At 43.6% G+C, this 144,179-nt stretch overlaps 1 protein-coding gene across 1 annotated transcript; it reads right to left on the bottom strand.

Annotated features, from left to right (window-relative positions):
• Positions 1-58,508: 58,508 nt before the first annotated feature.
• On the bottom strand, positions 58,509-139,466 carry LOC311239094 (AP-2 complex subunit mu-A-like). The gene is made up of 12 exons (XM_084327333.1): positions 139,325-139,466; positions 136,751-136,875; positions 85,529-85,794; positions 79,636-79,718; positions 77,228-77,363; positions 76,717-76,861; positions 71,511-71,636; positions 71,131-71,266; positions 68,242-68,339; positions 66,234-66,345; positions 62,467-62,615; positions 58,509-59,929 (listed from the first exon to the last, which is right to left on the bottom strand). Exons 2-11 carry the CDS (start codon positions 136,822-136,824, stop codon positions 62,481-62,483), a joined length of 1,311 nt encoding a protein of 436 aa, XP_084183459.1. The 5' UTR covers positions 136,825-136,875; positions 139,325-139,466; the 3' UTR covers positions 58,509-59,929; positions 62,467-62,480.
• Positions 139,467-144,179: the final 4,713 nt, after the last annotated feature.

Below are 144,179 nucleotides of genomic sequence, written 5' to 3'. Positions count from 1 at the left end.
GAAACAAAACACAACAGTTTAACCTATTGGTAAACAAACGTATTGTTGAAAATATACACGGACTGCTGTTGTGACATTGTTTGGGATCTTATACTGTAGTTTACATTTGAAAAAGAAAACGAACTCAGTCACTCGGTAAATCAATTCAATTGGAGTCTCTTTAAACAGCGGCAACACAAACCCAATAACCTATTGGTAAACAAACGTATTGTTGAAAATATACACTAACTGCTGTTGTGACAGTGTTTAGGATCGTATTTAGTAGTTTAAACTCACCTTCAAAAGTTAGTTTGCTGCTATTCGAAAGGCAACAGGTTAATGCTTCCACGTTCGCGTTTCAAAACACAATTCATGATTAAATCCAAATGTTGAAAGAGTGCCAACACAGACCCAAAAACAGTTTAACCTATTGGTAAACAAACGTATTGTTGAAAATATACACTGACTGCTGTTGTGACATTGTTTAAGATATTATTGACTAGTTTACGTTTGAAAAATAAACGCGACTCCAGTTGCAAAACAAGGTATTCTTTTCTTCTTCTTCTTCTTCTCCTAAATGTGGATACAGCAGCGCAGCATCCACAAACTCGCAACAGCGCCACTATATGGCCAAAATAATACATGGTTTTGAATTATCTGGTAGTCTAAGCCCTATACTACCATCAGTTTTATATCGCGGGGGTAGAGGTGCGTGTTTCTTCTGACTCACTCTAGTGACACTGACACACTTAATTGGAGTGAGGCATTCAATTAACAACATTTAAAAAAAATAATAATAATAATAATAATTATTATTATTAACATTGTGTTTACCATGATCTTTGAATTGTGGGACATTGTTCTGTTGGAGCAGAACGGACAAATGTCCCATTATCAGGACTGTCCCGCGTTTCGGGCACCCTAACTAGCCCTCTTGCCTTGATTGGAATAAAAATAGTCTATGGTTGGTCAATTTACATGTTTAAGAAAAAAAGAAATTGTCCAAAATAAGCATTATTGACCATGTTAGCACCAGATTCTCAGTTATAATCCAAACTATGGCTCTGTGAGACAAGCTTGTACACATAGCTAGTAGTGAAGACTTACAAATACTAGGTTTGTATCCTTATCTCCTCCCTTACTATTGTTGCTTTGGACCCAATTTTTCAAAGAGAAGCTGCCTCTTGCAGCATTTTTCAGCTGCTTTTTAATATTCTTCCAATTTTTTTTTCTCCTTGGCATTCTGTAATCATAGAATATAGGCCAATGCTAAACCTACTTTTACGTTTACTACCACTCTTAAACTAGCTTTAAAAAGCAATTCACACTGAACTTTAAAGTGCATATGGGTATATTTTGTGCAAATAATCCAAAAACTATTTGTACACTATATTTCTAAATTGAGAACACAGGTTAGCATAGAATCAGCTAGCTAGCTACAGGGTCATCCCTATGTTCCCCGGGTCCTATGTTCCCCACTCCCGAAATAAAAGTTCTATGTTCCCCGGTCCTGCCCGCTCCCGAACGCTCCTGAACAAAAAAAGGGTCCTATGTTCCCCGCTGAAATAAAGGTCCTATGTTCCCCGGGTCCTATGTTCCCCGATAGCGAGAAAGGCTCGCCAAATGCTGAAATAAATGTCCTATGTTCCCCGGGTCCTATGTTCCCCGGTAGCATAAAGGCTTGCCACCCCAGTGCACGTACACATAAAAGATAGCCACTTATACTATTTTGAGAAGATAATTCATCTGTATCGCAACAGAGTCATGGATCTGGTCGGGGCAGGTAGCATTATGTCAGGAACAATTAAATGAAATAAACAAATGTGAATTAAAGAATTTAAAACGAAGTTTAGCCTATTAAATCGTTTTATAAGCTTATAGCCTTTTTCGTGCTTATTTGAGAAGGGTCCAGCTGCATAGACGCTCTCAGGGCCAAGATAGCCACTTATACTATTTTGAGAAGATAATTCATCTGTATCGCAACGGAGTCACGGATCTGGTCGGGGCAGGTAGCATTATGTCGGGAAAAATTTAATGAAATAAAAAATGTGAATTAAAGAATTTAAAACGAAGTTTAGCCTATTAAATCGTTTTATAAGCAACCACCGCAAGCAAAACTTAACCATTTCACTGCAGTACACTGCTGTAACCAGAAAAGGCACATGTTAACCCTTTCACTGCAGTACACGGCTGTAACCAGAAAAGGCACACGTTAACCCTTTCACTGCAGTACACGGCTGTAACCAGAAAAGGCACACGTTAACCCTTTCACTGCAGTACACAGCTGTAACGAGAAAAGTCAAGTCATTAATGTGTGTGTGTGTGTTTGTGTGTGTCGGGGGTTCAGCGGTGACAGAGAGTGGCGCTAATGAGATCGATGTTCATTAAATATCTGTATTGTGGCAGTGAAAGGGTTAACCTGCTTGTGAGGGCCGGCGATCCACTCCACTGGTCAAATTACTTACTCGTGAGTAGTACATCCGTTGATAAAGAAAAGCAATGTCCACAGCCGCTCCAGTGTATAGGAAAGATATTCAAATGGTTTATTTGCAAAGTCTTTCTTTACAGAAGTGGTCCTAAATCTACTTTCCTAAATATTCCTGTCACTCATACACATACTAATACTATAAGGTAAGAAAACTGTATTTTCCCAGTCTCCAAAATCACCGCCGACTCAACACATGAAAATTCCTTCGTAGTGTTCCTTCCTTCGTTGTTGAGTCCATCCTTTCGGTCCCGTTCAGTCTGGTCGACGATGCAACTGCCGTTCTGAGGAAACGTCTGCTTATGAGACCCAAATGTTCTAGAATGTTCGGTTATGACCTCATACGGTGACATCACGAAGGTGCCGTAACTTTCTATCATGACGTCATACTGTTGTTCTAGAATGTTTTATGTTCTAGAAAGTTCTATTATACAAATACGACGGTTCCATGACTTTATCTAAATCCAATGAATATTAAACATTAATATAATACAATACCCGAAATATATATAGCTTTGGCTCTTGGCTCTTGGCTCACTGCTGTTCTGTTTCGTTATGGATCTCGCTCAGCATCATACTGCACTGTACTTCACTTCGTGCACGAGCACTGAATAAAAAATTCCACCATGTACCTTTACATCCCAATATTCGTCTGGCCACACCCCCATCCGCTTACCTTCATAAGCAGGTGTGTGGTCACCTACTCGCCTCCTTCTTCACTTTCACCACAAGGAAGTGCCTTCGGTAGATCCCCACTTGACGAGGTTGTTAGTAGAAGAAAGTTGGAAAACAAAAGAACGGGAAGATACGTTGACATCATAGCTTTATTTTCTCTCTCACTATTTCGAGAAAATACGGCGATATTGTCTTCGTTACTGGAGTGTCTGGAAGATGATGATCATTCTGACCTTCAACGGCTTTTTTGTATTAGGAGCTCACGCCGCTGACATGCTCCCCAGCTACAGTCCTCCTTGCTGCGGCTGGATGGGGTTGCCCTCCGGCTACACAGCTGGACTGTGGGAAGCACCGACTGTTGTGAGAAGCGGTTGTTTCCAGGATGGGGTACGTACTGTTTTGCTTGCGAGCTCTGGTTGTTGTTGATGCTGTGGGGGTTAGCTGACAATTTACGAAACGCCGACTCCAGGCTGGGGTCCTCTGCTCGGCTTAACCGGCGGTCGGAGGATCTTGGTCTGACGCCCATGATGGTCAATCTAGTGGGCCGCGACCAGGTCCTGGTGAACCCAGGATTCTCGAGCGGATGCTTCTCTGTCCCGTGCAGGCCCCACCTTTCATATAAAAATGAAAGTATACCCTAACGAGGAAATGTGGGCATAGGATCTTCTTTATCGGGAGTTCCATGCTCAAAGTCGGCTGCAGCCCGAAATGGGAACTGTGCTGGCCCCGCTGTATGTCTGGATCACCGTTGAAAACTGTGTTTGACATTCTTTTTCTTTTCCCTCTTAGGGGAGGGACTTGGACAGCGTCTGAAGTGTGGCTTGTTATGTCGTTGTGTACAGTTCAGGTGATAGCTGCTTAGCTGGCGTGCTAGTTGTGGCCTACTGTGTTAGCCAGTCAGCTGTTAGCTGCGGCGCTAGCCCGCTGTGTTTACCAGGCTAGTAAACGTTAGCTTGTTGCTATCAGTCGGACGGCTGTTAGCTTAATGCTACACTGTTGAACGTTTTCTATGACTATAACATGCCTTAAACACTCTGACTACGACGTCATCTTTGACAGAGGATGTTAGTCGAACCTACACCGGGAGCCCTGCCAGCGAGGACTGCGTCAACATGGAGAAACGTAGCGGCTGGGTGGCGCAGCGACGCTACCCTCGTCGCCGACACAGGAGATGCTATGTTCAACTTCGGTGTCCCGTTAGCCAGATTGCAGTTCTCTTGGCCTGCACTCAGGGTAGGAAGGTCCCGACCAGACTTTAAACACTTCTTCTTTCCTTCCCTTCTAAATGTTTTGTAATAACGATGTTTTCCAAAATGTGTGTTACTGCAATACATTGAAGATACGACGCGTGTTGTGTGTGAATTGTCTTGTCACTGGTATAGCTTCTCTCTCCATAGAAATCGGGTTGTTGTTTACATGTGTAAAAATGATCTGGTTAGTTGTGATGAGAACATGTGTGTTCATGTAACGTGAACTCACAACTAAGGGGGTTAATTAACCTATGAAGCTATGCTTAGTGACATGTGATTGAGGAATGAATTCTTTTCTCAGCCTGTAATGACAATGAACAGTGTGTTCACATATTAACAGGGTTACCTGTTCAACTTGCTCGTATCAATGGTAAGGAAGGAGGGGTGGTCCCCCCGGTTTCCCTGGGGCTTCCCCACCCTCCTCTCAGACATGTTGTTTACAATATATTGTGTCACTGTGTTTGTGGGGATACGATGTAACCCTCTGCTTAATTGCTGGGGTTGTGCTTTCCGCTTGAGAAATTTTTTTTCCTAAAGAAAAGATTGTTTGGTCACTTATCATGTGTGCTTGGCAAGGCCTGTGGCCAATACGTAATCGAGGATTCTGTATTCTCTCGTTATGAAAAACGGCGTTCCTCTGTAGCAAGGGTGTACTTTTGCCATTTTTTGTTGTGATGAAGGGTTGTGTGTGTCTTGTGATCTACAACTGGGTTAGGTTTGGCCCACAGAAGCACATATGTAAGTCTGGTACCGGGGCTCTTAAAGGGGGCCCTCTCTGTTCTGTGTTTTTTCCTTAGTAAAAATCAGATAGCAGGTTAGCACATGAGTTATGTGAGGCTTTTCGATGTTTCATGTAGCGGGCTATGACTGTGTCATGCTCTACTTGTCATTACATCGTATCATGGGTGTGGGGTCGTAAAGGGGTGAACTGGTAATCCTTTCCTCCACTTTTCTGATTGGTCAGGGGTTAAAACCTCCTGTCCTTCAAGGTTCCTGTTACGTTGCTGTTCGGCACGTTACAGGGTAAGAGGGGGGGGGGGGGAAGGGAGTTTCCTGGTCCCACGCCCTGGAAGATTGGGCGTGTGCACCGCGGAAATTCCCCCGCCATAGAGTACGTCACTCAGCGCGTCTCTGTTGGTAAGACTTCCGCGGGTTGTTCAGGTCCATGTTATGGATCTGTTTCAGGGAGTTGTCAGAGCTCCTCCTCACGAAGCTCCTCCTCGGGCCTTCTGTGAGTTCGGACTCTCCTTCCCTGTGAGGGAGCCTCCTCAGAGTTCAGAGCCTCCTCCTCAGATTGTCAAGGTGAGTAGAACTTCAAAAAGGAGTTCTGCTCTATTGTGTGTGTATTCGATTAAATTCGATTATTGAGTGTGTATTGGTTCAGTGCCTCCTCCTCGGAGAGCCCTAACCCAAGTATTACATAGCTCAATGTTGCAATATATTCTTTTCAATCTATACAGCTCGTGTGGGAAGTCTCTCTGGGGATTTCCGTCTCCTCCCTATGGCGAGGGTGGTGGGATGTAAAAATGTAAAAAAAAATTACCCTCAGCTGCGTCACGTGGGATTCATGTCAGTCTGTGTTTCTTTCTTTTTTGAATAAAAAGAGGAAGGAACATGAAGCACGACGGCTCCGTGTCGTTCTCTCAGGAGACTTGGAGGAACAATGTTTGGTGTCTTGCTAGACTATCCATTGATGTGTTTGGGTCTCGACGCATACATAGTGCTGGCTCGGTGTGTTTCTGTTAAGAATCACGCAGGGGCTAAGTGCGCCTTGGTTGCTTGTTATTAAAACAGCGTTTTTATAGGGCAACTGGGATGGAGTTTTGTCTCTTCCGAGCGCCAGTTTACTAGGTTGTCTCGATGAATTCTCGTTCATATCTGGGGGATGTTAACGGAATAGATCAGAACATAGGTAGAGGGGTCTCACGTCCTTGGGGTGGGTCACTGAGCACAGTTCAAACCGGCCCGTCGGGGTGGCGCCCTCTTTTCATGTTTTAGATCAACACGCATATCTGCCCCTTCTCCTGGAGTAGGCATGTCGGCGTGGTTAGGGCACGGGACTGGTTCTGGTCACACTGGTCCAGGTCAGTTAACCCGTTGTCCGCCGGGGATGCAGATCTGCTGTTCTGGTACCCTGAGGGACTTGGGCTTTTTTCAGGGGGAAAAATGCCGGGTCGGCCCGGGTGTCACAAGGTTAGGCGTTATGGAGACCCTTGTTGGGTACATGTTGTACTCTGCACTATCATAAGGGGCTGGTTCTCTTTTTTTCGCTCCTCTCTCACGCATGGCGAAGAGGGGGCTGTGTGGGTGGTCTTTTGGACCTCCTCTGGTAACCCTGTGCTTCCCGAGCCGCCGGGCCCGGTCCGAAGTAAAGTTTCGTTGATACCGTAGGCCTGGGATAACCCTTTTGGAAACTGAAACACTTGTACTGCGGTATAGCTGGTGTATACCCGCAGGTGTGTTTTGGAGTTTTTCTTGAGGGGTTATAGGAACAACCACCGTCTGTACCAAGAGGGTGGTTGATTCCCTGGTATGTTGGGGCAGTGTCAACTCCCGGGTTGCCCGGTTGAGTGTGCCCCTGCATGTTCATGACGTCTGCCAATTATGTCAGCCTTCTCTGCCTCGACCCCTCTGGGGGGGGCTGTTTCAGCTGACTCCTTTGGCGCCTGTCTCGTCCGCAGTGCTCCAGGCTCAGGTTACAGCCTGCTGCCTGGTTTCCCCGGTGCGCTGCCTGCTTCCGTTGGTTAACCTTTTTGAGTGCTTACAGCCATGCTAACTGCCTGTGTTTCAGAGTCAGTGTGCCAGGCGGTGTGCTATTGGGGGGAAAGGGCCCGCTCTTGGAGGGGCCCTATCCAAATACGCTGGCGATGTGGGGGGCGGTGTCACTAAGTGACCGCCTGGTGGGGTCTTGATGCCTGGCATCATTGACCTCTCCGGGCCCCCTTTTTCCGGGGGATCCAGTCCCTTCAGTGGGTCTGGGTCTTCCTTCGCGCTCCGCTGCTACAGCCTTGCCACAGGGTTGGGTTTGCTCTTGACCCCGTGATTTTGGGGGGCAGTAACGAGGTTGTTCCTTCCGTTCGTTCCCTGGTGGGGTCAAGCCACGGTCTGCTCACCCTGTGCGTTGAGTTGCTTGAGTTCCTCTTCGCACGGTCGGATCCGTCTCCCTCCCGTAAGCCTCCAATAGGGGGGGTATCCTCCATTAGGGAGGGTCGGGGGGGGCTCGGTCCTCCCCGGTCTGATGGTTGTGGGAGGCCTCAGCGGGGTACATTTTTCGGGCTATGGCTCTCGCTCAGCCTCCCTTGTGCAGTATGATGCTGAGCGAGATCCGTAACGAAACAGAACGTAAGGTTATGTATATAACCAAGTTCTGTGAGTTATGGTGACGCTCAGCATCAGGCGCCGCTGCGGCCCTTGATCTCGCCTTGTGGTGAAAGTTTGGGAAGGAGGCGAGTAGGTGACCACACACCTGCTTATGAAGGTAAGCGGATGGGGGTGTGGCCAGACGAATGTTGGGATGTAAAGGTACATGGTGGAATTTTTTATTCAGTGCTCGTGCACGAAGTGAAGTACAGTGCAATATGATGCTGAGCGTCACCATAACTCACAGAACTTGGTTATATACATAACCTTACGTTGTGTGGCAGTGAAAAGGTTAACCTTCTGTGTATTGTCGCAGTGAAAGGGTTAACCGTTTGGTAGTGCGGCAGTGAAAGGGATAATTCAGTCTCTCCAATACAATAATTCTCTTGTCATCATTATGTACCAAGACTCTGTTAACACTCACTGATTTGTTGTTAGTTATTATGGCATAAAGCCATGGTCTTATTATTGTAGAATTGTCACAAACTATGAAATTATTTTGATTTTGAATATGATCATTGAGAGAAGTAGTTTGTGTATCTTATTTAATGCGCATCGATATCTAACCACAGCATTTATCGGTTGCTATGAAGGAAAACGTTTTTTTTTTAATATCTTTGCGATAAGTTAATGGAAACACTGCAATTTAAAAGCTTGAACCTGTCGAGTCATCAGTGGATCACAGACAACTTTTAATATATGTTTTGGTTGGAGTTGAACTGAATTAAATGAGAGATGGAGGGACAGACACGTGTGTGTGTGTGTGTGTGTGTGTGTGACAGGCATATATATATATATATATTGAGAGTGACAGCTCTACCCAGGAGCCTGGAGCCACAAGTGTCTTTCTCTTGTCACCTTGCTGAGCTCTAGAGACCACCTGACAAACCAGACCAGAGCTCTAAACCACCTGACAGACCAGACCAGAGCTCTAAACCACCACTTTTCTGGTTACAGCCGTGTACTGCAGTGAAAGGGTTAACGTGTGCCTTTTCTGGTTACAGCCGTGTACTGCAGTGAAAGGGTTAACATGTGCCTTTTCTGGTTAGAGCCGTGTACTGCAGTGAAAGGGTTAACATGTGCCTTTTCTGGTTAGAGCCGTGTACTGAAGTGAAAGGGTTAACGTGTGCCTTTTCTGGTTACAGCCGTGTACTGCAGTGAAAGGGTTAACATGTGCCTTTTCTGGTTAGAGCCGTGTACTGCAGTGAAAGGGTTAACATGTGCCTTTTCTGGTTAGAGCCGTGTACTGCAGTGAAAGGGTTAACGTGTGCCTTTTCTGGTTACAGCCGTGTACTGCAGTGAAAGGGTTAAGTTTTGCTTGCAGTGCTTGCAATTCCCCCTCCTCCTCGCAGTCCTTGCAGCCAGTCGTCCAGTCCACGGAGCGAGAGTTAAAATACATACATGGCTATAAGCTTATAAAACAATTTAATAGGCTAAACTTCGTTTTAAATTCTTTAATTCACATTTGTTTATTTTATTAAATTTTTCCCGACATAATGCTACCTGCCCCGACCAGATCCGTGACTCCGTTGCGATACAGATTAATTATCTACTCAGAATAGTATAAGTGGCTATCTTTTATGTGTATTTTACCACTGGTTGAAAACCACTGCTGTAGATCACTGCCGGTACGTGTGTGCAGAACCTTTATTTTAGCGGGGACTGTACATGTTTATTTGACGTTACTGTACAATTAATATGTGTGAATTAAAAGATGGAGCTGTCTTTTATTGTAATATAATAATTATACATATTAAAAAATTATAATAATTTGTAATATCACCAGAGCGCATCTGGTGCATGAGGAAATAGTGGGGAACATAGGACCCAGGGAACATAGGACCCTTTTTTAGTCGTGAAGTGTACATTTGAGAACACTACCGTAATGACAGAGAAATGCAGCAAGCTGACATGGTCGGCCCTCACACAACTCGTCGCTTTTTCGGGAGCCGCAACGGGAGTGGGGAACATAGGACCCGGGGAACATAGAACCCTTTTTATCTCAAGCGGGGAACATAGAACCCGGGGAACATAGAACCCGGGGAACATAGACATGCTCCCCTAGCTACAGTAGTAATACAATTAGTATTAGTAGTAGTAGTAGTAGTGACATTTTTACTTTTTTTTTAAACATACATTTGTTCCTTACCATAGTTATATTTCTCAGTATATTATTCCAGTAAGCAACTGCTCTATACATTACCATATTTTTCAGAGCATTTGTTTTTGGTAGAGGTAAAGTAAAGCATGAATCTAATGCTTGCCTTGTGTTATATCCATGTCTCATATTAGTTGGGTACAGTTGTGAATGCAAACCCTCCGGTTTCCCAGTATTACAGATATTAAACAAAAAAGTTACCAGGCTACATGCCATCCTCTGTTCCACTGTCATCCAGGTCATTGCGGCATGCATCCCTCCAACACTACTCCTCACAGAGCAGTGCAGGGCGAGGCATGCCGCCCTGTTCTGAGCGAGCTGGAGTTTGTTCAGATCAAGCCTAGAGGCGTTAGACCATATAGACAGTAGTCCAGGCGGGATAAGACCAAATTGTAGTACAAGCTTTGCTGTACCATTAGTCAACAGATTTCTACACCTTCTGATCAGTGAAGTACCACAGCTCATCTTAGCCACCATATTGCTAATGTGTTTCGACCAAGAAAGTGTTTCATCTATTACAACACCCAGCAGTTTTGCCTTTGACCTGTTCGATATCAGCACAGTTCAGGACTAGATTTAATTTAGGATTTGATCTAGATGTATATTTTGAGGCTATATTATACTCTTGGTTTTTGCAACATTTAACTTTAACTTATTTTCACTTACCCAGTTGGAAATTAGCACTATCTCATCTTGCAATAACCTATTAACACTTTGATTGCCCATAACGAGATTTCTCTGGTTATCAGCCCATCACGAGATTTTTTTTTTATTAGCGAACTTTTGATTGTCAATTGAAGAGAACAAAGGAGGAGGATGGGTACAGATATAAAAGGTTAAGAAGGGATGATGCTGTAAACATGTTCAGGAATTATCTTTTAAATGAAGAATGGAAGGGGGTCTATGTAGAAGACGTCAATGCTGCTTACAATACTTTTTTGGATATCTATCGGACACTTTACGATAGGCACTGCCCAATGGTTCAACATAAACAAAGAAGTAATGACAATAGAAAACCATGGATAACAAAGGGGTTAGAGAATGCATGTAAAAAGAAAAACAAACTGTATAGAGATTTTATCAAATGTAGAAAAAAGGCTGCTGAAACTAAATACAAAGTGTATAAGAATAAGTTAGTATTCATTATGAGACGGGCCAAGAAAGATTATTACAATAGATTGTTAGGCGAAAATAAAAATAATATAAAGGGCACATGGGACATTCTAAATAAGGTAATGGGAAATAAATCAGCGTCCATAAAAATGCCTAGCCATTTCATTAGTAATAGTAAGACTATAAAAAACATGAATGAGGTGGTTAATGAATTCAACTCTTTTTTTGTGAATGTGGGGCCAAATTTGGCAGATGCCATTCAAAAACACGATGAACCATTACAGGAAGGATGGAGAGGAGATAGTAAAGTACTGCAGTCTATGTTTTTAGGAAATGTCAGTGAAGCAGAAATCATGTCCATTGTATTAAAGTCAAAGAATAAGACATCCATTGACAGTGATGGGATAGATATGATTATAGTGAAGAAGACAATTGATTGTATAATCAAACCTCTCTGTTATATTTGTAATCTTTCTTTTCAGACAGGTATTTTTCCAGACAGGATGAAGGTAGCAAAAGTGATCCCACTTTACAAAGTAGGAGATAAGCACAGCTTCACTAACTATAGACCAGTGTCATTGCTCTCACAGTTCTCGAAAGTGCTTGAAAAACTGTTTTCGCATAAGTTAGATGGTTTTGTGGAAAAGAATAAACTGCTGAGCGAAAGCCAGTATGGCTTTAGGCAAAACAGATCAACAGCGACTGCCTTAATGAATATTATTGAAGAAATAACAACAGCAACAGATAAAAGGAAATTAACAATAGGGGTGTTTATTGATTTAAAAAAGGCATTTGATACCTTAGATCATAATATTCTAATTTCCAAATTACGTTCATATGGTGTGAGAGGAATGGTTCTTGAATGGTTGAGTAGTTATCTCCACAATAGGCAACAATATGTGCAGTTGGCAGATGTCAAATCTGAGCTCATGAAGATTGAATGTGGGGTACCGCAAGGTTCGGTTTTGGGGCCCAAACTCTTTCTTTTATATATTAATGATATTTGTGATGTTTCAAAACTATTACAGTTTGTCTTGTTTGCTGATGATACAAATTTTTTTTGTTCTGGAAATAATTTAAAGGAACTAGCTGAATATATTGTGTATGAAATGACAAAGCTAAAGAAATGGTTTGATGTAAATAAGCTATCACTGAATCTGAAAAAAACTAAATTTATGATTTTTGGCAATCGAAAACTAGATGAAAATATAGTACTGACCATAGATGGAGCTGATATAGAGAGAGTTAATGAATTTCGTTTTCTTGGTGTGATTATGGATGATAAATTAACATGGAAATCGCACATAGCACACGTTAAAAAAAAGATGTCCAAGAGTATTTTTGTTATGAATAAAGTAAAGGATGTGTTAGAGTATGAGGCAATGAGAACACTCTACTGCTCACTCATCTCACCTTATATCAGTTATTGTGTTGAAGTATGGGGGAATACTTATGGGACAAATATAAAACCATTATATATACTACAGAAGAGGGCTGTACGAATCACACATAAAGTGAGTTATCGAGAACACACAAATATATTATTTATTAAATCTAGAATAATTAAACTTGAAGACATGGTTAAGTTTCAAACAATGTTAATTATGTTTAGGGCAAGAAATAATACACTGCCAGAAAAACTACAAAATCTTTTTCATTTAGAAAGTGAGTTTAGTAGGAGAAAATACAATTTTAAACATCAGTTTGCACGTACCACACTTAAACAGATGTGTCCTTCAGTTATTGGTGTAAAGTTATGGAATTCTCTCCATAGCGAGCTTAAGGGATGTAACAGTGTTTATCAATTCAAAAAAAATTATAAAAAAAAAATATTTAGTCAGTATGAAAATCAAAATGTGATCTGAATAGTGAGATCTTTTTTTCTCTTCTCTTTCTTTTCTTTTTTATTCTTTATCATTATTATTATTATTTAAATTTTTCTTGTTTAACTGTGGATTGTGTTTCTTTTATAATGGTATAAATGATTATTTGTGTAAATAAGGTTATACGCCGACCATTAAGAAAATACATGTTAGTTTAGGAATAAGGGGCAGGTAATTATAAGATTTATTCTTCTTCCTGCTCCTTTTGTCCATGGAATGGCTATTTATGATTTTTTAATGAAGAAACTATGATTGTATTATTCCATGTGGCAAATAAAAACTCTGAACTGAACTGAACTGAATCTGAATTCATATTTTTCTTTTTTTTTACTTTCTTTTTTTTTAGCGTTTATCGCTTTTTCTGGTCAAGCATGACCGACAGAAACAGGTTGAAATGGGATGTAGAGCAGGGGAAGACATTCTGAGAAATGACGGCGGATCCGGGAATCGAACTCGTGTCCCCCAGATCCGTGACGAGCACGGTTTTCCCCGACGCAGAAATAGCGCCGAGATATGCGGTGAGCTACGGGAGCTCCCCCTGAATTCATATTTCATCAACCGAGTCTACCGTTGGTAAGCCTGCCCCACCAGGCGCTCAGATGTGAAAAAAGCGCCCCTATCGTCTCCCAGATGGTAATGCACCCTTTTGGATTGGACTCAATGAAAATTGACGAGAAAAAAAAATCCGGAATCCACATTTTACTTCTCACGCATGTAACCGGAGCCAATCAGATTCATTCTGGACCCTCAGGACAGCGTGTAATATGTCTTTACAGTACGTAGCATTGGATCAATAAAAAAGGATCGATTTTCGGAATGGCGATCAGGAATTGGAATAATCCAGTTGGATACCATCTGATCTCAGGTAAGGAATCTATTTTACCAGTCTTAGGATAATCAGACCTTTTTTCACGGAGATATAAGCTTTCCCCCTATATGTGATATGGCTGTTTTGACTGTGTGAGTGATCAGGAAATAAGAGAATCGATTTACAGCTTGCGGCACCAGCGTGCATACGTACACATAATACTATCGATAATCTAGCGTTTATTTGAAAATGATTCATAAATAGGCCAAAAAATTACAACGTTCTAGAATATTAGTTTCAAGTTTCAAGTTTCTTTAATAGTTGTCATACAGAAGTACAGAATACTTTTGTACAAAATGCTTCTTACTGTTGCGCTCCAGAGACTGTGCATGACAAGATAAGTATGAAATAAAAACATAGTAAAAATTAGAAGAAAAAAAAAAAAGAGGTCACAGTGTTCAGTTTAGACATATGTACAATGTTCGTAGACGTAGTTACCATACAATATACAATACTGTGCAGTGTACTAGTATACAATACTATATAGTGCAAGGCATAAATGGACGAGGTGCAGTTTAGGTACAATTCACAGTAGGTGTACGAGTTGTAGTGCAAATCCCTTATCAATAAATATAAAGTGTAAGTGTGTTTGTGTGATCTAAAGTGTGGAGAGTGGGTGCTGCAGTGTGTTGTTTGTTTGAGTGAGTGTGTGTGTGCGTGTGGGTGTGTGTGCTGTGTGCATTTGATGGTTGTTGCATAGTGATTATTGTTCGTTTAGCGATTATTGTTCGTTTAGCAGCCTGATGGCCTGGGGATAGAAGCTCCTTCTGAGTCTTTCTGTGCTCGCCATAAGACTCCGGTATCGCTTGCCTGACGGCAGCAGTTCAAAGAGGCAGTTGTTCGGGTGGCTCGAGTCCTTAATAATTCTCTTAGCCTTCCCCTTGCACCGCTTGTTGTAAATGTTCTGGAGGGTGGGAAGCCCCCCTCTAATTGTGCGTTCGGCTGAACGTGTCACTCTTTGTAGTCTGCTACGGTCTTGTGCAGTGCTATTCCCAAACCAGGAGGTGATGTTGCCGGTCAGGATGCTCTCTATTGTACATGAGTAGAAGTTCCTAAGGATCTTCTGACTGACTTGGAACTTCCTTAGGCGCCTGAGGAAGTAGAGGCGTTGTCGTGCCTTCTTCACAACACTGTCAATGTGTGTGGTCCATGTCAAGTCCTCGGATATGTGGGCTCCGAGGTACTTGAAACTGTTCACTCTCTCAACTGGTGCCCCGTCGATGCTGAGGGGGCTGTAGTCCTTGACCCCCGACCTCCTGAAGTCCACAATCATCTCTTTTGTTTTGCTGACGTTCAGGGAGAGGCAGTTCTCCTGACACCACTGTGACAGGTTCTCTACCTCTTCCAGGTAGGCCCTTTCGTCGTTGGCAGAGATCAGGCCCACCACTACTGTGTCATCAGCAAATTTGATGATGGTGTTGTTGTTCCGCTGTGCTACGCAGTCATGTGTGTACAGGGAGTAGAGGAGGGGGCTCAGAACACAGCCCTGGGGGGCCCCTATGTTGAGCGTGATGGATGAGGAGGTGCAGTTGCCGGCTCTTACCACCTGGGGTCTGCCCGTCAGGAAGTCCAGGACCCACTGGCACAGGTCATAGTTCAAGCCCAGGTCCCTGAGCTTGGCTATGAGTTTGGAGGGGACTATGGTATTGAATGCTGAGCTGTAGTCGATGAACAGCATTCTCACATAGTTCCCCTTCCTCTTGTCCAGATGTGATGCTGCTGTGTGCAGCACATGGGCTATGGCGTCCTCCGTGGACCTGTTGGGGCGATATGCAAATTGCAGAGGGTCCAGGTTGATGGGGAGGGAGGAACAGATGTAGCCCTTCACTAGCTTCTCAAAGCACTTCATGGCTACAGCTACAGTACAGCTACAGTACAGCTACAGTACATCAGCGTTTATCAGGGATTATTTTTTTTCTTCTTGAAACGAGGGCTTTTCAAAATGCTATAAAACGGAAATGAACCGATAAAAAAACAATCCGCTTCGACAATGTTGACTGGAAAATGAGTCATTGATGGGCGACGGGCAGATTAGACACATAGCCATAATTTAAAACATAGATTAGGCGATATTAACGTTAACATTGAAGCGGATGGTGGGCATTCAAGCACTAAATGTGCGCCCCCTGCTGGGCATTCAAAGTGTTAACAGACTTTTCCGCCGCTACGTACACGGTAGTATCATCTACATAGATCTCCATTGATGCATTATTAAGTACTAATGGTAAATCATTAACGAAGATTGCATACAATAAGGGACCCAGGCAACTCCCTTGGGGCACTCCGGCATGGAGTTCCCTCATCTCCGATAGTGTGCCATTAAACAGTTACATCACACATTGTAGTCTATTAAGTAAGTCATCCTTTAACAACTTAATAGCACTTTCATTGAATTTATAAGCTGAAAGTTTCATGAGCAGAAGATTATGATCTATAATGTCGAATGCAGCGCTAAAATCCAGAAGCACAGCACCCACCATTGACTTCCTATCAATATGTTTAAGCCAGTTATCAGTCAGCGATGTGAGTGCTGTGTTTGTGGAGTAGCCAGCTTTGTATGCATGTTAGTGTTCTGAATTGATTCTGTTCCCATCAAAATAAACTCAAAAATACTTTTTGTATATAATTTTTTCCATTAATTTACTCAAGGCAGGCAATATGCTCACAGGTCTGCTATTTAGTCCTGTGAAGGCCTCTGAAGTTACAAATCGTCTGTGACTTTGTAAACAACGATGGCAACTGATCAATTCACAGCAAGAAAGTAGACGCTTGGATACGGGTTGAAAGTCAATGGCATCAACAGAGCATCAACGGTAAAATACAGCAGTTTCACAGGATATGAAAATCTCTCTGACACACAGGGTCCTATAGTGTGTTCTAATGTCGAGACAGTTTGGTATATATGCTTTTTCTCTACCCCCGTACCTAGGAGTCGACTGGTCCAAAATAGCATAATTACAATACATTTCTTTGATAACAAAGGCTGACTTTCGTCCTAGACATTTACATGGTAATTCACTCATTCTGTCTGTGTGGAGGGTGATACTGTCCCACCAGTCTATGAGTACTTAATCAGTTTAGTTTTGTGTGTGTGTGCTCAATTCATTTGCATTGGCTCTGATGAAGGGAAGCTGACCAGTTGAGTCTGTTCAGAGGTTTGATCTTACTTTAAAAAAAATATGTGCCATAATTACTGGTGTCATTTGTAGCCTTCAAAAATATATGTGTGTGTGTGTGCGTGTGCGTGTGTGTGTGTGCGTGTGCGTGTGCGTGCGTGCGTGCGTGACATAAAGGCTTGTCATAAAGGCTCGGTACCATAAAGGTACATGGTCAAGTTTAGACCATTGGAAGGGCACCAATGGGCACATCCTCTAGTTTTTGCCACTCAAAAGGGCACTTTAGGTTTAGCGCAATGTTTTCAACTGTGGGGGCACATGGTCACGTTTAACCATTGGAGGGGCATGTCCTCTCATTTTTCGCCACTCAAAAGGGCATTTTAGCGCAATGTTTTCAACTGTGGGGGCACATGGCCATGTTTAACCATTAGAGGGGTACCAATAGGGCACGTCCTCACATTTTCGCCACTCAAAAGGGCACTTTAGCGCAATGTTTTCAACTGTGGGGGCACATAGTCACGTTTAACCATTAGAGGGGCACCAATAGGGCACATCCTCACATTTTTTCGCCACTCAAAAGGGCACTTTAGCGTGCTTTTTTCAACCGTGGGGGCACCAGGGGGCCCTGCCCCCCCCCCCCGAGTCCGCCAGTGTAAAGTAAAATAGTGCAGTGCAATAAAATAGTAGAATATAATAGACAGTAAAATTATGAATAATAAAATAAAGTAATAAGAGAAAAACATGGTGAATAAAACATAGAGAAATAGTGCAATGTCAATCACAGAGAAATAGTGCAGTATAATAGTGTAAAGTCAGTCAAATGCTTTGGTAAAGAGAAACTGCCTTTTAAAAATGTCTAACTAAATGTAAACTTTCTACTCCTTAATGCAGATAAAACTGAGATGTTAATTGTTGGCCCCCCAAACCACAGAGGCCTGTTTCAGGACATATCCCTCAACTTTGATACTTGTCATGTATCCCAGAGCTCCACCATAAAAAACCTCTGAGTAATTTTTTATTCCTCCTTCTCATTTAATGCACATATAAAAAAATTCACCAAAATTGCCTTCTTCCATCTTCATAATATCGCAAAAATTCGCCCCATTTTAACTCTGGCTGATGCTGAAACCCTGATTCATGTTTTTGTCTCATCACGTCTGGACTACTGTAATGCACTTTTTTCAGGCTTACCTAATTTAAGCATCAAAAATCTTCAACTCGTGCAAAATGCGGCTGCACGGATACTAACTAGAACTAGAAAATTTGATCACAGTTTTGTCCGCCCTACACTGGCTTCCTATTCAAGCCCGATCTGACTTTAAAGTGCTACTCCTCACCTACAAAATTTTTAATGGGCTTGCACCGCTCTATCTATCCGATCTCATCTCCCGATACTGCTCTGCGCTCACAAAATGCGGGGCTTCTATAGATTCCTAGGGTTAAAAAGAAATCCGCCGGCCACAGAGCCTTTGTCTACCGCGCTCCCTACCTGTGGAACAAATTACCTGCCCTCGTCAGATGCGCCTGCTCTGTCGAAGCTTTTAAATCCCTGCTTAAGACCCATCTTTTCTCTCTCTCCTTCAACCTACCCTAATCTCACCTGGTCGATGACTGCCCTTTAGATTAATCTGTCTAGTTTAGTTAGGATGTCTATTTTCTCACATGTCTGCTTTTCTGCAGACATGGGAGAACCTTTTAACCTCTGTCTCTGTCTCAACCGGTCCCATGGAACAGCTTCATACCGCCTTCTGTCTGGCCTGCAGTGCTGAACCTTCTGAGTGACTCCTCCTGCCCCCTCGGGGCATACGGCCCTGAGCTATTGTCTTGTATCTCACCCTGTATCCATACGCTTGCAGTAGTTCTATCTATTACTCTATTTCACAATTTTCTTATATACTATGATTCTACTGTCACCATGTATGCATATGCTCACTACATGTATTTATTGCTCCATCTCCACCCACTACAAACATGGGAACTCTCTAACCCCCCCCCCCCCCCAACCCCCCCCATCTCTCTGAGTGCTTGTCTCGTAGTGCTGACCAAGGTGGTGGATGTCTCGGGGTCTTGGCCAAGATTGCAGTGACTGTTCTACGTGCACCACCGAGGCCATGGATCAGCTTCTTACCGTCTTCTGTCCATGGTCTGTCAAAGTGGTTTGTGGTCTGTCAACATGGTTTCATTGCTGGGTTAAGTACTTCTATTCTATTCACTTAATATGCCATAGGAATAACATATATGAATTTTTTTATTGGGGCGGTGTTCCTTTGTAAAACAGATTAAATCAGTACGAGCATGGATGGAACATCGACAACAGGAACCACAGTGGCTGAAGATTTCCTTCACGCATTAGAAAATCAAGGATTATGATATTTAATAAGAGAGGGAGGTTCAAAGGGTCAAAGTTTAGGGAGGGGATTAGGCCCCCCGAACCTTAGCCAAAAACAGGCGGCAGTGGAATTGCAAAGTTCCGAGGGCACGTTAAAGATTCAGTATAGTGCTGGGAAGATACCGAAGGTCCCTGTGTCTGATGAGATATGAATTAACTAGTGCTGTCAATAGATAAAAAAAAATTAACTAATTAATCTCACAATTTTCTGTAATTAATCTAGATTACTCTAGATTAAAAATAGCATTTTTCTACATAAGACCAAAGCTTGTAACAGATATTTACTTGAGTAAAATCATGGAATTAATGTAAAATCAACACAAAGAAAGTATATTTAGATTCAAAGACTATTTTAATAGCTTTCTTTGAATACAGTTTCTCTCCTGTGAAATACAAATGTTCAACAAAACCATCAACATTGACTCAGCTAGACCTCTTTCTTATATCCGCGGCGCTAAGATTGAAGATTTTTCACTCCATAGATTAATCTAGATTAATCTATTTTAATGCATTAAAGCATTCATTTTGACAGCCCTAGAATTAACATATCACTATGGTACCGTCTAATCAGCGTGTGTGTCGCAAGTAAGTGTGTGGGAAACACGTGGTACGTGGGCGACAGTCCACACCTAGCAGAGGGGGCAAAGGCACCTCTGCGAACAGGCAAGGCTGGTGAAAAAGGTCAACGTTTCCATGCCCAAAGCAAAGTGGGGATCAGACCATCGGTTCCTACCTGGGTGGCCTACAACCACTACGGGGTCTGGAATCGCTATCGACTGGGTAGCCGGCTGGTCGGATGCAGGAGGCAGTAAGACAATGATGATGGCCGCCACATTCAGCTCAATGTACACTAGTCAGGCCACTATAAGCTGAAACCGAATGAGTTAGTAAGCGAGTAGTGTTTCCTGTGATCAGAGTTTTTGAAAAGAAAACTCTGGGAAGCAGGAAAACTGAGGTTTGTCGATCCAGAGGTGGCTGGGTGGTAAGGCCTAAGAGTGGGAAGGGACCTTGCCTAGAACTGCACCCTAGGAGAGGGGACCTTGACCTAAGAGAGGGAGGTGCACCCTGAGAGAGGGAGGTTCAAAGGGTCAAAGCGAGTTTTGGATACAATTTAAACAGTATTTAAGTTTTGATTGATTGATAACATTTTGTAGTTATTATGATAATGATTATGATTATTATTATGATAAGAGAGAGGAATGTGAGGGAAATGTTATCTATGTCCATCTGTGTTAAATCTCTGTACAGCTTTTGACTAGTTAATATGATCAACTAGTATACTAGCTACAGCTCAGACAATAGGATGACAGTCTGACAGTGTCTTTAACAACGACCAAGGTTAGGAGATGACATTTGGCCTATCTCTTCAGTTCTAGTGTGGAGCCATAACAAAGCCATAGACCTGTCTTTGTTATTCATTCTCTCACTAGGGCATATTTTGTATCTGGTTTGTCATATCTGGTATCTTATTTAAGTCATATCGATTATGTATTTAATGTGTGTCTGACCAAGAGCTCTTTGTCACTTTCTGGTCAGACGCTTTGTGTGTACACATGTTGTCTCTCATTATAAACTGATCGCTGTGGAAGCAAAAATAAACTATGTTCTATATTTTTATACAAATTGACTCTGAATTCCTACAGCTTACTGTCATGGCTCATTTGAATATTCCACAACAAATACATACTTACATAATACTTCCAGCAAATACTGCACTGTGTGAGACCATTATTTATTCCTCTTGATATCAGGAGGAGCCAGTTATAATAGGAATGGTCAAGGTCTTGTAACCCCCCCGGTCCTACTGGTCTGGCCATTGGACTCTCACCACCTCCATTCATAAACAATACGCTACTGCCATTCGGTGGCCTGATGCAGGTGTTGCAGCACTGTGGTCTGGCCATTCATCTGTTTTGTTATTTTCACCAGTCTGTGTTTGGTGCATTTGTGGTCTGTGTTGTCTGCATTGTTTCCCCTGTTTTAGTCTTGTGTTCCTCCTGCCTATGTTTTGTAAGTGTGATCTAGTCTTGTGTGGTTTCAGTATTTGTATATTTTATTCTAGTTTATTTCCCAGTGTGTTTCTTTCAGCCTTGTGTTAGTTCTGTTTTACCACAGCTGTGTCTAATCACCAATCACCCTCATGTCTCTAATTAGTTTGTGTATTTAAGTCTTGTCTGCCCAGAATCCATTGCTGGGTCATTATTCCTGTTACCCTTGTTCCTGTGTGCTGTCGACCTTGTGTACCTCCCCTGTGAAGCTTCCTGTATTCCCTGTGAGTCCGTTCGTGTTTTGTTGCCCTCGTTTTCCAGCGTGGCTGAGGTTTGTTTTCGAGTTTTAGTTTGCTTTTGTTTTCTGCCACTCTCTGTATGCTAACAGTGTGCTCGTTCAGTAAACTGGTTATTTACTACCTCGACTCATGCCTCTTCTCTCTCACTCTCCACTGCCTCCCCGTGTTTAAATCTGCATTTGGGTTCCATTCATCATGCCATCTAAGCATCATCGTAACAGAATGACCCAGCCAAACAGGAACCCAGCAGATGGGAGCAGAGATGGGGTGAGCGACGCATGCTTCATCCTGGGTGCTACGGTCATGGGTGCAGACCAAGCTACCGCTCGGGGTCTGGCACCATGGAGTGGAGTGGCCAATCCAGCTGCGCTGATGCCGCTGGGCACTGTGAGGTTGAGTGCTATCGCCGCTGCCGCTCCTGTTCCGGATCCCTGGGTGGGGAGTCGCCTGGTCCGCAGGGGGGCGTCCGGGAAGGGGTGCGGATCCCGGTGCCACAGCCCCAGGGGGAGACAGGGTTCCCGGGACCGCAGGTCCTCCTCGCCGCCCTGGTCGGGGTCTCCTCCTCCCTGGGAGGTTCCCGAAGACGAGCCTGCACCATGGCATGCCTGGAGAGCGACGCCGGACCCTACTGCCGGAGGGACCCCAGTCGGGAGTCCTGCACCGGGTCCTGCCGTCGGGGAGCCTCCGGTTCTGGATTCGGCGGTGGGTATCGCCGCCGAGGAGACCCCAGCCCCAGGTCCCACTCCTGAGCCATCGCCTCTACCCTCCCTCCCCCCCAGCTCCAGGCCTCCTCGTCTCCCTCGTCGACCCCCTCCCCCCGACCCAGTTCCCAAGGGTCCCACTCCTGGGCCATCGTCTCTACCCCCCCCCCCCCCCCCTTGCTCCAGCCCTCCTCGCCTCCCTCGTCGACCCCCTCCCCCCGGCCCGATTCCAACGGGTCCTGTTCTTCGACCCCCCTTCCCACAGTCCCTCTTTGCCGGTGCTGTATTCCACCCTCCTACCCTGCCCGTTCCCGGGTGGCCTGCTTGGCCGCCTGGTAGTCGTCCATTGAGGGGGGGGTACTGTAACCCCCCAGTCCTACTGGACCGGCCATTGGACTCTCACCACCTCCATTCATAAACAATACGCTACTGCCATCCGGTGGCCTGATGCAGGTGTTGCAGCACTGTGGTCTGGCCATTCATCTGTTTTGTTATTTTCACCAGTCTGTGTTTGGTGCATTTGTGGTCTGTGTTGTCTGCATTGTTTCCCTGTTTTAGTCTTGTGTTCCTCCTGCCTATGTTTTGTAAGTGTGATCTAGTCTTGTGTGGTCTCAGTATTTGTATATTTTATTCTAGTTTATTCCCCAGTGTGTTTCTTTCAGCCTTGTGTTAGTTCTGTTTTAACACAGCTGTGTCTAATCATCAATCACCCTCATGTCTCTAATTAGTTTGTGTATTTAAGTCTTGTCTGCCCAGAATCCATTGCTGGGTCATTATTCCCTTACCCTTGTTCCTGTGTGCTGTCGACCTTGTGTACCTCCCCTGTGAAGCTTCCTGTATTCCCCGTGAGTCCGTTCGTGTTTTGTTGCCCTCGTTTTCCAGCGTGGCTGAGGTTTGTTTTCGAGGTTTAGTTTGCTTTTGTTTTCTGCCACTCTCTGTATGCTAACCGTGTGCTCGTTCAATAAACTGGTTATTTACAACCTCGACTCATGCCACTTCTCTCTCACTCTCCACTGCCTCCCCGTGTTTAAATCTGCATCTGGGTTCCATTCATCATGCCTGTTGAAGTTAGAGGTTCTATGTAGGATTGTTAGTAACTGTCTAACTGCATATATAACTGTTTCCACTAGAGGGCGCTCTAGGCGGAGCCACTCAAGATACCACCAGGTGGCGAGTATAAATAGAGATGTCTCCTCCCCCTCTATCTCTTTCTCCACCAGCCTCTCAGTGAGAGGAGGACTCATGTGCTGCTGCTCATACCATGTGAATGAATAAACCACGCCGCTTAAAGGCTAAATATAGAAACCATGCCTCTTGACCACATTATTGTCGCCCTATAGCCGGATTCTTTCAACAGGTTATGGGCCCAGATCACGCCGGGGCGAAATAATAAGGGTAGCAAGCTTAGCTAAAGTATAGGCTAGGTTAGCACCGGGAGCACCGCGTGGCTAGACGCTAGGCCAACAAGAGCTAAAGCTACGCCTACCATCAACCAAGAGGATGGCGACCAAGGGAAGGAGCAAATGGCCCTCATTCAATGGAAAAGCAGAGGACTACGAGCTCTGGGAAGAGCGCATGTTATGCTGCATGCACCCGTGCGGGACTGAAGGCGACGATCTTGACGGGAGACCTGACGGTGGAAGAGCAAGCCCTGGATGACCAGCGTAACGCAGACGCGTACAGTGAGTTAACGCCACTGCTTGACGACACCAGCTTGGGGCTGATATTCCGCGACACTAAAGACAAAGGCCGAGGAAGCCTGGAGGTGTTGAGAGAGCATTACATCGGGCGAGGAAGACCCCGAGTCGTGGCCCTCTACATAACACTAACAGGACTGAGGAAGGGGCACACCGAGACGGTGACCGAATACGTCATCAGAGCTGAGCAGTCCATGACGGCATTGAAGAGTGCAGGAGAAGCACCAAGCGATGGGCTAATGATGGCGATGGTGATGAGGGGACTACCGGAGCTGTACAAACCGTTCACACTCCTGGTAACACACGGTTCAGCGGACATGACGCTGGGACAGTTCAAGGCCAAGTTAAGAAACTTCGAGGCCTCAGAAGATACCCACCCAGCCGCCGTGGAGGCGGGAGAGAGGGTGCTAAAGGAGCGACGCCAAGGGAGAGGACCAGGACCACGGCGGAACTGGCGTGTTGGCGATGCGGAGAGAAAGGCCATCGGAGAGGCGACTGCACAAAGACTGTCTGGTGTAGCTTCTGCAAATCCACGGGGCACACAGACAGAGCGTGCATGAAGAAACACGACCAGAGCGTGCGATACGCGCATGGACAAGATGACGGCCATGGACAAGACGGCGGCCATGGACAAGACGGCGGCCATGGAAGAGACGGCAGCTACGGACAAGATGGCGGCTGTGGACAAGATGGCGGCAGCGGACACGATGGCAGCGACAGTCGACGTGAGACGGATCGAGACGACGCTTGGAGAATAACGGGACAAGAAGACTTCGCTTTCGGGGCGCGGACAGCGTGCATCGCCAGGCCGGCACAGCTGCAGCAGGGCCAGAGTAAGGGACTGATCGTGGACACAGGTGCGTCATCCCATGTCATCAACGACAGGAGTCGGTTCAAGAACTTTGACAACACTTTCCACCAGGAGAGGCACAGCATGGAGCTGGCAGACAAGAAGCGCACCTACGGGTTGGCGCAAGAGAGAGGAGACGAACAGGTATGCCTCACGGACAGTGGGGGGCGCCGGCGTACAGTCACGTTAAAGAACGCTCTCTACGTACCATCATTCCCACAAGGACTATTCTCTGTAATAGCTGCTACTGCAAGCGGTGCCAAGGTATTCTTCGATAAAGGTAAACATTTTCTTGTAGAGCCTAACGGTACACGGTTTGACATAAAGATGTACCAGAGAGTGTATTATCTGCAAACAGAGTGTAATGACAATGACAAGTGTAATGATAATAATGATATGTGTATGACGGCCAGTCACGATATTCAGACATGGCACGAGATTATGGGTCATTGTAATTACGAGGATTTACTGAAACTGCAAGCAGTGACAGAAGGCATGCACATTGAAGGTGAAAAGCGTAGACCTGACAAAAAATTTGTAGTGTGCAAAAGGGGGAAGTTTACTCAATCGAGAAACAGAAATCCCACAGAAAAAGTAAAGGTACCACTTGCACTAGTTAACACGGATCTAGCCGGTCCAGTAAGCAACGAGTCCATAGGAGGCTTTAGATATGTACAGTCTTTTACAGATGTGTGCACAGGAGCAGTGTTTGTTTACTTTCTCAAAGCAAAGAGTGACACACTCCAGGCCACAGAGAAATTCCTGGCAGACGTAGCCCCGTATGGTAATGTAGGATGCTTGAGGTCCGACAACGAAACTGAGTTCACAAACAGAGAGTTCCAATCACTGTTGAGAAGGTACAAGATAAAACACGAGACGTCATGTCCATATCCCCAACACCAGAACGGAGTGGCAGAGAGGAAATGGCGCACCCTTTTCGAAATGGCTAGGTGTAAGCTAGTAGACAGTAACTTACCTAAGAGCCTATGGCATTATGCGGTGCAAGAAGCCGCGTACACCAGAAACAGGTGCTTTAATAAGCACACAGGCACCACCCCGTATACAGCACTGACAGGAAAGAAGTGTAATCTAGCTAGAATGCACCGATTTGGATTAGTGTGTTATGCGTACCTGCAGGACAGGGGAAAGCCCGAGTCCAGATGTGTAAAAGGACTCTTTGTAGGGCACGACAAGGGAAGCCCCGCTTTCCTAGTTTATCATCCCGGTAAAGGGAGAGTGCAGAAACACATGCTAGTCAAGTTTGACACAAAGACAACATGTGAGAGCGAGACACAAACAGAGGAACCAGAGCTGGACTCCAGAGTAAGGTGTGTAGAAACAGAGACACATCAGCCCAGTGTACTTAGCACGGTCATGCAGGCAGACAGTCAGCCACCCCCAGAGGGCGATGACGAGGAGCACCCGAGGGTGACGTCAAGTGCCCCAAGCAGTGGGAGGTATCCCTCAAGGGAACACAAACCCCCAAAGTATCTGACAGACTATTCCCGGAAAGGGAGTGACGAGGATGACAGTACACTTACCACCGTTGATTACTGCTACAGGGTAGTCAGTGGGGTAACCCCGACCTTTAAAGAGGCCACAGTGTCCCCCGAATCAAGTAAATGGGAGAGAGCAAGGGATGAGGAGATGAGGTCCCTAGAGGACAACCACACCTTTGCTCCAGCCAAGTTACCAGAGGGCAGACAGACAGTGGGAGGGAAATGGGTGTATTCAACCAAGTTACCAGAGGGCAGACAGACAGTGGGAGGGAAATGGGTGTATTCAATCCAGGAGGGTATTGAAGGCCACGACAAATACAAAGTATGGTTCGTAGCTACACTGCTTAAATGCAGGAGGAGGATACTCCAGGTTTAAATACGGGAGGAGTAGAATCCGGGTTTAAATACCTGAGTAGAGTCCATGTTTAAATACTGAAATGGATCCTATGTTTAATTCCATGTTTAAATACTGAAATGGGTCCCATGTTTAAATACAGAGGTGGATGATTTACCATGTTCTAAATGATTCAATTATGTGGAAAAGATCCTGAGATGTTTTGACTGATGTAAGAGATGTATAGAAAAGCTGTGGGTAGCCTCATTTGTTAGACAACCTGTACTCACCCTGACCTATGTTTTGTAGTGAGTACAAATTGTCACAGTATTCTTCTGACCCCAGAGAGAAGCATTGAACTATGTCAAAACATGTTTTTCGTTACCCCAGAGGTGCAGCAGACGAACAGCTGTGTTTCAGAAAGGGCAGCAAGGGTTTAGAGCTTAAAGCCCACAGTGATACTACTGTATCAGCCTGTGAAGCCGAGTATATGTTTCTAGCTATGACAATGCAGAAATGTGTTTATCTAGAACAACTGCTCAAAGTGATGGCGATAACATTATGAATATATTGCCTATTATGTAGTAGGTAGTTGGAATGTATCCTCTATAACGAATATTGTGTTTTTGAAGATGAGGGGCGTTTTGTTAACATCATTTAAAAAAAAATGGTGAACACCTATGTATATATGAAGACTGTTGTTTATGAGGGCAACCAGGGAACCATTGTGATTGCTAGGAACCCAGTGTGCCGACATAGATGTAAACATGTCGATATAAAATATCATCTCATCAGATCTGTCATCAGAGAAGAAAGAATGACACTGATTTATTGTCCAAACGGATGACAAGGTAGCAGATACTGTGAGGAAACCTGTTCCAAAATTGAAATTTAAGAGATTTGCAGAGGTCATGTTTAATGTGTAAATATTGACTGCCATACTCTATTGATATTTTGGATTATATTATTTCCTGTGTAAAATGTTTTTCGGAGAAGTTATCCAGTATGCTAATACAACCCTAAGTGGGAGTGTTGAAGTTAGAGGTTCTATGTAGGATTGTTAGTAACTGTCTAACTGCATATATAACTGTTTCCACTAGAGGGCGCTCTAGGCGGAGCCACTCAAGATACCACCAGGTGGCGAGTATAAATAGAGATGTCTCCTCCCCCTCTATCTCTTTCTCCACCAGCCTCTCAATGAGAGGAGGACTCATGTGCTGCTGCTCATACCATGTGAATGAATAAACCACGCCGCTTAAAGGCTAAAGATAGAACCCATGCCTCTTGACCACATTGTTGTCGCCCTATAGCCGGATTCTGTCAACAATGCCATCTAAGCATCATCCTAACAGGTCTGAGTAAATGGTAACTGGACTGCATTTATATAACAGCTTTTACCCAAAGCACTTTTATCATTATCGCCTCACATGAATAGCTCAAACACACACAGCAAGATATCATTCGCTTGATCTTTCTTTTGATCAAAAGTAACGTCTAGAATAAATGCATGTGATATAAGAGGAGATTGGATCCAATCGGGTCCTACTAATCACCCCAAAGTACCAGAAAATACCAGAAACTACCCCAAAATACCCCAAAGTATACCCCAAAATACCAGAAACTACCCCAAAATACCCCAAAATACCAGAAAATACCAGAAAATACCCCAAAGTATACCCCAAAATACCAGAAACTACCCCAAAATACCCCAAAATACCAGAAAATACCAGAAAATACCAGAAAATACCCCAAAGTATACCCCAAAATACCAGAAACTACCCCAAAATACCCCAAAGTATACCCCAAAATACCAGAAACTACCCCAAAATACCAGAAAATACCAGAAAATACCCCAAAGTATACCCCAAAATACCAGAAACTACCCCAAAATACCCCAAAGTATACCCCAAAATAACAGAAACTACCCCAAAATACCCCAAAGTATACCCCAAAATACCAGAAACTACCCCAAAATACCAGAAACTACCCCAAAATACCCCAAAGTATACCCCAAAATACCAGAAACTACCCCAAAATACCAGAAAATACCAGAAACTACCCCAAAATACCCCAAAGTATACCCCAAAATACCAGAAACTACCCCAAAATACCCCAAAATACCAGAAACTACCCCAAAATACCCCAAAATACCAGAAAATACCAGAAAATACCCCAAAGTATACCCCAAAATACCAGAAACTACCCCAAAATACCCCAAAATACCAGAAAATACCAGAAAATACCCCAAAATACCCCAAAGTATACCCCAAAATACCAGAAACTACCCCAAAATACCCCAAAGTATACCCCAAAATACCAGAAACTACCCCAAAATACCAGAAACTACCCCAAAATACCCCAAAGTATACCCCAAAATACCAGAAACTACCCCAAAATACCAGAAAATACCAGAAACTACCCCAAAATACCCCAAAGTATACCCCAAAAATACCAGAAACTACCCCAAAATACCCCAAAATACCAGAAAATACCAGAAACTACCAGAAACTACCCCAAAATACCCCAAAGTATACCCCAAAATACCAGAAACTACCCCAAAATACCCCAAAATACCAGAAAATACCAGAAACTACCCCAAAGTACCCCAAAGTATACCCCAAAATACCAGAAACTACCCCAAAATACCCCAAAGTATACCCCAAAGTACCAGAAAATACCAGAAAATACCCCAAAATACCCCAAAGTACCCCAAATAGTGTGTAATAGTGTAATAGTGTGATAGTGTGTAATAGTGTAATAGTGTGTAATAGTGTAATAGTGTGTAATAGTGTAATAGTGTGATAGTGTGTAATAGTGTGTAATAGTGTGTAATAGTGTAATAGTGTGTAATAGTGTAATAGTGTAATAGTGTGTAATAGTGTAATAGTGTGTAAAAGTGTAATAGTGTAATAGTGTGTAATAGTGTAATAGTAGTAATAGTGTGTAATAGTGTAATAGTGTGTAATAGTGTAATAGTGTGTAATAGTGTAATAGTGTAATAGTGTGTAATAGTGTGTAATAGTGTAATAGTGTGTAATAGTGTGTAATAGTGTGATAGTAGTAATAGTGTGTAATAGTGTAATAGTAGTAATAGTGTGTAATAGTGTAATAGTGTGTAATAGTGTAATAGTGTAATAGTGTGATAGTGTGTAATAGTGTAATAGTGTGTAATAGTGTGTAATAGTGTAATAGTGTGTAATAGTGTAATAGTGTGTAATAGTGTGTAAAAGTGTAATAGTGTGCTAGTGTAATAGTGTAATTGTAACTGAGGGGTACAATTCCCTGACTGTATTACTAGATATGATACTTACTACCACTACCTTTGTACTTAATATTCGGCCACCCAGTACACGGCATAAATATATTATGATGAACACTGTCACGTAGATGAAACGGATCCAACACAAATGTACGAATGAGAAATAGGTCTTTATTTCTACACAGCGATGGTGTGTAGAGCAAGCACTTAATCAAATCAATCACATTTATGAATGGGAATTAGTATGCACTTTTATGGCAAGAGTATTCGTCGGTATATCAATAGAGGATGTCCAATCTCTGAAGGCGCAGGTGGTACATATACGACCTGGAATAGTTTAAGGAATAACAGCAATGATACTTTAATGATTATATACTGGACACACTAGGGGGGGTTAATCCGGTCGCTTGTAAGCCGACAGGAGTAGGAGGGGGGGGGGGGTAGAATCCGGCTGCCTCATCCGGCCAAGGGTATCCCAGGTGAACCCACTGTAGTGCCGTTCAATGCGCCGGCGATCCTTGGACCACAGATGAAAGCAGGTGGACTCTTTGTGGGCCGGCGTCTTCCGGTCCACGGAGGAGAGACGTGAAGCGACCTCGTCTTGCAGAGCGTCTCCTCACCTTGCGTCCTCTCCAGGGGGGGGGGGTTCCAACACACGGCAGTGTCGGGGGTCTTTATCCATGGAATAATCAAAGTATACAAAGCATAATCCGTGCCTGGGAAGGCGGGCTGTCGTCGGTAGAATAATCCGGTATACAGGTCCACTCGCTCGTCAGCTCTGGGGCTCCTCGGGTGCAGCTTCACGTGGGGTCAACCACCCTGGATAAGCAGCCAGTTCTCTGCCCGAAACGATGGGGTACTGACCACGGTAGTATTCTCACCGCACGAAGCACTATATATTAACAGACTATTATTAGCTTAATAGACTACGTCCAACTCGACGATATAGTGCCAAATATGACTATTCAAATATTAATATACACGATGTCTCAATACCGATGGTAGGCGAACTTGGCCTTACTCCCACACGTGGCGTCGCGGGGAGGCTTTACGTCTGTGACTCTATTGGAGGGTAAGAAACTGGACTGAAAAAGGAAGTCCTACTTTAGTAGCGCAGTATATATACGCACTATGAACAAATAGTCCCATTAGTGGTGCGGTAGTCAGATTCCTACGCGGAACTAGGACTTGTTCGTACATGTGGAGCGGTACGTTTGAACTGGGTCTGAGGGGTATGGCAGCCTGGCACCAAGGTCTCGACCAATAGTAGAATGGAGACTATTATGGGATGTTCAGTAGGCTAGAATGGATATTCAATGCATACTGTACAAGGAATACACAAGGGATATCAGGGAATACCAGAGAATATACAAATACAATCAAACATATACATACAAATAAATATATATATTCGGTTTAATCTGGCCCTTCACAACAGTAATAGTGTGTAATAGTGTGTAATAGTGTGTAATAGTGTAATAGTGTAATAGTGTGTAATAGTGTGTAATAGTGTGTAATAGTGTAATAGTGTGTAATAGTGTAATAGTGTGTAATAGTGTAATTTTGTGTAATAGTGTAATAGTGTGTAATAGTGTAATAGTGTGTAATAGTGTAATAGTGTGTAATAGTGTGTAATAGTGTAATAGTGTGTAATAGTGTACTAGTGTGTAATAGTGTAATAGTGTGTAATAGTGTGTAATAGTGTGTAATAGTGTGTAATAGTGTAATAGTGTGTAATAGTGTAATAGTGTGTAATAGTGTGTAATAGTGTGTAATAGTGTAATAGTGTAATAGTGTGTAATAGTGTAATAGTGTGCTAGTGTAATAGTGTAATAGTGTGTAATAGTGTAATAGTGTAATAGTGTGTAATAGTGTAATAGTGTGTAATAGTGTAATAGTGTGTAATAGTGTAATAGTGTATGTGACGGGGTCCTCTCCCGAACTCCTTTGATTCTCTCATAAACAGGCGTAGTCGAAAGATCTCGTTGGTGGGTGTTTATTTCCCGCCTCCCAAAAGTGCAGAGGTGATATAGTTTTACAAAAAATGTGAAAAGTGAAAGTAACGTAAACCAAAATACCCTATACTTACTATATCTAACAAAAGTGGAAAAAGAGAAAACAAATAAACAAAACAAAATATACTTAATACTTAACACTACACAAAGTCTAAATACACAATATACACTACTACTTCTACTACAAGCAATACCAACACGTTTTACTAGGGATCCTGGTTACCTTCACTGTAACTCAGTCCATTCAAGACTGACGTCCCTGGGCCAAAGCAGCTCTCTTGTATCCAATAGCCCCTCCCACTAGGCTTTAAACATGATGTACATATGATTATTCTTTTTAACACATTAAACCAATTCCTACACACAAAATATATATCCTCCACTATATCACATAACTTCCAACTGTTTTAAATTACAGATAACCAAGTAAACAGTACAATACAATCATATCGCTCACGTGACGATTACCTTGCGTCAACCCCTCCCATTTAACCTGGCGGATATGTGTGCTTCTGCTTGGCCAACACGTCAACCTAGGAGTGCAGAGCGAAGCGAATGCATCCTGACTGTGAGTAAATAAATGTGATGTGATGAATGAATGTCTTGCTGTATGAACGTCATTCTGCTATAACAATGGAAACGGAATGAAATGATTGTGCGCATTCGGACATCCTACGAAAGCTGACAAGAGGGAATGTTTGGTGTGTGTGTGTGTGTGTGTGTGTGTGTGTTGCTCCGCGGCATATGGCGTGTGTGCGTTCCCATGTGCGCTGTCCACATGAAACGCACCACATTACATTATACGGTTATGGTATATGGAAAGACAGACAATGAGTGTGTGTGTATGTACAGTATGCGCACTGCCCGCAAAGTCAGTGACGGAGCCGCACCGTCACATCATCCCTCTCCTCCTCGAGGTTGGCGATGTGCGGCAACCTGGATAGGTAATCTGCCACCACATTGGTCTTGCCCGATCGGTGTCGGATGTTAAACTTAAATGGCTGGAGTGAGAGGTACCATCGGGTAAGGCGGCTGTTGTGGTCCCTCATGGAGTTGATCCAGGTAAGAGCTCGGTGGTCCGTTTCCAGGTCAACTTCCCGTCCAAGCAGGGAGTACTGCAGACTCTCCAGCGCCCACTTAATGGCCAAGCCCTCCTTTTCCACTGTGGAATACCTGGTCTCCGGTGGCTTCAGCTTGCGGCTCAGGTATAGGATTGGATGTTCTTCCCCAGGGTCTCCTTGGGCCAAAACCGCTCCAAGGCCAACTTCGGATGCATCCACCTGTACCAGAAATCTTCTGGTGAAGTCCGGGCTCTTGAGGACAGGGGAAGAACATAGGTGGGATTTCAATGCTTTGAAAGCCGTTTCACACTCCTCTGACCAGTTTACTGGATTCTTCTGGTCCTTATTGGTCAGTGCTGTAAGTGGGGTTGCAATGGTTGCAAACTGGGGCACAAAACGTCGGTACCAGCCAGCCAATCCCAGGAAGGACCGTACTTCCTTCTTGGTCCGAGGTCGAGGGGAGTTTTGGATAGCTTCCACCTTATCCACTTGCGGACGCACCTCACCCCGTCCTAGCAGGTAGCCCAGGTACCGTGTCTCCTGCTGTGCCCACTCACACTTGGCAAGGTTGAGTGTCAATCCCGCCTTTCGGATTCTTCCCAGCACCAGTGACACATCTTGGACATGCTCCTCCCAAGTCGCACTGAAGATGACCACATCATCCAGGTATGCTGCACTGCAGTGGTCACACCCCTGGAGGACTCTGTCCATCAGTCTTTGGAAGGTGGCTGGTGCTCCATGAAGTCCAAAGGGCATCACTGTGAACTGGTACAAGCCAGCTGGTGTTCGGAATGCTGTATATGGCCGACACGACTTCTCCAGCGGGACCTGCCAGTATCCTTTACAGAGATCCAGGGTTGTGATGTATCTGGCAGCTCCGATCTTCTCCAGTAAGTCGTCGATCCTTGGCATGGGGTAGGCATCAAACTCAGAGATGGCATTGAGCTTCCTGAAGTCAATGCATATCCTGAGTGAACCATCTTTTTTAAAGACAATGACTACCGGACTGCACCATTCTGAGTTAGAAGGTTCAATCACTCCGAGCTTCAACATCTCCTCTATCTCCAGTCGCAGCTTTTCCACCAGCTGTTGGGGGACACGGTAGGGATGTTGGCGGATTGGCCGTCCATCTTTTAGGCGAACTACATGCTCAATGAGGGTGGTTTTCCCTGGCCTGGCGGCAAAGAGGGATGGAGACTCCTGGAAGACCTGGAGGAGCTGTGCAGCTTGCTCTAGAGTTAGATGTACTAAGACAGGGGTAGCAGTTGTAGTTAGAGCTCTCAGTCCTGTCTCCACTTCCTCTTCCACGTCCACCTCCCTCACCAGCAGAGCTGTTCCTGGCGCCTGGGTTGGACGTTCCTTCCATTGTTTCAGGAGGTTCACGTGATAAGTCTGTTTCTGTTTCTTCTTGTCCGGGTGATGGACCTCATATGTGACAGGACCCATCTTGCGGGTGATGAGGTATGGCCCTTGCCATTTCGCCAAGAGCTTGCTGTTGGACGAAGGGAGGAGCAACAGGACTTTTTGGCCAGCCTGTAGCTCACGGTGCCTGGCCTGTTGGTCATACCAGGCCTTCTGACCTTTCTGGGCCTCACGCAGGTTGACCTCTGCCTCCTCCTGGTATCCGGCCAGCCGATCCCTCATCTCCAGCACAAACTGCACCACCCCTCTGTCACTCGAATGGGTGGAAGGACCCTCCCAGCCCTTTCGGAGCAGATCCAACGGTCCCTGTACCTCCCAGCCATACAACAGTTCAAATGGTGAGAAACCTGTTGAGGCCTGGGGAACTTCTCGGTAGGCGAAGAGCAGAAATGGGAGCCAGCGATCCCAGTCCTTGCCAGTGTCATCCACAAACTTCCGCAACATCCTCTTCAGCGTCTGGTTGAACCTTTCGACCAAACCATCAGTTTGCGGGTGGTAAGGGGTGGTCCTGATCGCTGAGATGCCCAATTGTTTGTGGAAGAGATGCATCAGCCTAGAGGTGAAGTTGGTCCCCTGGTCCGTCAAGATCTCATCTGGTATCCCCACTCTGGAGAACAGCTGTACCAAAGCCCGCAGAACCACGGGAGCGGTGATGGTGCGCAGGGGAAAGGCCTCTGGGAAACGGGTGGCGTAGTCACTCACAACCAGGATGTACTGGTGTCCACCGCTGCTTTTCACCAGAGGGCCCACGATGTCCATAGCAATCCTGCGGAATGGAGTAGAGATGACAGGGAGTGGCTGGAGGAAAGCTCGGTCAGATTTGCGGGCAGGGCATGTTTTCTGACATGTGGGGCATGTGGCGCAATATTGATCAATGTCAGTGTACATGCAGGGCCAATAAAAGCGCGCACTAACCCGTAAAAATGTTTTATGGCGGCCAAGATGGCCGGCCCATGGGAGGGTGTGTGCTAGGTGCATGACCAGTCCTCTACAGCTAGCAGGCACCACAAGACGTCTGTGGTCATCTGTAACTTTGTATAACACGTTATTATCAACAATGAACATTTCCTTTCCCACACAATTTGTTTTGGTCTCTTCTACCACTTGCATAAACAACGGTTTCAAAGTCACATCTTCCCTCTGTATCACAGAAATATTGTCAGGCACTTCCCACATTTTGTCTGTTGGTTCAGGTTCGGTAGATTTTAGCTGCTTCTCAAAGCGGCGTTGGCGCCGAGATTTTTTTGGCCCCTTAGTGCCACCCTCACACAGACTACTGTCAAAATCTGGGAGTGGTTGGACTCCAGCCTTTGCCTGGGCTCGAGTTATCACAGGACACACAACATCTCCCCTCTTCCCCGAGACAGTTTGGACTGGCAATTCTGTCTCCTGCAGTAAATCCACCAGTATCGGTAAATCTCTCCCTAATATGAGATCTACCGGCAAATTGTCTACCACCCCAACAGTTAATAGGTAAGGCTGGTTCTCAAGGGTAACAGTTATCTCTGTTTTGGGGTACAGATGCTTATCCCCATGCACACACAACACATCTGCTTGGCGGCTATAGTCCACACTGCCTACTGGTACTATACTGCGTTTCACAAATGACATAAAGCTACCAGTGTCCAACAGAGCAGTAACCTGGCGGCCATTAACAGTCACAGTCCTATAGTGCTGAGCTTGCACTTCCTTATCCCCGGTAGTCTCCACCTCAGGCCGGGGTGCATAGCAAGCGCCTGTGGCCTTAGCCTTGCGTATGGGACACTCAGAAGCTTTGTGGCCTGACTGCTGGCAATAGTAACACACAAAGTCAAAGTCCTTACCGGCTGATCGTTGGTTTGGGGCAGAGCTGGGGTTACCTGGAGGTTCCTGGTTATACCTTCGGGGTGCAGGCTTTAGATAGGGTGGCTGGAGCAACTGCCGGGGTTCTGCACTGGTGGAGCGTACAGCTGGTCCTCCTCTTCGAGCGTTGACGAACTGTAGAGCCAGTTTAGCAGCTGCCAGTCCCTCCCCTGGCTCATGCTCTTTCACCCATGTCCTCACCTCGGAGGGAAGTAGCAGGAGTAACTGCTCCAAGATGATCGCCTCTCCAACCTCCTCCTTACTGTGCTGCTCAGGCCGAATCCAGCGACGGTAGAGCCCCTTCAGGCGGTGATAGGTCTCGGTGGGGTTCTCTCCCGGTGGTACCGCAGTGGACCGGAACTTCTGCCGGTACGTCTCTGGAGAGATGTCAAACTTCATCAGCAGTGCCGTCTTCAGGTCTGCATAGCAGTGGGCTCTTTCCTCATCCATCGCCGTGTAGGCCTCCAATGCCTTCCCGGACAGCAGTGGCACGAGTCGGCATGCCCACTCACTTTCCGCCCAGTTCCATGTTCTAGCCATGCGCTCAAAACGTAACAGGTAGTTCTCAATGTCCTCACCCATCAAAAATTGGGGAATTTTAGGCTCACTATAGTGCCTCCAATCTGGCCTTGACTGCTCCGGCCTACTGACTGAGTCAGAAAACTGCAGAGAGGGTTCCACTGATGGTGCATCCTGGTACCCACGCCGGGGTGCAGGTGTTGGCGGGTCAAGTCTGGGGTTGCTTGCTGTCCCTGGAGTTGCAATAGGGTCATGCAAATTTGGGGCAGGCAGTGAAATATTTTGACGTTGCTGGGGAGCTGGTTGAACCAGTGGAAGAGAGGTCCGCAGGCCTCGAATCTCTGCCAGCAGGCCCTCCTCTCTCCTTTGCTGTCCTGCTAGGAAGTCTCTCATTATTACCAGCAGTTCTCCCCCTGGTCCACCGGTCGGCGCTGGGGCTGCAGCGCCCTTCTCGTCCTCCGGGTCTGTCTCCCAAGCCCGGTCGGTATCACTGGCTGCCAACTCCTCATCTCGCTCTTGTCTCTGGGAGCGCAGTCCGGCGCGCTGCCTGGGCAGGCGGGTTATCTTCTTTCGGCTAGCCATCCCACTTCTGACACCATATGTGACGGGGTCCTCTCCCGAACTCCTTTGATTCTCTCATAAACAGGCGTAGTCGAAAGATCTCGTTGGTGGGTGTTTATTTCCCGCCTCCCAAAAGTGCAGAGGTGATATAGTTTTACAAAAAATGTGAAAAGTGAAAGTAACGTAAACCAAAATACCCTATACTTACTATATCTAACAAAAGTGGAAAAAGAGAAAACAAATAAACAAAACAAAATATACTTAATACTTAACACTACACAAAGTCTAAATACACAATATACACTACTACTTCTACTACAAGCAATACCAACACGTTTTACTAGGGATCCTGGTTACCTTCACTGTAACTCAGTCCATTCAAGACTGACGTCCCTGGGCCAAAGCAGCTCTCTTGTATCCAATAGCCCCTCCCACTAGGCTTTAAACAGGATGTACATATGATTATTCTTTTTAACACATTAAACCAATTCCTACACACAAAATATATATCCTCCACTATATCACATAACTTCCAACTGTTTTAAATTACAGATAACCAAGTAAACAGTACAATACAATCATATCGCTCACGTGACGATTACCTTGCGTCAACCCCTCCCATTTAACCTGGCGGATATGTGTGCTTCTGCTTGGCCAACACGTCAACCTAGGAGTGCAGAGCGAAGCGAATGCATCCTGACTGTGAGTAAATAAATGTGATGTGATGAATGAATGTCTTGCTGTATGAACGTCATTCTGCTATAACAACGGAAACGGAATGAAATGATTGTGCGCATTCGGACATCCTACGAAAGCTGACAAGAGGGAATGTTTGGTGTGTGTGTGTGTGTGTGTGTGTGTGTTGCTCCGCGGCATATGGCGTGTGTGCGTTCCCATGTGCGCTGTCCACATGAAACGCACCACATTACATTATACGGTTATGGTATATGGAAAGACAGACAATGAGTGTGTGTGTATGTACAGTATGCGCACTGCCCGCAAAGTCAGTGACGGATAGTGTGCTAGTGTAATAGTGTAATAGTGTGTAATAGTGTGATAGTGTAATAGTGTAATAGTCTGTAATAGTGGAATAGTGGAATAGTGTGTAATAGTGTGCGTGTGTGCGCGTGTGTGTGTGTATGTGTGTGTGTGTGTGTGTCTGGGTCTCTAGCACTCAAGATGGATTCCAACTTGTATGGCATCTTGATGGAGGAGCTGTGGAACAAGGGAAACCAACCAGGGGGGGAGAGAGAGAGAGAGAGAGAGAGAGAGAGAGAGAGAGAGAGAGAGAGAGAGAGAGGGGGAGATGGAGAGAGATAAGGGGGATAGAGGGAGATGGAGAGAGAGAGAGAGAGGGGGGGAGATGGAGAGAGAGATGAGGGGGATAGAGGGAGATGGAGAGAGAGAAGGGGGATATAGGGAGATGGAGAGAGAGAAGGGGGAGAGAGAGAACGGGGAGAGAGAGAGAGAAGAAGGGAGAGAGAGGGAGGGAGGGAGAGAGAAAGATGGATAGAGAGAGAGAGAGGGGGGAGATGGAGAGAGAGAGAAGGGGGAGAGAGGGAGATGGAGAGAGAGAAGGGGGATAGAGGGAGATGGAGAGAGAGAAGGGGGAGAGAGAGGAAGAGAGAGAAGAAGGGAGAGAGAGGGAGGGAGGGAGAGAGAAAGATGGATAGAGAGAGAGAGAGAGAGAGAGAGAGAGAGAGAGAGAGAGGGAGAAGAGGGGGAGAAGGAGCTATTTATATAGCTCTTTTATCCAAAGCGCTTTACAATTTATGCCTCACATTCACTCACACACCGACGGCGGAGGCGACCATGCCAAGTGCCAATCTGCTCACCGGGAGGAGCAAGGCTTAAGTGTCTTGCTCAAGGACACTCGGACACGCCGCCGGGAGGAGCCGGAATCGAACCGGCAATCTTCTGATTAACCAGACGAGCGCTCGGCTCTACCTCCTGAGCCCTCTAAGTTTTTTATGTCTCACTCTTTTTTGTCTCACACCTTTACTGCGTTAATCCCTTCCTGGATGCAGCCAGAGTACAGAGTGCCTCAGTCACTACAGCCATAATGTGGAGACACACACACACACACACACACACACACACACACACACACGCACACGCGCACACACACACACACACACACACACACACTATTACACTATTACACTAGCACACTATTACACTTTTACACACTATTACACACTATTACACTAGCACACTATTACACTTTTACACACTACACTATTACACACTATTACACTATTACACACTATTACACTATTACACACTATTACACTATTACACACTATTACACTATTACACACTATTACACTATTACACACTATTACTACTATTACACTATTACACTATTACACACTATTTGGGGTATTTTGGGGGTATTTTCAGGTACTTTGGGGTATACTTTGGGGTATTTTGGGGGTATTTTCTGGTACTTTGGGGTATACTTTGGGGTATTTTGGGGTAGTTTCTGGTATTTTCTGGTATGTTGGGGTATTTTGGGGTAGTTTCTGGTATTTTGGGGTATACTTTGGGGTATTTTGGGGTAGTTTCTGGTATTTTCTGGTATTTTCTGGTATTTTGGGGTATTTTGGGGTAGTTTCTGGTATTTTGGGGTATACTTTGTGGTATTTTGGGGTAGTTTCTGGTATTTTGGGGTAGTTTCTGGTATTTTGGGGTATACTTTGGGGTATTTTGGGGTAGTTTCTGGTATTTTGGGGTATACTTTGGGGTATTTTGGGGTAGTTTCTGGTATTTTCTGGTATTTTCTGGTATACTTTGGGGTATTTTGGGGTAGTTTCTGGTATTTTCTGGTATTTTGGGGTATTTTGGGGTAGTTTCTGGTATTTTGGGGTATACTTTGGGGTATTTTGGGGTAGTTTCTGGTATTTTCTGGTATTTTGGGGTATTTTGGGGTAGTTTCTGGTATTTTGGGGTAGTTTCTGGTATTTTGGGGTATACTTTGGGGTATTTTGGGGTAGTTTCTGGTATTTTGGGGTATACTTTGGGGCATTTTGGGGTAGTTTCTGGTATTTTCTGGTATTTTCTGGTATTTTGGGGTATTTTGGGGTAGTTTCTGGTATTTTGGGGTATACTTTGGGGTATTTTGGGGTATTTTCTGGTATTTTCTGGTATTTTGGGGTATTTTGGGGTAGTTTCTGGTATTTTGGGGTATACTTTGGGGTATTTTGGGGTAGTTTCTGGTATTTTGGGGTATACTTTGGGGTATTTTGGGGTAGTTTCTGGTATTTTCTGGTATTTTCTGGTACTTTGGGGTGATTAGTAGGACCCATCCAATCAGACCAGGGTTAAGTCGAACTCAGCGAGATGAGGGCATGGATTTGTTTTCTATCATGGCAGAGGATTGGATGAATTAATGATGAGGAAACAGCCACACTGTAGGGCTACAGTGCAGTGGATTGATTAGCTGGGTTATTAGGGAAGTAGGAAATTAATGGAGTGATGTAATACCTATAGTACAGTACAGGGCTCATAATTACAACTGATGAATGTGATGAAGGGAGAGGGGGGGAATTGATTACATAAGACAGCAGAGGGGGAAGAGAGAAAGAACGAGTGAGTTTTTGTTGTTTGACCTTTAGTGAAGCACAACTTAAACTCAAATATACATTACATATATTTATATTATAGGAGCTCTCTGTAGAGTTGTGAGCTTATAGAGGTGCTCTCTGTAGAGTTGTGGGCTTATAGGGGCACTTTCTGTAGAGGTGTGGGCTTATAGTTGTTCTCTAGAGTTGTGGGCTTATAGGTGCTCTCTAGAGTTGTGGGCTTATAGGAGCTATCTGTCGAGTTGTGGGCTTATAGGGGCACTTTATGTAGAGGTGTGGGCAGGGACCGAAACTAAAGCCCGCCGCCCGCCAGGGGCGGTCTGTTTTTACCTTTGGCGCATGACACTTAGAGGGCTGCCCGCCGTGTGGCGTGTAGACTTGTAGTTCATAACGATACTCTTGTGCGAGTACAGATTATAGCCGCTCGTCTTTTTTTTCCTCCGCCGCGAGATCGTTAAAAAACTACAAGTCCCACATCGCACTCAAGTCAACGGTCCAATCACAGTAGAGTGACGTGACTGGTTTCATGAGAAAAAAAAGCAAATGACCAATCGGAAGCTAACATTTGGCTTGTTTACTTCCGTCTGCTCTAGTCTATGTCGGACCTCCATGAACTAACGTTACTGTTTAAACAATGACCCAGTCAACTATTCACTTTTAGTTTAATACATGACGAGGCATTGTCTAACGGTATCTGGCTGGCTAGCTACTGATAGCTGCTGATATCAACAAATGCTCCAGCAATAGTCTACTCGAGTGCATAATACCTCCGTTCCCTCGTTAGCTAGCTTAGCTAGCTCGCGTTAGATCCATCTGTCCCAGTAAACTAAATTGTCTTAACGTTATCTACCGGGCTAGCAGTAGCTACAGATAGCTCCTGATATCAATGTCTTATAACATTGATTGAATGCGTATTCTAGCTGAGGGCATGTTGAATGTGATTTGACAAAAGAACCGTAACGTAAAATAGGGCCCAGCTGCATCGCCGGAGAATCCTTGCATGCTGAATGTAGGGTCTAGCTGAATATAGGGTCTAGCTGCAGGGCCGGAGAATCCTTGCTGGAGCTGGAGGCTACTCAAGTATACACACAGACAGTGTAGCTGTTTGCAGATAGCAAGCATTTTGACTTATTGCGTGGTGGCGATGTCTCGCAGATAATACAACTACAAGTATGATTATATAATATATATTTTATTTAAAAAAAAAAATTATATAAAATATATATATATTTTTTTTTAATCAAAAAAATGTTGGCAGGTAAGAAATATGCTTGGCGGGTAGACTCTTCCCATCTACCCGCCAGTGGCCGGTGAGTCAAAAAGTTAATTTCGCTCCCTGGGTGTGGGCTTATATAGGTTATCTGTAGCGTTGTCGGCTTATAGGAGCTATCTGTAGAGTTGTGGGCTTATAGGGGTGCTCTCTGTAGAGTTGTGGGCTTATAGGGGCACTTTCTGTAGATGTGTGGGCTTATATAGGTTATCTGTAGAGTTGTGGGCTTATAGGAGCTATCTGTCGAGTTGTGGGCTTATAGGGGTGCTCTCTGTAGAGTTGTGGGCTTATAGGGGCACTTTCTGTAGAGGTGTGGGCTTATAGGGGCAACTTTGTGTAGGGATCTTGAGGGTGTGTAGTTAGAGACCATTGACCGGAGGTAGGCGGGAGCAGTTCCCTTTGCCGAGCGATATAAGAACAGATTTCGTTCTTAACTAGCATTTCCTCTTATTTTGTTCTTACCTGGGATTCAGCAATGTTTTCTTATTGTTGCTTTTCTCTCAGGCAAGACCAAATTCTAAGAGTGGTCGAGAGCACTCTTACCCAGATAAGAAACTCTTACCCAGATGAGAAACATTTAAAAAAGCAAAAACATTTCCTAATGCTCAAAGTCACTTTACAAAACAAACAATACAATACAGTTTTAGTAGATACAATAAAAAAATATATATAAAAAGGTGAGAGAGGAAGGAGTTCATGGGTTGAAAGCAAACCATTGGTCATTGGGGTTTTAGCCACAGGGACCTTTCAGAGAGAGATGACAGGTGACAGTCAGATCCAGTATTTTCCAACCTACTGCGCGATTGGTTCTTGACAAGCCCGCAGTCGTTCAGTATTGACAAAGCCTACTTTGCTGGAACGATTTATTTCGCACTATACAGTACGTATTCGTACAAGTATAAGTCTTTATTTGTCATCAGATTAACACACACACACACACACATGCAACCCACAGGAACACACACACACACACACATGCACTGAGTAGACAGTCTCCTCCCCACCGTATGTATATATTTTCTCCCCACCGTATGTATATTCTTTCTCCCACCCACCCCCTCCTAATGTACAGTCTCCTCCCCATCATATGTATAATTCTCTGTTAGGATCTATGGGTAACAGTACTGTATATTTGCATAATTTGTATATGTCACAAATGTAACAGTACTATACCTGTATGTCATGTATGTCCCTATGCCATAAATGTCATGATGTCACGTATGCAGTGCCGTCTGGGAGAAATGCGAGGCCCTGTGCATGATTTAAACGCGAGGCGCCCCCCCACCCCCCAATTAATAAAAAAAATTAATTTGTGCATACAGTCAACGTATTCTTAAATAATAGCGCTGCCCGAGGCTGGGCATACAGTCAACGTATTCTTAAATAATAGCGCTGCCCGAGGCTGGGCATATCATACAGTCAACGTATTCTTAAATAATAGCGCTGCCCGAGGCTTAGTGGCAATGCACCTGTACAGTCGTACACCTGGCAGTAACAGGGAAAATGCATAAAACACCCCTGGAACCTGATAAACAAGCTTAAAGCCAGGTTAATTTTTCAAGCACGACATGCAGATTTGCAGTTTTGCCTTATTTGAATCGAACTTTATACGCTTAGTACACACGTCACAAACTGCACAAGCACAGTGTGAAATGTTCCCAGAGAGCAACTTGTAAAGCTGCATGATTCAACACGCCGAGTGAGAGAGAGAGAGAGAGACAGAGAGAGACCGAGAGAGCGCGAGAGAGAGAGAGCAAGAGAGAGAGAGCGAGAGAGCAAGAGAGAGAGCGCGAGAGAGAGATCCAAGGCGGGAACAGAATAGATTGCATTAAAAACTCACCCTAACGCAGAATCAGGTCCAAGGAGACGACCGCGGAGATGACAAAGTTCACCAGTCCCATGATATTGTCCCCCCCGTTGGGATGAACTTGGGAGTCTGTTCCTAGTTTATCTGCCACACGTTAGCACTCGATAACGTAGCTAACGCTAGCTAGCTAGGTTAGCTAACGCTAGTTAGCTGTCCCTGCCTTTAGGTAAGCTACTAGCCGACATGGCTAGCCTGACTGAACGTTATAACACGCAACAACTTTCATCTTCCGTCCATCTGCCGAACGTCCTCTTCGTCTTGGCATAACCTAATCACTATACTTGGTATTGATAAGCTTACGGCACGCTGCGTTATTTCTTCTGCTCCGATGCTGCACATTTGGTTTTCAAAAGTAGGATGCTCTTGGCCAAGACATCCACTCGCTCCCGTGGATAGCGCCGAATAGACCCCGTACCTGTACCCCCTCCCCTCGTGGATAATACCGGTCTTCTTCACATCTCTCTACCGACTACCAGACTGACGCCAACCAGCTCCCCCTAGTGTTAGTCCTCCCACGATGCTTTGCACAAAAGTAAACGGGTCATTGAATGAAACCAATAGTATATCTGCAGAGCCGCAGAGCCCGGAACACTATTCTACAAACGTGTCTAATGTGAAATATATAAGCATGTGAGCAAAACTCGATTTTAGGTCTGTGATGGAAAGTGATTGTTAACATTCTAATTATTTTTATTTTTATTAAAAAACAAAAAAAATCTTTTTTTTCTCTTCTCTCAAGGCCCCCCTTCTCGCGAGGCCCTGTAGGGTTTACACATCGTATGCCCAATATATAACAGTGAATAAACACACAGTTTGTAACAAAAAACAGTCCCCCACAAGGAAGGACCTTTTATTTAGTAACAAAAAATGATATGTTGGGGAGGGGAAGGGGACAGGGTTAAACAGGGGAGTCACTAGCGGCGCGTGCTGCGCGGTGCTTGCCCCCACGGGGAGCCGGCCCGGAGGGACGGTTCTGGGAAACCTGGTCACGTCAATCCCTACCGTCACCTCCGGGCGTGGGGCGGCTGGCTGCGGCGGACGAGGCACTCCCTCCACTCCTGGCCTTCTTCGACGAAGGCCCAGCAGCGGCGGCGGTGGTGGCGGAGGCAACGGTCACGGTCCTCTGCCGGCGTTGCTTTTTTCGGCCATCACCGGTGGCATCCAGTCAGGGGAAATGGGGTTGGAGCACAGAGCACTCCTCCTCCATCTCTCTGCAGGCAGCCGTCATCTGTTGCATGGCCGACCTGAACAGCCCAGCATCGGAGAGGGGGGCCGTGAGCAGGGAAATCCTCTTCTGTTCCGGCAACCGCGCCTGTTCCAGCCAAAGGTGGCGCTGGGATAGAGTGGCCAGGGCACGCTCCTTCCCGGCGGCTATCGCCTGCAGCTGGGTAAGGTGCAGGATGGCTCCAGCCGCCTGGGCGTGAAGATATTGCTGATGGTCATCCAATACCGACCCGCCCGCCATCATTACCGACATGTAGCGCGCTAGCTGCACGATGTTAGAAGTCGCAGCTAGGCTCTGAGTCGCGCCGATGTATGCCTGGTCACTCCAATTAGCCATCTGCCTAGCCGATTTCCCTTGGGGAACCAGCTTCCGCAACGGCTTCCACACCATTTCGGGATAAAGTATGGATGCCATCGGCCTATCAAGCCGAGGCACCCCGTCCTTTAGCCCCTGGACCAAACCTGCCACCTGCGTGACTGGCACGTAGGCGGGGGTAAGGCCAGTGATGCGGGAGATTACCTGTCCCTGTTTCACGTAGGCCTCCATTGACGGGAATGGGCAGACAACGCCCGTCTCTCTCACAGGACGACGTTGCCAGAGATGACCCATCATGTCATCAGGAACAGGTGCAGGCAAACTCGGGGAACAAGGCAAGCAACTCCCCTTGCGTACCTTCCTCCACATCACTCGCGTCCCTCACGTACGGGAGGCTGCCATGTCGGGCGACACCATCCGACGCGGCAGATAGCTGGGCATCTTGTCTCAGGGTCGGAGGTTCTAACCCAACACCGGAGAACAAGGGACCCCAAGGAGACGCAACACTCCCTGCCACACCCCGAGGGGGAGAATGATACGTCTCCATTGGGGCATCGAACAAGAGCGCTCTCGCCCCCTCCATGTGATCCTTAGTCTCCATCGGAAATGGAGACAAGGCAAGAGCACTCTCGTCCGGCTTCAGCACAACCTCAAAGCCAGGCCGTTCGCCCCTGCAGCTCGCCGCCCTACGACGGGAGCGAGCAGAGGCGAAGAGTCTGCGTCGCAAATTCCCAGCCACCAGAGGAGCTGTCGGCCTATTGGCCGACTGTCCACTGGCGGGGGAACCAGGGCCAGAACCAGGCCATCTCACGGGAGACGACGGCTCAACAGCCCCTCTGAGAGGCAGAATCACCACCGGGCGCCGCCCGGGCGTATCCGACTGCCACGACCGCGGAGTCAGAGCCGCCCCACGACGCACGCGGCAATGGAGAAGCGCTGGTGAAGGGTGAGGTTGTGAGCGCTCGAAGGTGCAGACATTATGTCTTAGCTTTTCTCGTAAATTGGCGAGAGAGAGAAAAATAAGATACAATGTCCACGTAGCTCCTTTCCAAAAACTATTTCGGCACTAAACTCAAGTGGTGTATACAGACACTTGTCGGTGGTGAAAATAGGGAAGGAGCTGTTAGTATGGCCACGTCCCCACTTATGTAGAGGAGCGGATGTGGGTGTGGCCAGACAGATGGGTGTGTACATGTGGAGAAACTTTATTCAGAATTAGATTGAAAGGGATGTGTTCCACTACGAGCAGAGCGTAAGCTATACGATAATATAACCTTCACATCTCTCATTGGCCCCACTGTGCCCAATCTGGCCTCCAATTTTTGGGGGGTGGGCAGTAAGCCCACCAATGCCGTGCCTTGTGTAGGTCATGTGACACATTAATAATAATAATAACTTTATTTGTATAGCACTTTTCATACAGAGGTTGCAGTTCAAAGTGCTTCAACATTACAGGAAGTGAGAACTACTTATTCTCCCTTTGAAAGATTGTAACATTATCAAGAGTATACGTATGTCTCACCTGTTCATCAGATCAGACCTTTAGCTTAATTGTTACAAAGGATCAGATTAAACCGAATATATATATTTATTGATTGATATATATTGCATAGTATTTGTATATCGTTTGATATCCCTTGTATATTCCTTGTACATATACACGGAATATCCCTTTAGCCTAGTACAGACCATAATATTTCATTCTCCTATTGGACAGCGGTCCACAGGCGCCAGGGCCATGCCTCCAGAGTCAGGTTCAAGGCCACCGTCAAGACATGTCTGTACATGCCCGGCCTTGCCCAGGGATACGAGACAGAAATGAGGTTGGCACTAGATTGTTCGCTGTGCATATAAATATGGCGCAGGTGAATACAGAAGTAGAGTTACCCAATAAGTTGAAGCCTCACCCACGATACTCCGTGCGGTGAAGTATGGCCTGTTTGGCCCCAAATAAGAGCATTGAGACCGCGTGCGAATTAATAACTGAATTGTCAGAGTTTGGCGCTATACCGTCGAGTGCGACATATTTCTATTAAGTCAGTAATAGTCTATTTGTGTATAGTGTATCGTGCGGCTAAAGTTCTACAGTGACCAGCATCACCAACGCTTCCTCGTACCAGCTAGAGTGCTTATCCAGGCTGGGCTGCTTTCATGGCGCTTTCACCCGAGGAGACCTAGACGAGAACCGCGTGGACATGTACACTGGATTAATCTACCCGACGACTACATAGCCCTTTGCGGCTGGATTATATTTGTTTTGGTCCTGTGATTTATGGAGCGGAGAATCGTCGACGCCTACACGTGTGGGATTTACCCTGTGAGGAGCCACGTCGAGTCTGCGCCTCAGAGAGCCTGAGGCCGGCTAGCTTTCTTCACTGTGGAGCTACAGTCTACGGAGAACAGCTGTATTCGTCTGTGGATCAAGAGACTATTGCACCGTCTCCTGTACTTGGAGTCTCCTTAGTCATCGTTGACCAGACTCTCTACTACCGACAGATCCTCTACCCCTGCTGGCTTACAACCGGGGGGACCCTTCCAGTATCTCCCGCTATATATTACTAGTGTACCATAGATATAATTCCCTAAGATTCAGGTTGTATAATTACCTCCTGCGTAACCAGATAATGGACATTCATTATTGATTTGCCTACGCACATTCCTTTGCCTTATAAGCGCATCCAAAGTAAAATAGAGAAGTATATTATGTACCTTTTGCTGCAATAAATACTGAATTACAACTTTGTGTGGAACCGATTCATTGTGGGAAGTGTTCATCATATTTATATATCATGTACTGTATGGCCAGTAATTAAAGTACATAAAGCGGTAGTGGTTTAATGATACCATACTTATCAATACAGTCAGGGAATTGTACCCCTCAGTTACAATTGGTCCTTCGAGCCGGAGGGTAACTAGTGTAATATTAATATAGTGGTATTAATATTGACATGGCCTATGATGAACACTCCACAAAACGGTTCTCCTAAAGTAGATCGCCCGCAGCGTAGACGGCAGACACCTCAGTACTTAGAGGATTACGTTGCCAATATACTACCTAGCTTTCTACAGACGGTAAACGCGGAAAAAGTAGATAGTAAAATTATGTCCGACCCTATCGACCAGGCTACCCCCGCCAATAGAGGCCCTAGTGGGTTCTAACGTAACTGACCAAGCTCACGGTAGGGACCAGGAGGGACCCGACATGACTTTACCCCCCGCCAAGACCGAAGAAGTAGTCCCCGGAGAGCTCCAGGATAAAGACAGCTCTCCAGGGATGGAACTCTACCCGCTACAAGAAGAGGAGAGCACCCCGGAGATGGATCTCCAGGACTCGCCACAGGAGAACAGATCTCCAACGAGTACTGCCAGGAGCGGATCACCTCAACCAGCGTCTTCCCCCAGCGAGGCGGACAAGATGCTGGCACAGGCATTCCTCGCCAGCCTAGCAGCCTCAACAGAGCGCGATCGACTCCAAGCACAGACGCTTAGTGAGCGCGAACATTCTTCCATGGAAAGAGAACGCCTTCAGGCGCAGCAACGGAGCGACGAAGATCGTATACGTCTAGAGATTAGACGCCTTCAGACGGAAGAGAATATGGTAAGGGACCGGGCCGAAGCCCAGCGCGCCGCCGCCGAAGCCCAGCGCGCCGCTGCCGGTGCCCAAAGAGAAGCAGAGCGCGACCTCGCTCTCACCAAGCGCGAAGCCGAGCGCGACCGATTACAAGCGCAGATAATGGAGCAGCTGATCACCAGGGCAACACCCCCTCCCTCCGCACGGGGTTCCAGGGCCTCGTCAAGACAAGGGTCAAGGGCACCCTCCCCTACTCGATCAAGCGACCCTGAGCCCGACCACCAGAGAGAGCCTATACCCCCCTCCGAACCCCTTCCCCGACCGGTCCAAGTGAGACCCAGCTACAAGGAAGAAACGGTCTACACCGCGGAGAGGCTAAATAGACGACTACAGGATCTAGAGGACCTGCCAGAGGAAGAAGAAGAGGGAGAGGAGGAGAGTCAAGCCCGACAGCAGCACAGTACTCCACAGGACCAGGAGGTCCAGTACAGCCCAGGCTCTACCCCCGCGGCTCTGCGCTACAGACCCCCGACTCAATTCACGGGTGAGCTTGACGCACGACCAGCCCCGAGGAACAGCACCTGGATACGCGGGCCATGGTACCCAGCAGGTACCAGCCCACCAAGAGGCGTAAGAGGAGACTCGCCTAGGAGGCCTCTCTTCCAACGCTCACCGATGTGCCAGCCATCCATGGCATCATACATTGGCACACCGACGTTTCCGGACTTCACCCACGAGAACAGAGCACAGTACACGGAGCTACGAATGTGCTTAGAGACAATGATGTCCGATGTAGCTGATGAACCGTACAAGTATGCTATCCTACTGAAGCACCTCAAGGTGCCCCGAGCGCACAATATAGCGCTGGCCTATGCCACCTCTACTACCCCATACACAGCGGCTCTAGCAGCACTCGACCAAAGATATGGACGCATATGGGACTACGTAATACAAGAGATAAGGCATATTGACCGCCTACCCCCAGCCACAGACAATCGCTCACTAGATGACCTGTCTATCAAGGTACAATCCCTGGTAGGGATGCTGGGGGCGCAAAGAGAAAAGGGTATGCACGAACTGTACGCAAACTCTAATGTCGAGAGGATTTTAGAGAAGCTTCCACCCGCCCGACAAGAGCGCTTCAGGCGGCAAAGAGACCACCGTGATCCTAACGGTCCCGAGCCATCCCTCCTAGACCTAGCCGACTTCCTGGCGAGAGAAGTCAACAGCCTACGGTTGGATACGTTCATGCGGAGCACCCCAAGCTCCAGAGAGGGACCTAGGAGAGCAAACGATGGCCGAAGATTGGTGACCGTCATGCACCAATCAGAATCAGTACCGAGCAGCAAGAACCACAGTACCCCCTCGATGAAAGAGAAGTGGAAGATGGTGTGCCCGTACTGCGAAAAGGAACACTGGTTGTCACAATGTGACACGTTCAAGAAGATGACCGCCGACGAGGTGAGTCAATGGATAAAGTCCAACCGACGCTGTTACCGATGTGCGCGCAGTCACATGGCAGCCGATTGCCGCTTAAAGAGGTGTAATCGGTGTGACGGAGCCCACCTAGATGTCCTACACGACAGTAACAGAAGAAAGCCTGCACCCTCAAGCAGCACAAAGGCAAGTGTTATGTACATTGACCCCGCCAGCAGCGGGGGCGCCCGGGTGCTCTTAAAGGTGGTCCGCGTAACACTGAGTTACCAAGATAAGGTCATGGACACTTACGCCGTCCTTGACGACGGGTCAGAGAAGACCCTTCTCCTCGCGTCCGCTGCGGCCCAGCTGGGGCTGCGGGGGAGCGAAAACCAGATGACGATTCGGACAATAAGAAGAGATCTAAAGACGATAAAGGGCGAGAATGTCTCCTTCACTATCGCAGCAAGCGGGCAGCCAGAGAGACGGTATAGGATTACTAATGCTTTCACCAGCCAAGAAATAGGCCTGTCGCAGTACACCTACCCCATCGCCAAGCTGATGGATAAATATGTGCACCTGCGTCAACTACCTATACCGCTCATAGACGGTGCCACCCCGACCCTGCTGATAGGCTCCGACCATGCAGACCTCATCGTCCCGATAGACCGGGTCCACACAGGGCCCAGAGGCTGTCCTGCAGCAGTCGAGACCCGCCTAGGATGGACATTACAAGGCCCCCTCGCTAAGTCTCTTAACCGAACAGCAGCCACTAACTGCCTCCATTCCAGAGTGACAGAAGAAGACACCACCCTCCTACAGCATGTCGAGAGGCTATGGACACTAGAGACAATGCCCTTTAAGAACGAAAAGAAAGACATTCGTTCCAAGGAAGACATTTACGCTATAGCCCTCCTCGAGCAGGGGACAAAGAGAGTCAAAGTCAACGGAGTGATGAGATACGCAACTCCACTCCTGAGGCGAGAGGGTATGCCTACCTTCCACGCCCCAAAAGAAGCGACGGAGCGGTATCTATTGAACACAGAGCGGCGCCTAGCCAGAGACCCCGCTCAAGAGACGGTGTACCGCGCTGAGATTAACAAGCTAATCACAGCGGGACACATAAAGAAAATTGACATTAAAGAGGCCGATCAGACGACCGAATCATGGTACGTGCCGCACCACAAAGTCCACCACAACGGCAAGGATCGTATTGTGTTCAACTGCAGCTACCAGATCGGATCACAAAATCTGAATAAAGAGCTCTTGCCCGGCCCAACACTCGGCCCCTCTCTACTAGGCGTGTTACTACGTTTCCGCCAAGACAAGGTGGCCATCAGCGGCGACATCAAAGGGATGTTCCTGCAGGTGAGACTAGTGGAGGAGGACAAGCCCCTGCTGCGGTTCCTATGGAGAGAGAGGATCGGGGATGAGCAACCAGCCATCTATCAATGGGAAGTCCTCCCTTTCGGAACCACATGCAGCCCATGCTGTGCTACGTTTGCACTGCAAAAGCACGTCGCAGAGGACCCAGCAGCTGATGAAGAGGTCCGACAAAGTGTAGGAAATAGTTTCTACGTGGACAACTGTCTGCAAAGCGTCTCGACGCCAGAAGAAGCCGAGGCCCTTCTACTCAAGCTCCGCGCCTCCCTGATCAAAGGCGGCTTTGATCTCAGGCAGTGGGCCAGCAGCGACCCGCAAGTATTGCGCAGCCTCTCCCCCGAGGACAAGGCAGCAAGCAGCGAGACCTGGATGGCGACCATCCCAGGAGAAGCCCAAGAAATGACATTAGGACTAGTCTGGCGCTTCAAAACAGACTCGCTCCATTATAAACACACACCCCTGACCAAGGAGCAGGGAAGGTCGACTGCACTACCGACCACCAGACGGAGTGTATACAGAACACTCGCCAGACAATATGACCCGTTGGGATGTATTCTACCTTACACCACCAGGGCAAAGATGATTGTAAGAGCGTTATGGGACAAGGACCAGGGCTGGGACGACCCCATACCCGAACACCTTGCATCCACATGGAGAGAGTGGGAGACGGAACTCAGCTCACTCCCAGGTGTCAACATACGCTGCAGCTACTTCCCACCCACAGTGAGGCCGGAGACGTGCCAGATGGACCTGCACGTCTTCAGCGACGCCTCCGAAGTAGCCTACGGTTCGGTGGCCTACTTGCGTGCCCGAGAGGAGGGAGGAGAAATACATACTGCTTTCATCCTGGCTCGCTCAAGAATAGCCCCACGAAAGCAACAATCTATCCCGCGTCTAGAGCTCTGCGCAGCCCTAGCAGGAGTGCAACTCGCCACGTTAATCCAACGTGAACTCACCATTCCGGTGCAAAGAACAATCTTGTGGTCAGACTCCACGACAGTACTCACATGGATCCGGTCTGATTCGTGCAGATACAAGGTCTTCGTGGGAGTCAGAGTCACAGAGATTCAAGATTTAACAGAAGTAGCAAGCTGGAGGTATGTGGACACAAAACACAACCCAGCTGACGTCATCACCCGGGGAATGTCCCTGGATGACCTCACCCGTCACAACCTATACAGTGACGGGCCAGAGTTCCTCAAGCTCCCGGAAGAAGAGTGGCCTACACCCACCCCACGGGAAGCGAGTAAAGAGGAGGCCGAAAACAAGAAATCTATGTTCTGTGGATTGAACACACTCATCTCCACAGACCCCGACATAGACGATTGCCTCACCCTAGAGAGTGCGCAGCTAAAGACATTCCTGTGGCACCACCCAGAGGTTCAGCTCACTACTGACATTACAGCAGCTGACTACGAAGAAGCAGAACTTCTTCTACTACAACGAGCCCAGAGAGACTCGTTCCCCGATGAGCTAGACTGTCTACAGGGAGCAAAGCCCGTCCCATCAGACAGCAGACTGCTCCACCTAGCCCCCGAGAGCGACGCCCATGGTCTCATCAGAGTGGGTGGTCGTCTGCGGAGAGCTCCAGACTTACCGGATGACGTCAAGTACCCGATAGTCTTAAACAGCCGACACAAGGTCACAGAGCTGATCATAAAGAAATACGACGAGGATGTGCATCACGCCGGGGCAGAGAGAGTCTTCGTGGAGATCAGACGTCGTTATTGGATACTGCAAGGGAGAGAAGCAGTGCGGCGCTTCCAGCGAACCTGTCTAGACTGTCGTAAGTGGCGAGCGCAGCCCAGTATACCCCGGATGGCTGACCTACCTCCCTGTCGCCTCCGACTCGGCGACAAGCCTTTTCACTCCACCGGTATGGACTGTTTCGGCCCGCTGTATATAAAGAAAGGAAGAGGAACCGAGAAGCGGTGGGGTATTGTATTCAAATGCATGACCACCCGAGCGATGCATATAGAACTCCTTCCAACCATGAGCACAGACTCATTCCTTATGGCCTTCCGAAGATTCACATCGCGGAAAGGCAAACCGTCTATATTATTGTCTGATCACGGGACAAACTTCAAAGGCGGAGAAAGAGAGCTGAGAGAGAGCTTCCAAGCTATGGGCCCAGAACTTAAGACCCACCTCGCTCCATCCCAGATTGACTTCCAGTTTAATCCCCCGAACGCACCTCACTTCGGTGGAACTTGGGAACGAGAAGTACGTTCAATAAAGACAGCCCTGTACGCCGTGCTTGGGGCCCAGACCGTGGCGGAAGAAGTCCTAATGACAGTCCTCACGGAGATCGAGGGAGTATTGAACTCAAAGCCCCTCGGTTACGTCTCAAGTGATGTAGCAGATGTCGACCCAGTCACCCCCAACACACTCTTGATGGGGCGGCTGGACCCCGCGCTACCACAGACAATGTACAGGCCTGAAGAAGCGAACGGCCGAAGAATGTGGAGGTACAGTCAAGTATTGGCTGACAAGTTTTGGAACAGCTTCCTACTCCACTATCTATCGTCTCTACAGACCCGCCAGAAATGGGTGAAAGAGAGAGACAATTTGACAGAAGGAACAGTCGTCATGATTATCGACCAGTCACTACCCCGAGCTATGTGGCCGGCTGGCCGTGTAAGCAAAGTGATCACCGGTGCTGACGGAAAGGTCCGAGCAGCCGAAGTGCTCGTCCAAGGACGGATCTACACCCGACCCGTGGCGAGGCTAATAGAACTGCCAAGGCTCCCCGATACTATCGATGACGACCATGACCCCATGACTTTGTGAACTGCCCGACCCCCTCACAACAGACATTGAGTAGTGGACAGTGCGGTTAATCTGTCTCTGCTTAGCTAATTAGGTGGGACTAATTAGGAGGCGGCTGTTACAAAGGATCAGATTAAACCGAATATATATATTTATTGATTGATATATATTGCATAGTATTTGTATATCGTTTGATATCCCTTGTATATTCCTTGTACATATACACGGAATATCCCTTTAGCCTAGTACAGACCATAATATTTCATTCTCCTATTGGACAGCGGTCCACAGGCGCCAGGGCCATGCCTCCAGAGTCAGGTTCAAGGCCACCGTCAAGACATGTCTGTACATGCCCGGCCTTGCCCAGGGATACGAGACAGAAATGAGGTTGGCACTAGATTGTTCGCCGTGCATATAAATATGGCGCAGGTGAATACAGAAGTAGAGTTACCCAATAAGTTGAAGCCTCACCCACGATACTCCGTGCGGTGAAGTATGGCCTGTTTGGCCCCAAATAAGAGCATTGAGACCGCGTGCGAATTAATAACTGAATTGTCAGAGTTTGGCGCTATACCGTCGAGTGCGACATATTTCTATTAAGTCAGTAATAGTCTATTTGTGTATAGTGTATCGTGCGGCTAAAGTTCTACAGTGACCAGCATCACCAACGCTTCCTCGTACCAGCTAGAGTGCTTATCCAGGCTGGGCTGCTTTCATGGCGCTTTCACCCGAGGAGACCTAGACGAGAACCGCGTGGACATGTACACTGGATTAATCTACCCGACGACTACATAGCCCTTTGCGGCTGGATTATATTTGTTTTGGTCCTGTGATTTATGGAGCGGAGAATCGTCGACGCCTACACATGTGGGATTTACCCTGTGAGGAGCCACGTCGAGTCTGCGCCTCAGAGAGCCTGAGGCCGGCTAGCTTTCTTCACTGTGGAGCTACAGTCTACGGAGAACAGCTGTATTCGTCTGTGGATCAAGAGACTATTGCACCGTCTCCTGTACTTGGAGTCTCCTTAGTCATCGTTGACCAGACTCTCTACTACCGACAGATCCTCTACCCCTGCTGGCTTACAACCGGGGGGACCCTTCCAGTATCTCCCGCTATATATTACTAGTGTACCATAGATATAATTCCCTAAGATTCAGGTTGTATAATTACCTCCTGCGTAACCAGAGAATGGACATTCATTATTGATTTGCCTACGCACATTCCTTTGCCTTATAAGCGCATCCAAAGTAAAATAGAGAAGTATATTATGTACCTTTTGCTGCAATAAATACTGAATTACAACTTTGTGTGGAACCGATTCATTGTGGGAAGTGTTCATCATATTTATATATCATGTACTGTATGGCCAGTAATTAAAGTACATAAAGCGGTAGTGGTTTAATGATACCATACTTATCAATAGTCAGGGAATTGTACCCCTCAGTTACATTAATCTTATCTACTATACTTTTAATTCTTATATTGTATTTCTATTACTCTGCCTGTACCTCCCCTCCCCTGTGCTGCTATGACTCCAGACTTCCATCTTATCTTGATCTCACTTGAGGCGCAGCACTGGTGGCTTGTTTCCAAGATCATACGTATACAAAGGTTTGCCAGTCTGGCTTTTCCACAATTAAAATTAGAGATGTCCGATATTGGCATTAAAATGTAATATCGGAAATTATCGGTATCGGTTTAAATATTATTAATTTAAATATTTTAAATTTTATTTAACCTTTTTTTACCCAGGCAAGCAAGTAAGAACAAATTATTATATACAGAAGAAGCCTGACCAAAATGCTAAATCCTTTGAGGGAAGGGGGGTGGGACGTGGGAGGCTGCAACAAAAACAAGGTTATGTACATGCATACAAGTAAACAATACATTATTTTCATTTTATATGTGTTTTGTTATATTTCTTATACATACACTTTCTGGAAAAAAATTTCCCCTCGAAGGGCGAGGAACCATATTTGAACACTTCAATGACCTTGATTTGCAACATGAAAATGAAAATGTTTGAAAAAAGGTAAAATTGAAAAAAATATCTTGTAACTAATCTAATCTATCTAATAACACTCCAATAGCACCCTAGGGTTGACATTTTGGATTTGAAAGTAGTGTGCTATAAAGGGTTATGGTGAGTGATCTGCACAAACAAAAATACTCTTAATTCGCTGAAATCTTGACGGATTTACAAAGGGTTTGGTTTATTACAAACGTTAACGTGGCTATGATTCTTGCTTGGAAGAATTTTTGTATATATAAAAAAGTCCATTATAAGTATGCAGTATGATAACTACATCTTTGACGTTTTTAACAAACCAAACGGTTGGAAATTTAGCAAGCTACAGTTATTTCAATAGTACATGGACTATAGACATTCACATTATGAGTGGGCGTGCTACCCTGTAGCAAGTCGGTCTCCGTTGGCCAGCAGTGCGGGTGAGTCATCTAGTCTTTATATATATCTGAGGGTGTATGCATTTTCTTTACAATTTAAGATGGCCCCTTTAAGATTGAAACAGTCGCCTTTTTGTCTTACTGCTTGAGTCGAGCCATGTCGTTTTCTTTTGTTGCTTTTGACGTGCATTACAGTACGTTTATCCTACGCCAACCTGAACATTTAATCAATCTTCATCTTTGCATTCAAGTGGCTCCCAATGTCTTAATTTTTAGTTCATAATTCTTTCAAAATATGTAAATACAATGTTGCTCTTCATTGTGATCCTATGTGCATTTTACATAGCCAAATATATACTCTAAAACACTGCACACCATTAAGGCAAACAAATCTATAATGTAATAGTAAACGTGTTGATTTGATGTCCACTTCACCTGGAAATGTGATGGTGTGGAGGCTGTCTCACAGCTGACTCAACCTCATGCATGATGAGTGTGCTATACTGAAGTTTAACATTGTGTTAATAACACTGTTCTGCCACAAGAGGGCATTTAGCCTATTAGCCTGCAGTATTGCATTCAGCCCAATTTACATGCCAGGCATTTGTGAATGCTAGTTGTATAATGGTAACCATCTAACAAATTAGGCTTGATTTAGACACAGATTCCAATCAGTGAATCATGGCTAATATTCATCCATCTCTCCATTATGACCTGGAGGGGGGTTGCTGTACCTCAAAATGTGACATGCACAAAAAAAGGTATTAATTCCCCGCCAACAGGGTGTAGGATTAAGGGCTATACACACAGCGCTGTAGTTACACAAGTACAGTTTGAGATGTAGTGGCTTGGTTGAGAAGAGCAATGGAATTCACCATGGCTACATTTACACTTGAGATGTAGCGGAGTGCAAACCAAACAAGAACCACCACAAACAAAAATCTAAGTCCAAGTATCCTTTTGAGAACACTATGCTCCTCTACGTCAGCTGTGAAAACTAAGCCACAAGGCCTATAGAGCTCAGACACATACATGGATAGTTCATAATTCTGGAACCATAGTCCTATTTCCTGCTTACCAAATCATGTTGTCGATCGTTAAAGAGTCCTCTCAGCTAAATCCATGCAGTTATTCATGCTGAGAATACTCCGCTTTGTAGCTGCTAATTCAAAGTCAATGGGGACAAGCTCAGCTTGTAGCTCAGCGCCTACAGACAGGAGCTTGTCCCCACTAGCCAGAAAGGACTCTCATCGATCAACAATATCACAAGTAGGGAAGAGGGCTATGGTTCCAAAATGATGAACCATCTCTTTAAAGCCTAGAGGCAGAAAAATAGGGACTATGCTGTTGACAGGGAAATTAAACAGAGGAGGCAGGGAGTTGTTTGGTTACATGATCAGATTTTATTAGACAGGACAGTCACCAGGGCTACAAATATGGAGAAGCAGACACAGTGACCAGGAGAAAACCAGGGGGAGACCTCACCCAACACACACACACTACACACACATCATCACCGGCTTGCTTTACCCAACAGAGGGAAGATGCAGGAGACGATATTGTCACAACGAGACGGAACAAAGGGGTACATCTGGTGCGGTGAGATTCCCCCTCCCGACTCGTGCAGTCTCTCGCCGTCACTTATGGCCTTAAGATGTAAACCCCCATCCTATCCTGACAGTTTGAGAGAGATACAGACACCTCCGCTTTAACTTCTAGATGAAGATCATTGATCAAAGTCAACGGGACAAAAATGCCCTCGGGTTTAGGATGCTGTCGGGAGTAACCGGGCCCTCTGCTCGGAAGAGTGGTTGTGGAAGCAATGTTTGAATCACAGGGTGTGTCGAGACAATGTTAGATTCTAGAACATTCCATCCCCTTCCTCGTAACCTTTCCTTCAACTCGCTCACTACATGAATGAGGGGAAGTGAAGAAAAAGTTCCAAGGAGAAGGAAAAGAATAAGCAAACTATATTCTGGACAATGAGAACATAGTGATTCACTTGTTCTCAATTTCTCGCTTCTGACTTCCTCCACTTCTTCCAAAACACACTGATGAGGAAGGAAGCGGCAAACCGACCGTTAATTGAAAGGGTGACCACCGGGTTCCCTTCTACTGCGGAGCTTTGAGAACACAGGAGTCAAAACAGGTGAGATTCAAACAACTCGCACCAAAAAGTGAAACATCAACAAGCCCACAACAAACAATCACACTTAGCGGTTTCCATTCAAACAGAGCTACTATTACAGATGTCAACAGCGTTTACTTTCCCAGACCGCAAGGGTCCATCACGACAACTATAAATTTTAGCACGGGGGAGCACCTTGCTTCTATGAAGTAACTATAAACCGCGGAACAAGTCAACACCAACGAATAGCAGATGAACACCCCTCTAATGGACCCTTCCATCTTGTCATCTGGCCCGCCCCTGGCGGTCGCCTCGTCACGTGTCTGGGTTCTTTCTAACACAGGACCAGTTGGTTTTACAAGCTGTACTCATCACTACGAGATAAACAATACGACGGCTCACATTTTGCATATATCTGTGCGTTAAGCCATATTTTCTTCTTTTTTTTCTCTTATTTTTCCCCGACATTTATTTGGAGGGAAGGAGGGAGGAAATATATGAAGGGGAGAGAGAAGGTTGTGGATGGAGGGAGGAGAGAGAAAGGGTAGAAGAAAGAAGGATGTAATGTGTGGGAGGAGGAGAGGAGTAAATGTGGTTTGTGCCTCTCCTTGGGGTCATGGGGTCGTTGACTCGCTGCCTGGATGGGTGGGCGGGTGGTTCGTGGGGCTGAACCTAGGAGCAGAGAGTAGGAGAGATCAAACAGATTAGAATAATAGAAGCATCTCAATATAGATTCACAAGGCCTGAACAACTGAAATGAACTGAAAACAAAATAGTGATACATGGGAATTGTAATTAGGTTTTTGTTTGACAATTTCTAAAACCCTTAACCTCTTTAAGCCCGAGCGGTCCGGTACCGGACCGACAATGACATTCCGCCATAAATCCATCTCTACAGAATGTATGAATTAATGTTGCGTTTTTTTCTCAAATGTAGCCAAGAGTAAAGACCCAGTCAAAACAACAGTCAAAGTGTATACTTTCAGCATTACGTTTGTTTACCAATGCTTTTAACACATTTCCTGCCATAACTTATATCCATCAATATAGCCAGTCTGCCACCACTCTACACCTCACCTTCTTTGCAGGGCTATAACTTTTTTAAATTGTATTGCTAAATTGACATTACTATGGCCCATTCAACATCGATTATCTATCGTTCAGGATGTAGGAACGTTATACTTTTTCATTCAAACATTCATACAAAAATACCTTCTAGAATATAAGTATGTTTTTATCGTTTTCTGCAGTAATTCCTAGAACGTGAGTTATAGGCCTAAACACATATATAGATTATCGATTGCAGTTTATTCCCGATACACGCTATATTAAAAAATGCAACTGTATATGATCCTATACGTTATGCGTCATCATGCATGCATCACGTCATCACCCACCTCACCCCTGCCCACTTTGACAACCTAGGATGGCTTAGAGTAGATGACAGAGTACAGCAACTTGCAATGGGCCTGGTCTACAAGATACACTACACGACCAAGGTACCCATGTACATGGCAAAATACTTCCCAAAGGTCAGTGAATACCACGATCACAACACCAGAGGGAGCTCCACAAATCATGTTAAACCCAGATTCGGCTCAAATAAGGGACTAAACACGTTTCGCAATTATGCCACATCAATGTGGAACGCCCTACCCAAAGCTGTAAAGGAATGTGGATCACTACCCACTTTCAAAACCTCTCTCAAGAGACACCTACGGGAGACTGCAATTCAACACTGGCCCCTGTAAATATCCTAACCCAACCCCCTCCAATGTACAGTCATTTACCTAGTATGGTTGTCAATAGTCCAATGTACAATTTTGTTTGTTTGTACAGAGTCTCCCCCCCCCTCAATGTACAGTTTTGCTTGCTTATACAGTGTGCCCCCCCCCCCCCCCCCCAACCACCTCCAATGTAAATTACCCAGTATGGTTGTCAATATCCCAGTGTACCCAACCCCCCCCACCCAACCTCCTCCAATGTACAGTTTCTACGTCAAATGTATATACTCCCTTTTCTTGACTCCTTCTGTATCACAAACAGTACTGTATTTGCAAATCTGGTATGTCATAAATGTATAGATGTAGCAGTACTGACTATCTGTATGTCATGTATGTCATATATGTCCTGATGAATTGAAAATGGGGGACCCTGGTGTAAACAAGACGAAAGTCTTTCTCTGGTCTGCATCCCCTTAACAATTGTGTGTATTGAGCTGTACTGTATTGTACCCATTCTGCAATCTGTTAATAAAGTTTTCAATCAATCAATCAATCAATGCGCTGAGGAAAGGGGGGGGGGGTCGTTTATAATTCCGTGATAGTCAGTAAATGCTTTATGTAGTATGGGTGATATATTGATCAGATCGGTTTGCAGTGAAATGAATAAACAATTGGGCTGAAAATAACGTTAGCGTCCTCTTACCGTTCGCCAATGAGACAGTGAAAGATCCCAGGTATAGGACGTCGATCGCCTAGGTCCATTTCCGGTTTGTATGTCGCAATAAACGCCGAAATCATATAGATTATTACGTTTATAAAGCGATCCATTATGTACATAGTGTCTGTCGGGAGCCTTGCGACAATATCTGACGGCCGGATGAATTTAATCGACGCACACCTCCCACTTCCTGTTGTTAGAGTGTAACTCGCCCGACCATCCACCAGGCGGCGGTATTGAGCCATCGTTGTATTGAGCCATAGGGTCCAGCTGCAGCGCCGGAGGTGTATATATGAATTATGAATGCCATGGCGAAAAAATAAAATATTGATCTCAATATATCGCTGTACAGCGGTCAAAGCATGGCAGGCAATAACGTGTTACAGCGTTTCCGGCGGTGGATGTGTTAAGGTTAAGACCAAAGTAATATTTATTTTGTTGTAGCCTGATATAACCAACACCTCGTGAGTGTGTGATTATATTTTCTGAAAAGAAAATATATTTTTCATTCCTCTACAAAAATGCTGATAGCCTTATTTCCTCTGTCCAGCCATGCAAGGGGTCTTGGGTAATGTAGTTAACTAAGCACTTCACCCCATCCTTATTCTTCATAGATCGCCATTAACACATTTCAATGAGCTAATGACCAATTCTCCATGTATTTCAAAACACAAAAACAATCAGTCAGATAATCATGAGATCGTAATTCTGAGTATTCTGCTTGCTGTTTTGACTATTTTAGCTATATGAATTGTTGCTATGATTACCTTGGGGCTAAAGATTAGCAGCGAGTCTCGTAGATGCCGGAGCGTCCGATGTAGCGCACCCATTTAATGACATCATGGTCACTGTAGTTCAGCTTGGACTCAAACACCTTCAGGTAGCGAACCTTCAGCCCAGATGGAGCAAACGGAACCTGGAGGGAGAGAGAAGGAGGGACATGTTAGGTCATCTGTGTTTATACTGGGAATCTGGGTGTGAGAGAGAGCAATAAAGAGAAATAAAGAAAGGAGAGCAAGAAAGAAGGAAAGAAAGAACGAGAGAAAGGAAAAGAAAGAAAGGAGAGCAAGGGAAATAATAAGAAAAAACAAGAGACATTTTGAAAGAGGAAGGGAGGAAGAGAGAAAGAGGGAGGAAGAGAGAGTGAGAGATAAAGAGAGATCAGACAGAGGGATGTATGGAGGGAGGTACAGTGAGTAGTAGGGAGGTCTGGGTCAATTCAATTCCAGGTCAGTCAATGCAGGAAGTAGATTTTCTTCCATATTAAAATATTGGAAAACACTTAAAAAGGTTGTCTTATCGGGCGGCTAGGTGGTGTAGTGGGCAAGGCACTCGCCACCAGTGTGGAGACGCTACATTGTTTTCAGTTTAGCTGGTCGTCCGCAGTAATACACATTGGCCGTATTACGGGGAGGGAAACTGAAGGGTGGGGATCGGGCGTTGTGAACAAGCGACTCCTACAAGTCGGTTGGTGCGCCTGCGCAGTAGAATCAGGAAGTGTCGGGGGCAGCGTGAGCCTCCCACGCGTTACTCCTCGACACAGAGATCGAGCTGCGCAGGTGAAAAGATGCGACTGCTGTTACCTCAAGTACCGGAGAGGACTTGTGCTATGTATGACTTAGTCCACATTGCAGCCGGCTTGTGGGAGGCAAGAAACAGCGTTCGTGACAGGGGAGGGTTGAATTGGATGATACGAAATTGGGATGGGAGAAAATATAGAAAAATGGGAGAAAAAGTGGAAAAAAAAAAATTGTCTTATCCAAACTATTAACACTTTGACTGCCGGAAAACGCTTAAAAGAGTCATTCCCGGCCATGCTCAAGTTGCCGGAGGACGCTTTACAGCGTCCTTATATCAATATTTCAAAAATCTGCGATCGGATTCATATTTCCCCTCCGCTGGCCTGAGATCCACCAGGAGGACCCACTGAGCTCTCTGGCGGTTCAGGAGCGCCATCTGGTGGCCGATCGGCGCAATCGCCAAACAGGAAGTGCTATGGAGGTTGTGCTGGTCGGCCGTATTACTTCCGGGCACTCTGTTTGGCTACCGGGACTCGATCTCGACACAATACATAGCGATGTAAAATGCACTAATGCTCATACTATTCACATGAGTCCAAGTATGTAGACGCGCTTCTCATTTACCAACATTACCAGGTGTGCACACAGCCAGGGGGCAATTAACACAGTTGGTAAGTATGAACAATATTTGAATTTGTAAATTGAATTAATACATTACGTTTACACATTGTGGTAAATTATATACTTCTATTCTACTGGTAGCTTAATAGGCTTTTATTTCCTCGATATTTCATTCTCAGTAATGATGAGATTACCAGACCCCTTAGTTCCAGAGCACAAACTGTTTTCTGCAATTTACTGCACAATACATATTTGTACCCATTTGTCAAATGTCCACATTCGCTTGGTAAACCACACAACTCCACCGGATATGACAGATTTGAGTGTATGTACTTTGCTACCATGTCTATAGTAATACCACTATCTACTATGTACAGGGCTGTACACTGCGATGATATCGTCGCGAATTGCCCCTTTAATTGGCCGTTGCGATTGGTAAATATTATCTGGGGGCGGGCTTGCGAGTAGTGCTTTCAAAGTTTCAAGCCTTGGATTCGCATTTCACTCCTAAATTATCCAAGGCGTGTGATGACGTCACTCACGCGAGCTGAGCAGTGAGCCCTCAGCAGGTATGATCAGCGGGAACAATCGACTGAGCACTCACTCTGATAGGGCAAGTGCACCGGTGGAATAAGTCCCCGCGTCGGCAAAATGTCAGGCTGAACTCGCGATGCATCTTGTTGTAGCGTCTTTGCATCATCAAAAACCGATGCATTGATATAATTTCCTCTCATCCACTTGTCAGCAGTGCACTGTGACTGCACACACACACAGCAGATACTATTGCTTCGCTACTACATATAAGGCGAGAGCCGCGTCACAGTTATCAACAAACAGTGGAAGTCGAGGAGACATGAATAGAATTGCTCAACCTGCTAACGCTAGTAGCCTCTGGCTAACGCCAGTTAGCCGTTCAGCTAACGCTAAACTAGTGTTTAACTAAAGTGACTCTGCAACACCAGTACCATTAGTGAGGAGGGGGGGGGGGTATATTGAAGACGCTTGACAACAGGGGTTCAAAGATAACTTCACATTTATTGGTTATTCATTTCTTAATTATATCGCTTCATGCAATCCATCCAGGCTGGCTGCCTCCGTGTTGTTGACATAATGGAGCTACGGTCGGAAAGTAAAGACGACGCATCCTAGTGACCTAGTCTAGTGTGTGACATCATCAACTGTCGACGACAGCTCAGACGGGGATTCTCTCTCTCTCTCTCTCTCTCTCTCTCTCTCTCTCTTCAAATGGCTTTATTGGCATGACGTACTTCTACATGTTGCCAAAGCAATATTAAACATAAACATGGATTACAAACAGATATAAGTACATACAAAATATCATTGTAAAATATAGTATATACAAAAATGTTCATCATAAAATAGAACATAAAATATTACGGCATATATCTCTCTCTCTCGTGTGTTTTTAGCTAAAGTGGATAGAAAAGACAGTTTATGCAAAAGTCTTCTTAGGCACCCAAGAGTTTTTATATAAATTGTCTTACAGTAGATTATTTTATTTTTAATAATAATATAAGCTGCATATAAGGAATACAACCAAATCCTCTGTCATACCATAAAATTGTATTATTTATTATTATTATTATTATTATTATTATTATTATTATTATTATTATTATTTTGCATCGTGTTGAATCGCATCGTATCGCCCCGAATCGCATTATGTTGAATCGAATCGTATCGTATCTCAACAGGGGGTGAATCATATCGCATCGCCCGGTGCTTCAAATGTATCGTTAATGTATCGTATCGTTGGCACCGTATCGAGATGCACATCGCATCGGCCTCAGTGAGGAGATGCACATCCCTACAGTATAGGGCCCAGCTGCAGCTCCGGAGAATCCTGGCCGTAGCTGGAGGCTACTCAGTACACACAGACAGTGGAGCTGGTTGCATATAGCGAGCATTTAGACTTGTTGCGTGGTGGCAATGTCTCGCAGATAATACAACTACAAGTATGATTATATAATATATATATTTTATTAAAAAAAAATATATATATAAAATAATTTTTTTTCTTTTTTTTTTAAATCAAAAACAATCGATATAAATAATGGTAAAATTGTTATTTAAAAAATTGCCCCTAAAAAATATTTTTTGCCCCTAAATTTCTCATTTAGGGGCAAGTGTGCCCCTAGTGAAAAAGCTTAGCGTACAGCCCTGATGTACTATATTACCTACTTTGCTACCATGTCTATACCACCATCTACTATATATTACCTACTATGCTAATATGTCTATACTACTATGCACTCAAGAGTGTAGCACTCACGTTGCACTCAGAGGTGTACCCCTCCTGCTAACTTGTTACTCACAATTTGTATGTCGCTTTAGATAAAAGCATCAGCTAAATGTACAGTATGTGTTCCGACCTCAAAGTTCATGGAGATGGGGGGGCGGGCCCACTTCTTCTTGTCGTTGGTGGGCAGCAGCTCAATCTCTGCACTGATCTGAGACTCCTTCATCCCTGCCATGCGCTTGATCCTACGCCACAAAAGGAAGACATGTCATTTTCACAGCGAGAAACGGATAATTATTGCTAAGATTAAAGAAGATGTTTGGCTCTGGGACCCATGGACCTCATGGAAATACTTTGCTATTCAGTCTATCAAAGGGTTAAAACAGTGGTTATCATCTAAGGCTAAGCCATAAGTCACTAATAGGCAGACAATAGTCCGGGTCCAGATTAGTTAATACATTTTGACGGAGCGTTTCGATTGTAAAGCGGTGTAGATTTTCAAGCCTTTACGGCACTGGTTTAGCGATCCAGGAAACTCGGACCATAATCTTTTCATGTGGCGCTTCTCGGCCAATCAAATCTGTGCATTCCCATAAGCATTGCGACCGAGTTAGTGAGATACAGAGGCAGTCAGGGGAGAGAGACGAGACAGACAACTGTCTGAGAAATAGTCAGAGGAAGGTTATTTCACATGGCGTGCTCTGAAAAGAGAAAGGTAGACGAAAACAGAGCTTTTAATCAATATGCTGCGAGGCAGCTTTCTCCACTATGGACATTAAAACCAAAAATAGTTCCAGACTCAGTAATGAGCACCTACTGTACACATGTGTATGAGAACGGCCAGACACCATTACAGCCCAGATTTAACATCCTGGCAGGACTAGAGTTCATTTCACTCACTGAACAAGAGACAGTAGAGGTGTGGGATATAAGAGGGAAAGAAAAAGAAAATGAGCTGTTAAAGCTGTTTAATTGTTAAGATGTGTTGAGATTGTTTAAAATAAAATTGGTTGAAACTTTTTTCATTTATCTAAAATATCTAATTTATTTTGCATATTTTTTAAAGTTCTCCATTTTCTTTTTTTTATGCAGCCCTTATTTAACTTGAAATACAAAAATAAATGTATTAATTATTAGAGTACTTCAGTCCCTCCACTTCAAATGTGAAATCAGACTACCGGTATATATTGCTGAAATATTAGTGAATTGTACTTTCTTTATTCAATTTGATTAAAGTCAGTTGGCGACTACACACAACTACTAGGCTACTTCAATATATATATGGCACTGAATCATAATGAGACATTATGATGTTCCGGACCTTTGTCTGAGGACATTTTCTCTGACTGGACCTTTTTTCATTTTAATTGAATACCCCTGATCTATGGTGATGCTTAGTTTTCTAGTAGTTTTCATCTAAGCTGATGCTGAAGGTGGTTTTCTATTGGTTTCCATCTATGCTGAAAATGGTTTTCTAGTAGTTTTCATTTAAGCTGAAGGGGTTTTTCTAATGGTTTTCTTCTAAGCTGATGCTGAAGGTGATTTTTGTCTAAAGGTGATGCTAAAGGTGATTTTCGTCTAAGCTGATGCTGAAGGGGGTTTTCGTCTAAGCTGATGCTGAAGCAGATAACAGTAGGAGGACAATTATTGGACAGCATACACAGGTAATGCTCCATCATTTTCACTATAGATTTGGTATCTTGAGCTCAAATGAATCCAATATATACGGAGGTCGATTCTTGGTGGGTCCCCAAAGAAAAATATTGGGAACCACTGGGTTCACTACCAAATTGTTAGCCCTTTTACTACAGAAGGTTACGGTAATTGAACCCTTTCACTACCACACTACAGACGGTTAACCTTCTGTAGTGTGGTAGTGAAAGGGTTAAAGCTGCACTATGGAAGATTGGCACCTTGTGGCCATTGAAGGTAACTTTGGGCACCGTTTTAACGTTTCATACTCTAGAAATGAGATATAGCCTTTGCAGTTGTCCCCTACCAGAAGCTTGTAATGGGCAATTTCTGTTTCATGCATCGCTGTTGACGTTTTCTCTTGTTCAACATAACTCTGTCCCAACTATTTTACTTAGCTTCTCATGGAAAAGTTCCATAGTTGAGGTTTAAAGCCACATTCCACTCACTTCCAGACGATGGCATTCTCGCTGGCCTTGTACTTGGCCTTTCCCTTCATACAGATGACCTGCACTCCACTGGTGTTGAGCGGCGTGGGGATACGCACCTGGAGAACAGTTGCCGACAAGTTAAAAACATTAAACATACAGTCCACTCAGCAAAGTGAGATTTTGCAATAAAGACATTTGTTGCGTAATCTGCTGTTTCCTGCAAATATTGCATACGCTTGCAGTTTTAACCCAACCCTGAAGGCTTCCAGCAGGAAACTACTCATGTGCTTTTGAAAAAAGACATGGAGTTGCAATTTTCACAATTGACTGAGAATGAGGACCACTGTTTGTAAGATTTCAAACATGTTGGTATGTACCTTTGTAAATATCTTGGTAAAACTTTGTTTGTACTAACAAATTTACAAAAATCCTCCGGATTCCTGAACGTGTAAAACGGTCTCCGTAAGTGGCCAAAATCTTCAAAGCTGGGTTCCCATGATTGAAAAACGTCACTCGTACACCTGAATTTGCATACAGACATGGAAGACATGTCTCCTTATAAGGCGAGGGCCGTGTGCAATACGTTGAGGGCCTTGTGCAAAACAGCGAGAGGCTCAGCATTGCATCTGCTCCGTGCTGACCCCCGTCCCCTATTCAACAGGAAGCGATTTGCGACTGATCTCAAAATTAGATTAGATTCAAATGTATCGTCATCATACAGTACAATACAATACACCATCCAACCAGAGTGCAAATGTAATAGTAGAGTGCAATAGTAACATACAATGCACAGGTGATGAAACTGTTAAAAGGCTTCATTTGGGATAAATAGTTGGTGATTGCGTTCAAGTTGATTCTAGACAATCTCAGAATTAAATAATTATAATAAAGATAAAGACAACAATATTTGTATCATTAACAATTACGTTTTGCATTTATAGTCCTGACTCAATGAGGCATTGTGAGCATTACACACACAGCAAACTAAATAAATAAACCGATCGCCACGGATATAGCTACTGTATTAATATGCCATATACAGTCTTTATATTATTTATTGTTGGTTTGATTCATTCCTATTGCGAGAAATAAATAAATGCATGGAGAAACTGCTTAGTGAGGCAACCTCAGCATGAAACCTCAGCATCGTTCCAGCAAAGTAGGCTTCTATTATTCTAATGACTTGTTTTATTAGGTATTATAGTAGTAAGTCCTAGTGTAGAACATGATATCCTAGCGTGACACCTAATTTAGTAATGCAAATACTGAACGACTGCTTGGCTCTCAAGGAACCTCCTGCTAGTCTGCTACATCTGCGGTCATGAACCAGGGTGGCAGGGCTATCCGCAATATCCTAATAAAACAAGTCATTAGGATAATAGAAGCCTACTTTGCTGATTCATTACACACGTAGACAGTACGTGTGTGTGCATGCGCTGAGCCTGCCTCACAAAGCAGTTTCTGCACGCATTTATTTATTTCTAGCAATAGGAATAAATCAAACAATAAATGATATCATAGAGAAGAAGACAGTATGGCATATTAATATTCCACTATACAGTAGCTAGCTATATCCATGGCGATTAGGTTACTTCTTATTCATTTAGTTTGCAGTGTGTGCTCACGATGCCTCATTGAGTCAGGACTATGCAAAATGTAATTGTTAATGATACAAATATTGTCGTATTTATCATCATTATACTAATTTAATTCTGCGGATGTCTGTGGGATCGAAGTGATGGCAATCCCCAAGGACTTGTCCCAAAGAAAGCAGTTATAAACTCAGGTGCACACCAATACATCGAGACAGACGTATTTATTATCATTTTAATTATTTAATTCTGCAGATGTCTGTGTGATCGAAGTGATGGCAATCCCAAAGAAAGCTGTTGAAAACATGGGTGCACAGCGGTCTGTCCAACTTATGTCCGATTTATGACTGCCTTTTCGATTTCGTAAATCCTACAACAAATTTACAATACGAAGCCGTTCGAGAATGCCGAATAAGTTCGTAAATAGAGTTACAAAGGAATTCCTTGGTAACTTTCACGTATGTCCATTCGAGAATGAGGACCAGTGGGTTTAATGAAAGCAAGCAGATCAATGCAACTAACAGGTGGACATTCTTTTGGAATGTTATCTCAGAATTCTAGAACTATGGCTTTCAATAGACCACCGCAACCCTTGCGGTATTCTGAAATCATGGGAGAGAGAGCAGGGGGGAAAAAATTTATGAATGTGGATGAGAGCCTTGACATTAAGTGGTTGTAGCTAAGGCTGTGGGGGTGCTGGAGACATGATCCAATAGACTTTTATACGTATACTTATATATTCATGTCTCCAGCACCCCCACAGATGTAGCTACAACCACTTAATGTCAAGGCTCTCATCCACATTCATTAATTTTCTCCCCCCGCTCTCTCCTCCATGAGCTCAATGTAACGCGGAAGCGCAGTAGTCTATGGCTGGTAGCCATGGTTACATCATCGTTAGAATGTTCAGTTCTCAAAATTGGATCTCACGTGTAAGATCATACACCTGAAAGGGTTTATGCCTGGGTCACCTTGGCAACGCCCCCAAGAGCAGGAAAGGGGCTAGGTTTCATTCATTGCCTATGGGGAAGCACGAGTAGCAGTTAGAGTGAGTAAAAATCCCTTTATGTAGTTGCAAGGCGCCGCTCAAAAAAGTTGACGAGTCCTCAACCTTTTCACCTTTCTCCCTCCTCTCGCAAGAGCGAATGCCAATCAGAGAGCAGATGCCCTGTGATGCGTTGAATTGATTTGTGTTGCATTTTATCAGCCACAACCGCATTCTGCTAAAAATTTATGAAATTAATGAACACAAGCGAATAATCCGTTGACAACGACAGCCTTGCGTATAAGTGTGACCTGATGTTTAAGTCCTCACCTCAATCTTCTGGGCCAGCAGCGAGGGTTTGAAGTTAGACTTGATGACCACCTTGACCTCCAGTTTGGTGCGACCCACCTCCCTGACGAGTGGGATGACTCGGAACGGCAGGATGATGTCCTTGGTGGTACGATACCTGAAAACAAGGACCCCACAAGGTGAAATCATTTTAGTTTTGACGGTATATGTTCTTCGGTACAAATTACAAGGCGATACGGCATTCTTTTAATGTCTTTTATCATGTAATCCAATTGTCATGGTGCTATTTCAGCCCATGTTCTTCTTCTTTGCAAGGAAAATGTTTTTGATTGACATTCAAATTTACAGTATGAATATATCTATACACATAATAGTGTGTATCACAAAGTAGACAGACTGACCTCATGAGCTCGTACTCTCCGTCAGGAGGGATGAAGCTAATGCTGCGTTCCGAATCAAACTTACTGAGACGAACACACTGATGAAACGTACAGTCATCTATAGCTATAGACTGTTTCCCACTGCTGCTGCAAGAGAGAGGGGGGAGACATAATGACCATCTAGACAACAAACCTATTCTGTTTTAATAAACACACAATTCACTACTCATGAAACACCAACACAGAGTCCCCATAGCACACACACTTCTACTGTAGCTCACTATTATACTTCACAATAAAAGCATCTATTCTAGACAGTCCCCTTAACACACACACAAAAGACACACCACTACTCTAGCCCACTATTACGCTTCACACAAAAAAAGCCTCTACAAACGTCTCTCTCTATGTCACTCACACAAACGCATATAAATCAGGACACTACTGCCACAACACAGCAACCCAGTTCTTGCCAACACCACCCCAGTCCAGTAACACTACCCTTGTTAGGTGTCTAGGTGATGGGTTAAACAATAATTATTCAAATAAAAAGTCTGTATGGGTCCATAAAACAAACACTCAGTTTCCATCCAAGAGGGGCACAACTACTAGGCGGCCGACTAAAGATTTAAGGAGGGGCGTTTGATTTGTGTTAACAAGCTGACTTAATAGGGCATGAAACTAACCTTCCATTAACGGTCACAGTGGAATTAGAACAATCTACTGAATAATTTAGCATTTTGAAAGACTTGAACACAGGTTGGCTATCTGTGTGAGTGGCATGGTCAAAATATGATTACCATATTGACAGTATTTTGTTTTCCCAATGCAAATGACAATAATTTGACATCATTTTGATGTCTTTCTATTGTAATATAATTGTCATGGTGTTTTTCCATTAGAACATATATATTTAGCATCAAATTCTTCATCCAATGGCTGGAAGTTTTTAGATCAAATTAATTTGATGATTTCTATATATATTGTTGATGATGGTATATTAAAAATCCATACATCTGCATGGATCCATGACAGTCTAGCTGTGACCAGTAGAACTAACAGACAAAGCCATGTTTCAGCATTAGACTGGTGTTGGTGTTAATTTCAGGCCCTGGCAAAACTACGGTACATAAAAGTATTCTAGTTAAATATGAGAGCCTCCTTGAATGCTTAGTGAGACGTGAGCTTGAGATATTTGACAAACAGTGGTCTGTATGTGTGTGTGCATTATATGTGTATATGTATGTATGCCTCAGGGTTTCCGTTAGAAAAAATTGTTGCCGGCCTCAGTGTCCGGTAGATTTCAATCTACCGGTCAAATGAGAGAAATTCCGGTCAGAGTTTATTGAGCTTAAAAACAATTGATAGGCAAAAGAATGACAACAAAACAAAAGAATCACATCATCAAGGCATGTAGATTTATAATATTTTTACTTAAAACTAGGCTACTTTTGCGTATATAGAGTCATTATATTCCAAATAAAATAAGTCCCGAGACTCCGTGCTGCTGCCGACTTTAAATCAAATAGGTGTCTGTGGGCAGTCTGTTATAATCACATTTTTATGAGCTAACGAATTCAGTTATATTGGACATTTGTATTAATTATATCAAGCGAAGAACTGAGAAATTTGGCAGAGGGAGACGGCAACATTATCGTGGGTTTGCGTGATGACTCTCTCTCTCCACCTCCCAACGACTTATTTGCGAGAGTATGTCGATGCAGAGCAGCAGATTCAGCTGTTATTGGCTCTTTTCTGGCTCTATCAGGGGACCGCACAGCAGCGCCCCCCACCCAACAGCTGAATTGCCAATGGCTGAATTGGAGTACTGCACTGTGCTGCTGCTGCTCCGGCTCTGCAGCTTCACATGCATTCGCAAACTCAGCACTAAGCTCTCGCTGACAACGTCGGTGTCATTATTAGAAGCAACGATGAAACAAATGTAATGATTGTTTCGTTCATCGCATAGGCTATTTAATTTTAGCCTATTTTAATACAAATTGTGCTTAGAAGGAATTATTTTCGCCGGACATTAAGACCGGAGAGATTAAATATGTCGGACTTCAACAGATTTTGCCGGTCAAATACCGGTAATTACCGGCTAACGGAAACGCTGGTATGCCTACTGCAAGTGAGTGTGCATTTAGATGTGTGCATAAAGTGTGTGTGGGTGTGTGCTAGGGCTGTCAATTGTCCCCAAGAATACCATTGGATATGAATAGGCTGAAATGAGGCAAATTTGAATGAATTTCAACAATGCAATTTACGTAACATTACCACATCAAGGCAGGTGAAAAATTATTGCAAATAACATAATTGATTTTGTTAATTATGTGTTGTACCAATAGAAAACTATTAGGCATTGGGCTGTGCCTTGCAAAATGTGCATTGCAGGCACATTTTCCCAAAATCACAAAAAGAACCAGTGATGCGTTTTCAGTTCACCTCCAAGTCACATCAATAGTGTTTTATTTACATGACTAGCAGTTTGATATTACAATTCTTTTTTTCTTCCAAATAAATATTGAAATTCATTCCGACAGCCCTAGTGTGTGCATGTGTTTACGGTAAATGTGTATCTGTATGTGTGCATAAAGTGTGTGTGTGTTTCAGGCCACATATCAGTACAGTACCTTCCTCCCCCTAAATCACTGAGGTACAGCACAGAAAGAGAGAGAGAGAGAGAGAGAAAGAGACAGACAGGGAAAGAAAGGAGAGATACATCCAAAGTAAAGGAAAAGGAACATTTAAATAAATTGTAAAAGGCTTAATAACACCAAGGGTAATAGCTTAGAACACATTAACCAAGGGACCGATAATTGAAATGTTGGGCTCCTAAAGTGACGTAGATTATTATTATTATTATTTTTTTAATAAGACAATAATTCACTTCCGGCATAAATAGTGCGTCTGGGCTCGTCAAGGCTAATTCCTTGGGTTCTTTGAATCCGCTTTCAGCTTTACAGATATACCCAATGTATGCTACTCAAAGACCACAGTATGCAGAAAGGCAAAAATTCTATACATATATTTATACAAAACTGTATAAATCTAGTATAAATCATATTTAAGAAAATGCACCCGTTAACCACCCTGAGTACATTTACATAGTCAATGGGTCCTGTTGTTCAGCCTCACAATGCTATTGGATAGTAAATGTGTTTATAGGTCCCACATTCTGGCCTCTGAAGTTGCCAATGTCAATTTAATTTGGGCCTTACAGGGTTAATAATCCAAGTTGTGTTAGTCGAGTGTGCCAATTCCTTCCATCTATCTAGTATAAATCTGACATGTTTGTAAAGGGGAGACTCTTGTGGTTCAATGAGCCCAGTTTCAGATATCGTCAGATATCTACAGTGACATGGCCATTCTAGAGGATTTTGGGAAACCCAGGCCTGACCAAGAAGTCTTTGAAAGAGAATATGCAAATTATGGTGAACATGAAAATAAAGTGAACACAAAAACAAAATAAAAACAACCCAAACAAAAGGAACTGAAATACAATTGAAACTGTAAAGGGACACTTTACATTTAAAATGTTATTTGGTTATCTTTCTCCAGGAAACACTTCACATTGAAAGGAAATCTCTCAAATGTGTTCCTCAGTTTTCCTAATATGGCATGTGAGCATTGTTAGACTTCCTTATTGAAACCATGGGGTACTACTAGCAGTGAGCTTGTAGCTAGTTGAGTCCCTTGGTTTGAATGAGGAATGCTAACATGCCATTAGAGACCCGTTACCAACTATGTCACAGGATCCCTTTAATATGACAAACCATAGACGTGAATTGTATCCCTTTAATATGACAAACCATGTTAATTTTAATTTACCTTATTTTAATGACAAACCATATAAGCCTAAGTGAGTTTTTATTTAATATAACAGACCATGTAGGCCTAAGTCAGCTTTTATTTAATATAACAGACCATGTAGGCCTAAGTCAGCTTTTATTTAATATGACTGACCATATAGACCTAGGCGAGTTTTTATTTAATATGACAGACCATATAGGCCTAGGTGAGTTTTTATTTTATTTATTTAAGGATTGTCCATCTCAAACATGTTTAATGCGTTGTATGTGCACATGAACACATTAAAAAATATGTAACAAAATGCATTTGTAGGGGCTGCAGTCCCTGGGAAAGTAATCATAAGGAAAACGTTTTCAATACCGTTGAATGGTGATCCATTTTGTGAATACATTTGTTCTGATGTAACAATATCTTTGTTGGCAGACGGCTCCTCCGGACACGGTTAACATTAATTAGCAAGCGTAGCTCAACCTATAACGTTACTTAGTGCTCCGCTGGGAAAGACCGTTCATCACTGCATTGATTATACAACTTTGTTTAATCCAAAAGTCTGTTCGGAAACTTTCTACAATGAAATACATTCAGGGGATGTCTGGTTATGTTCTATTCTCCTGGTTTGCGCGTCAGAGTGATAAGAAACTAAACACAAACAGCCCCTGCAGCTGGATGTCAAAGCTATGGGAGGTGGTTGGGGGTAAAAAGGGGTAGCTTTTAACTTTTACTAAATTCCAAGGTACATCCACTTGTATAGACATTCCATGACATTTGATGTGTGAATCTAGAATCAGTATCTAAACAACAATGTTATGGTTATTCACCTAAAGGATTAAATTAGGGCTGTCCCCGACTAAGGATTTGGATGGTCGACTATGATAGGCCAAAATTAGCCGTTAGATGACTATTGGTCGACTACTAATATAAAAAAAATAAAAAAATAAATAAAAACAAATTAATATATTTTAATTTGATTTATTTATTTTTCATCTGGGGGTGCTTAATGTCTGAAGGAGTCGACTGAAGGCTTCTTGTCCTCTGCAAAAGCATGCAATTGGTCCACTGATGGATACATGTTGATATTTGTCTAGTCTGTGTGTTCATTAGATGGGTGAAATCCTCTTTCAGTGCCTCTGTGCCCGTTTTCGTAGGCAGTTAGCCTCTGGTATGCGTGCCATTAGCGTTAGCCACGCTTCTAGGCCTCTTTTCTTTTGGAAATAATGATAAAAAAATATATATATATTTTTGTATTCGACTAAGAGGTTGGCAGTCGACTACGGCTCCTTTCGCTAATAGGGGTCAGCCCTAAATTAAATATATATATAATTTGATTTACATTTTCTGCTCTATATTATTGATAAACGCAATTAAGCTGTGTCCTCGCTTGATCTCCTATTGGCCCTGTGGAGCTGTCACTCACCTCTTGGCGGCCTCGTCAGTGGTTCCTCCCTTGCCCTGCTTGTCAATGACAATCTTGTCATTCATGCCGAATTTACACTCTGGCATCCCACTCAGGTAACTCTTCATCACTACCCGGCCTGAGACATGGGCACTCAGGACCTGGCCTAGATGGAGAAGGAGAGAGAGAGAGAGAGAGAAAGTGAAAGAGAGAGTCAATAAATGTAGTCTGTCGACATGATATACCTGGATATGAAGAGGAAATAAGAGAGAACGTCAGCAATACAGTCTAGAGGACTGACATATTGGCACTTAAAAAAAATTACCTTGTGGAGATATCAGCAAATAAATACATTAGCAGGTTGAATACTAATACACAAGAAGCAGAGGTATGGCATGAATACTGCCACGGCTGTGATGCGTGGTCGGACCAACCTGTTGTATAATTGTTATTGTATAATATAAACTACATCTGACATATTGTACCTTGTGGGGACATTGGCAGGTTGTTATATGAATGTATAGTATTGCACCTTGTGGCGACATGAGCAGATTGACGCTCTCCAGCACGTCCAGGAAGAGCTCGTTGCGGCGATACTTGATGCCCTCTCGACGCCAGCCGATCTGCCCCGTCACCTGGCTAGTGATCTGTGACTGCTCCTCCTTTGTCTGCCAGGGAGAGGGAGGGGGGGGGGGGAGACATGGAAAATAAAGAAAGAATGAATGAGAAGGGGGGTGCCAGGACATTAAAAAGGAGATGGAGTGAGAGAGAAGGATATAAAGTCATAGCAAAAAGAAGATGGAGAAAAGAGGAGAATAAAGATAGTAGAGAAAGAGAGGTTAATAGATGACTGGTGGAAAGAGAACATGGTGTTTCTATTCATAAGTTAAATTATTTTACTCTCTAGACAAAACCAGTTGCTGTCATTACCTGGTGCTGCATTGCATCACGTTCCATCACCACATGAAGAGAAGGAGACAAAGAGTTAGCAAAACACAAAATGGCCGAACTACATACTAACAAGACACCCAATTATCCAAGGATCTTCGTTAAGAACATTAATCAAGGATCTTCATTAACACTTTGAGTGCCAGCGACGTGTAACTCGTTATTTCATGCCCCCCGTTGAGTGCCGCCGACGCAAATTGTCGTTTTTTTTTTTATTAGCGATCTGAATTCATACTTCATCAACCGAGCCCCTCTAGGAGCTCCGATGGGAAAATACTGCCCCCTATCGTCTATCCCTGTGTAACTGCAGGCCATTCGATTAGACTGGTGGATCTGTGGGGGGGGGGGGGGGGGGGGGAGCCTACTGGCTCCACTATGCTGGCGAGCCATCTGATCAAGAGGGAAGTGATCGCAAGATGGAAAGCAGCCGGGAATATATATTTACAGCAGCCAATAATGAATAAACGCGATTGATATTTGGAATGGCGATCAGGCATTTGAATAATCTTTTTGGAGAACATCTGATCTAAGGTAAGGAGTCTATGTTACCAGTTTTAGGATAATCAGAGATGTTTTCACTGAGAAAACAGCGTGTCCCGTATGTGTATATGTGTGTGTGTGTGTAGCTGTTGAGGAAATAAGAGAATCGACTTCTCAGCTCGCTTCTATAGCGTGCATAATAGGGGTGGGACGATACATCGATCCAGATCGATATATCGATCTATTATCAATAATCAAATAGGATCGATGCAACGTAATAAGATCGATTCATATTGCGATACTCTTATTTTGAAAATCCGGTGACGGCGACGTCATCGCCCCGCGCCCAGTGTTGTGAAACTCCGTTTAACATCAACAGCACACAGAGCGTCACTAGAGCAAGACTAGTGTGCCTATTCTGTGACCCAAAACATGGCCCTGCTGTTTTATTCCGCAACGGGTCCAATGCATCTAACCTGCTTTGCAATCCTCGCCACTCCATTATGCCCACGTCGTGTTAAAGATCGAAGATAACGTTACGTTAGCTAACAAGATAACCCAGAGCCATAGGCAGAGAGAAGTGGGGACTGGGAAAGAGGGTGCATTCTCGGGATAGCCCCACTAACAGGATCTGGCCGGCTTTTCCAGCCAAAATACAGCTCTGTGACAGTGAATAGGATATTAATATCGAGAAGAAAAACAAACCAAAAACAGTGAACAGGAGGTCTATTTGTATTAAAAACAATATTGTTTTTCATTTAAATGTCTGGAAGAGCTCAAAAATAAAAATGTCAAATGATATTACCATTGCATTTTTTTTTTTTTTTTTATGTTACCGATTGTGTTAAATGAGCATATAATATAGTCTCATATCGATCGCAGGCACCTGAATCGTATCGTATCGTGGCAGACTGTGTGATATCGGATAATATCGTATCGTTGTCCAAAGAATCGATATCGTATCGTATCGTGATAAAACTGGTGATTCCCACCCCTAGTGCATAAGTACACATATACTATCGATAATCTAGCGTTTATTTGAAAACAATTCATAAATAGGCAGACAAATGACAACGTGTCTAGTGTATTCGAGAATATTCCAATAAATGCCGTTTATGACGGAATCTTTCTATTTCCCTGAAGTTTGAGAGAACGATAGCTTTTCAAAATGCTATATAAAGGATATGAACAGATTAAAAAACAATCCGTTTCGACAATGTTGACTGCAAACAAGTCATTGATAAGCGACGGGGAGATTAGACACATAGCCATAATTTAAAACATAGATTATGCGTTTTTAACGCCATCATTGAAGTGGATGCCGGCATCCAAGGACATTAATCAACCTTATGGCTGGCACTGAAAGTGTTAAGAACACTAATCTTTTTAAAACTAAAATAATGAGTACAATATTGTCATTTATTATAGGATTTGAGGTGTACATGATTTGGGGTTTATTTGATCATACTGAGTTTATTTAGCTAGAGTCCAAGTTTGATTATCCGTGCTGACCTGGCCCTTGATGCCTTGCTGGGTGATGAAGGTCTTCAGCGCTCCGGTCTCCGAGTTCTGTGGGTAGCCAAAGTCCAGGATCTCTGGACAAACACAAACACACCAGTCAGTGGGCGATACGGCTGATAAGAGCAAAACAGGCCCATTTGGCAATGGAGACAGTTGAAAGCGCTCCGCTTAACACGTAACAGTGAGGACGGAGAAAACTGTAAATTAAGTGTAATCTGTCTGCAGGGATGTGATCAGCTCAGCAAAATAAATGGCTAGTTAGTATATGACTAGTGTGGCATTTTGAAATGTGGCTTTGCTGGTTCCAGACCCAGTCACACTACGCAGGAAAGCCACCAATGTCCCTTTTCACACACAAAACCATGTCCTCCATTTACAGGTGTTGTTTATTTATCAGATGTTAAACATGGCATTTTGATAGCCGGCTATCTGGTGCTAGCTGGCTAAGCCGTGTTTTTTTCTCTTACTTGTGCGTTTCCAAGTGGTCTGCCGTGACATAATCTGCCCATTTCACATTATAATTCTCTCTCAACACGACAATATAAATCTATCCAACGTTACCAGACGACACAGGTACAACGTAGCAACAATGCTTGCCAATGCATAATGTTAGCCAACTACAAAAATACAGTGCGCCTGCATGATGATGACTAATTTACTCGCAACACTTTTTTTTTTTATCTACTTTTTTCTCCCATTTTCTATTTTTCTCCCATCCCAATTTCGTATCGTCCAATTCTACCCTCCCCTGTCTCTAACGCTGTTAGGCCATGCCTCCCACAAGCCGGCTGCAATGTGGACGAAGCCGCCCCCGTCGCTTCCTGATTCTGCTGCACAGGCGCACCAACCGACCTGTAGGAGTCCGATCCCCACCCATCAGCTTTCCCACCCCTAACACTGCCAATTGTGTTAGTATGAACGACCAGCCAAGCTGATAGCAATGCAGAGAGCTGGGCTCGAACCCAGCGTCTCCTGCATTGGTGGCGAGCGCCTTGCCCACTACACCACCTAGCCACCCAGCAAGCAACACTTGTAAACACAAGGACCAATCAGCATGGGTATGGGCAGGTTTATTTTCCATTGATGGGGATTTGATGACCATATTTGTAATAATGTAAATCATTGTGTCGTTGTACATATTGTGTGTATATAATGTTAGTAGCTAAATTAGCTAGCTTGGTAGCCAGCATTCTCGAAACTCTTAACATGCCCCGATTTAAAATGGTTCTCTCCTCTTCGTATACGGTATACCTTTGTCCTCACAAGTATTTTGCCAGGGAACTTATGGACACGACAATAGTAGTAGTTATAAGGTGTTTGAGGTTGTAACGTTAAAGTTAGTTAGCTAATAGCTATCGTGGTAGCCCGTTTTGTGACTGTGATGCACCGAGTGCTATCCAAGGGGCTGCTATCGTATCAACATGCCGTGATGTGTAGCTTGCTAGCCGGCATGATGCGTGTGTGCAGTGCTTTGCCCCACAGGTCTGAGAAGAGGACCTGCACATTTTACTCGTTCCCAAAACTCTTTTACATGCCCCGATTTAAAATGGTTCACGCCAGTAGACATAATGCTAACGTTAGCGGGGTAACGTTAGCCAGAGCCATATAGCCATTAGTACTATGACCCGGACGGGCATAAGGCATAAGTTGCCTGAAGTGACGTCACGGCCCTGCTAGCGTCTGATAAGCTTTTTCATTTGCTCCGTACATGTTATTCGTACGTGGACCTTTTTAACCCTTTCCGAGTGGCATTTCCGGCATCAAATGGAAAAAAATAAATAATGAAATTAGATACCAATGATGTAAACTACCCATAATTGAAGAGTAGGGTTTAACGTTCAAGTGGCACTTTAAGTATTGTAACGAAGTACAATTTACTCAAGTACTTTATCAGGGGCGTAGCTGGGGGGGGGTAGCTTGTGTGTGAGAGATATATAGAGAGTAGGGATGCACCGAATGGGAAATTCTTGGCCGAAACCGATACCGAAAATAGAAAACAGTTGGCCGAAAACCGAAAGCCAAAAGGCCGAAAATGATTTATAGAATAGATTTTTTTACCAATGTTGTGGAACATTATGATTATGGAAAAATATTTGATTATGGCAAAACTTAACTTAAATAATCACTATTATGGGTCCATAAAACATTTATTCAGCACTTCTGAATGCATACAGTACATTAATTCCATCTTTTCTCTGGCTGCCGCAGCAGACATCTGTGCTCTACTGAGCGCACCTTTCTAGTCCCCAGCTGAATGTGCTCGCTTGACTCAGCACAGTAGACGCGCGACAGACAGACAGCGTCAATGTGAGAAACACAATCTCCCCCCCCCTCGCTCTGAATAATATGCATATTAGATCACTCAGTGATTAACCGCAACGGGCATATAGTAAATAAGGATATAAAAGCATGTTAACACTTTGACTGCCGGGACACGTCTTTTCACGTCTTTGCTGGCCATGCTAAAGTTGCCGGGGGACGCTGTACAGCGTCCTTATATCAATATTTCAAAAATCTGCGATCTGATTCATATTCCCCCTCCGCTGGCCTGAGATCCACCAGCAGGACCCACTGAGCTCTCTGGCGGTTCAGGAGCGCCATCTGGTGGCCGATCGGCGCAATCGCCACACAGGATATTGAATAGAGGTTGTCATGACGACCGTAGTACTTCCGGGCGCTCGCTATGGTTCATGGGACTCTGGCTCGTCACGCTACACGGTGATCGATTGGCAATAACTCGATAAACAACATGATTTGGACGTATATACCATTATACAAGCTGGAGATGGACCGGGTAAAAATATATCCCATAATGATAAAATTTCTACTCGACGATGATCGCCCAACGGCGCGCGGAGACTGGGGTGAGTTTTAGCGTGTAACGTTACCGTCTTAGATACTAACTGCTATTATCAACATTTGACCCACATTAGATGATTGGTATAACGCTGCCCACGGAATTATAAACGCCCCCTCGCCCATCCGGTCAACATCAGATGACGTGTAGTAACTTCTAGAAGTACGTCTAGTTGGAATTTTTTATATCGCGCTGATTGCCATCAAACTGTATTTCATCATCAATATAATGCATTTGGGGCTATATATCACGTTCTGGAGAAAGCTGCAGAAAGAGATGAAAACATACTTATACATTAGACCATACTTTACTATGAATATGTGAATGAAAAAGTTTAACGTTGCTACACAATGAACAATACATATAGGACTTTGAATGGGCCCTAATAATGGCAATGTAGCAATAGAATTTAAAAAGTTATAGCCCTGCAAAGAAGGGGACTTTCTCCATAGACAAATAGCGCTGGCAATCTATGGTATATCATTAATTTAACCCAAGGCAACCAAAGTGTTAAAGACGCATTTATTGGACACGTTGCGCGCAGAGTTTACATAGAAACAGCGCGACTCCCGACAGCGCGACATCATCACAACAACATGTGAATAATATGCATAATAGATCACTCCTACCGCGACGGGCATATAGTAAATAAGGATATAAAAGCATGTTAAAGACGCATTTATACGGGTGCTCCAGTAGCACACTGAAGGATTTGGGGTGCTTTTTCAATGTATGTGATGTATAGATTGGGGGGACCACAGCTAAAATGGTAGATCGAAATGTGCATGAAAGACGGTGATATAACGGTGACCAGTGGATTGAATACACTGCCAGCGAGGGTGTTTTGTTTTGCATTCCTTGGAAGAACACAGATAAGAGCGAGTGTACTGTAGGCCCAGAGCGAGGGAGAGGAGTGACCTCTTTAATGCAACAGTAGAGAAACGTTTGGAAGTGTGTGTAAAGGTTAAACGCGGTTGTCATGACAGCGTGTCGCCCTGACAACCAGAAGAGGGGTGGGGCTATCGTTTCTACGACGAAGATCTATGAGTCGAACGGTGTTTCCGGGTGTAAGGCAGACCAGAATCTGACCAAGAGCGAGTAGGACCAGAATCTGACCAAGAGCGAGTAGGACTAGAAACTGACCAAGAGCGAGTAGGACTGAGATCACACAGACACTCTCTCCTCTCATTGAGAGAGAGGGGGGGGGGGAGAATGCCACATCACCAGTAGCTTCGGCTACCACGAGGATGGTCTTGGCTAACGAACCGGCCTGACCACTATTGGACTGAATAACAAAAGGACGATAGACGAACACACCGAAAGATCATTAGAAATAGACTCTTCAAGGACGATACAATTTGATAACATCTGACAACATATGAGGTTCTGTTTATAGCAATAAAACAACGATAACATCTGACAACATCTGATTATGAGGTTCTGTTTATAGCAATAAAACAACGCTTTTCCTCATAAGGTATCTCACGGTGTCAAAGTGTCGAATTCTTACGGAGGTGGAGAATTATTATGGTTTATGGATTGCACTAACAGGGGGAGATAAGGATCTTATCTACCAGTATCGGAGACGTCAGGACCATTAAAATGACACAACGCAGAGGAATTGGATGGAGGGCCAAACAGACAAAGACGTGATACTGGCCAGTTTGATCAGAATCTTACAACACCATGTTACCGCGCTGCGTCACGGATCTGGTTTACTCCGAGTTCGATTCCCGGACTCGCCGTCATTTGCCGAATGTCTCCCCCTGCTCTCTCTCCCGTTTCACCCTACAACTGTCGGTCATGCTTGACCAGAAAAGCGATAAACGCTAAAAAAAAATAAAGTTTTAAAAAAAAAGACGCATTTATTGGACGCGTTGCGTGCAGAGTTTACATAGAAACAGCGCGACTCCCGACAGCGCGACATCACCGCAACAACACGCAAGGTTGTTAGGTTGTTTCTGTTTCGGTGATATATTTTCGGTGAAAAAACTCTTTCGGCCGAAAGCCGAAAGGCCATTTTTAGCCATTTTCGGCCGAAAACTTCTGTGCCGAAATTTCGGTGCATCCCTGATAGAGAGAGAGGGGGGGCTTTGGTAGACTATTGCATTGGTCCATTCATTGAAGATGAACGCAATGAGACATCCTTTACTAGGCTCACCCACAAACAGTGCAGGTGCTGAACTGCTGATCCGAATGTATACAAGGTAAAAACCATATTATGCGTTTATCAATAAATTAAAAAAAAACACGCAGGGCCTACAAATACATTCTTTCATGGGGCCCAGATTCTACAGCTAGGCCCCTGACTTTATACCCCTGCCCACAACAATGGGACTTATAATTGACCAAACTAATTTCACCATACAGAACAAATGCCCACTAGCTGTAGGGTTTAAAGTGATATGCTCATCGTCAATCAATCATCCTTATTGATAATCAATACTACTCAGAGAAAGGCAATACAAATGGTAGTATTGTATGTCCTTCGATAATCCATGACCAACCAGTCCTTTGATAATAGTAAACCTGTTGATTCTTCTGACTTTGGCCAGCTACTAACCATTTATCCGGTTAATTTAAAACAGCTAACCGGATATACTTGCACTTCCCTAACAGGGACCTCTAGTCATTTGTAATAATTGCAGAGGCCGTCTGTGATCTTAATCCCATGTGAAAATGTCATGTCTGTCATTTGTAAAGTAAAAATTCCAGTGCAAATTAACTACCATAATTCGGCAAAAACATAGGTCATCTGATGACTGATAATATATTAGTCCCGTGTGAATCACCATCTCGTAATTTGTTCTTGGTAGTAGCCTAGTATAACTGTCTGGCTAGACCCTCCCCAGACAGAGTGGGGCAACGACCAGGAAGGAATTGGCATAACGACTAAATTGGGGGATGGGAGAAAAGCGCCCCAAAAAAGAGATTGATCAAATTCTTAACGACCACCCCTAGACTCTGAAACAGATGTCCTCACATCTAGACTCTCGTGGCAGTATGGTCTAAAAGTATTCCCCCTACCGTCCAGGAGCTCGTAGATCAGGACGAAGTTGTTCTTGATGTTCTCCTCGCTGATCTTGCCGAAGTAGGCAGTCATGACGTCGCACATCTTGTAGAGGAACTCAAACACCATGGCAGCGTTGACATTCTGCTTGGTGACGGCAGCCAGCCAGATGTTGGAGCGCTTGACGTGGAAGAAGCTGGTCCGGGCGATGTTGGTGACCGGAGAGCGCACCTGCTGGCGGGCGTGGATAACGTTCACGCGGAACGCATCCACCGCGTTACGTCTGGGGGCGGGAGAGGAAGGGACGAACAAATGAAGGAGGGTAGGGAGTAAGAGGAATGAAGGAAAGAGAGAGGGGGAGAGGAAAAGTGGGCAGAGAAATCATTGTTAGATGTAGATCATAGTCCAGTGCTGAACACAGGAATGGCAGCAAACCTGCTTAACTCACATCATATTAGAACACATGGTTATTCCTGGCCTCCAGAAAGCGAATGTTTGTCTCGTCTTTCAACGTGTCATTGGTTGTTGTACATTCAGTTTAATTGAAAAGGAGCAAACAAAATGAAACCACCTTTGCACTGGAGGAAAGCATTTACCCAACACACCGATATGGGCAAAATTCGGTTCGGCAAGAGATTAATAATGTCCATCGGTTAATTTTCAGCCCCTACCACCAACACAACGAGCTTCAACGGTGAGTTGGGACACATCCATTAGTCTGTGCCAAGGACTTGGGTCATTTTACAAATGGTCTTTGATTTCCTTCTACACTAACATATGACAAAGGACACCGCAAATTTGAGCACTTATAGGGACAAAAAGAGTGTTGTGGGTAATCATCGGTGACAAATACCAGGCGATTTGAGTGTTCTTTCTTCTTTGTTATTTTCAGAGAGGGAGATCTAGGGTTGCTTTTCCAAAAACATCTTGGCACTAAGATTATCATCACAGGCTGGCTTTCCACCAGGGTGGGAAGTTAAGAGCAGCTACTAACCAAACGCTGGGACATGTGGTGTGTGGTTGCCAAGTTTGCCTCTACTGGATACATCGGCAGGTATGGAACCAGACACTTCTCTATTCTGGCTGGTAGAATACAGAGGTCCTGTGAATTTCTGAATCGACCAGCCACTGTGGCCTATAGAGAAAAGGTTGTTTCCCGTCCTGGAAGACCATCAAAAGGCTATCGAGTAGGGGTGTAACGATGCGACCTCACAACGATTAAATTCAATTACGATTCTTCAGGCAACGATTCAATGCATCCAGATCATGTGAGCGGATCGGAGCGTGAGCGGAGCGTGGAGCGGAGCGGGTGGTTTTGACGTGAGCGACGGAGTGGGTTTTAAAATGGGTCGGCGTGACGTTGCGATGCGAGAGTTCTCCTCCGCTCCAATCCACTCCGGGCCGCTCACAGTGGTTTAACACTGATGTAATATACAATGTAGTACAATGCCAAAGCAACAGATGGCGATGTACAAACATGAAGGCCATTTTCAACCAATGAGAAGGGTGAACAGTCACTCACATCCTGTTAGAAAAAGTATATGACGCCATTGTTGTTGTCGTTAGCTTACATGCTAACGTTAATGGCAGCGACCATAGCATTGTGGCTAGGCTAGCTATCATCGCTTAGTAGAGCTAGTGAATGGATAAACAACGTTATTTAACATTGCAGAATGGGTACAATTACAATACGGCTCAATACAAATAATTGTTAAGGGGCCCAGGGGGTATAGACTGTTTGGTCAAATCAAGCAAATTTACATCATGCTCCAAAAAAAATTAAAAAATCTGCCGAGCGATGTGGAGCGGGGAGCGCTCGATTCAAGGTGAGCGTGAGCGAGCGGAGAGCGACTTGGGGGCGGGGTCAACATGAGCGATTAGCGGAGTGGAACAAGCGAAGAGCGGATTTCTCACCCGCGCCGATCCGCTCACATGCACTGAATGAATCATGAAATCTCTTCATTTTACCACGATTCGATACATTTTCGATCAGTTAATTCCCCAAAAATATTTGAATACACAAATGTGGCTGGGGGAACTGATTCACTCAGCATGAATGGACTGTAGGTCAATAAAAACAATACAAAAAATAATAATAATATATATTTTTTTTGATTATAATCGATTCTAACATTTTCAAATGGTCACATTAGGATCGATGCATTTCGATGCATCGTTACATCCCTACTATCGAGTGTTCTGTCAATTGTTCTGTCAATTAATCCAAGTCAATTTATTATTATTATTCTTGACATTAAACTTGGGAAACCACTGCCATATGAAATGTTCTAAGGCAAATAAATATAAATGTGGCAGGCTATAGTCTATTGACATATGCTTAGTTGGTACCAGAACATAATTATCATAATCCACTTAAATGGTTGTTGGGTTGGATAGTTACACCCCTGGTTATCTGCCTGTGTAATACTGCCTCTTGGAACAACACCCTGGTCTCCAAAGTCAAAGTGTAATCTAAAACATTTAATTCATACAATCCCTGATCTGAGTCCACTAGGGTCAAAATCCAGATTACCAATCCACAGATTACTTTAACTGTAACTCAATTGGCGAACAGCTACTTTAGTGCCGAGATAGGTCTGGGAAACCCTGATTAATGTGGATGTGTATACATGGCAGGGCTTAGTGTTAGGAGGATGCAGCACGCTCAGACAGGACTGCCAAATCCCGCTAAACGCTGATGTGAAATGAACCAGGAATGTGCTTACCGTCTTCTCCAGAGTCAGACAAGCTAGATACCAGTTTCCTCTCTGTGTGTTGAGTAGAAAGTGGATCTCTTTCTACTGAACACAGAGGAAATTGGAGATGCCAAGTACATTTTCCAAAATGTAGAACTAGTGTTCTAGTGTTCCTTTAATACTAGAAAGAGTTATTATTCTAAACAAAGACACTGAGATGTAGACAACTTCAGTTTCCATCTTGTGATGATTTTCAAAAATCTAAAAAGGAATCGAGGGGAAATCCACCTGACAGGTATTTGCCCAAAAAAGGCGAAGCTTCGAAGTGACACTGACTCAAATATGTCATCTATAATAGCGGTGTCCATTTTGCCCCATAAGCAACGATGCAATGAAATTAAATGAATGAGAAAAAGCTTTGCACCCATTCTGTTCACTAGAAATATATACTGTAAAAGTAAAAAAAATATATATATACTTCAACATTAGCAGTACGCAAGAAGAAAACGGGTGCAAACCAGACCGCCTACAGCATGACAGCTGCCTCTATTGAAGCTCAGCTGGATGATTTAAATGCTGCTCTTCAACAGCCGAATGAAGAGCGGATGGACAAGGTACATAAAGATGGCACCCTCCTGGTGTGACCTCAGTACTGGTTCTAGTAATGGCACCCTCCTGGTGTGACCTCAGTACTGGTTCTAGTAATGGCACCCTCCTGGTGTGACCTCAGTACTGGTTCTAGTAATGGGACCCTCCTGGTGTGACCTCAGTACTGGTTCTAGTAATGGGACCCTCCTGGTGTGACCTCATACTGGTTCTAGTAAGTGAAACACTGAAAGTGTCCTACATAACCATGGGCCCGACAGTTGGGAAAACGCAGGATGTACTTTGCACTGTGGGAAAACAGAGCGGCCACCATCTGTATGCCCTTTGTCTCGTAGGCTGCTGCTATATCTATCGAATACATAAATATTACTGGATTATCACATCCAACTAAATGTAGTGTAAGGTAATAGTAACTAATAACAATTTAGTTAGCTAATGCATAATTATGTAATTTGCCAGATTCATTCAAAAGGAATGTAGGTTAAACCGAAAATCACAACATTATCGAAAGAAATAAGGAATATAATTTTCTTTCTTTAGTCATATTTGAAGCCAAAATGAGGATCAGGAAACTCTTCCAAAACGTCTAGCTCCACCTCTCACGTCTAGACTAGAGATAAACCAGGGTGGAAACAAAGGAGGAGAGGTCTTATGTAGGGATGGGTACCTTTCACATACCGGTACCTTTTTTCGGTACTTTGGCCTCTAAAAATGTAATCTACCTATCACAAAAAAATCCAAACTTAATAAATAAATGTATTATTACTTTATTATTATTTACATCTTACTGATGTAAAGCACTTTGAACTGCAATACCCTGTATGAAAGGTGCTATACAAATAAAGTTATTATTATTATTTATTTAGAACATATACACAGTCACACACATATATTTAAATAAATGTTATGCTTATTTAAAAATATATGTTTTACAAATCAACTAAAAAAGGTACACATCTATATATTTAAATACAAAATAAATAAAGGTATTGTATTTTACAAAACAACAAGTATAAAACAAGGGTAAACAAACCACTCTAGCAGCAATGAACTATTCTGCTGATAAAAATACACATCTATATATTTAAATAACAAATAAATGAAAGTATTTTACAACTGATTAAACAAACAAATAATCTAGCAGCAATGAACTACTCTGCTGTTGATTGAGTATTCTAGCAGTTCTTTTTCAGAAAGATTAACATGTTCACTCTCTCTGGTAAGAGCCAAGCTCTGCGGTGAGTTTTGGTCTGGCTTGTTTACCGACGTCACATCCGCTACTCTTCTGTCCCGAGTTGTGCCGGCTAGCACTGTAGCCTAGGGAGCTAACCCTTATGTCCGACGATTAGCTAACGTTAGCTTAATAACGTTAAATGGGTTACAAATATGTGGAACTATGGAAGGAGTAAGCTGACCGCTAAAAAGAAAACCCAACGCGGCAGCGAGAGCACATCGAAAAATAAAGTTTCGAGAGGAGTGGACGTTTGGAGATAGTGGTGTTTCACGAGACTGGCTACAGTAATATGATGCTGGCGGCTGGCCTGTAGTGATGAGTTGTTGCGTGTGGCGCAAGTATGTCAAAAAGAAAAACAGAAACAACACGTTTGTCATCTGTAGTAAATAAACAAAGCTGGAATCCATTCGTGACCATGAACAGGCTGCATGTCTGTGTCCCGGTTTCAATCGGAGCCTCTCCTCTAAAGACGCTCTGTAGCTAGGCTAACAGCCATGTCAGAGCAGAGGTGGAAACTGAGCTACACTTTCTAAAACCCTGCCCACTGTACCAAGATATCAGAGACATATACTCCCCATGAGTTGCAAACACCCAAAGAGTTTGAAAACATGTATGGTGCGCGTGTCGTTGACGTTAACGAGCGGTTTCGTTTTGCGGTAAACAAAACGTTGACGTCACAGACTTTCTTTTTGTTTTTGCATTACCGAAAATTGGCACCGCTGGATCTCACGTGAATCGATACACGGTAGTACCGACGTGTTTCGGTCGGGACCCTTAACTCATTGGACGCCAGAAAAGTCGGGTTTTCTATCGTTATTTCTTTTATTCGATATTCCCATTCATAATCCATCGAGGGAGCCTGTGTTATCATTGGGAATGAGTCTGAGATCGCAAACATCCAATACCGCCACCTGCCGCCGGTATTGCACATCCTTTGAAACTCTCTGGCTTGGGCTGTGCATCGATCTAAAAAGTCCGGGCCGGGTTTTCCTTGTCGGGCAGGACAAGCGTTGATAACGCATGGATTGAGGAAAATCAAGAACTCCCGGTTCATGTTCTTTGGTGGATTATGTTGGCAACACGTTCAACATCAATACTTGGAAAGGCGATGCAGATAATTGGAATATTCTTTTTGGAGTACATCCTAGTCAAGGTAAGGGCTATATGCTAAGGTTTTTCACTAGGGGCACACAAGTTTGCCCCTAAATGAGAAATTTAGGGGCAGTTTTAAATAACAATTTTACCATTATAGTGCAAAGAAATATGTTCCTCCTGCCTCATTACTGTGGTCCTTTTATTTAACATTTAAGTGCGTTTGTTTTCAGGTTTGTATCTTTTATAATGAACCAACTGAGAAAGTGTGTAAATCACTAATAGAACAAAAACAACAAACTGTGTGTGTGTGTGCGCGCGCTTGTAGTGCTCCTTGAATGAGATCACCACAACACACACACACCATTGCATTAATCGGCAGGACAAGAAACTCTGCATAGGGCAATTCCATGCAAATGTCACCCTCACCATGAAAAAATTTAAATAACATGAACAAAAACGTTAGCTAGCAAGCAGCTATAGCTAAAACGCTAACTAGAAGCTAACCACTGTATACAGTTCCAGTAGACTAACATTACACCTCTGTGATTTAAATGTGTCCTTAGTAACTTATACTCGAGGGTTGTACTAGGGTTGGATGCAGTTCCCCGTTGGTCAGTCTGTCTGTTTTCCATCTTCTGCTGTGTTTAACGTTATCTGTTTGCGAGTGCTCCTGATGGCTAGCCTAGTACCGCGGGACTTTTATTATTATATGTCCGCGGGTTGGCCAGTACTGCGCAAATGTTTATTAAACATTATATGTCCGCGGGTGGTCTTGTGCAGTGCTCTCGTGGCACTGTCAACTAAAGCGAACACTCAGAAGACGCGCACCGTTTGCCAGTGCAGTGATTGCAGAATGTTTTATTTTTTTGTATACTCGCCAGCAGGGGAGGAAACTTTTTGGCTTACCAGCCAACTGGCGGGTATCTGATTTTTTTTACCAGCCAAACGTAAAAAATACCAGCATTTGGCCAGTAAAGTGGCCTAATTTCCTCCCCTGAACATGATCATAACCAAACCAATTTCAAATGTATCATCAAGGTCTATATTTTGAAGTACAAAATAGATTTGATCGTAATACTTATGTGAATGCATGTTTTTTCACACTACAGGAGACACTGATGTAAAAATTTATTTTTCGATTAACCTAATTGTATGACTTTCTGAATGGCCAGAATGGCAAAAAAATCAACAGATATTTTTCTAACCTCACCTTTGGTCATGAAGGGCTGTTGTATCAATATGTGAATCAATTATGTACTTTGTGTCTTTCCATTGGCAGGTGAAGCATGCTGTTATAATGCCCCTTTATGGGACAGCGAATGTAACATCCATAACGTTTTCCAGGAAAAGTTGTCATAAAACATGCATCTGGAATGCAATGTCAACCAAACTTCCTAAGCAAAGCTAACTTTTATAAAGATGACATATTAGCAACAATTAGTCATTCTGGTCTTATTTTTTGTATTCTTTACAAGTGTTATGGATGTTACCGTTATGGATGTTACATTGCAAGTGATGGATGTTACATTGCAAATGTGTGTTGTTAAGTCCGATTATGACCCCTTTGTTTGAAGTATAATTTACACATTTTAGTTACACTTATTGAGATAAAGATGAGCCTGCAATAATAAATGTTTTGACCTTTTGGATTTTGAGATAGGTGACAAAATACACAGCGTTATGGATGTTACGGAAATTGACAAGCTTTTCGGACTCACTGAACACATGATGAAAACTCTGTGAATATCTTTTTCAAAGAATAACATGTTTACTATCACTTTGTAGGGAAGGGTTTGAGGTACCCAAAAAGCACATAGAGGAAAACCTGGCATTTCCTCTCAAGGAATGAATCACAAAAAAGTGCCGTTATGGATGTTACATTTTTGCGTTATGGATGTTACGCGTCTGAAATAGACAAAAAACACTATCAAAAATGTGTGTTGTAAAGTCTGATTATGACCCCTTTGTTTGATTTAAATCAGAAGTATTTTATGACTCCTTGTTTGATTAAAATCCAACATATTTCCAGACACAACTTTTTCACACATTGTTGGTCTAGGCAGAGCAGTGTCCACGTTAGCCTACTGCTAATCGGCTGCTGTCGGCCATCTCCCCCTCGCGTCTGCTCAGCCTACATGTGTATTTGTTATTGTTTTGCCGAGTATCGTGACAAGAAACCCACCCCAAAAAACACAGAAACCCCAAATGAAACCAAACAGAAAGTAAATGAGTATTATTCCAGGGACGACATTTCAAGACAGGCCCCAGGAATGAAGGATGCAGTGACCATAAGAGAAGGAGTCAAGCAGAGGGTTCAGAAACGCCACATGTCCATGTCCCTTATGGAGGCTTACCACTGTACTTCCAACCAAAGAGGACAAGTCCTGGGCAATGTTCCCTCAAAAAAATTTTCGGGCTGAGCAAACACTCAAACCTCCTGAGCAGACATCAGCAACTACTGAGCAACATACGTCACCTGCCGATTAACCGGTTAGTTGATAAGCTGCGGTGTGTAAAAAAAATCTGAGAATCTTAGGCTACGTTTAGACGGAGAGAGTCTGAACAGAAACCGCAAAAGTCGTCTTACGGTTTCACTTTTAATTTTGCGTTTAGACGAGCGTTTTGGGGTGGAATTCTCCGTGCAGACGAGGCTGTAACAACTCGAGACAACGGAGCCCCGCTGTCACATGATTGGCGCTATGTCACATGACGTGCTGTGAAGACCCGCCCTACTCTGCCTCTGATTCGCAGACTGTGGGTGGGGAATGTGATTGGACCAAAGCAGAGTCACTCACAGACAGTGGGTCCAGTCACGCCGCGGGACAGATTCTTGTGTATTTAAAAGTACTGCCAATGTAGCCTTCAGGTGATCGCCATGGATAGAATCAGACATGCTTTGTTTACGCTTCTAGGCTACTGGCGCTTGCCTGTGATGTAAGCAGTACACGCGACGAGAGCCTTGACAACCCTTTCGTCATCGTTTTATGCGGTTTGACAGTTTAGATGAGAGCGGAAAGGTTTATAGTTTCTAGGAATTCCACCCTGGAAGGTAGTCTCACTTTTTTGCGGTTTCACCCCGTAAAAACTCCGTTTCCGTATAAACGAAAGGCACATCCGAAAAAATATTTTTGCGGATTCACCTGCTAGCGTTTCCGTCTAAACGGGGCCTTAATTTCCCTCAATGTCTAACATAAAAATATACACATTTAGCTGATACACAGAAATAATACAAAAAGGCATATTATATTCCTTAATCAAATGTTTATTGGACCATTGATTGATGATACAGAGCAAAGTCCTTACTTTGGCGGCGGCGGTGTGAGTCGTGTCACTAACTTTTGTCTTTTTAGGAGGCTGACTCGTCATTATTTTATTAAGTGAATTATAATGCGACTTCAAGGGTGACCATATTGTGATTTTTCTTTTTAAAGAGGACACTCTGCCTTCAGCCTCAAGATACTTAATGATACTCAGTTTACTCAAAGATGCCTTATCATTATAATATATTTAAAGTATGCCTCCTCTGTATGGATATACAATTATTGTTTATATTATTTTATTTTATATAACAAAATAATATCGCTCTATAACCAAAGTTACTCAACATGCTGTATTATGCCTAAAGTAATCTATCTGACAAATCTCAAGAAAATAACTAAATCAACCTATGACAAAATATATATTTTCAAGTCTTACTGGACAAAATAAATAACAAGAAAAATATGAAGTAATGTTCTAAATAATACCTCTTCTGTATTAGAAAATCCAGCTTTAAAAAATATATCTTTGTATCTGTTCAATGTAATGAACAGATGTAGTGAATAGTGAATGTAGTGAATATCAGGAAGGCAGCAGGTCCAGACGGCATCCCCGGCCGCGTCCTAAAAGTCTGTGCCGACCAACTGGCCCCAGTATTCACTGACATATTTAACCTGTCCTTAGAACAGGCTGTCATCCCCACCTGCCTGAAGAAGTCCACTATTATCCCTGTACCCAAAAAATCCAAGCCTGCTTGCCTCAACGACTACCGCCCTGTAGCTCTCACCTCCATAGCCATGAAGTGCTTCGAGAAGCTAGTAAAGGGCTACATCTGCTCCTCCCTCCCCATCAACATGGACCCCCTGCAATTTGCATACCGCCCCAACAGGTCCACGGAGGACGCCATATCCCATGTGCTGCACACAGCAGCATCACACCTGGACAAGAGGCAGGGGAACTATGTGAGAATGCTATTCATCGACTACAGCTCGGCATTCAATACCATAGTCCCCTCCATACTCATAGCCAAGCTCAGGGACCTGGGCTTGGGCTATGACCTCTGCCAGTGGGTCTTGGACTTCCTGACTGGCAGACCCCAGGTGGTGAGAGCAGGCAACTGCACCTCCTCATCCATCACCCTCAACATAGGGGCCCCCCAGGGCTGTGTTCTGAGTCCCCTCCTCTACTCCCTGTACACACACGACTGTGTGGCTCAGCGGAGTAGCAATACAATCGTCAAATTTGCTGACGACACAGTGGTGGTGGGCCTGATCTCTGCCAACGACGAGAGGGCCTACCTGGAAGAGGTCAAGGTCCTGGCGGGATGGTGCCAGGAAAACAGCCTCTCCCTGAACGTCAGCAAAACAAAGGAGATGATTGTGGACTTCAGGAGGTCGGGGGTCAAGGACTACAGCCCCCTCAGCATCGACGGGGCACCGGTTGAGAGAGTCAACAGCTTCAAGTACCTCGGAGCCTACATATCCGAGGACTTGACATGGACCACACACATTAACAGTGTGGTGAAGAAGGCACGACAACGCCTCTACTTCCTCAGGCGCCTAAGGAAGTTCCAAGTCAGCCAGAAGATCCTTAAGAACTTCTACTCATGTACAATAGAGAGCATCTTGACCGGCAACATCACCTCCTGGTTTGGGAATAGCACTGCAAAAGACCAAAGCAGACTACAAAGAGTGACACGTTCAGCCGAACGCACAATTGGAGGGGGGCTCCCCACCCTCCAGAACATTTACTACAAGCGTTGCAAGGGGAAGGCTAAGAGAATTATTAAGGACTCGAGCCACCCGAACAACTGCCTCTTTGAACTGCTGCCGTCAGGCAAGCGATACAGGAGTCTCAAGGCGAGCACAGAAAGACTCAGAAGTAGCTTCTATCCCCAGGCCATCAGGCTGCTAAACGAACAATGAATGAACACTACACAACAACAACCACCAAACACACATAGCACACACATCCACACGCACACACTCACTTTAAACAAACACACTGTAGCACCCACTCCACACACTTTATAGCACACACCCACTTTAAACAAACACACTGTAGCACCCACTCCCCACACTTTATATTTATGGATGAAGGATTGCACTACAACTCGTACACCTTACTGTAAATTGTACCTAAAATTGTACCTCATCCCATTTCTGCTTTGCACTAGATAGTACTGTACATTAGTACACTGCATAGTATTGTGTATTGTATATTATATGGTAACTCAGAACATTGTACATATGTCTATACCGAACACTGTGACCTCATTTTCTTCTTCTAAATTCATGCTATATTATGTTATTATGTTATTTGATACTATCTTGTCTAGCACAGTCTCTGGAGCGTAACAGTAAGAAGCATTTTGTATGAAAGTATTCTGTACTTCTGTATGACAACTATTAAAGAACTTGAACTTAATGTAAATTATAAAACAGTAACCTCACAAAGATACTAATTTAAAAGTGCACTATGCAGTTTCAGATTTGTTGCAATTAGTGTACTAAACTAAATTACACATAATCCTTAGAATGATTGTATCATAAGCATCTTATCAAACCAAAACATCATTTTTGAGGCATCAAAATAGTTTTCAATAATTTTCTATCTCTCTCTGTATAGCTGCATTCTTCAATCAATTCGGTCAACTTTGCCATCAAACTCTCACCTCGCACTGCTTTGTTTGTAATGTTTTTCTGTGTCCATGTGAGCTTTGAGATCGCCAACACCTTTATTAGACACAGAAACATATGGTCAAGCTTTGCACGCAGTTCATCTGTAATGTACATTTTCGCGTTTGCATTGTGAGCCAGCAATGCTGGTCGGATCTGTGGACTTCCTCATCTGTTGTGTGTGTGTCTGTGTGTGTGCGCAGTAGCGCCGCCCACAAGGCACTGAAAGCGAGGCTTCTCTTGGCAACGTCACACGCAACAGGTTACCGTAGTATTCGGTGCAATGCGCCAGTCAATTTAACTACAGGCATATTTTACACAAACGTTTCTGTGCGCGACAGATTTCAGATGTGCGCGGGAGCGTCTTGCCATGTGCGCGCGTGCGCAGCCGCGCACCTTAGGGGGAACATTGGTCCTGGGTCAGTTTTGATCAGATTCGTGAACACCTCAATCCTCACCATAGCTGTCAACACTCACGGTTTTACCGGGATTCTCCTGTTTTTCGACCCTCTGCACGGCCTCTTCACGGCTCACGGATTGGTACGTATTTTGTACTTATTATTATTATTATTTTTTTACAAAATGGGTGCAATTCTCCTCCGTGACGACAGGTGGCAGCAGTGTAGATTAGACCGTTATCACAGGAAGTCAGACCGTTGCGACCAGAAGAAGACAGCGACGCGACCAAGCTCAGAGCTCAGGGGAGAGAGTAGACTGCACCGAGGCGGCCGCGGACCGAGCGTGTCAAATCAACTTAGCCAGCCAGTGTCTCTTGATTGCCCACTCTGTGGCTTTTGTCTCTGGAACAAAAGGTTTGCAAATCTTCTGTGGATAAAACAATACAAATGCAGGAATGTGTAAATGTGTTGGTTGGTGAACACTAACAGCCGTTTGCGCCTCTGCGCCTCCACTGTCCCCTCCTCCCATTCCTCCACGGATAGCACTGACGCCCAATTTCCTGAATGCGATTTATACATAAATAAATTGATCCGTTTTAAAAGTTGTCGTGAATTGTCATGGTATGACAAATACAGTTACTGGTAACTCGCAGGCATTGCAGAGATATTGAGGAAAAACACAAAATCGCATTGGCTTTTTTTCTATCTCATTTTTCTCTGTAGAATGAATGAAAACTTTATTTAACAGATTGCAGAATGGGTACAATACAGTACGGCTCAATACAGACATACTACACAGACATAATAGACACACACACTGTTCCAAAAATGATATTCCCATTTCCCACTGCTAAATTAATGACCATAGGTATTTTTTATAGCTTTTTCAGGAACATGGCATGTATTTTTTTATCATGCATATCCTGTTACCTATATTTTTTTGCATTTTGCACAATCAATGCGGGCGTGACCACCTGCATTTCACTATGTGACAAATAAACCTCTTGATTCTTCTTGAGTTGTCGTATTAATATGTAGCCTACAGTGATGTGCAATACACAATTGTTAAGGGGATGCAGACCAGAGGACTTCTTCCCCCATTTTCAATTCATAACATTTATGTATGAATTGTAAGATTTCAATAAATATGAACATGTTAATGCTACTACTAAAACTGAATTTATACTGAATTTGTCTTACACTTAATGCAGGGATGTTCACAGCATTTCACTTTCAACCAGGTATCTGATTAATTTAATGTAGCAACTAGTTCACCCAGTCCTTGTTGGACTGAGTGATAAGTGGTTGCCTAGTGGAGATTTAGGATTCACTGACTGTAGACTGTAAGAAAAAAAGCTGCAAGAAAACTAAATGTCTGGCATCTATGGTTTCCAAATACTGTCAAATTACAGTAAAATCAAATGCATTTACAGATTACAACCTTTATTTAATGGTTATTTTGATAAAAGGTAATTTACTGTATTTTTATAGCATTTACACTCTACACAGTAGGAAAACAAAATAATACCGGTTTTGACCAGCAGATGGCAGCGACGAGGCAGCTCCATTGGGAGGGGGCGGGGCCGGGTGGGAGGGGGCGGGCTGAGGGGGCGGGGCCAGGAGAAGGGGCGTGGCTAAAACCTGCACGTATTTTCAAATCCCAATGTTGACAGCTATGATCCTCACATGGATAACAGAGGGAGATACCATTTCTCTGAACCAGTCCAGGCAGAGTGAATTGGACTTAATTTTTTATAACTTTCTTTTTCATGGTGAGGTTGACATTTTCATGGAATTGCTCCAAAACTCATTTTCTGATTTAACCGATATTGCTGTTCTCTGTATAGAAAACACTTTTTTGTTAATCAAATAAAGAGCTATTTTCCAAAAACGTTTTGTAATTTATTTTCAGAAGTGACTGTTATTTGGAACTATTTAAGACAAAAATTCTGTTGTGATTTTTGTGATGTCACAGTATGATGTCATAATACATTCTAGAACATTTGTGATGTCACAGTATGATGTCATAATCAAACATTCTAGAACATTTGTGATGTCACAGTATGATGTCATAATCGAACAGTCTAGAACATTTGTGTTCTATATATATTCAACAATTCTCTCAGCATTTCCTGGCATTTTTTTCAGACTACAACATGAATCCAGACTGGGTTGACCCTCAAAATGGTCCACCGAAGTCAAACACATGTGGGTAAAGCCCTATTTTTGATAGTGTTTTTTGTCTATTTCAGACGCGTAACATCCATAACGCAAAAATGTAACATCCATAACGGCACTTTTTTGTGATTCATTCCTTGCGAGGAAATGCCAGGTTTTCCTTAATGTGCTTTTTTGGTACCTCAAAGCCTTCCCTACAAAGTGATAGTAAACATGTTATTCTTTGAAAAAGATATTCACAGAGTTTTCATCATGTGTTCAGTGAGTCCGAAAAGCTTGTCAATTTCCTTAACATCCATAACGCTGTGTATTTTGTCACCTATCTCAAAATCCAAAAGGTCAAAACATTTTACTGCAGGCTCATCTTTATCTCAATAAGTGTAACTAAAATGTGTAAATTATACTTCCAATTCAAATCGATGCCTTGTCAATGTTAAGTTAAGTTTCCAATGTTCTCTCTGAATGTAACATCCATAACGCTGGAATTACCTTTGTTTCACAATGAAAAGTGCTTTATAAATAAAATGAATTATTAATATTGTAAATAACCCCATGAAAGGTTTATTATTTTTATGGGTAATTTGATTGTTTATAGAAGAGGAATGTAATACTATGCAAAACGAGAAATAAACAGTGATTTTACCAGCAGTAAGTTGCAAGCCACTTTCATACGGGGAACCGTGACAATTATTAGTATCATCTTATTTGCATATTGTCTCATTATTAGATAGATAGGTTGATACTTTATTGATCCCCGGAGGGAAATTTAAGTAGACAGTATTTAAGTATTGAAAAACTTCCTAATAGTGGGCGACTCACCTAATGCATGGCTGAACCTGAACGTTAGAAGTGTGTCCCCGTCAATCATCACTGCCAGATCAGACTTAATTTAATCGGCTATGGTCTCTTATCATTAGGGATGGGTACCTTTCACATTTGAACCGATACCGGTACCGGTACCTGTGAATCGATACCGGTACCCAACGGTACCTTTTTTTCGGTACTTTAGTCTCAAGAAATTTAATTTACCTACCTCAGTCGAGAAAAAAAAATCCAAACTTCAAATAACTACAATTTCGACAGTTTTCGGCTTGCCATTGCTCCGACTGCTTTGTTGTTGAATCAAGTCAAATCCTAGGTAAGCATATATTGTGCGTGTGAACGTTGACATGAAAAGAAAAAAAGTAAAAAAAAAAAAAAAAAAATTATAGGAATTATGGGATTTGGTGTTGGTTGTATGGACTCTATGCAGACGGGACATGGTATTTAATCGCACGATAGACTACAACTACCAAGTATATAGCTGCTTGGCCCAGATTCACTTCACACGCAAATCTTTTTTTCACACAGGCAGCTACGCAGTAAATTCATTCATTGCCGACAGATTTTTTCATAGCACCGCGACATTATGTCGCACTGTACAGCCCTGGTTGTAGGCTAATGTTTTACTATTTTTTTATCCAATTTGTATGGATTAATTTAGGAGTGAAATGCGAATGAATGGTTGAAATCACTACTTGCAAGGTTGCCCCCAAATATAATTTTCCACTCGCACGGGCCAAATTAAGGGGCAATTTGTGATAATCTCGTCGCAGTGTACAGCCCTGATATGGTATGAATCTTGCGTTGATCCAAGAATCCATTCACTGAGATCAGAGCGTATGTGTGTAATGTGTGTGTAACGTATTCCGTTGGTGATGATCAAAGCATAGAAAAACGCCCCCACCCCCACCCTTTCATGCATTCATGATGAAACATAATACCGATAATATAGCAGTGATTTCAGATTGATTGTTGATACAGGCGAGAAACGCCATGGTTTTTAGTGAAATGCACGTATTGCTGCATAGCGTCGTTTTCTGGGATTAGACCGGATTACTCTAAAACTACTCATATTCACCACGGTATAAAACGGTAATGTATGGATGAATTTTTTTTTTCACAAATTGAACAATAGATACTCGATGTCAAATGGGCAATAGTATTATATCCATAGCTATGATATATAATATAGTTTGAGCCCTGTAAACACTGCCATGTATTCATATACTTTAAAGCGGTGGCCCTCTTACCACACGGTACACAGCGCCAGCGCTGATCGAGTTAATCCCTAGTCGTATGACTATCGCATCCCATAATTCTCAACACGCCATGCTCGGTCTGAAGACAACAATGATAAGAGATCTTATAATGAGCTTCACATCCCCTGCTCAACACGCTCGGCCGGACGGACCAATGGAAGGTTGGCTGGTTAGTGGATTATTTGGTTTTGTTTGGTCGGCTGCAGTAATGGAGCCAGTGCTCTATTGGCCACTGAAAAGGCAGGCCAGGTCATGTGACATGCTTAAGAGGAGTCATCAGGAAAGGAGGGGGAGGGGGGTGCTGTGTAGGGGGTCAAAGGGCATGCACTTTGGAGTCACTGTCCAGTGGCATGAGAGGAAAGGCTCATGCTTGATAGGCTGGAGCATCTCTTACCTATTCCTACAGGGGCCGAGATGGAGATGGAGGAACGATGGTAAAGAGAGGAGAGAGGGATGGTGTAAAAGGAGAGACAAAAATGCAGAGAAATATTCGTGCATGTACATACACACACGCATATCCACAAAGACACACAGTAACATGGTTGAGACGGCATCCATCGACCACCCGCCTCGGTGACCAAATGCAGTTTGATGGTTGTAATTAGGTCAGCATGACAGTAGTTAACAGCATCGGGCATGGGCATGGGAAGCATCGGGCATGGGAAACTAACTCACTTTTGTAAGCTCTGTCCCTTATTTCTTTTAATCGTTCCAAATATACTTATACAATATATATAATATGGAGCATATATTATACTTTATCTAGAGTCAGATCAGATATAGACATCAGGGCTTGACATTAACTTTTTGTTCCTTCGGACAAGTGGCTCAGATATTTTACTTGTCCGAAAGCTAAACTTACTTGTTCGAAATGTACTTGTGAAAATAAAGGCCTATTAAAAAATGTATAAAAACGACAAGAGATTTGGACAATTATTATGATTTAATAACTTAAACAGTGTGTGTGCATTTGTGTGTGTGGGGTATATACTTTATGATCAGTCCTCCAGCTCATCTTCACTCCCCATCAGCACCAGCTCATCTTTCTCATCTCCCCTCTCTCTTGACGACCAGGGGTTAAACCCTGGTCTACGCCTATAGTTGTAATTACGGTATAGTTGTTATTGCCATAAATAACACCATTCAAATAAATAATTGTATTTTAATTTGAATTTATTTAACAATAGGCACATTAGATCAACAGGTAACAAAAAAAACATTCTGATATTTTCGGGGGTCTCGTGCCACTGTCAGTGTCAACTAAGGCTAAGCGAGCACTCAGAAGACGCTCAAAGACGTACAGAGATTGAGTTTCCAGTGTGACACTGTTACGTTCCAGTATGTTGTTTGTACTTTAGTGCCCCCCCTTTCTCTCTCTCTCTCCATCTCTCCTTCTCTCTCTCCCACTCCCTCCACCTGCTATACTCTGATCCAGGTTCCTGTCCTTCATCAGGACACTAATTGGAAACCAGCCAGTCATCCCAGCCATCAAGCAAATCACCAGTTGACCAATCGGAAGCCCTCCTCTTGTTTTAAAACCCATGTAGCACTTCCTGTTTCCCCCCTTCTTTTTGTCTCTATGCTGTTGGTTAAATGTTTGACTGATATATTTAGCCAACTTGGTACAAGTGTATGTGTGTGTGTGTGTGTGGGTTGGGAATTGGAGCAGGTAAGGGCCCAACACATTTGGTGCTACACGTAGTGGTATTATTGTCTAGACACACTAGGTAAGGAGTGATGCCACTCATTGTAGGTTTTGGACATAACGTTTGGTTAGTCAGTGTAGGTACTAGGTAGTGAGCAGTAGGTTTTATTTGACCTTTGTGTTTGTATATAGGTAGGTAGACAAGATATTCCTTACTGAGTTAGTTGTGTTTTGTTTTACTTAGTTTTAGGGATGTCCCGATCCGATCACGTGATCGGGATCGGGGCCGATCACGTGATTTTCCGAAGATCGGGATCGGCAAAAAAAAAAAAAAAAAAAAAAAACGATTTTTTTTTTTTTTTATTCAACAAACATGACCATGTTCACGTCTTAAACTCATACTGAGGCCTTAGTTTTGGTTTTAAATTGCATACCATCATTCATTTATTTATTGTCACAGAGCAGAAGAATTTTGCCAAAACAAACCAATAGTATCCAGCTGCAGAACGGCAGACCAGCCACAATCTCAGACCCAAATAATTTTTATTTACATTTTTTTTATCCCAATTTCTCACATTACATTCACCCTGAATGTTGACGTTATCCAGGTGAAAAGTTAACTTCATAAATCATTTGATGTATAATTAAATCAAAGGAAATGCGTTTGGGTCTGAGAGTGTGGCTGGTCTGCTGTTCTGCAGCTGGATACTATTGGTTTGTTTTGGCAAAATTCTTCTGCTCTGTGTGACAATAAATAAATTAATGATGATATGCAATTTAAAACCAAAACTAAGGCCTCAGTATGAGTTTAAGACGTGAACATGGTCATGTTTGTTGAATAAAAAAAAATAAAAAAAATAATTTTGATCGGATCGGGAAATATCGGTATCGGTAGATACTCAAAATCACATGATCGGGATCGGATCGGGAGCAAAAAAACGTGATCGGGACATCCCTACTTAGTTTATTACTTTGGCATCATTCAAGCTCCTTTTCCCTCCCCCCCCCCCTTTCCCCTTGGTTGTGTGTATCAAATCCACCATTGTCATTGTCTATTAGTCTGTTTTGTTTGTATATATAAAAGGCACAATATATTACTTTCTTTCACCTAAACTTGTTGTGGGCATTGAATTATTTATCATTTGGTTCATTCATCACTAATTACAACACAATCATCTTTTATGTTATTCACCCCTTCCCCTAGACATACTGGGGTTGTAACAGACACTGTGAGACAGGCACTTTCTGATCAAATGGAATAACGTTACTATTCGTTTGGGGAATATATATATATTAGGCATGGAATGGTTGACAAAATCGCCGGTTCGGTTCGTATCACGGTTTTAGGTTTACGGTTTTCGGTTCAGTATACGTTGTTTTTTATTTTTTTTTTATGTAACACTCCAAAAATACCATACATCAACATAAGCTATATAGCCTAAAAATAATCCAACTTTTCAGTTATTCTCAAGGACGTAGTCATGCAAAAACTGAAAGAATGAGGCCATTTGACATCAGGCACATTATTTTGACAGTGAAGGTTAGAGCTAGGAGAGATTTTGGTACAGCAAGAGGGGAGGCATTGCTGAGTTAAACATGCTTCTCATTTATTTGGTAAAAAAAAAAAGTTTACCTTTAACACTTTGAATGCCCATCACGAGATATCTCGGGTTATCAGCCCGCCCCCTGAATGCCCATCACGAGAATTCTCGTGATTTTTTTTTTATTAGCGATCTGAATTCATAGTCTACCGTTGGTACAGCAGCCCCACCAGGCGGTCAGATGTGAAAAAAGCGCCCCCTATTATCTCCCAGATGGTAATGCACCCTTTTGGATTGGACTCAATGAAAATGGATGAGAAAAAAAAATCCGGAATCCACATTTTACTTCTCACGCATGTAACCGGAGCCGATCAGATTCATTGTGGACCCTCAGCACAGCGTGTAATATGTGTTTTACAGTATACGCGTTGGATCAATAAAAGGATCGATTTTTGGAATGGCGATCAGGAATTGGAATAATCCATTTGGATACCATCTGATCTCAGGTAAGGAATCTATTTTACCAGTCTTAGGATAATCAGACCTGTTTTCACGGAGATATAAGCTTTTCCCCTATATGTGATATGGCTGTTTGACTGTGGGAGCGATCAGGAACTAAGAGAATAGATTTTCAGCTTGCGGCATTCAGCTCGATTTTCAGTGTGCATACGTACACATACTATCGATAATCTAGCGTTTATTTGAAAACTATTCATAAATAGGCAGAAAAATTACAACGTTCTAGAATATTACAGTACAGGGCGTTTATAAAGGATTCTTTTTTCCCCCCCTTGAAAACGAGGGCTTTTCAAAATGCTATAAAACGGAAATTAACCGATAAAAAAACAATCCGCTTCGACAATGTTGACTGGAAAATGAGTCATTGATAAGCGACGGGCAGATTAGACACATAGCCATAATTTAAAACATAGATTAGGCGATATTAATGCTAACATTGAAGTGGATGGTGGGCATTCAAGCACTAAATGTGCGCCCCCTGCTGGGCACTGAAAGTGTTAATAATGTTTGGCACACAAAGACCGAACAGACTGAAAAGTTTGGCAACATTTGTCAAAGTATTAACTTAGTGCAAACAATTTTTTTAAACCTTTCCATTTTTGTGGCCACATTATAGACAAAGGCCAACATAAAGTATGCATAATGCTCAACCAGCAGATTATATTAGGGTTTTAAATAAGGACGTTTATGGGGTTTCTTGTATTAATAATAATTTGCACTAGGGAATGTTGTAAAAAGGAGATGTTACAAGGGAATGGGGAATATAAACCCCCCCACAGTGGTGTGTGGAGTTGGTACGTCCCAGCAGGGACCAGGATGTTGTGGGTTGCAGATGCAGTTGACACACGCTCTAGTCTCCTGGCTCGTTATTGAACACAAACAGTTATCTTTGAACCTCTGTTGTCAAGCCTCGGAGTCGTCAATATACCCCCCTTCCCCACTAATCGAACTGGTGTCGTGGAGTCACTTCTGTGAGCGTTTCCCCGGTTAGCTTGCGGCTAACATTAGTTAGCTCGCGGCTAAAGTTAGTTAGCTCATATCTAACGTAACGTTAGCCTAGCTTAGGGCTGGGCGATAAAACGATAACGATAACTATCGCGATAAATTATTTCCTTGAAATAAACATGAAACGTGGTCACAAAGTTTCGATATATCGATTTTCCAAGCTTGGATATGAGCATGCACTAACAACCAATCGGTGAAGGAGATGGCCAAGAGCGAAGGAGACCCGGAAGGAGACCCAGAGGTAGGACTCACTCAACAACAAGGCTTGCTAGGCTAATTAGCTTGCACGGCGATGTTTTATATATTTACGTGCCGAGTATGTGTGTGGCGTGAATTCTGAGGCCACGTTTATAGTAGTGTGGGTATACAGTGGACGTCGTTTCAATATATTGTGGCGGAAGAGAGTATTTTAGTGTCATATTTAGCACATCGTCATGGAATACACCGCTTAGAAGCAACAGGCTGGCTAGGATAACTAGCTTGCACGGCGATGTTTTATATATTTACGTGGCGAGTATGTGTGTGGCGTGAATTCTGAGGCCACGTTTATAGTAGTGTGGGGTATACAGTGGACGTCGTTTCAATATATTGTGGCGGAAGAGAGTATTTTAGTGTCATATTTATTACATTGTCATGAGATATTCCGCTTGTCGGCTAACTGCTAACGTGCGCGGACTGATGACGACATCAACTCGACTCGAGACATTCGCTTAGAAACAGGCTGGCTAGGATAACTAGCTTGCACGGCGATGTTTTATATATTTACGTGCCGAGTATGTGTGTGGCGTGAATTCTGAGGCCACGTTTATAGTAGTGTGGGGTATACAGTGGACGTCGTTTCAATATATTGTGGCGGAAGAGAGTATTTTAGTGTCATATTTATTACATTGTCATGAGATATTCCGCTTGTCGGCTAACTGCTAACGTGCGCGGACTGATGACGACATCAACTCGACTCGAGACATTCGCAGCAGCATAAGAAGTTAATTAAACTTGACAGACATTATATCGACGATAATTATCGATATCGAATTATATGAAAATAATTTTATAATTTTATCGCGATAATGTTTTTAGTCATATCGCCCAGCCCTAGCCTAGCTCGAGGCTAACGTTATATAACCGAACAATACACACATGCCGCGAACCGTGGAGGTCGTACCAAACAGTGTATGGTTCGAATGCGTACAGTTCGGTACGACCTCCATGGTTCGGGGCAAGTGTGTATTGTTGGTACACGGTTCGAATGCGTACCGTTCCACCCCTAATATATATATATATATTTTTTTTTTTTTTAACTTGTCCAGTCGGACAAGTTAAATTGTATTATGCTTGTCCGACCATTTTTTTTTTACTTGTCCCGGACAATAGGACAAGCCTTAATGTCAAGCCCTGGACATCATCTATAGAGTTGTTCTGATACCGATACCAGTATCGGAAATGCCTCAGATACTGCCTAAAATGCTGGTATCGGCGAGTACCCTCTAATTCTTTGCTCCGATACCATATGACGTGATTTATCAACAACACATGCGATATCCTCCTACTGAGAGTGAGCGTTATAAAACAATGCCATCGTCTCGACAGAGCGGTGTGACAGGGTTATTTAGCTGGTGTTATTTAGCATTAGCTGAAGCGCTAGCTGAAGAGCTAGTTTTAGCTTAATGTTACCTTGGCTAAAGTTAGGACTATTCATAATCCAGCAACAATGGCTGCAGACCTGCAAGCAATGTACAGCAAGTTGGCAAAGGAGTATTCCAATGTAAATCACTTTTTCACCAGTAACGTTACATTCTTTCCATCTACCGGTAGCTCATGCTAGCTAACCTAGCTCACGTTAATGTGGCTAACCTAAGTGTCGTCACTGATCGACAATTAATGACATGTTGCGGACAGCCATAACAGTGACAATGTTTAGCTTTTAGTGCCAAATGATAAGAGTCTGAGGCGGAGTCTCAAAAGAGAATGTTGAATATTTATTGTCCATTAACACTTTGAGCGCCACGCCGGGTTTTCCTTTTTACCGGCTGAATGCCACCATCGGCGCCAATGTTAACGTTAATATCGCCTAATCTATGTTTTAAATTATGGCTATGTGTCTAATCTGCCCATCGCATTATCAAAGACTATTTTCCAGTCAGTGCTGTCAAGGCAGATTGTTTTTTTATCGCGGCATTTCCGTTTCAGAGCATTTAGAAAAGCACCCGTTTTCAGATAAAAAACAGCCCATTCTGGAGCATTCTATGAAAATCGCCTTTTACTGGAATATTCCACAACGTTGATATTCGTCTGCCTTTTTATGAATCGTTTTCAAATAAACGCTAGATGATCAATATTATACGTGCACGCAAGCACATTCGAGCCGCGCACGGATAATCGCCCCGTTGATTTCCTCATGGACTTTTACAGTGAAACCGAAAGAAGACATTTCACAAAACAGCTTATAACTTCATCAAACTTAATCTGATTATCCTAACACTGATAACAGAGTCCTTACCTGACATCAGATGGTATCCAACTGGTATATTCCAATTCCTGATCACCAGTCGAAAAAATCGATACGTGTATGGATCCAACGCGATACAGTAGAACTCCATGATCAGCGGGGATCTGAGGTTCCAGAATGAACTGTGGTAACCCCGGCTGGATCAGTGGACTGGAAAATGTGGAGTACCGGATTTTTTTCCCCATTCATTTTCATTGAGTCCATTCCAAAATCACTTATGTCATCTGGGAGACGACAGGGGGCGCTTTTTTCCACAATGATCGCCGGCGCCGCTCGGCTATACTCCGGTAGGCTCGGGTGATGCAATATGATTTCAGATCGCTAAAAAAAAATAAAAATCCGAGAAATCTCGCGAGTGGCTTTCAACCACCTATAAAAATCTCGTGAGTGGCACGGAAAGAGTTAAAAATCACAACATACACATTACTACTAGCCAGAGCCTCTGCTAGGAGCTAACAAAAACGGAGCAGCCTGGATAGGAAGTGCAACAACGTAGAACGTCCGTGCGGAACCAATGTACCAACAACCATTCCGTGGGTGAACTCATTGGTTGTCAATTAACACTATGATCGCCGGGGACGAGTTTCCTAGCCATGCTCATTCTGCCGAAGACGACGTAACTCGTCTTTAATGTCAATATTTCAAAAATCTGTCATCGAAATCATATTTCCCCTCCGGAGCCCTGAGACACACTGCAAAGCTCCACTCAACTCTCTAGCGGTCCAAGAGCGCCATCTGGTGGCCGATCGGCAGATCGCCAACCGGAAATGAGCCTTTGAACCGGTAGTGCTCATCCATATGTGGTCCGGGCACTCGCTATCGTTAGAGAGACTCCGTCTTGACACAGTGAATCGATCGGTGCAAATAACTCGAAAAAACAACATGATTTGGACATATATACTATTATACAACCTGGAAATGGATCGGGCATTTCTCCATCCCATAATAGAAAAAAATCTGTTCCACGCTCATCTGCCAGCGGCGCGAGGAAGCCACGGTAAGATTCAGCGTTATATTCTAACGTGTTCCATATAAACTGCTATGATGAACATATGACCCACTCTGGATGAATCATCTAACGCTGCCCACGGAATTATAAACGATCCCCCGCCCATCGGGTCATCATCAGATGATATACATTTACATTTACATTTAGTCATTTAGCTGACGCTTTTATCCAAAGCGACTTACAAGTTCTGTACGACAAGCCATCAGGAAGGGCACAACTCTATCAGCTGAGCAGCAATGTTCATCAAAGTGTTGAGTGCTACAGTGTAGGTTAGTTTATTAGGACAAGTGCATGACAGTACGGTTAGTTAGGGTTAGTTTTTTTTTTTTTTTTTTTTTTTTAATTCAGATAATGGTTGAAGAAGTGCGTCTTTAGTCGACGGCGAAAGATTGGACGTGATTCGGCTGTCCTAACTGGGGTGGGTAGTTCATTCCACCATTGTGGGGCAAGGACTGAGAATAGGCGACTTCTCTTTGATGACCCTCCCGGAGCTTGGATAGGAGTAGGTCTGAGGCGGCCAGAAGATGCAGAGCGTAGGGGTCTTGAGGGTGTGTAGTTAGAGACCATTGACCGGAGGTAGGCGGGAGCGGTTCCCTTTGCCGCACGGTATGCTAGGTCGAGGGCCTTGAAGCGGATTCGTGCAGCAATGGGGAGCCAGTGCAGGTCCCTAAGAAGTGGGGTGACATGGGCCGACTTCGGTAGGTTTGAGATCAGGCGGGCCGCTGCGTTCTGAATGAGTTGAAGAGGCTTAGTGGCAGTGGCCGGGAGGCCAGCGAGCAGTGCATTGCAGTAGTCGAGGCGGGAGATGACTGTTGATTGGACGAGGAGTTGGGTGGCTTCTTTTGTCAGGAAGGGGCGTATCCTTCTGACGTTGCTCAGGAGGAATCGGCAGGTTCTGGTCGTCGCTGCGATGTGAGCAGAGAAGTTCAACTGGTCGTCGAGGACAACACCAAGGTTCTTGGCGGTCGGGGACGCAGTCACAGCTGCATTCTCGACTGTGATTGAAAGGTCGGTTAGGGGGGAGGATTTGGCCGGCAGGTGGAGCAATTCTGTTTTGCTTAGGTTCAGTTTGAGGTGGTTGGACGTCATCCAGGCTGAGATGTCGGACAGACAGGCCGAGATCCGCACAGAGACGTGGATATCTGAGGGAGGGAAGGAGAGGAAGAGTTGAGTATCGTCGGCATAACAATGGTAGGAGAAGCCATGAGACGTGATAATGTTACCCAGTGATTTAGTGTAGAGGGAGAAGAGAAGGGGTCCTAAAACCGAGCCCTGGGGGACACCCGTCTGTAGGGGGCGGGTGGCCGACAGGGTCCCTCTCCATGACACTTGGTAGGAGCGGTCATTGAGGTATGATGACAGCCATGTCAGCGCAGAGCCAGCCACTCCCATTCCTGCGAGGGCCGCAAGGAGGATCTGGTGGTTGACTGTGTCGAAGGCTGCAGATAGATCTAGGAGAATCAGGACAGAGGAGAGGCCTTTCGCTTTTGCTAAGTGAAGTGCCTCTGTGACCGCAATGAGGGCTGTCTCTGTGGAGTGACCAGTCCTGAAGCCTGACTGATTAGGGTCTAGGAGGTCATTCTGTAAGAGATAAGTAGTAGGTTGGTTGGATACAGCACGTTCAAGTGTTTTAGAAAGGAAGGAGAGAAGAGAGACAGGACGGTAGTTGCCTATGACGGTAGGGTTCAGGGTTGGTTTTTTTATGAGCGGCGTGACTCTGGCTTGTTTTAGGGAGGTGGGGACCACCCCCGAGTTGAGTGAGGAGTTGATGGTTGCAGTTAGGAATGGGAGGATGTCTGGTGCTATGGTCTGGAGGAGTGGGGAGGGTAGCTGGTCCAGCTGGCAAGTAGTCGGACGGTTTGACGTTACCAGTGTCAGGGTCTCTGCTTCTGTAATGGGAGAGAAAGATGACAGAGTGAAGGATGAGGTTCTCGATTCAGCATTTGGAATGGGTGGGGATTGGGAGAAGGAGCTGCGGATGTTCTCCACTTTTTCCTCAAAGAAGATCGCAAAGTCTTCGGCAGAGAAAGATGAGGGAGGGGGGGGTGGGGGGGGGAGTGAGGAGGGAGGACATGGTAGCATGCAGTTTGCGAAGATTCTTGGCAGAGGCCTCGATCCTATGGTGGAAGAAAGAAGCTTTGGCATTAGTGATGGTTTTGGAGAATGTTAACAAGAGGTTGTGATATGTGTCGATGTCAGCAGTGAGGCGTGACTTTCTATACTTCCTTTCAGCTGCTCTCAGGACCTGTCTTTGTTCTCTCACTGGATCTGTCAGCCATGGACTGGGTGGGGAACGGCGGGCAGGTTTCTCAACGAGGGGACAGAGCTTGTCGAAGGAGGTTGCAAGGGCTGAGAGGAGGGTGGAGGTTGCCATCTCTGTGGAGAGAGCAGAGAAGGTGTCACTCAAAGGTAGAGTAGATAGTATGTCAGAGGAGAGGGTGGAGGGGGATAGGGAGGGCAGGTTGCGTCTGAGTGAGACTGTTTGAGTTGGGGTGAAGACCTTTCGGTTAAGCATGAGAGTTAGTGAGAAGGATATGAAGGAATGGTCAGATACATGTAGGGGAGTTACCGTGGTGTTAATGATGCTGGAGTTACGGGAAAATATGAGATCCAAGGAGTTGCCTGCTTTGTGGGTGGGAGGCATGGCAGTGGGAGTCAGGTCAAACGATTGTAGGAGGGAGACTACTATGACTGACTGAGATGAGTCAGGCAGGTTGAAGTCGCCCAGTAGAAGGAGAGGGGTACCATCTTCCGGTAAGGAGCTAAGAAGCATGTCCAGCTCATCTGTGAAGTGATCGAGTGTACCTGGAGGGCGGTAGAGTGTAACAATGGTGAGATTGAAAGGATTAGAGACAGATACTGCATGATATTCGAGAGAGGAGAGTGACAGTTCTGGGAGTGGTGTTACGTTTGTAGCCCATGAAGGAGATGTCATGAGGGCAGTGCCTCCACCCCGTCTGGAAGGTCGAGGTGTGTGAGTGAAGTTATAGTTTGTAGATAATGCTGCAGGTGTTGATGAGTTATTGGGGGTTATCCAGGTCTCAGTTAGAGCCAGGAGCTGCAGATTTAGACTATGGGCGTAGGCAGTAATGAAGTCAGCTTTCTTGACTGCTGACTGCAATTCCATAAGCCTCCCCGTACTGTGACAGGTGTATTAGTGGCTGTAGGAGGGTAGGAGAGATTAGCCGGGTTGCTAGCAAACTGGCGTGGATGGGTAGAGTCAGTTCTGGAGGAGCAGATTGTGGATATAGGTATGAGACACATTGTATTGTCAAGAGTGGCAGGGAGGAAGTAGAGAAATAGCAGTGTGGGAGGGAAATATAGGATTATGGTGTACTTAGCACTGGGTGGATCGGTGGATCCCTCGGCGGATAACTCCAGGAAAACTCCTCCTCTTTGTCCCTCTTCGTTTCTCGACGCTTCGCTGACGCTACACCAGCAAGCCTTTAAATCACTATCACTAATTAGTGCTGTCTTAACACCTAGCCCTTTTTTTGATATGTAGTAACTCCTAGAAGCACATCCAGTTGAAATTTTTTATCTCGCACAGATTCCTACCAAACTGTATTTGATCATCAATATAATGCATTTAGGGCTATAAATCACGTTCTGAAGAAAGCTGCAGAAAACGATAAAAACATACTTATACTCAGGGAGCGAAATTAACTTTTTGACTCACCGGCCAGTGGCGGGTAGATGGGAAGAATCTACCCGCCAAGCATATTTCTTACCTGCCAAATTTCTTTTGATTAAAAAAATATATATATATATTGTATAAAAAAAAATTTAAATAAAATATATTTTATATAATCATACTTGTAGTTGTATTATCTGCGAGACATCGCCACCACGCAATAAGTCAAAATGCTCGCTATCTGCAAACAGCTCCACTGTCTGTGTATACTTGAGTAGCCTCCAGCTCCAGCAAGGATTCTCCGGCGATGCAGCTAGACCCTATACTAATACTCTACATTCAGCATGCAAGGATTCTCCGGCGCTGCAGCTGGACCCTATTGGTATAACGTTACGGTTCTTTGGTCAAATCACATTCATCAAGCCCTCAGCTAGAATACGCATTGAATCAATGTTATAAGACATTGATATCAGGAGCTATCTGTAGCTACTGCTAGCCCGCTAGATAACGTTAAGACAATTTAGTTTACTGGGACATATAGAGCTAACGTGAGCTAGCTAACGTGAGCTAGCTAACGTGAGCTAGCTAACGAGGGAACGGAGGTATTATGCACTCGAGTCGACTATTGCTGGGGCATTTGTTGATATCAGCAGCTATCAGTAGCTAGCCAGCTAGATACCGTTAGACAATGCCTCGTCATGTATTAAACGAAAAGTGAATAGTTGACTGGGTCATTGTTTAAACAGTAACGGTAGCTCATGGAGGTCCGATCTAGACTAGAGCAGACTGCCTCTGTGTTGATACGAGCAGAAGCCAATAGTATCCCGCTGCAGGGCTGGCCCGGCTGGGCTGATATGACTCGTTGCCACGTTTTTTTTCAAAATAAGAATATCATACGAACTGAATGTTGCTAACTGCCGGAGCCATCGATATTATGACTCTAGCTGCGCTTGGGGCGGAAATGAGACTCGCACAGATTTTCAAAATAAGAGTATCGTTATGAACTACACGTCTACACGCCACACGGCGGGCAGACCTCTCAGTGGCAAGCGCCAAAGGTAAAAACTGAGCGCCCCTGGCGGGCGGCAGGCTTAAATTTCGCCCCCTGCTTATACTTTAGACCATATTTTAGTATGAATATGTGAATGAAAAAGTTTAACGTTGCTACACCCTGAACAATACATATAGGACATTGAATGGGCCATAATAATGGCAATTTAGCAATAGAATTTTAAAAGTTATAGCCCTGCAAAGAAGGGGAACTTCTCCATAGACAAATAGAGATGGCGAGGGATGGTAAATTATTAATTTAACCCATGGCGATCAAAGTGTTAATGATACCAATACTAATCTATACAATCATCTGTTGTTGAATAAATACCATTACATTCTAGTTATTACTTAAAAACAGTATATATAAAACAGTATCTGTAGCTGTATAAAAAAAATATATATTATATAATTTATATAATATAATTTTCTTTTTTTAATGTATGCACTGGTATCGGAATCGGCCGATACCCAAAGCTTAGGTATCGGAATCGGATCGGGAAGGAAAAAAAGGTATCCGAACATCTCTAATCATCCATGATCATATTCTGATACTAAATAAAGTACAAGTTAATTAAATTGAAAAAAAAGCTGACTAATGCATTAGGCAATGAATTAGGTGTAAAAAAAAAAAAATTAAAAAAATAGTATAAATTCTTGATAATCTGAAATAGAAATGTTGAAATATCCAAATAGTTTGGGCCAGCCCTACGTTTTTTTGTTTACTTAACCACAATAGCCTTGTTGAGATTTAAAAAAAAAAAATTAAGAAGGTGCCCTGGCCAAGACAGGCAGCAGCACATTCAACAGGGTTGCAGACAGACAACATAGTACAATTACAGACAACATTTACAGATGACAAGGTTGAAATATAACTATACAGGGACACTCGGATCAGTCAAAACAATGGCAGCCAGCTGTACTCATCTCAAGTTCATTCAGAATGAATCTAAATACACCCATTGAGACCAGCTCCACAAGATGTAAATCCTTCTGCAGATTCCAAGTAGAGGGAGCAGCATAGATAAAAGCCCTTTTCCCAGTTCAGTACAAGCTTTAGGGACCGATAGAGAATAAATCCTGGAACGCAGATAGTAACTTCCAACAAACCAAGAACAGTCTTATAAATAAAAAGATACCAGTGATTAGTCTGCGGGTGGACAGAGCAGGCCATCCATTCAGAGCATAGTAGCATACAATGAGTAAGGGCTTTACAATTTGTGATGAATCTCAAAGCTCCATGATAAACATGTTTGTATTCATTGCATGTTCGAAATAAAGATTTCAAATCAAATCAAATCAAACACCATCCAGAGCATGTAGAATGGATGGTACACTGTGAACAGGGGAGGAAACTAACTTTTTGGCTTACCAGCCAACTGGCGGGTATCTGATTTTTTTTACCAGACAAACAGATTTTTTACCAGACAAAAAAAATCGCTAATTGTGATAATTACTTCTTTGTACGTCTTCGTCTAAATTGATTTTCAATCATAGTAAATTAATCACACTGTCTCTACTCTTCAAAATATTACATCATTAAATCACATATTAACATGAAAGAGGGAACTATTCTGGACTGGGTTGGGCTGAACTGGGCAGTGAAAGATGCTGGGTTGGGCTGGTCTAGGTTATACTGAATGATGAATTGAAAATGAATTGAAAATGAATTGAAAATGGGGGACCCTGATGTAAACAAGACGAAAGTCTTTCTCTGGTCTGCATCCCCTTAACAATAGCATGTATTGAGCCGTACTGTACTGTACCCATTCTGCAATCTGTTAAATAAAGTTTTCATTCATTCATTCATCACAGCTCAACTACTAGGAATGTGTGTCTGACTCTTAAGTGCAGGAAATATTCATCAGAAAGGGGGGACATGATGGAGGGAATGGAAAGAGCAGGTTTGACAGGAGCAGGGTTGAAGGGCATATTGGAGTGTGGAGGAAGTGGACAAGGCATTAAGCAAACAGGACTGAAGTGGGGGACCCTGATGTAAACAAGACTAAAGTCCTTCTCTGGTCTGCATCCCCTTAACAATTGTGTGTATTGAGCTGTACTGTATTGTACCCATTCTGCAATCTGTTAATAAAGTTTTCAATCAATCAATCAATACTGGGTTGGTTTAGGTTGGACTGAGTTGGGCAGTGAAATAACCAAGCATTTCACTGTAATGTAATAATAGCTAAATAAAACAACTTGAACTTGACTTGTTACATTTGCACTTTGGTTGTATGCCAAATGTATTCTGGTTGTACTATACTTGTGCTGTAAGATGACAATACATTGGAACCGAATCGACAACGCTAGGGGTTCAGCAGGTGTGTTCTGAATGCCAAATATGACAACATCACCGTTGTGAAGGGCATATGGGCGAGTGGTGATATGGGGGGAAACCCGGTAATAATAAAATGTCACTCGGCTGCATTTAAGCAAAGCCGCTCAGTATAGTCCACTATGTTGAACGCGCGTTATGGTAGCTTGTTACATGCTAGGTAGCTAGCCGGCTAATGCTGGTTGACTTGTCATTCTCATCCGACTCGAAGGAGACGCGTTGCGTGCTGTTGTTCGCCCCCATGTCAGACCGCACTGATATCCGAAAGAGACGACTCTACATGCAATTATTTTCATCCACTGATGTGTTTTTGTAAGTTTGTCTACGTTGTCAAGCCAGCTGCCGGTGGCAGGAGTTTGTAGGTCTGCGCGCAGTGGTCTGTCCACTTCCCCTAGATGGGCGGCATCTTCTAGAAAACGAGTGTTCATTGGAGGAGCTTAGAGCGCATCTGTACAACGATGATGTTCATTGGTTATGGTCTGATTATTATGTGGCGCAAATGGGAGGAATCAAGGGGGGAGTCAGAGTTCGGTTTGTGCCAGTGAGCGAATCAGCAGATTGCAGAATGATTTTTTTGTTTTGTAATTACTAGTACTCGCCAGACTGGCGAGTGCTCTTCATGAATTACTCGCCAAACGTAAAAAATACTCGCAATTGGCGAGTAAAGTGGCCTAATTTCCTCCCCTGACTGTGAAGATGCATGCATATATATCACTATAATCAAGCATAGCCATAAAATAAGTAATCTCTTAAGACTGTGTGCTTGTTGACCAAATTTCAAGACAGTTTTGGAGCCAATCTAAGCGAGCAAAGAGAACAAATCTCTCTCTCTCTGACAAATATGAGCATCCAAAGTAAAAAATAATTTACGGCCCCGGGACGTTGTTAATTCCTAGCCCTGCTCACTGTATATTCAGCACAACTATAGTTAAAGTATAACAGAGCCGACTAATTGACCACAATTAGTAATAAATTATGAAAACCACTGTATCTTGAAGCAATAATCCATACACCCCAGACTCCAATAAATACAATAATAATAAAGTAAATAAAAACTAATGTTAAAATGTTATTGTGGTGCATTCCTCATGGACAGTGACATAAGTGTGACAATGAAAATGTTGCACTGTTCCATGGCTATGATGGCTGTATTGGAAAAAAGAAAACCCAAGAGAAACAAAGTGTGTGGATTGCATAGTCCATAGTGGATTATAGACTATAATATTCAAGAGTGAAACTTGAGTGACAGGTGACCGCAGGCAGGGCTGTGATGCTCAAGTGAATAAGCCAATTTGCTAATGTAGACTTGTAACATAGCACTGTCAGAGCTTCCGCACTACACACAATACTAAAATTGAAGGCCAGTTTAGTGAAAAGACATGGCTCATGCATTCATCCCAAATGAAGGCAGTCACAATCAAATCTCTTGAGCGTTAAGAGCACACCCGGGCCAAACCAGGTTAGCTAATGCTGCTACCCAACTAGCTAGCAGGCCAACGTTTACTTTGCCACTCGTGATTTATACTAAAGTTACTACATCACATTCTACGAAATCCATCTGGTATTCCGTTTTCTGTTCCAAGTGATCCCCCTGTAAAGCATGTAGCTACATGAAAAAAGCCGTTTCACTGTGTAGAGTGGCATCTAACAGCACAAGCTGCGTAGCCAGCTAGCTCATTGTATTGGCCCCGGCTGGGGCCTGGCCAGGGTGCACTCTGAGCCCGAGACGAGGCTCGTAGCATCCAGGCAGGAACCACCAGCGCCTCACTTCATCCACCCCACCACCACAATCAATTATTTCCTGAATAAAAACACATGTTGCATCAAAGTTCCAACAATAATGTCAGATTGCAATAGCAGATATAATCCTCTCTTGTTTGGGTTAACTATATTAGCAGATATAATCCTCTTGTTTGAACTATATTAGTAAAATGCAGCTGCCAGCAGTATGGGAGCTGGAGAACTCGTGGGAACTATGCTGAGAATAGGCTCATGTTTTTTTGCGTCATTGGTCGGTTTTTGCAATCGGTGACTGGGAAGCACTATCAATATTACAAATGTCATATTTATACAGATTATTGGCCGATTCCACATTGCTGAAAACCGGAAATGAATAGATGTTTGTTATATGGAAACACAACACGGAAACACAGACGTCTGGTAAGTTAGGCAGCTACAGAGGAGACACTGGCTTCTCTCCAAGAAAGACCATGGGATGTTTGTGATCTCAGAGTTTAAAAACAAGACTGTAACTGGCCTTGGGATTTACTTTTCTATTCAGGATAAAGGTCTGTGAGCTAATTCACCGTCTGGAAACCGGACTTCTTTAAACCATAGAATCAATAGTATTCTCATGAATTGTTTTGCTATAAATATCGTTCAGTGCCACACCTCATTGGCCATGGCTGTTATGTAAGGGATAATGTATAGCTACGAGGTCATTGTCGCAAAATAATTGACCGACGGAGTTTAAAATACCGAGCCGCCTCGGCGAGGCGAAGTCAGTGAAGGTCAATTATTTTGCGACAATGATCGAGTATAGCTATACATTATCCCGCTAACTTACATGGCTAACTTACTAACAATTAGGGCTGACCTTCGAAGCTTTTTTTGGCAATCGAAGCTTCGGGGCCGAGCTTCGATTTTAATTCGAAGCTTCGAAAAAAATAAAAAAAAATAATAATAAAAAGATTTTTTTTTTTTTTATCTTATGTTGTGGGACTTGTACAGCACTTTCATAAACTTTGTTGTTTTTAAATGTGCTCTATAAATAAAGTGGGTTGGATTAATTAATTAAGTAGCCCCTTTCATGACTGAGCCAACAACATAGCTGTCAACCCTACCGGTTTTTCCGGTATTCTCCTGTTTTTTTAACCCTCTTCACGCGCTGTTTTATAGAAATCCGTTCAGAAATTAGTCTTTGAGAGAGGTTTTAGTAGAACAAAAAAACGTTTGTTCCAAAATCCCATTTCTGCCATCCACCTCCGTGCGTTGTGAAGTCTGAGTCACAACTGATTTTCGCTCGGCAACTTTCACCACGTGGGGTATCGTTTGAAGCGGACACTCGTTGGCTACAACACTGACCAATCATTTTCACCATCAGTGGTGATTGGTCAGTTCTCGTGTATACTGTCCCGACGGTCATTTTACGTGTGGCCTGTAAAAAGACTCTCGCCTGACAGTCATGTAACTTGAGAACCAAGGCGCGGAATTGGTCGAGTGAGGTGGCGTTTGAACGGCAACAAATAGATGTTTTGAGCGGTATATTATATGTTCTGCGAAAAATGCAGCCCCGAACCAGTAGACACTCACAAAGTGCCATGACGCGCGCGCAAGTGCACAACGGGACGTATACATTCCGGTGCGTGGTAAGAGGTTAATACTCTGGTTGACTCACCGTGACACCATTGTATTAAGATAATATACTCATCAATCCAGGCTAAAGTTGAAGATCCAACATGAATGATAATAATGCAAGTTGCTCACCCTATAATAAGAGGCTCATCTATGAATGGATGGAAGAAGGGTGGCGTGGCGTCTAGAAGAGATCCAGGAGAATTACACGTCCTTAACAAAAACATTGCGTCCTTCACAATGTCCTTCGATAGCGAGACCCATCATGCTGTATTTTAAGTATCGTGTTCTCTACATAGTCGGAGCAGCTGCATTCGTCCAACTGCCATACAATGAAGGAGAGGAATGGGTGATAATGAAAGACACTGGTCCTCATTCTCGAATGGACATACGTCAAAGTTACCAAGGAATTCTTTCGTAACTAGATTTACGAAATTATTATTCGGCATTCTCGAACGGCTTCGTATTGTAAATTCGTTGTAGGATTTACGAACTTGAAAAGGCAGTCGTAATTCGGATGTACCGGTAAGTCGGACAGACCGGGTGTGCCCGTGTTGTCAACAGCTTTCTTTGGGACAAGTCCTTGGGGATTGCAGTCACTTCGATTCCACAGATATCCACGGAATTAAATAATGATAATAAATACGACAATATTTGTATAATTTACAATTATGTTTTGCATTTATAGTCCTGACTCAATGAGGCATCGTGAACATTACACACACTGCCAACTAAATAAATAAGAACCCAATCGCCGCGGATAAAGGTACTGTATAGTGGAATAGACTATTAATCGCAAATCGCTTCCGTGCCATCGGTCAATGTGGTTTAGACGTGGAGTTCATTGCTGGGTTAAGTACTTCTATTCTATTCACATAATATTAGGGATGCACCAAATGGGAAATTCTTGGCCGAAAACCGATACCAAAAATAGGAAACAGTTGGCCGAAAACCGAATGCTGAAAGGCCGAAAATGATTATAAATATATCTATGTATTTCTTTTTTTTTTTGCTACCCGATATGGCAAAAGACATAATTATGGCTAAACTTAACTTAAATCATATTAATAATCACTATTATGGGCCCATAAAACATTTATTCAGCACTTTTGAATGCATACATAAATTCCAGACTGACTGCTGAAAGATTGTACAATTTAAACATTTTCTCTTTGCATACAACAAAATGTGCATTAAAGTCAAGTGCATTTTCTTTTCTCTTTAGGATAACTACAACAAAGTGCATTCAGAACAAAGCCAAGGTGCTTTAAAACTGCATAAAGATCTGCATAAAGACACATGTTCTACCCTACATGGAAGGAGTTGTATTTACTACATCTCCCGTGACTCTTAGCGGGGGATGACGTAGCATACGAGAGACTGGTCAAAGAGGACTGGAAGCATTGTTAGCTAGCTTAACGCTAACGTTAGTTAAAACGGTTTCAACCGCGACGGGCATATAGTAATGGCGAGGATATAAAGCAGGAGTCTCAAACTCGCGCCCCTGATGGGCCAATTGCGGCCCGCTGGATGATATTTTGCGGCCCCCCAGATGATTTAAAAAAAAAAAAAAAAAATCTCAGTGATGTCATCACAAACACTGGCATTTAAAAGGTACAAATAAAACAATTCCTGCACCAGAATGCAGGAAATTAAGTCTTTGTAACACAAAATCTCCTGGTGGGGGACCCCCCGCTTAAAAAGTGGCCTGACTGGGGCTATATTTCGCACTATATTTCCTGGCCTGAATGATTTCCCCAGTCTGGCCCTGGTTAAAAGCCTCCAATGCTTATTACTGTGCGTGCGTTTGAACGTTTGCATGTTTCAACCATACATTTCCATACAAATTTAAAAAAATACTTTAAACCCTTTTTGTGTGGAATATTTGATGCGGCCCAGCCTCACCCAGACTCTACCTCCAGCGGCCCCCAGGTAAATTGAGTTTGAGACCCCTGATATAAAGCATGTTAAAGACGCATTTATTGGATGCGTTGCTTGCGGAGTTTACATAGAAACAACACGACTCCCAAGAGGAGTTAGTTATGACAGAACGCAGGAAGAGCTGCCAGATAAATTTACTATTTTGGGACTTTCTATTTTATTTAGAAAGTTCTTAAATCAGAATGTCCCACCCAATACCCAGCTGTTAAAAACTGTTCAATACTCCATGTTATTAGTAGAGGCTGTGTGTCTTGGTGCGCTCCGGGTTCTGTTTACGGTTTGCGTTTTGAGCGTGTAAGCTTGCCGTAGGGGATGATGTCACGCTCGAACGTCAACACGGTAAGAGTTTTAACATATGGTGGTGGAAACTGGATGCCCGATATAAAGAAACAAATAACCAATAAATATGAAGTTATATTTGAACCTCTGTTGTCAAGCCTCGTCAATATAACCCACCCCCTTTTCTCACGAATGGAACTGGTGTCGTGGAGTCCGTTTTGAGCGTTTTCCAGGGTTAGCGGCTAACGCTTGTTAGTTTAGCCTATTTATTACTAGTTAGCAGTTAACATTGCTTGCATCAATTATATTGCATGTCATTGATCTACCGGTTGATCACGGCCGACTGGTTGGGCACCACTGGTCTATAGAAATAAATGCATTCGACTTCCGGTATGAGAGCAGACGGGTAGCACACATGCGATAGAGCTCCTGGTCAAATGAGTGAAAAAACGGATAAAAAAAGACCCGAAAAGTAATTAAAAAGGAAAATGCTCACGAGAAGTAAGGAAGAGACAACGATGGTGAAGGAAATAGAAATGGAGAACATACGAGAAGGAGAGAATCTGAAGAAACAGAATCCCCGAAGCGAAGCCGAGAAAAGCCAGGCGGAAGAAGGGGGAGGTACCGCTGAGGCAGACACGGGAATGCCAGGATGGGCCGTGATCATGCAGGCCGGGATACTGGAGAACATAACAGCGGCGATAAAACTGAACACGGACACGATAAGGAATGATATTGGGAAGCTACGGGAGGAATTGAGGAAGGAACAGGAGGACTTCAGAGGTGAAATGAATACAGAAATCAAAAGGGTGGAGGAGAAGATGGCGGAACAGGACAGAAACGTGACCGAGTTACAGACTAGGACGGCACACGCGGAGGAATGGAACACGGAGATACACGAGGTATTAACATGTGTGATTCAGAAACAAGAACAGATGGAGACAAAGATGTCGGACATGGAGGGGAGGTCACGGAGAATTAACATCAGAATATGGGGACTGAAAGAAGGAGTCGAAGGGGAATCGGTGACCCTATATGTGGAAAAGCTTATCAAAGAACAACTGAAGGAAACGGGACTGGAAAAAATGGAGATACAGAGGGCCCACAGGGCGTTGGCTCCGAGACCACAACCGGACAGACCTCCGAGGGCGGTGATTATTAACTTTCTGAGATTCGAGGTTAAGGAATTGGTACTCAGAACCGCGTGGACCAAGAAGATTGAAATCGAAGGGAAAAGACTATCATTTGATCACGACTACTCGACAGCGGTAGCGATAACACGCAGGTCCTACGCGGGACTGAAGAAAACCCTGAAAGAAAACGGAATGAGATTCCAGTCACCCATGACCTCGCTAAGGATTCACTGGCAGGAAGGGGCGGCGATGTACGCGACGGCACGAGAAGCGGAGCGAGAGATGAGACGGCGAGGGATGCGGATGACGGAGGACGGAGAAGGAAGGAGGCGGGAGGAACAGACGCGGAGCTTGCAGCAGAGATTGGAGGGAGCCCGCAGGTGGATCAGAGTGGGAGACCGAAACCGGAGGGAGGAGAGAGGAGAAGGCAGAGGTGAAACGTGACGGAGCGAGGACGGAGACGGATGAGGAGGCCAGACGGAGAGGAGGCGGGAGGAGGCGAACGGATGAGTACACGCACAAGAGATTGAAAAAACTATTCAAATAGAGACAAAGTATAGAAACTGAAATAACATATGCATAAGCACACATTCCCAGGTAGAGGCAGGATATAGAAATGAACGTAACGTATACATGGACACATAATACACAAGCTGATGGAGGAAATAAATGGAAATATAACTAGGTTTGATAGGCGAGACACAGAACATACTGAAACAGATACATAGACACAAGCTGTGAGTAACACAGTTGGGAGGGATTAAGGGGATAAATGGACATCACATAGAAAATAGAGGAGAGGAAAAGAAAGTAATAAGGGGTACACGGGAGACACCGCACACGGATATGGGAGGAAGGAGGGACAATGAAACATATGAGTCACATTGAGAGGGACCAAGAAAAGAGGGTCTTTGATCAAAAGGAAGGACAGAGCGCTTTTGACCAGGAGCTCGAAAGCAAAAAAAAAAACAGTAAGAAAGCTGGACAAATATGACGAGCGATTGGGGGCAAGGGTTTCAAACCCCCAAGCCGTCAGGAGGGGGCCCCTCGCTAGGAGGGCAATTACCCCTCACCCACCAGCAGGGGACAGGGGGGGACACAGGGACCCCCCGAACGCCTTGGGAGCACTTTATGTAAAGTTTATGTTTTTTATTTATGTTAATCATTATATGCATTCGGTGAAGAGAGCGGAGGCTCCAACCGGAGGGGGGAATGAGTGTGACATGGGGGGGACTGACAGACGAAAGAAGAAGAAAGATGACAAGGGTTAAAGGTATAAAAATGATGTCGTTAAACGTTAATGGAATGAATAATGCGATAAAAAGGGGCAAAGTGATGTTGAAATGTAAAAAAAGTGAGATGGAAGTGATTTTTCTGCAGGAGACACATTTGGTAGCAAAGGGTCATGAGAAACTGAAGAGATTTGGATATGAAAATGCATACTATAGTTCCTTTGAACAAAACCCGAGGAGAGGAGTAATCACGTTAATCAAAAACAGTCAAATTTGAATTGATCAAGGAAGTAAGAGACAAGGAGGGAAGGTTTGTTCTGGTGAAGGGGAAAATGGAGGGCCAAATGGTTACGTTAGTAAATGTTTATGCACCCCCAGAGAGTGAGAGGGATTTATATGAGACCATTTTTTACATGATAGTGATGGAACTAGAAGGGATATTGATATGTACGGGAGATTTTAACGTAGTACTGAATCACGACCTAGACACCACGAGTACTAGAAAAGGACGGGCGCCCATCAGTAGATATATGAATATTCAGATGACGGAAATGGGAATTACAGACGTTTGGAGGGGGATGCACGCCATGGACAGGGAATACACACATTACTCAGAGTCACACCCACACGTGACATATGCGAGAATAGACTACTTTTTGATGACGACGGGGGACAGTTACAGGGCACGGGAGAGCAGTATAGGAGTGGCGGACATATCGGATCACAGTGCCATATATCTGACAGTAGATCTAGAAGGGAGACGGAGGAACACGATTTGGAGACTAAATGTAGGAATATTAAATAACAAAGGGGTGGTGAGTCAGATCAAGGAGGAGATAGCCAGATATAAGGAAGAAAATGACAACGGGGCGGTAGACCCGAACATTCTATGGGACACACTGAAGGTAGTGATAAGGGGGAAATTGATGGAAAAAACAGCAATGCTGAAGAAGGCCAGAACGGAGACATATCACAATCTGATAGGGAAGCTGAAGAAGCTAGAGGGGAGACACCAGATATCAAAAGAACAGGAAACGCTCGGAGAAATCAAAGAAGTAAAGGCCAGGATAAATAGGGAATTATTGACGGAAATAGAAAAGAAAGCGAGGTTCATGAAACAAACGTACTATGAAGGGGGACCAAAAGCGACCAGACTGTTGGCTAGGAGAATTAGAACGCAACAGAAGTTGAACACGATACACACAATAAGGGATACAAAGACTAATGAAATATTGAGGGACCCAGCTGAAATAGAGAGGACATTTAGAGAATACTATGAGAAATTATACATACAGCCAAAAGCAGCGGGAGAAGAGGAAATAGAAACATATCTGGAGAAGCTAGAGTTACCATCGATAGGGAAAGAACAGAATGAAGAATTAAATAAAATAATTACAGAACAAGAACTGGAAGATGCAATTAGTAGAGCTAAAAACAACAAGTCTCCGGGGAGCGACGGATTCCCATCAGAATTCTACAAGACATTTAGAACTGAATTAACACCCATGTTAGGGGCGGCGTTCAGACACACGATGGAAGAGGGGAAAATGCCCCCCTCGTGGAAGGAAGCCATAATCACCACGATACCGAAGGAAGGGAAGGATAGGGAATTATGTAGTAGTTTCAGACCGGTGTCCATACTTAACGTAGATTACAAGATGTATACATCGATAATATCAAAAAGATTTGAGACGTTTATGCCAGACATTATAGATGAAGATCAAACTGGATTTATTAAAGGGAGACAGACACAGGACAACGTGAGAAAGACATTACACATAGTAGAGGAGATACAAAAACAAGGGGGTAGCGCGGTACTGATTAGCCTAGATGCAGAAAAAGCGTTCGACAGTGTGAGCTGGACATTTTTATATAAAACATTGATGAGGTTCGGACTGAACGGGAGGGCGATGAAGATGATCAAGGCGCTATATCAAGAACCGACAGCGAGGGTTAAGGTGAATGGCAGCTTGACGGATAGAATCAGATTAGAGAGGGCTACCAGACAGGGATGTTGTCTCTCACCGACGCTCTTCGCCGTTTTCATAGAACCACTGGCACAACTGATCAGACAGACCGAGGACATCAAGGGAGTAAGGATAAAGGGAACGGAATATAAACTAGGCCTAATTTGCAGACGACGTGATAGTATACATGAGGCAACCAGAAAAGAGCTTCCCGGCACTGATTGATCTACTGAAGGAATATGGCCACTACTCAGGATACAAACTAAACGTGACAAAGACACAGACCTTAGCATGGAACTATTCTCCAACGACGGAAATTAGAGAACAGTACGGGATAAGATGGGACATGGACAAGATTAAATACTTAGGGGTGAACATCACGAGAGGGGTGGAGAAACTGTTTGAGGCGAATTATACACAGATAAATCAGAACATCAAGAGAGACCTAGAGAGATGGACAGTAATGCCCTTGGACTTCAATTCAAGAATAGAGGTCATTAAAATGAACATACTATCAAGGTTACTGTACCTATTCCAGTCACTACCGATACAAATACCACAGAATCAATTCAGGGAGTGGGACAGACTGATATCGAGGTTCATATGGGCGGGGAGAAGACCACGGGTCAGATATAAAACACTACAACTACCAAAGGAAGAGGGAGGGATGGCAGTACCCAGCCTACAAGATTATTACTATGCAGCACAACTGAGAGCAGTGACGTGCTGGTGTAACGACAGATATGAAGCAAGATGGAAAGACATTGAAAAAGAAGGGGAGGGATACAAGGTACAAGCTCTGGTGGGAGATAGGGAACTATTTAAAGAAAAAGAGGGACTATTAGATCCAATCACCAAATGCACCTTGACCATATGGAACAGAGTAGTAAAAACACACAAATTGGAGAAGCAGTCAGGGGTCCTGAGATGGGTAGCACATGACAAGAGATTCAAACCAGGGAGGTTAGACCATGGATTCAGAAGGTGGGAGCGGGGGGGGGGGGCAACAGCAATATGCAAAATGATAGAGAAGGGAGAAATGCAGACACTACAAAAATTAAAGGAGAAATTTGGACTAGAAAACAGGGACCACTTCAGATATCTACAGGTTAGAGACTACTACAACAAAGAAATAAGGGGGGCCAAAGACGAGGAACAGAATGGAATAATAAAGATGATAGTATGGGCATACGAAGGGGGGCAAGGAAGAGTAATATCAGCAATATACCGAGCTATAATGACCAGCAAGGGACACACGACCGATTATATAAGGGAGAAATGGGAGAGAGAACTAGAGATAGGAATAACAGGGAAGGAATGGGGGAACATATGCGAGGTACAACATTCAACAACAGGATCGAGAATATGGAAATAATTTGGATGGAAAAACATAATCAGATTCTTTATAACCCCAGAGCTGAAGGGAAAATATGCACCAACACAAAAAGCATGCTGGAGGATGTGTGGGAAGGAGGGGGCAAATCACACGCACATATTCTGGGGATGTCAGAAGCTGAAGGGGTATTGGGAGGAGATAGGGGAAGCAATGATCAGAATATTAGGATACGGGCTACCACAAACAGGACTGGTGCTTTACTTAGGAGACCTGACACACAAGGGAATACAAGGGGGGGACAAATATTTAATAAAGATAATGTTGATAGCGGCCAGAAAAGCAATAACGAGACTGTGGTACAAGGAAGACCCACCGACAATAGCAAAATGGGTAGGAATAGTGGAAGAAATACAGGATATGGAAAGGATAACACACATGCTGAGGTTACAGGAAGAGAAATTTGGGGAAAGATGGGGAAAGTGGGAGGATTATAAAAGGAACGAGAACGACATCACAGAGGAAGAACCAAATGCAACACAAGAGAGCGAAGGGTAAAGGAGGAAAGATGTTCAAGGAGGGTCTATGAACCCATGTCACACACCTGTACTTTAGTTAGTATTTTCTATTTTGTTTTTGGGATATTACAATTGTTGAATGCTTTTATACCTTATTATTTATGTCTGTTTAACGGTGTGATATTAAATATTCAGGGATGATGTGGTTTGTGTATGGGTGAACCAAAAGGCAAAGTGAAAGTTAATAAACAAGAGAAAGAAAAAAAAAAGGACGAAGGAGAAGGGAAGAAAGAAGCTCAAGGAGAGTCTCTGGACCCAGATCACACATACAAGCCTTAGTCAGCATTTATCATCTTTGAGTAGGAATTACCTGTTTATGCCTGTTTAAGGGAGATACACAATCAGCCTTTGTATCAAATACCTAGAAAACAACAGTAGGGGAACCAGACAACTAACCATGTGATACCCATGTAAATATTTATGTGCACTGTTTTTTCTTTTTGTTTTTATTGTGATGCTAGTCTCTTTATTTTTTATTATTTATTTTTTGTAAGTGCTGTATGTCTAAAAACTGTTAATAAAAAATTTAAGTTAAAAAAAAAAAAAAGAAAAAAAATGCATTCGAACAAGAAACCAAGACATAGCAATTAGGGGTGGGACGATACATCGATCCAGATCGATATATCGATCTATTATCAATTATCAAATAGGATCGATCCAACGTAAAAAGATCGATTCATATTGCGATACTCTTATTTTGAAAATCCCCTGGTGAGCATATCCGCCCGGCCGGAACAACAGTAGCTCAGTAGCAGCGTGTGTTAACGTTAGACAGCATTGCTTCAGAGTCCGCCTATTTTGCGACCCGAAATAAGTGCCTGTTGTTTTTTTCCTCACAACGGGTCAAATGCATCTAACATGCTTTCCATCCTTGCCATTCCTTTATGCCCACGTCACGTTAAATACCGAAATTAACGTTGCGTTAGCGTAAGCTAACTAAGCTGATCAGAGCCATAGAGAGAACAGCAGAGGTCCATTAGGGACTGGGAAGGACTGCATTCTCGAGACAGCGCCACTACCAGGATATGGCCGGTACTGCACCTTCGGACTCCCAATATGCCTTTTCCAGCCAAAATACAGCTCTGTGACAGTGAATAGGATATTAATAAAAATTATAATAATTTAAACGAACCAAAAACAGTGAAAGGAGGTCTATTTGTATTAAAAACAATAGATTGTTTTTCATTTAAATGTCTGGAAGAGCTCAAAAATAAAAATGTCAAATGATATTTCCATTGAATTTTTTTTTGTTGATCTAAATGTTACTGATTGTGTTAAATGGGCATATAATATCGTCTCATATCGATCGCAGGCACCTGAATCGAATCGTATTGTAGCGTGGCAGACTTTGTGATATCGGAAAATATCGTATCGTTGTCCAAATAATCTATATTGTATCGTATCGTGATGAAACTGGTGATTCCCACCCCTAATAGCAATGGCAAAAAAAGTTGTGTGAGTAATAATGGCTCGCTGCGACTCGCTTCTCGTGCAGAGACAGAGACAGGAGAGATAGTTTGCAACGTTTAAATTCCTCGAAAAAAAACTCATAGTAATAATAATTTCTAGAGTATCGATAGCAGTACCGGAGCTTATCAATACTCAGTTTTTTTCTAATCTAGTACCGGTTCCTGTTTAGAACCGGGTTTCGGGGGGCATCCCTACACATGAGTGCATGCTTACCAACTGTTTTGTCTGTTTTATTGCAACACTACTATCACCGACATCTAAGAAGGGAGATCCCCCCCTTGAATGGCCCTTCTAAGGTTTCTCTCCTCCACATTGCCTGTGGTGCATTTTTTCCTATTGCTAGGTTTTAGTGAGTTTTTCCTTACCTTCGTGTGGGGTATGTCTTTGATTGAAAAGTTTATTAACAGATTGCAGAATGGGTACAGTACAGTACAGCTCAATACATACAATTGTTAAGGGGATGCAGACCAGAGAAAGACTTTCTTCTTGTTTACATCAGGGTCCCCCTGGGAGTCTGGGAGTTTTGCATTTATTTAAAAAAATTTGGACTTTATGGTGTATTTGTTTTGTTCTCGATTTATTGTGATGTTTCTTCTTGACTTGTTTAAAGAAGACGTGTCCGGCCCATGGGGACATTAACGTGTGTTGTCGGGCCTTACAAATAAATTTGATTTGATTCTGTTGAATATGGGAGTCGGCACGGAGCAGATGCAATGCTGACCCTCTCGCCGTTTTGCACATGGCCCTCGCCTTATAAGGAGCTGTATGCAAATTCAGGTGTACGAGAACGTAGGGCTGGGCGATATAACGATAAATATTGCAATATATTTTAATACTCTATATCGAATATCAAAATAAAAAGAAATCGAAAAATCGTTTTATTTTTTAATATATATATATATATATTTTTTTTGTGACCTGCAACAGGGCAGTTTTAAAACCAGAGACAGTGGACAGACTTGTCTTTCTTGCCTGCAACTTAAAGTAATGGCTTTGCTTGTCCAAATGACTTGATATTCACGGGTGTTACATTTTTATTTTGTTTTCTATTTTATTTTATTTTATACATATATAGTTTTTGTTTTTCATATATATATTTTTTTTTTCTTCTTTTCTTTTTTATGTTTAAAATAGTACACTCATTTGAGTAGTGGAAAAGGGGTAGGATTAAATAAGTGTATACTTCTTCCTACTCCTTTTCGAACATGCAGATTGAGTTGTTTTGCTTTTTTGTTATCGTTTGTTGTATTCATTGCATGTTCGAAATAAAGACTTCAAATCAATGACAATACTGACCAAATTGAGATTTATTTTTCTCTTGTCCATTTATTTTGTTTGCTTTCTAATTTAAAATACAGTTTGAAACCGTCTGTACACAGTAGGCTATGTGTGCTAGCAGAACTAGACTCCAGTCACGAGTCACGGTGCACATGTGCGGTGGTTTGTCCACCAAAAAAGCGCCAAAAGATCGAAAATAAACTAGCAGAGCCAGAACTGTTCCAACCAGGGTTTCCGTTAAGAAAAAATTGTTGCCGGTCTCCGTGACCTGCAAGATTTCAATCTACCGGACAAATGAGATTAATTCCGGTCATAGTTTATTGAGCTTTAAAACAATTGATAGGCAGGCTATATAAAGAATGTCATCCTCAAGGCATGTAGATTTATAATATTATTACTTACAACTAGGCTACTTTTGCGTATACAGTCATTAATTAATATATTCCAAATAAAATAAGTCCCTCGATACTCCGTGCTGCTGCCGACTTTATCCGCGTATGTGGGCAGTCGGTCCGAAACTAAACAGCAGTCTGTTATAATCACATTTTTATGAGCTAACGAATTCCGTTATATTGGACATTTGTATTAATTATATCAAGCGAAGAACTGAGAAAGCAGAGAGACGGCAACATTATCGTGGTTTGCGTGACGACTCTCTCCACCTCGCAACGACTTATTTGCAAAGAGTATGGCGCTGCAGAGAAGCTGATTTAGCTGTTATTGGCTCTTTTCTGGGAACCGCACAGCAGCGCCCCCCACCCAACATTGGCTGAAAATGGCTGAATATACTGCTGGAATACTGCATTGGGCTGCTTGTGCTATGGCTCTGCAGCTTCACAAAAGTTTGCACACCCAGCACTAAGCTCTCGCTCGCTGACAACGTCGTTGTCATTATTAGAAGCAACGAGGAAACTAATGTAATGATCGTTTCGTTCATCGCATAGGCTATTTAATTTTAGCCTATTTTAATACAATTCAAATAATCAAATTGTGCTTAGACTCAGGGAATTATTTTCACCGGACATTAAGACCGGAGAGATGAAATATGTCGGACTTAAACAGATTTTGCCGGTCAAATACCGGTAATTACCGGCTAACGGAAACGCTGGTTCCAACTCCCCTGGAGCCACAGCCAGCAGAGAAGCCGGTTTACTTTCGCTTTTAAACCAGCTGCAGCCTGAGAACTGGAGTGTGAGGGGATGTAACACTAAAGATGGCGGCAACATACATCTGTTGTTTATATATAAAAAAAAAATTATACTTATAACAATTTCGATAATTATCGATAGAGAAATATGATAACATTAATCATTATCATTATTAATTAACTATAGCATTTCAATTATAATTAATTAAAGAATTGTATAAATAATTTTCAATGTTCTGTCATCTAATAATATATTCCATTGCCTTTCCTATCTGTATCAAAGTCAAAATGTTGGTATCGTGACAACACTACAACATACAAAAGCAGCTTGACAACAGATATCCTTTGCGTCTAGTAGGCATGGGCCAATTTGTGATTTTGGTGGTATGTACTATTTGCACAGATGTTTAGCCCTTGAATTAATGAAAACTTTATTTAACAGATTGCAGAATGGGTACAATACATACAGTATGGCTCAATACACACAATTGTTAAGGGGATGCAGACCAGAGAAAGACTTTCGTCTTGTTTACATCAGGGTCCCCCATTTTCAATTCATAGTGTGCACACGCACAGTATAATATGCATGTGATAAATAGTTTGTTAATAAACTCTGTGTTACTTGAAAAAAAAATTCTTTGTGTGCTCCTAAATTTTTATTTAGATTTTATTTATTAACATTTTATTTAGGAGCACATGTGCTCCTTGGGAAAAAGGTTAGCGTAGAGCGGCCCTATATATGGAGTAGGGCTGACCCCTATTAGTCGACTAATCGGTCGAAAGGAGCCATAGTCGACTGGCCAACCTCTTAGTCGAATTCTTTTTTTTTTAACTTTCTTTCCAAAAGAAAAGAGGCCTAGAAGCGTGGCTAATGGCATGCATACCAAAGGCTAACTGCCAACGAAAACAGGCACAGAGGCACTGAAAGAGGATTTCACCCATCTAATGAACACACTAGACTAGACAAATATCAAGATGTATCCATCAGTGGACCAATTGCATGCTTTTGCAGAGGACAAGAAGCCTTCAGTCGACTCCTTCAGACATTAAGCACCCCCCCACAGCCCAAATGGAATGATAAAAAAATAATATATATATATTTTATACCTTTTTTTGTCGACCAATAGTCGACTAATGGCAAATTTTGGCCAATCATAGTCGACCATCCAAATCCTTAGTCAGAGACAGCCCTAATATGGAGACATTAACATTACGTTATCAAACATAGGGACGAACACTGTAAAAAAAAGTGTCAACAATGTTTTATAATCTTTATGTTAATTCATCATAAAACTTCTGTGCCCCGAAATACAAAAAAAGCCCCCGGAAATCAATTAAGGGGGGCAAAAAAAGCCATGGAAAAAAAATTCATTTCTAACCCTGCCTCACATTCACCCACACATTCACACACTGACGGCAGAGGCAACCATGCAAGGTGCCAACCTGCTCATTGGGAGCAGTTAGGGGTTAAGTGTCTAAGGACATTTCAACACACTGAAATCGAACCAGTAACCTTCCCATTACCAGACGACTGCTCTTCCTCCTGAGCCACTGTCACCCACAGAAAAGACAAGAGAAGGCCATGAATCCCTAAATTACATACATAATCATGTACAATATTATCAAAATAGTATGCAATTTGGTGGATGTTTTTTTTATCCAAGATAACTCACAGTACCACAAATGCGGCCAGGAATGGAATACCAGACCATGTCGATGTTGGGTGGTGCCATGCTCTACTCATCGAGCTACACAGGGAATGGAACCCCTAACCCTGGTCAGTGTTAGTGACATACTCTACCCACTGAGCTACACAGGGAATGGATCCCCTAACCCTGGCAGTATCTAGTACCATGCTCTACCCACTGAGCTACAGAGGATAATATATAAAATATAATAAAAAATATATTGCAGATGAAGGTCTGGGGAAGTGAGTGAGCCTGATCAAAGATCTCCCTCAAACTGATGTCCACAGATGGGGAGAAATAAAAGGAGATAAGAGAAGAACCTTTGTTCACTGTTCTTGTTCAGTAGACCCCAACAGAAGACCCACTACGCGTCTTTCTAAAAAACAATTACTCAGACGTGTCCATCTTGTTGTCTTCACTTTGTTTTATTTCAGCTGGCACTGTGCCTTCACCAGGAGAGAACATCAATCCAATACACATGGGAGTCACACAAAATGGAGGCTCAGCATAGCCCTGTAAACTAGTCCTGCCACACAGCAGGGGCGGGGCGGAGGATGATCAAGCAAGATGGCGAATAAAGGCCTTGCACGGGATGTTTCCAACATGGCTGCCTGTAACCATTGGTAACCAATTTCAAAAAGAAAATGCCTAATTTCTGTGCAGTGGTAGAGCAGGAAAAAAAACTGGGAAAACATGATATTACTGTCCCACTGTCCATTTGTTTATAAGACCAAGGTACTGGCATTATAACTGGCGCTGGTCCCCGGTCTGTGGCTGCCCCCTGCTCCTATGTGGTTAGGATGGGTCAAATGCAGAGGAATAATTTACCCATGGGGATTAATAAAGTATAACCTAACCTAAAGTTTTTAACATTACAGCCTATCAATTCTGCGTTTTATTGGTCCATGTTTGAATGGCTTATCCATCTAGATCAATCCCAGGATATGTTTTATTTGATTTCTCAGTAGAGAGTAGTCATTTAGAAATGTGAAAAGGTTTTGTATATCCAGAAGTGATTCATATTTCACGCTGGTGCATATTTAATATGACACTGGACAAGGTCCACCATGCCTCTCGTGGTTGAAACAGTCGGTTCTGCCGTTCATTATATGGTACCTTACCCACTCAAACACATATAACCCACTGTATAACATAAATGGAACCTCCCGTTCTATTTCATATTAAACTAACGACACAGCCTCATATTAAAAAGGACCATACCAGTGTTTTTGACATGTGACTTCCAAGTCATTCTATAATAATAATTAATAATTTAGGACCTGCTCCGAGGTCATCAATTGGCACACATGCGATGCATGCATGCAATTCGTATCTGCGATTAACCCATCCCGTCGCCCTTCCCCCCCAAGGGCAGCCGGGAGCAGACAGGCGTCAACGTGAGCCGCGCCAGGGGACCAATCCAAGTGCTCCTGTCCGTCTTCGTCAAGGACGCCACAGCGTTAGCGATCTTGTTGTTGTGCATGTTTTTCCATTGGGTTTATCTTATCGGGGGGGAAACCCTTGCGAGCACGGGGAGAACATGCAAACTCCACACAGAAAGGCCCGGGAGATACCCCCACCTGGGTAACTGGCATCATGGAAACCTGGTCCCCAAGCGGGAATCGAACCCTGGACCTTCTTGCTGTGAGGCGACAGTGTTAACCACTACACCACCGTTGCCTTGATACAAAAATCACTGTGCTGTTCTTTTTTCATAATCTTTTACCATTACTGAAAAAGAAAATACAAGTTATTTTCTGCCGATTCACCACAAAGTAAATGCCACATAAACTAATCTCACATCTGCCATTCAATCATCTGAGGTGCATTTGTTTTCCATTTTAGTCATATGTGGTGACTTCACAGGTTTATGTGGTGTTTAAGACACATTTTCAGATACACTGGAAGCCAATTAATACCACATATTTCAGTAACAATTAAAGATTATGAAAAAAGAATGACAGTGATTTTTGCATCAAGGCAAAAATTACTTTGAAGCCATATGCAATCTTACTATCAAACTGCACAGCATGACAGTGACCTATCCCACATCATCGTTACACATCGGGACCTCCCGTTGTATTCAAAATGACAACCAACTGTGCGAATAACTAGCCTACCCGGGTGCTACTGTGACCTTCCCCAGTGGTTTTCACACTGTTGGTCTCAGCAAGGTCACAGGATGAGGGTTGCGTTAGCAGCCCAACGTCCTCATCCAAGTGATTGATCATTTTCACTATCAGTGTAGTGCTCGTCTAGAGCTCATACGAAGCCCAGACATATGGGGGTTGATTGTCGGTGGGTCCCCTGCAACATAATGTCTCTTGTAGCGTCATGAAACAGTTCGGGGGGGCCCCCTGCCCGGACCTACCCTATGTCATCTCGGTACACACGGGAGATAAGGACCTCCCCCTTGTGGTTGTAGATGAACAGTCCTCCAATCATCGTGGCTGCTCCTCACTCCCGATCAGCCATGGTGAAATATCACACCTCCGCCTAGAGATGGAGAGAAAGAGAAATTGAGATTAATTTCAATAGATATATGTCAATATATAGATCATTCAATGTGATGAGATAGAGGGAGAGAGATCGAGGGACAGAAGGGGGCTATAGAGAGAAGGATGGAGAGTGGGGGGGGGGGTAGGTGAGGTGGGGAAAATGAACAAAAGAATAAAATGAACGATGAGTTAAAACAGTGACCCAGATAACCAGGGGGATGTGTCGTGTCTCTCTCACATCCTCTCTCTCCCCTCTGCACAAACACAGAGTCCACCTCCAGCTGAACACATCTCACAGCTGCACCACTGTGGTGGTGACTCAGTCTTTGCTACCAGAGGGGGGGGGGCAGAGACAGAGGGAGGTTGAGACACAGAGAGGTTTCAAAGACCACCCACCCACACATGCACAAGCTACACACAGAGCCAATGTTCTTTTCCTAGCTTCCTCCCAGAGTGAGATTAATGCTGGATTAGTCGGCCGTTTCCAGAGTCAGGTCTCACGATATTAAGTGGGGCCGAATAATTAATCGAATTGCAATATGGTCTAGTGCAATATCCAAATCGCAAGTTATGCAATATGTGTCATGTTCCCAGCATAGAAGTCATTCTACAGAAAATCATATTCAATGAAAATGAGGCAAAAATGATCATTCCCCTCCAATATCATATCGGAATTTCAATAGCAGTCAAAATAATCACAATTAGACCCAAATCGTTCAGCCCTAATATCAACAGAATCATTGATTGATTGATTGAATTGATTGAAAAGTTTATTAACAGATTGCAGAATGGGTACAGTACAGTACAGCTCAATACATACAATTGTTAAGAGGATGCAGACCTGAGAAAGACTTTCGTCTTGTTTCCATCAGGGTCCCCCATTTTCAATTCATCATATGACACACATGACATACAGATAGACAGTACTGCTACATCTATGTGACATACCAGATTTTCAAATACAGTACCGTTTGTGATACTAAAAAAATCCAGAAGAAGAGTGTATATACATTTGACATAGAAACTGTGCATTGGGGGAGGTTGGGTAGGGGGGGGGACACTGTACATTGGAATACTGACATACATTTGACATAGAAACTGTACATTGGAGGAGGTTGGGTAGGTGGGGTGGGGTTGGGTGGGGCTGTACATTGGAATACTGACAAAGCCATGCTTGGTCTTTATTGTACAACTGGGTTAGGACATAGGGCCAGTTTTGAATTGCAGTCTCCCGTAGGTGTTCTTTGAGAGTGTTTTTGAAGGTGGGTAGTGATTTACATTCCTTTACAGCTTTGGGTAGGGCGTTCCACATTGTTGTGGCATAATTGCGAAACGTGTTTAGTCCCTTGTTTGTCTTCATAAGATTCAGATTCGGCTCAGAGTATGACTTTGGTTGACTGTCAATAAATACCAGATACAATCTACCATACAGGTTATCAGAAATATTTGATGATATCATAATTCATAAGGCAACACACCACAAGTTTAAATTGCAACCACATTATAAAAAGGTCAAATAATATCAGAAGAGGCCAATTTGACCCTAGAGGAGGACAACCCGATTCATAAATCAAATGCAGCCTACTTTATAGGTAAAATGTGAAATGTGTAGACATCACACCAGATGGCGGCCTATATAACCATATAAAAAACAACTGCACATTGGTTTCGCCTCTCAGCAGGTGTGTCCACAAATAGTATCCGATTCATTGCTGAATCCTGTTTTGTTTGGCTCCCAAGCTGCTCTATAGGAAAAAGCTATAACGTCATTATTTTGGTGCCGCTTGTCTGCATATATATATATATATAAAGCCTTAAAATGTGCTAAATTATATTCATTCATAAATGGAGGCTTTCTGGATTACTATGGTATGAGGAGGAGACATGCCTGACATTCTTGTGCGTGACTTCAGGCAGACGACGGACGGTGCTTAGTGGAAGAAGGACACGACACACAAACATATGTCACAGGATTAGTAGGAACATTTCCCCTTCAATGTGTTGGAGTCGTGACCGAGGATGACACCTGGTATCATGAGTGGGTTCCGATCGCTGGTTTATTGGCCCAAGAAGTCAAGATGTCCGCCTCGCCGCCGGGCCACGACATATTCATAAATCTTTCATATTTCTCAATTGTCTCTATGCTTAACGTTAGTTAGCTACCGACAGGTCAGTAGGAGACATTATATATCACGTTTTACCAATTCCCCCTATACCAGTGTGATGGATGCTTGACCTTCAGCTGAGATGGAAGTGATGGGAAGAGATCGGACCTAGTAGCTACCGAGACAGAGAAGGCGAGCTAACGTTAGCTAGCTGACTAGCATAGCAGCAGCTATCCATGCTAACGGCACCAGCCAACAAGCGGAACCCTTTTCACCAGCTCCCCCCAAACCACCGTTTAAAATGTCCTTGTGAACATACCATCGCCATTACGATAACCTTACCCTATTTCTCTCTCTCACGCCACCGAGCCAGACGTCCGCGTCTTTGCCGTGTGAAACGCTATATATCCCAGGCTGCTCCGGTAGATTGTGTGGTTTTTACACAGCCGCTAATTCCGCGCTGTGCCTCCTCCTCCTGTGTGGAGCTGCTGTCAGCTGACCCGCCGTGCGCCGCGACGCAGCACGTTCCAATAGGGGATATCGAGTAGGGTAGGGGGTATCTGCAGAGCCGCAGAGCCAGGCTGGACGGGTTGGAGGCGGTCTGGACAAGTATTAGTGGTCTGGACAAGTATTTGCACTACTGCGCACCATTTTCAACTTCACTTTCGTCTCGTTTACATAGGTACATAGACAGTAATGTTACATCTAGACATTTATGACATGTAATAATAGAGTACACTTGTAAATAGACAGTAATGTTACATCTAGACATACCAGATCTAGTAATAATAATAATAATAATAATAATAATAATAATAATAATAATAATAATAATAATAATAATAATAATAGTCCCTCAAACTGCAGGACATGTAAACAATCAAGTTGCAGAACAACTGTTTGCACAAATGGGAAAGAACAATTACTTTTTAACGCAGCAACTACCATCGACCCATCTGTTCCTGATGAGAAACATCCTAGAACACTTCAACAACAACAAAAACAAGAAGCGAATGGACAACATCAAAAAGTTATTTGGGACGACAGCTGTGGCAATAAACAGCTACCACCAGGCTGTATTGGGTACATTTTCTACTTGCATTAAAGATATTTAATGCATTAATCCTGTTTTTAATTGATCTAGGAAATAATGTATAAATGTCTTCATTCATCAAGTTCACTGTTCCTTACTAAGCTGTGTTTGTCATCTGCTTACAGTGTCACAGGAAGCAGTCCTTGATCTATCACTGGAAGCAGCTCAAGGTGTGCTCCCTGAAGCGGGTTCAGGTCTGCCCCCAGCAATGACAAGTAAGTGGAATTGCATGCCTGGGTCCTTAGAAAGTCTTAAAATGTCTTAAATTCAAGTTTAGCCACCTATTGACTGAAACCACACATGATTTGTCCAATAATCTTATTAAACTGCCACCCACCGCCTTAAATAGTGAACTTCACTGTTCCTTGGTAAGCTGTTTGTCATCTGCTTACAGTGTCACAGGAAGCAGTCCTTGATCTATCACTGGAAGCAGCTCAAGGTGTGCTCCCTGAACATTGGTAAAACCAAGGAGCTGATCGTGGATTATAGGAGAGGACAGCAGGAGACACACACACCACTGATGATTAACGGGGCTACCGTGGACAGGGTGAGCAGCTTTAAGTACCTGGGGGTCCACATCTCAGAGGATCTGACATGGTCAACACACATAGACACAGTAGTAAAGAAGGCGAAACAGCGCCTGTGCACCTGAGACAGTTAAGGAAGTTCAGAGTATCGGGGAAGATACTCCAGTCCTTCTACTCAGGAGCTGTAGAGAGCATCTTGACTGGAAACATCACTGCCTGGTATGGAAACAGCACGGCACAAGACAAGAAGGCCCTACAGAGAGTGGTGCGCTCAGCCGAGCGTACCACGGGTATTGCACTACCTCCCCTGCAGGTTCTATACAACAAGAGGTGTAAATCCAGAGCCTGCAGGATAATGAAAGACCCTCACCACCCCAATAACAGCCTGTTCCAGCTGCTGAGGTCAGGCAGACGCCTGCGAACCCCAGCTACTAGGACAGAGAGGCTTAGGCTCAGCTTCTTCCCCCAGGCCATCAGAGTCCTGAACAATGAACATTGAGTACCACTGTAACACTTTAGCATGAGCGGGCACACACTCAGGCCGCACGCACCCTCACTTATTGCCAAAAGGAAAGGCCACTTTAAATTAGTATTAGCAACAGTAACAGTGTATTGCACTACTATTACTACTACTGTTAACTGTTACCCGTTATTGCACAAATTTATTGTTACCTGCTACCTGTTATTGCACAATTTTATTGCACACATTTTTTTGTATTGGATTCTATTATATGTTGTACCAATTGCACATCGTTGCGGGCAAGACCACCCGCATTTCATTGTATATCCGTATGCCGTGACAAATAAAACTCTTGACTTGACTTGACTTGACTATAGAACCTGGCTTCTGCAGCAGAAGCAGGCCTATAAAAACCTATGCCTACCTACAGTAATTATTACCTCTACACTATTAGTTTTATTAAACAGTGTTACTATTTCTCTTATATTTTTGTGTATGTCCATCCCTGTAGAACTTGAGATTCCAGTGGACAATGACTACTCACCAGACCAACCCTGGGCGAAGTCCCGAAACCCTATCCAACAACAACTGGTAGGCAAATTTCTACAAATAATTACTTTCTATGTAAAACTACTCATCTGTATCACAACAATGGTTATTATCTTCAGCTCAGTTATGTCCTGGACCGAAAGAGGCCTTCGGAAGAAATAATTGTGAAGGAAGGACAAACTTGTTTGACACGGGATGAGTTTTGGAGCCTTGGGTTGAACAGCTATATGGATTCAATTGTGAGTAGTCACATGGTCTAACAGATTAACATTTATTACCGAAGGGAGAGTTTCAGTCATGTTCACTATAATGTCTTAATTGTGATTTCTTGCAGATTGGAAATGCATGCCTGAAGCTCATTGGTGAACTGGCTCTGAAACGTGTATGACCTCTTTTTTAATTACACATTTAAAAGTAACTTTTGGTACTGAAGGCAGACTATTAATAATCATGTTTGTTTTTTCCTCATCAGGACATGGACATTTATATAGAAGACATGTATGTTGTACTTGTTCCTACCTGGAAGGACCGAAGTATCAACCCGTTAGCTTCATTTCCGGTAAGTGTAATTAATTGATGAAATAAATATAATTATTGTTAGTAAATTGAATAAGCATAATGGCACATCCCTACTCTAATGGCAAACTCATGTTTCATAAATATTAGGCTGACATGAAGATGAAACACGCAATAGTCTTTCCAGCTGCAGAGACCGCAAGCCCAACGTCTGGGCGAGGCTTCGGCCCGGGGCTTGTACTCGGTTTGAGGCGGGTATTCGGGGCTTGTACTCGGGTTTGACTGCGTGGGCGGGGCGTCGGGGCTTGTACCTTGTTTTGCACTACTGCGCATGCGGATAAGGGGGGGGGGGGGGGGGGGGGCTCTCTCGCTCTCTCTCCCTACGTGTTACTAGTGCAACAGACACGTGTTAGCCGACACGTTTTACTGAAAGACATCTTTGGTTGAGAAAGAACTTCTTCTTCTGCCGGCCACCACACTGTGAGAAAGAGCTAGAAAAAAACTGACTCTTAGGGCGCGTTCACACACCTACCCTGTTTGGTCCACTTTAAGTGGACCATGGTCCCTTTAGATCAATAGTCCATTTAGTTTGTACAGGTGTGAACACAAACCGAACTATTTTGAGGACCAAACAACCTAACCATGGTCCTCTTGAAAAGTTGGGACTCGGTACGTTTCAAAGTGGACCATGGTGCGTTTGCTGTTGGTGTGAACGCCATCGAACTTTATATAGTACCTAATCTAGAGCAAATGAGTGACAGATGCCTAGTGGCGGCTGGCGCGTGACCCAACTTGACAGCGCCAAGTGACAGCTTGCGCGCGACCCAACTCAAATGAATGACAGGCGCGCGGACAGTCTCTCTTTCTCTCTCGCTACTTGCACCGCACTCGTAATGACAGTATCTCTCTCACGCTGTCAGCAACTGTTTACGTTTGTGAGTGCTATAGTCCAATAGATGAACGACTTGGCGACCGTATGTCCTTTGTTTACAAATGAGATCCACACCAAAAAGGGTAGTGTGAACGCAGACCAAAATCAAACAATGTATCATTTTCACATTTGGTCCACCAGAAATTCCGGACTATCCGCGGACTTTCAGGTGTGAACACGCCCTTATACTGTCGTGCTCCAGTCCACACCAGTGGCGTCGCGTGGGTAAAATAACAGGGGAAGCCAAAAAAAAATTATTAAAAAAGAATATATTAAATATTTTTATTAATATATATATATTTTAATTTTAATTTTTAAGTCAAGCAGTCACCATGTACACTACAGTATGGCTCGGCGGCCAGTCAAACTTTCTTTTTATTTATTTAACAGATTGCAGAATGGGTACAATACAGTACGGCTCAATACACACAATTGTATAAGGGGATGCAGACCAGAGAAAGACGTTTGTCTTGTTTACATCAGGGTCATTAATACTGCTGGAGCATTGGTTAATTTTTGGTCCGATTTTTCCTTGCACGATTTTGCGCGCCGCGTGGGAGCAAATTCGAGACACATATTCGGTTGCAAAAAGGTGTCCCACGGTCTCCTCTATGGCCGTGAATATTTTCACGCGGATCGGAATCACGGCGCGCCCATGGGACACTTTTCCGTTTCGGCGAGTTTATTCCACGCTTTCTGTTTTCCTTTTCTAAGCATTTTAGGGGCTACATGTGAAAAGTTGCGGGACGCCCAGATGTTTCCACGATAGAAAGCTCGCGTGGATCCCATAATAGGCTCACTTAATACAGCGTTTTTAAAATCACGCGACATTTTCAGGGTCGCGAGCCGACCTTTTCCCCTCGTTTTCGATGATGGAAGTGATTTAGGAAAAGCTTCGGCACGCCGAGAGGTCCCAGTGGATTTAATCTCGCAAGGATCGGGGCAATATTCGGCCCGTGGGAACAGTTACGGGTTAATACAATGTTCAGAGTGCAGAGGGGAAAATATGCTGAGTGTTTTCCTCTCAGCCCCGTTTTAAACTTTTAGGGTGTGGCAGTCAGCTCGAATCTGATTGGCTAGGATCGGATTTGGACTCTATAATGCTGGAAGCCTGGAGAAAG

Source organism: Notolepis coatsorum (assembly GCF_963971535.1).
Source record: "Notolepis coatsorum genome assembly, chromosome: 13".
Lineage (NCBI taxonomy): Eukaryota > Metazoa > Chordata > Actinopteri > Aulopiformes > Paralepididae > Notolepis > Notolepis coatsorum.
The sequence above is the reverse complement of the archived record's forward strand: the minus strand, read 5'-3'. Positions and strand labels throughout refer to the sequence as shown.

Coding starts and splice junctions, on each gene's coding strand:
- LOC311239094 (XM_084327333.1), bottom strand. CDS start 136,824: ATGATTGGAGGACTGTTCATCTACAACCACAAGGGGGAGGTCCTTATC. Junction 71,637..76,716: donor ACTGACGAGGCCGCCAAGAG/GTGAGTGACAGC, acceptor TCTCTCTTGCAG/CAGCAGTGGGAAACAGTCTA. Junction 62,616..66,233: donor CCATCTCCATGAACTTTGAG/GTCGGAACACAT, acceptor CTCTCCCTCCAG/GTTCCGTTTGCTCCATCTGG.